This window comes from Trichomycterus rosablanca, chromosome 5, assembly GCF_030014385.1.
Source record: "Trichomycterus rosablanca isolate fTriRos1 chromosome 5, fTriRos1.hap1, whole genome shotgun sequence".
Taxonomy (NCBI): domain Eukaryota; kingdom Metazoa; phylum Chordata; class Actinopteri; order Siluriformes; family Trichomycteridae; genus Trichomycterus; species Trichomycterus rosablanca.
Window position 1 is genome coordinate 21,117,322 of NC_085992.1, and position 144,179 is coordinate 21,261,500.

Here is a 144,179-nt window from a genome sequence, read left to right on the forward strand (position 1 = left end):
TTATTTTTATAATGAATACATTGTTGTATTTTTAAAAGCCAAACTCAAGAATAACAAAACTTTTCTCCCTGATCTGGCTCCATAGTTTAGGGCAGTGTTTCTCAAACTTTTTCTGTCGCGCCCCCCTTTGGAAGATGAAATCTGTCATACCAATCCATTCTGTAAATCTATACCAGGGGTGCCCACACTTTGGTGGCTTGAGATCTACTGTTTCAGTCTACAGGTCATCACGATCTACTGTTTAATGTTGGCCACATCATTTTTCAAAGCTTTGAAGCTTTTTTAAATGCGCTTCAGTTCCTATATTGATATTCGGCTTTACAGGGCAAATGACTGAAAAATCACACTGACCTTATTCTGATTATTTGCTCTAAATGGTGTCAGTCAGGTTTATGTATCTGGACAGTAACTGCTGATGCTCAAGCAGTTTTTAGGTGTTCATCAGTAGGGGTGGAACCCATATTTAGACTTCATTATTTTCATGTGGGAAAAGCCTGATTCACGCAAGTAGGTTGATCCGAAAAAGCTGTCAAATATGTGCCAGTCAAATATGTGGAAGTTCCAAAATTGTCCAGCAGAGACCCTTGACTTTCTAGCGGTGCTTTAGGCGGGCTGAGGCATAGCTATGGTAACAAACCGCAAATTAAACAAACAGTGGCCACATTTCATGTCAGTCATGCTGACCTGTTTGAATGAGGCGCGATCTACTAGCATGCACTGTGCGATCGATGTATTGGGCACCCCTGATCTAGACTCTCTGTCAGAATGAATACTGCTAACCTGAAAGCACGGTTTGTTTATTGTCCACCGTGAAAAAGATTTCGATGTTAAAACATTGGTTCCGCACGAAATTATTTTTAAACATGAATATTACTAAAAGAAACATAAAATATAATAAAATACAACAATGTTAAATTTATAAATGTTTTATTTACAACATAAAATATAATAAAATATAATACAATACAACAATGTTCAATTTATAAATGTTTTTATTTACAAAAACACTCTTCCGCGAAATCAGGTAGTCCGTTAACAGTGTTGCTAGGCAACATGAGGGCGAACATAACATTCGCAATAAACGTTCCTCCACAAACACTAATACACTATTTTTTGGACTAATGATTAGGATTACTGTTTATATTAATCTGGACATTTCCATGTATATTACATGGGTTAAAATAGTGTTCAACCAAGTTTGTTCTTTTTCTTTTCAGTGGCGTATTAATATGGAATGATGTGAGGTGGTCATAGGTGTGCGTATATCGGGGATTTTACAACGGCTTCGAACGCGGCTCAGCAAATCAGATTTTAGGACCGGAACCAGAGCGGTAGAGAGAACATAATCCCCCAATCCCAATCCGCTCCCTACCCACTCCGCCTCTTCACTCCGTCTCAGTTTGCGCGTTCACGTGAGTGCTCGCCACATTAAGGGCTGTCCCAAAGTAATTAGGGCGGAGGGGGAGTGAACTATACAACCCTCCAACAGCGAGTGTACACCAGAGCACACTCAACCACCACACTCCACGGAAGTGCAGCTAGGACAGGTGAATAGAGGAAACGCTTTACAAATATAGGTTCCAACATCATTTTCAGTAAAATATGATATTAGGTTTCCTCATAAGTGTTAGAGCAAATTTAGGCACAGTCTTCTTCAGTCTTTTTAAAGAAAGTAATAAAATCTGTGATCGGTGAACTTAAACTTCATAAATGGCAAAATTATTTTACCCCAACAATACTATCACTAACATTATTATCATATTTAACACCATTTTTTGGAGAATTAAAACATAACTATACATTTATACTATATAAAGTAGCAGGTGCTTGCGTCTCCTGAGCTCGTATTCCCGCTTGGAGATGCTGAAATGATAACGGAGCACAAGACATGACAGCAAGGCGAGAAAAGCGTCTATCTGTAGCCATGGTGACGGCAGATTCCTTCTTCCGCTCAAAAGCAAAGAGGGCGTCCCAAAGTTGACTCCTGAATTTAGACCCTCCCCTTAATCGGAAGCACCCTTCACAGCACAGAGTGTGACTTCATATAGAGTGTCACCCTGTAGTGGAGTGTTAGTGAGGAGGGAACGGTTTGGGAAAGGCCGAAAGTCTCTACGGCTCTGACCGGAACTATCCGTTTTATGGGCTTGTTAAGTCTGACGTCACACGTGACGTTCGGACCATTTCCGGGTCCAAACGCAAACAATTATGATATGATAAGATAAGATAAGGCTGAACCTCTGAACCTTTTTATATATATTGTAAAAGCAATATTGCACTAATTGTAATTTTCTATGTTTATTGTCATAAATATTTCCTGTTTGGTTAAATAATACTTATTTGAAGTGGAGACTTGGTATTTTAACTATTGATAATTTTTTCTGGTAATCAATGTATGCTGTTATTCATTAGTCCTCTTTGGTTAGCCCTTAAGAGGGCAGAATTGTATTGGCTCTATATACGGAAAATATATATAAAATATACGGAAAGAAAGAGGACGCGGAGCAATAGATTTTTTACCGTAGTTTTGTTTGTTATACGCCAATTGCGAACATATTGAGTTTTTATTTTGTTTTTATAAGAAACTTGGATTAATGGATAAGCCAATTTAAGAAGAAAGTTAAAATAAATAATGTTTGTGGAAAACTTATGGAACTCTGTGTCGCTGTCATTGGAAATTGGGTTTACAAACACGAGTCATAAACTTCTAGTCCTTCTCAATAGCGATCTGGACGAGAAAAGGTCTTTTATATATATATATATATAGACAAGATGTGCAGTACACTAGTTCATGTCATTATTTAATTTCACGTCAACTCATCAAGAGGTAAGCGGTCATATTTTTAATTCATTACATGAAAACTGACATTTCTGACTCTTTGGTTTTACTTTTAATCAGTATAGTTTATAGCTTATAAAAATCAAAAATCCAGGATATCACATGTAAATTATATGAACATATTACATGTAAATTAAAAACAGCTCGAAACACGTGTAATGAATATACAATTTGACAGTTTACATTAAATTATGAACAAAAATATTACTTCATGATATCTAATTGCAAGAAAAGCGGTAGAAAGACAGTTGGGTAGTTTTTTTCCGACTCGGACACAGCACTGTGGTATATTGAAAATACGAGGGGTCTCAGCCAACTTGGACCCGGATGTGACGTTTCATAAGGTCGACACGTCACGACTTAACAAGCGGATACCATTCATTTTACGGTTAGGAGAAAGAATTCCAGTCATTTGGGGGCAGGCGAGGCATGAGTGTTCAAAACTCTACATGCAAGAAGTAGAAATCCATCGAAGAATTCCGTCGAAGAAGTAGAAAATAACGCGATGCTAATAGAGAAAACATTAGCAATGATAAAACACGTTTTTTTGACAGGTCCCCCAGGTAAGGTAACAATTTCTCCAAAAATTCTAACCTTGCTGGAGAGCATTTTTGAATAACGAAAGCATATTTAGCCGAGTTTTGTAGTGACTGTTAAGAGAAACAGTATAATTTGCTGTGATACAACAGTGATTTCAATATTATAAAACATTTAAAAACGTCTTTTAAAATCGTAACATATTTTTCCCAACTTCTTAATGTATACATTTTTTTTCGTTTTTACTTAGCAGTAAAAACAGTAGTGTGAATCTGCACGTCCCTCTAGTGTTGTTTGACTAATGAAAACATTTAAGTGTTTAAAACTACTGAAAATAACTGTATTGCAGACGCGTACGATCATACTATGTAAAGTGTTTGAATTTTTGTTTGTGTTAATACTTTTGTCTTCAAAAAAATGTTCTGGCAGAATTTATACGCATTATAGACATTTATCATTTAAACACCTTTCGTTTTATTCACCCTAAAAGTCAAGACAATATTTGAAATTTGCCATATATTTATTGTTTGCCATGGCTGACTAAATGTATAAGCCCTCTTAATTTTATATACATGGGAAGTAATATCTTTTAATATTTATTTTAATATTTTATTACTTTGCTGGGTAATTTAAACTATTTAAAGTCCAAATTAGATCGAGGGATAATATATAATTAAAACAGTAATAAATATAAAATTAATATATGACTAAACATGTTCAGGAATCAATAAAGTTAACGCTAAGAGAATAAATAATAAAACAATGTCAGTATAAAAAAAATTGTTTAAAATGTTGACACAATTAAAAGCCTATTTATTTATTATGAATTTTTATGGTTCAGTGATATATAGCATGTTTGACTCATCGTAAAATTTGCTATGACCCTACAAAGCCCCCACAGAGAAAAGAAACTAAATCTTATCATTTAAAAAACCTTTTTCGAAATCTATGTCACAATTTTTGGCACCCCAGTTAGTTCTTATGAATAAAATATGACAAAAGTATATTACCATTAATATTTTATGTTTTATAAATATATTTAAATATAATTTATCTATATTATTTGGGAAAACCTACATGGTCTGTAATGACTTGCTGTTGCACTGGAATATAAATGAGGTGGTACACAAGCATAATTCATTTATTCACCCGTCACTAAGAAACCAGAAAATACAGCAATTATAGACAGATCGACAGATGTAAAATGCCCATTTTTACTATCAGTGCAATTATGGGTCATTTAAAAGCGATTAGAGGAGGCGCCCAGGTGGCGCAGCAGGATATTCCGCTAGTATGCCAGCGCCGAGATTTTGAACTCCTTGGTTCGAAACTCGGTGTTGCCACCGGTCAGCTGGACACCATCTAGCGGGCATAATTGGTAGCGCCTGCAGCAGACAGGGTGGGGTTTTCAAACACTGTGTAAGGACCCTGATTGGCAGATAGAGAGTACATAGGTGAAAAAGGGTTCTGCTAAGGGCTGCGCAAGCGTCGGAGGAGGTGTGAGCAGCAATATACCCACCTGGACTGCAATCAGGGATCCTATAGCAGCGGAAGGCAAATTGACTACGCTAAATTGGTAGAAAATGGGAGAAAATGTATAAATAAAATAGAAAAAAAAGCAATTAGAGGTGTTAAGAATCTGCCAAGATGGGAGATATATTAATATTGACCACACGCAAAGCAGGGAGGATAGTTTAGTTATGGAATCTCAGAATGGTGCAAAAAAAATCTTAAGGAACTACAGCGATCATTGCAGGTAGTAGTAATGTTTTGGGATCAGATGTCTCCCAACATACAATTTGATGCAATCTACCTAACCAGAAATTATTTGGTAAGGTTGCCAGAAAAAAAGTTCTGCTGCAGTTTGCTTGTAGTACTTCAGTAGAATGTACTACTGAAGCATCACTTGCACAACTATTAAGGCACTGTTAATGCTAATGGATGCATACACATTATGGAGCAACACGTGGTTCCATCCAAATTTCGTCCGTTTAATGGACATTCCTGTTTGTTTTAGCCGAAGTGTTAGATTTAGCAAAAATGAGAATAAACACCAAATTCAACAATTGATGTCCTCTGTTCCCAAGATTCTACAATGTTAAAATGGAAGTAACACAGTGCTAAACATGCCAGATTCCAAAAAAAACAAAAAACAGTGCCAACCACATTCTGCATGTGGCAAAACAGAATGGATTGAAAACAAGATAACACAGGTGCTATACTGGTCTTTCTGCAAAAGCCCTGGACCACTGAACAGCTGAAAAGAAAAAAATCACTACCACAACTGCTTTCCTTGGTTCTTAAATAAATATCAGCCAAATATCTAGCCCCTTGAAACCATTTTTTAACTCAAAGATCATTGTACTAGGTGATATTAACTCAAACTGGTTGATATAGGAAGTTTGTGGTACTATTATTCTTTCACAGATTATGACAGACCAACCAAGCCAAACCTGCTCTGTTGAGGGGTGTTTGCACCCAGTGTTTTTGTGGCTTCAAGATCAGTAATCAACTGGGGGGTGGGGTCCTATATACATACATACATACATACATACATGCATACTTATGCTAAATGGACAGAAGTATTGAATTGCCCCTTCAAATTTTTTTATTATTTATATAAAGGCATTATATGCTTCCAACTGGGAAGGTTCATTCCTGTTTCAGCATGACTGTGCTCCTGTGCACAAAGCAAGGTCTATAAAGATCGGAATAAAATATTGTTTTAAAGAAACTTCTGTAGTCTGTACAGAGCTTCTTCTCTTTTAACTGAATGTTGTCTTGAAGGCAACATGCATTACTTTTCTGTATCAATGCTGCCACCACAAAAGTGTAAATTACTTTTGTCAACTGCATTGACACAATCCCCTACCATAACAGACCCTGGCTTTTGGACTTGTACCTAATAACAGTCATTTTCATCTTCAGTTCGGAGCACATAGCATTTATTTTTTGTAGAAAGATCTGGTATACTGATTCATCTGACCAAAATTCACATTTTCACTGTGTAATGGTCCATCCCAAATGCCTTCTAGCCCAGAGAACTCAGTGCTGCTTCTGGGCATGGTTACGATAAGGCTTTTTTTGCACTGTACAGAAAGAAACATGCAAAATCCCTTCCAAAATCTTTGAGGTACATTGTTTGTAAACATCTCAATAATTTTCTCACACATTTATTGACAAACCGGAGATTTTCTGCCCATCTTTGCTCCTCAAAGACTTTCATCTGTTGACATCACCTGTTTGCAATCACACCATGATTTAGTTTTTTAACCTTATTACTAGCCCTAAACTGGCCCCATCACAAATTTTTTTAAATGTATTGCAGGCCTGAAATGCTGGAATAGATGTTATCAACAAATCAAGTTGACCAGACAAAAACGAAATATCTTGGGTTAATACTGTCTGCAATGAAATGAAAGTCAAAGTAAATGTAAGAAACATTGTGTTTTTTATTTGCATTTTCCATACTGTCTTAGCTTTCGATTCTGATTTGGAGTTGTTGATAATAATATTTTTTTCTGTAACTGAGTGTTCCTTAATTTACTGTACATTCTGCTGTTAAACCCTTTCAGCACTGCATATATAATTTACAAATTGCACTTGGTGACCATAAATTCATTCATAATGCAGAAAAAAACAAAATTCATGTTTTTACTAGAGCCAAATGAAATTTGGATAGATGAGAAGTGAACTTTTCATGTGACTACCTTTAGGGAAATTAAGGTGAAAATAGTTTATTTTATTTAAATAAACCATGCTTTCATTTGCACTGTAAAAGGATGGTTTTTGACACAACTTTTCTCTCACTCTTAGATTATAATGACATTTCATCATTTTTCTACTTCTTTTTGCCTATATTTTTGGAATTTGGCTTGCATATATTTATGTAATGTTTCCTGTGTACTACACTATATAGTAAATATAAAACTTAACATAAGTCTTGTCCAACCAAAAATAAATGACTTTTTAATGCATAGTTGACATAGTAGTACATAATTAAAGGTAAATATCATGATATCCAGGGGCGGCACGGTGTCTCAGTGAGTAGCACTGTCCCCTCACAGCAAGAAGGTTCTGGGTTTAATCCCCCAGGTGGGGCAGTCTGGGTCCTTTATGTGTGGTGTTTGCATGTTCTCCCCATGTTTTCGGGAGCTCCGGAGTCCAGTCCAAACACATTCAAGTCAGGTGAATTGGAGATACAAAATTGTCCATGACTGTGTTTGACATTAACTTAGTGATGGATGTTGTGTAACAAGATAATAATAAATAATTTACGTGTTTTAAACAATAAAAAAATTTATTAAACAATTAAAATAAATAGTCAAATCATAAATAAATATCATGATATCCCTGCAATAATAATAATAATTTTCTCAACTATTTAATGCAAAACATGCTGGAAGTAAAATGTGCAGTTTTTAACCACTTTATAAAATAGGGAGCAAAACCAGTTAATTGAGTTAGCTTGATTGTGTGTGTGTGTGCACATGTGGGAACGTGTGTGTATAACATTGATTGTAGTGTTTTTTGTTTTATCCTATTTACTAAGACAGTGGAGTGATTTTAGTTTTTTAGGACTAATAATTACTACTACTACTACTTATTTAGAGTGAATTATACCCAAAGCTTATGCACATATGACAATTGATTTTAGTAAATTTTAATTTGTGCCTACTTCCTAATTATTTTTATTTGATGGCATAATTAGGTTGCATATTGGCACTTTTGGCACCTTTAATTATTTAAGTGTATTAACATTTTCTTAGATTTTATTTACATGACAGAAATTGTGTTATTACAGTTTCATGGTGCTTGGTAATGTTTAAGTACTTATGAATATAAATATTTGTATAGACAGTTACAATGTGGCATAGCAAGTGGAGTGGATTAATAACAGTAAATAATTTTAATTGATTTTAAAGGAATAGCTCTGACAGGGATTTTTTTTGTAGGTATTGTTATTTACATTTTGTGTTTGTCTTAGGTTTTCTTAATTACAGATAAATGTACTTTATGTACTTGTATGCTCTGTTTAAAACTGACTCCAAAGCCCCAAGGACTAACTGGTTGTTAATACCTGGAGTTGGAGAATTTCCCCATGCAAACTTAGCTCCTTGCAATAAACCGATCAAATAAGAACAATTTAAATAGCTCAACACATTTAATATAACAAGTGGGTTTTTTTTCCAAATCAAAACAAAATGTCACTTTTAATAACTACTGCAGTCTCAGAATTATTTAACCCGTTCATGACAAACGTTTTTCCTCATGGGCAATGGCATCCAGTTCACTAATATTCCTGTTGCTGAGACCGCCTTCTTCAAATCCTACCAAATACAACCCCAAATCAGAAAAAGTTGGGACAGCATGGAAAATGGAAATAATAAATAAACACGGAGTTTCTTACATTTACTTTGACTTTTATTTGATTGCAGACAGGAAGAACCTGAGATATTTCATGTTTTTATTAATAAACATTCATTCCTGCATTTCAGGCCTGCAACTCATTTCAAAAAAAGTTGGGACAGTAAAGCAATAACCACCTGCTGATTCATCTGACCACAATGCACGTTTTCACTGTGTGATGGTCCATCCTAGATGCCTCAGAGCCCAGAGAAGCCGACGCCGCTTCTGGACATGGTTAACATAAGGCTTCTGTTTTGCCCATTAAAGTTTTAAGTGGCATTTGTGCATGTAACTCTCTATTGTAGTGCTTGACAAAGGTTTGCCAAAGTAATCCCTTCCCCATGTGGTTATATCAGCTATTGTTGAGTGGCGGTTCTTGATGCAGTCGTTTAATGATATTATGTACTGTAGACAGAGACATATGCAAATCCCTTCCAATCTTTCTTTGAGGTACATTATTTTTAAACATTTCAATAATTTTCTCAAGCATTTGTGGACAAACTGGAGATCCTTTGGCCATCTTTGCTAATTAAAGACTTTTGTACCAAACCATGATTACAATCACCTGTTGACATCACCTGTTTGGAATCGCATCATTATATAGTTTTTTCACCTCATTACCAACCCTAATTTGCCCCGTCCCAACTTTTTTTGGAATGTGTTGCAGACCTGAAATGCAGAAATGGATGTTTATTAACAAATGAAATAGAGTTGAGCAGACAAAACATGAAAAATCTTGGGTTCAAACTGTCTGCAATCAAATAAAAGTCAAAGTAAATGTAAGGAACACTGCATTTTTTTCTTATTTGCATTTTCCATACTGTCCCAACTTTTTTCTGATTTGGGGTTGTACTTTCTATTGGTTTTAAGTTCGGCAACTGTGACAGACACAACATTTCTGTATGCATCTGTATGTCTGTACATATCTCTGTATGTCTGCCTTTGAGACAAAAAGTTGCCAGCAATTTTCCAAGACTTTTCCTAAAACTTTGCCTTGGAGGACTTTGATGTATGATTGGGATCATTGTCCTGTTGGAGGGTCTACTGATGCCCTAGCTTTAACTTCCTCACAGGAAGCATGACGCACTGTAGGTTTCCTATGCCAGAGGGACTGAGCCACCACCAAGCTTCACTGTAGACATGGTGTTTTTTTCAGCATATGCTTTATTCTTCCTTGTCCAGACATACTGCTGATTCATAGGCATAAGAAGTTTTTGTTTATGTTTCATCAATCCAAAAAACTGAAACCCAAAATTTCTGTGCCGTATGTATTATAGTCGACATTTCTTGTGCTTTTGGGTCAGAAGACGGGTACGTCTTGGAGGTTGGGCATTGAGATCTTCAGTGTTTAGTATGCACCTTACTGTGCAAACTGAAACTTCAGTGCCTGCTGCCAACATATCTTGGTGCATGTATTTTGCAGTAACATCAGGAATCTGATGGCAGCAGGTGATAGCTTCCTCTTTCTGCCATGTCCTGCCACTTGCGAACTATGCTTCCAACTGTATCTCTAAGAACATTCAGAGCCTTTGCTATCCTTTTCATTGTTTGTGCAAGTTTGTTTGTGCCAACTCTTACATTTTTGGATAACTCTCTTAACATAGCCATATTTCTAGCATGCAATTAAACATCACACTCAGCAAAGCCCTAGCCAGTCCAGGTATTAAATGTGTTTTATCTTATGCACACCTGATGCAACTAATTAGGTGGAGTCACAGAAGAGCATTTCTGTATGCATCTGTATGTTTGTACGTATCTCTGTATGCGAAATGTCTGTCTGTGAGACAAAGGTTTAAAAAGTGTCCAGCATATGTTGGGAGCGTGTGATAACCTGCAGTTTTTCTCAGTCAGGCAGGGGGTGATGCAAGTGGCAGAGGGGTGAAATAGCTAAATTGGGAGAAAAGGTGGAAAATGCCAAAAATTTAGGAAAAAATAATAATAAATTAGTGCAATAAATGGATTTTGTATATCAAGTTCAAGAAATTTATATTTATTGTGAATACTTATTTAAATTACAACTTAAAGTTCTTGTGTATTGTTAATTCCCACCTCTGGTGTTTGGTATTACCCTGTTAAATCTACATCTCAACACCAGAGCTATGTACATTTAATTTAACCCTTAAAATACCTGGTAGTACAAGTAGGCAACATACATACATATAGCATAATATGTCTTTTTACCTGAGGTGGAAAGTAACGAATTACATTTACTCGCGTTACTGTAATTGAGTAGTTTTTTGGTGTACTTGTACTTTTTAAAGTAGATTTTACAACCAGTAATTTTACTTTTACTTAAGTATGTTTTGTATTAAGAATTGTAATTTGCTACATTTTAAATAACATCTGTTACTGATTAAAAAAAATGCTAAAAAATTGCGTCTGGGAAACTGCTGCAGTGAATTCTGCAATGGAAAATAAACTGGTGCTAAATTAAAGGAGCTGTAAACTAGGTATAGAGTAGGGAAGGGGGATTTTAAAAGTTTAACATGTTTGGAGTTTGATGTTTCATTATTTGACAACATAGTAGTGATGGGTCGTTTGCGAACGATCCAATTCTATTGAACGGCTTTTTAAAATGAACGAAAGGAACCAAGTCGCGCTTCTGGGAGCCATTACATATATTATTATTTCTGGGCAGTTCTTATCGACTGTAATCCACCCATTCCGCTTCGCATCAGTAGAGGGAATCAACCAGTCATAATGAGAGCTGTTTATTGTCAAAATTCAAATCCTGATTTTTTCATGCCGCTTATGTTTTAAAGCAGAAACAAACACAGGCACATCTCTGCACAAGAGAGGATTTTTTCTGAAACTTAATGCAATGCAACCATAGTATGTCTCGTCCCTGTAGTTTTTTTTCCTTTTAAAATAAATCTTTTTTTCTCGTTTAAGTGTTGTTTGAATCAGGCCTACATTTAAGGCAAGGTAGCAAAATTTGCATGATTGTTCATCATTAATATTAATATCTGGGTACCCAGTAGAAAAAAGAACAAAGAGCCATTTTTTGAAAGGCTCTTTAAAAGGAACGGAGCCAAAAGATCTGGCTCCCTTCAAAGAGCCATAATTCCCATCACTACAACATAGTCTGATGTCAAAGAATGGCAAAGTTTTGTCTTACATCTTGAAGGTTTTCTTTGGGTCATTTAGTGAAAGTCACAATACTTGTAACCTTGACTTGTTTTGAGTTATGAGATTTGCAGTATGACTGTTGTTTGGTATTTGTTGGTGTTAAAAAAGTAAGTAAGTAACGTTTACTCTGAGTACATTTTAAATGAGTTACTTTTTACTTGAGTAGGTTTTTAGACTAGTAATATTACTCGTACTTAAGTAAATATTCATTAAAGTAATAGTACTTTTAATTGAGTACAATATTGTAGTACTCTTTCCACCTCTGCTTTTTACTCAGGAGTGGGAAAGACCACACTAGTCCAAAAACTGTTGGCAGCATTAAGCTCCACTGGTGTAAGCATTGATGGCTTCTGGACAGAGGAAGTTAGAGAGAGTGGGAGAAGAGTGGGATTTGATGTAGTCACAGTCGATGGTGACAGAGGGATTCTTGCCAGAGTGGAGTATGTCATATTTACTTTATTGCTGTTTATAAACAGTGTGTTTACCATTTTCGTATTTTACATCTCTGCAATGCTTCTAACAACCTTTCTCTATTTGTAATCTTAGAACAGAAGTTTCAGCTGACAGACACAAATATAGGGTGGGCCAGTATGTTGTTGATCTGCCCTCATTTGAGAGGCTTGCGCTGCCTCTTTTTAGAAGTGTAAGTAAATGTATAGTCTGTTTACTGACATACTCGGTCATTTCAGGACTAAAAAATTTTCCTCATTTCTCACTGCCAAATTCAAGTCAGTACATTCATCAAATCATTAGACCCCCTTACAGCACATAGAACTACAACTCCTAAAAATGTCTTTTGAAATGTCTAAGCAATTGAGACTAGGAGCTTGATTAAAAGCCAGTTCCAAATTTCTTAATAATGTGGTTCACAGATTTGTACAGGCCCATATTGTCTTTAATACAAGTAAAATTAATATGAAAAAAACTTATACAAGATAACAATTTGTGCATAATATCAAGAAGCTACATTTCATGAATCTGTAATTTAAATATGTTTTAGTATCAAAAGTCAAGTCAAAATGTATTTATATAGCACTTTTTACAATGGACATTGTCTCAAAGCAACTTTACAGAATCCAGGACCAACAAACCAAAAACCCCTATGTATGATGTATGATGTATAATGTATATTTATGTATGATATGTATAATGTGTTAGATCTTTTATCTTTCACAGTAAGTGCAGAGATGTGCAAAATGCTCCCACCCACCTTTGTTCTGCGAATGCTACCCCCAGTTCTTCCTTCCAACTGCTTTTGGTTTTAATTATAGTGGCTATTTAAAGATTTAAGCAGTGGCAATATAGAAAAAAACTTAAATAGCAAGCCAATTGATTATTTTATGGATGTAATCAAGTAATGCCAAGTTCACACTACACAACTGGATCTCTTGTAATCGGGAGTCATTCAAGTCAGTGTGGCTTTCACACTACACGACTGATCGGTGATAGGTCGTATATTGTGAAACCCCCCATCACCAACTGGAATCGCAGGAGAGCTTCTCTGGTCTCCCAAACTATGTTTTGTCACGAAAACAAACGCAAGAAGTGATAAAAGGTTTAATGATACCACGTTTAAAAATGCACGTCAACAAGTAGTGAGCGATCAAAGTTTGTGCGCTGATGTGCAGCGTAAAAGCAAGGAGAAAAAAAATAAATGAATCAGAGTGTATTTGGCTACGCGAACAGCATGGATTGTTCTATAGTGAGTTGGAGGTTAATAAATATTTTTTGCAATGCAACGTTGGTGTTATGTTTTGTAGAGAACAATAAGGTCAGAAATACTGTAAAACTTGTGTATGTGCCGATGTATTCTGATATAAACTATAGTATGCCCCTTTCCCACCTTTTTACACTCCTATACCGTGTTTCCTCTCACCCTGTATCTTGCGTTCTCATTGGCTGTTTGACATAGCACTCGTTGCCAGTCGGCCGACTCATATCCAGATATTTGACATGCTAGATATATAAATTCAGCCGCTCGGATCCGAGTTGTTGAGTAGTTCACACATGGCGATTTTGAATTTGAATTTGAATTCAATTCCGGCTGAGTTTCGAACATTGAGAGAACGAGCGAACGCCGAAGCCCTGTGAACTCAAAGCACCATTTTACGAAAAGAGGCAATACAATGGTCATGAGTTTGAAAAACAATGTTTAGGTAAAAACACATAAATATAATGGAACAGAAATGAAAAATTGGATAAAATGTTTACTTTTTATTGCATTTATCCTACCACTCAATATCACAAATGAGTTCTTCCATCTCTGAACAAAGGAAAAACCTGACCGATAAGAGTGAAGATAATGTGTGAGTTATGCTGATCCCAAGGTACCAAATTCAGGTCCCATTAAACTTAAACTGGATGTTACATTTGGTGGAGCTGAAATTACAAAGAAGCTAGTAGTTGGACTGGATATTTATGATAGTAAGTCATCTGCAAGTAGTTATAGTTTGAATTCAATTCCAGCATGAGAGACACTATGCAGGAGGTAAGATGACCTAAATGCAATACATGAAGTTTTAAGAGCCAGGCCAAACAGCTGAGGAAAAAGAGTACACATAATGCGGCCTATACAGTATGCTAATGGTTGTTGCTGTGACTGCAAAGCAGTATTTACTTCACTGGATTTAGGCAGCATTGTGGGTAATTACCAAACTGAGTGTTAAATAAAATTAAAAGGTAGTTATATTGATTTACTTTGTAAAAAGGGAATGAATGCAGGGAATAAAATAATGTGTTCTATGCCATATCTGACCTTGCAAGGCTCTTAACCCTCAATTGCTTAGACTGTATACTGTAAGTTGCTTTTGATAAAAGCGTCTGCTAAATGATAAATGTAAATGTGTGCAGTGAAATTTTAAACCAGGGTTATTTAGTGGCTCATGAGCCAGATCCAGCCAGTGAGTAAATTTCTGATGGCATTTTGACTGGTTTTTACCAGCTAAATATTATTATTATTCTTGTATGGATTAACAATCAGGGTTATATATACCTTATAATATTTGCCTAGCAGACCTTTACATATGTTACAGACTTTCTTACATTAAAATGTTTTTTTTTTTAACAGGTGGAAAACAAGAGGGTGTTTGTTATAGATGAGATTGGGAAGATGGAACTTTTTAGTCAGGCCTTCATCCACTCTGTTAGACAGGTTCTAGAGAGCTCTGCCTGCTCTGTCCTAGGCACAATCCCTTTTCCTAAAAACCAACATATTGGCTTAGTGGAAGATATCCGAGCAAGAAAAGATGTCAAAGTCTTTACGGTAAGTGTTTGCTAAATATTTACATGCTGTATTGCCAACGGGTGTGATAATACTGTGTTTAATATCATATTAGAGTTCAATACACAGTTACATAGTTTGCACCATTTAAGACATTTATAATATACCTTAACTAAGATGTAGATATTTTACAATGGAGATAAGTGGTTGTATTTTGTGGCATGGATGTTACAATTACTATATGAAATATTAATAGATGTGCTGTGTAACAAATTGTATGGTACAACACAACGTTTAAAAGAACATTTATACGTTTTGCTTAATTATGACTGAATGTTTCTCAACTTTTTCACTGCACTTTTACCGTTTAACTACTTTGTCAAAACTCCACAAATCTCTTGCAAAAGACAACAGCACTTAAAAATCAGTGTTGCATGTTTTGTTGTCTCAAAACAGGCTTCCACCAAAACAATACAAACAGCTATTGTATGCTTATTTCTTATATGCTTATCTCTTACAGAGCATTAAATAAACACTGATGTGATAAATGTTATTACTACCATCAGAAGCATTTGTGTATGCTTTCGCTTCATGAAGCCATTTTATGTATTCAAGTTCATACAAGCATGTGGAAATCAGTTTACTTTTTCTAGTTTTGGTAAAGTTTAGAGTTTTTTATTCCAAAATAACATTTACAGTACTACATATATGCAAAACAAATGTTACCCATTTTGCTTGGGTATAGCAACACTCTACATTTCACCTAAGTAAGTGCAATAAGAAACTACAAAGAATATCAGTACACATACAAAAAGGTAACAAAAATATCCATTTGTTACTGCACATTGTGTTGAGCTGAACTAAAAAAAAATGCAAAGAAACAGATCACTCTGCATCCCGCCTCTGATCCTGGTCAAGCCAGGGGGAAATATGTCTGGCGTGGTGTATACGTCCCTGGCCTTCATCTGCGTGGTTGTCATCATATTCTCCATTGACTGGAATAGTGCCAGAGGCTTGTGGGATCTGCATATTTGTACACTTTACCACAATGCTGAAAAGAATTCCTCTGTTGGACTTAAAAATTAAGAATATGATGGAACAAAATGTGGGTTGTTTGCAAACTAGTCGTGGACCAGAACAATAGTTATATCGTGCCTTGAATTCAACACCAGCTGAGAATGAAACAGGTATATCATGTTCCATTTAAGTGTAATTCTGACTGAGTGAAAGAGCAACGATAACAATACTCATTTTTACTCTGACAAATGTTGTGGGTTATTCTTTCAATTGAGTTTGCGCAGATGCAGCATGAGTGTTTTTTGAAGGCCAGTGTTTCTTTGGTGAAGTCTGATAAATGATGCAATTTATGTTCAGAGATTTGCTTTATTTGCTTAAAAACTTGATTTAGAATATTTAAGTGAGAACAAATGGAATTGTGCTTAGTGTTTAGCAGTTTTGAGTCATGTTGACACATTGGCTTCACGTTTTCAGAATTGTATGCATAGTTCCATTTTTGTGTGTATGAAATGGGGCAAAATTGCATTGACAAACTTCTGGTACAACTTTTCAGTATGACCCACCTAGGTTGATGTGATAGGGTGATGTCAGGACATTGAAAAAGCCATTCAATTAACTTTGGATTTTAGCCATTCTAAAACCAATTTTGACATATTTTGTGTTTTGGGTTATTGTCCTATTGGAACAGCAAATTGCATCCAGTATCCTGGCTGATAGTTCGACTTTGTTCAAGAATTTTAGGGTATTATTTCTGTTTAATTTATAGTTCCACAGGCAGCAAACCAACCCTTGAAAATATTATCATCACCATGCTTGATAGAGTGGTGTTTTGTTGGACGATTTGAAGGCCTTACTTTTTCCTTATTTAACATACCTACTGTTATTTGTGGCCAAATAATTGAATATTTATCTTATTGCACAAAACTCTATTGCAGAAGTATCTTTCTTAGTTTTGGAATGAGCAACAAATTTAAGTTTATGTTTAAGGTACAATTTTTGTAAAAGAGTCTCTTAACATGAATACTGACACCTGTGTTCCAGGAGGACTCAAGTAGGGCATTTATACTATTAGCATACTAGCAATTCATTTACAGTCCAAAATCTGAACAAAAATTAATAAATTGTAGCTTTTGACAAGTAAAACTGTAAGTACATTAAAAAAAAAAGAATGTTCTTGTTAAAGTACTGGAGCTTTTTCAGGAAATACACTGTCCCTTTCTATAAACTACCTCAGTAATGCTTGTTCAATCTAGTCTGTTGTCGGGGTGCACTTACTAATATGACCTTTAAGTCATCTTTTCACTCATGATAAGTACAGTGATTAACAGGGATTTAAACCACTACTGTTGGTTTTTTGCCATTTGTTTTGGTGTTCGGATGTCATGTAGTCAGTGATTAAATGATATTAGTGTTGTCTGCCTGTATCATTCTTAGCTTTTTGCCTAGTAGAGAAGGCTGTTTTGCGGGTGTGTCCATCATTTTGTGGCTTCAGATCTACTTTTTCCAGTGGATAGGTCATTGTTTTCTACAACCTCAAATCAGAAAAAGTTGGGACAGTATGGAAAATGCAAATAAAATAAAAATGCAGTGTTCCTTACATTTACTTTGACTTTTATTTGATTGCAGACAGTTTGAACCCAAGATATTTCATGTTTTGTCTGCTCAATCTCATTTCATTTGTTAATATACCTCCATTCCTGCATTTCAGGTCTGCAACACATACCAAAAAAAGTTGGGACGGGGGCAATTTAGGGCTAGTAATGAGGTGAAAAAACTAAATAATGATGTGATGTCAAATGAACAGGTGATGTCAACAGGTAAATGTAATGGTTTGGTACAAAAGCAGCAGGAAAGGCAGTCTTTGATGAGCAAAGATGGCCAGATGGCCGTTTGTCAAGAAATGTGTGAGAAAATTTTTTAAATGTTTAAAAACAATGTACTTCAAAGAAAGATTGAAAGGGATTTGCATATTTATGTACCTCTACAGCACATAATAGGGCGGCACGGTGTCTAAGTGGGTAGCACTGTCGCCTCACAGCAAGAAGGTCCTGGGTTTGATCCCCAGTTGGGGCGTTCCGGGTCCTTTCTGTGTGGAGTTTGCATGTTCTTCCCGTGTCTGTGTGAGTGAGGGCTTAAGCTGAATGCCCGTGATCTCAGATCCCTCAGATAGCACTGCATCAAGAACCGCCACTGAGCAATAACTGATGTAACCACATGGGCAAAGAATTACTTTGGCAAACCTTTGTCAAGCACTACAATACGGAATGCAAATGGCACTTAAAACTTTACTGTGCAAAAAAGAAGCCTTATGTTAACCAGAAACGGCGTTGACTTCTCTGGGCTTGGAGGCACCTAGGATGGACCATCACACAGTAAAAACGTGTATTGTGGTCAGATGAATCAGCATTCCAGGTCTTTTTTGAAAAAAATTTATGCTGTGTGCTCCGGACCATAGACGATAGTTGTTTCAGGTGCTCTCCCCTTGGCTTGCACTTGTCCCTCAGCCAATGTGGTTTTGATATTTGCTGGTCTGAGTGTGAGAGGCAGTCCAGATTGAGGAGGCTTGAAGTAAGTTTTTGACAAACATTTCTGATCTTCAGTAGTGCCTGTCTACTGTATGATGGTCTATATCAGAAAACAAAGAGTCAGGAAAAAGCCTGATTTTTTTTTAATTGGTCGCTTGTTTAAAGGAATTCCACCATTTCAATTCACCCCTGGCTATGGATGTGCTTACTAAAAATGCAGAAGTCATCATCTGCACATTCTAGCAGTAAGTATATGCTGATTATAGGCTGCCTCAGATACAAAAGCAGATTACCATAGTACTAACCTAAGGTAAGTTATTCGTCAGTTGCTTGAAATGTATTCAGTCACAATGATAAGTCACTTTAAATAAAAGCATCTGCAAAATGCCATAATTGAAAAATGTAATGTGCCTTGATTCACAGTTGAATAAAGTGTCTGTTTAGTAAACAGGAGATCATGGATTCAAATATTGTAAAAAGATGAATGTACCAATTTCATTGGAGCCTGTCAAAAATGATTGAGCCGGTTTTTAAGCTTAGTTCTCTCTCTTTCTGCAACACAAGATAGCAGACACAGTTGTACACACTTTGGGTACATTCATGACAGAAACAGTAGTTACTCATTACACAAGATTCATCAGTTCACAAGTTTAATGTCAAACACAGTTATGAACAATTTTGTATCTCCAATTCACCTCACTAGCATGTCTTTGGACTGTGGGAGGAAACCGGAGCTCCCGGAGGAAACCCACGCAGAGACGGGAGAACATGCAAACCCCACACAGAAAGGACCAGTAACCGCCCCACTTGGAGATCGAACCCAGGACCTTTTTACTGTGAGGCGACTGCTACCCACCGTGCCACCCCAGGAGGATTAATATGATTTCTAAATCTACTTTGACCTGTATTTAATTGAAAACAATATAAAGACACAACATCTAGATGTATTGCCTTACTCATTCTAAAACTGCTGCCTGTAACACATTTCAAACAAATTATGAAATGTATTAAAAATGTAATCAGTCATGCTTGGTTGAGGTATCCTTTACAAACAAGAATGAGTCAAGGCTTACCACTTTGCCATAAGTTGTGTTAGCAAATAACCCAGCAGTTTATGAATAATGTTCACAGTGAGCAAATATCAGGCATTTTAGATATTTACCTTTAAAATACACAATATTGTATAAGATTTAGAAAAGCTAGAGCAATTAGGAAAGCTAGAGCAGTTAAAACAGCATGGTTCCTTAATTAGAGAGAGCAAGGCTAACCTGCCTGCAGTCCTCACCTGTCTCACGTTGAAAATACAATCATCCATAAAGTGTCAGACACAAGTGTGACAAAAAATGTTGGAGTCTGCAAATTTGTTAATAGGAAAAGTAAATGTCACACAGTGTTAGGTATGATTTTACAGCATCACCAAAAAGTGTTGCAGGCTTTATATTTGAATTGTAAGTATATTTACAAAAAACAAACTTCAGAAACAGTAAATGTGTTTGTATTGCAATTCACATTCTGTCCACACTTTTCTGAATTTTTTACATTTCATTCTTTTTTAAAGAGTAAATAAAGTTTAATCTTAATGGAATTAAGCAATTAAATTTATTTCTACACTTTTCCAGGTTACTAAAGAGAACAGAAATGACATTTATCATGATATTTTGTCTGCGCTTAAAGAATGTCTGAAGTAAACACTTTCAAGAGGACAAGAGCAGACCACTGGGTTCAGGAACTGACACAAAACACCCAAAACTTATGAAGATCCCATTCTAAGCATTAGTTCATTTTTCTTTAAGCATCTGATGTTATAAAATGTTTTCAACTATTTTTTTATGTTCATATATACAGTAACTGTTTTTTGTGAATTATCCTGCTTTTTCCCAAAGGTTGTTTGCTCCAGATGAATGTAGAGTAGCATCCTAAAGTAATTGCTAAAATGAACAAATGTGATGGCCTAAACTACATTTTCAGCCCATATATGTTCTATAATAGGTCATTTTTGTGGTAAATGCCCTTACTTAAAAAGAAGAGGGTTAGTATGTTTTGTTCAAAATAAACCACTATTTGAGTGAAGAGCATAGTTGTACAGTTTGCAATTTTCATTATTTAATATAAACAGCGTATATGTTAATACATAGTACAGAATACAGAGAAATATAAGGAAATACATCCTGTATTTGTAAATGAGAATAAGAGACTTTGTCAGTTGTTTTAAACTAAACACACAAGGACAGGAAATGTTCAAATTTTCACTATTGGAATTTGTATTAAAGCAAATTAAAACAAGAACAAGACTCTTTCTCAGAAGGATAACCTGGAGATTAAATGTAAATTAAACCAACTTGAACAAATGTCTTACATTAGAGGGAACCTTTCCAGCAGCCTTATTACAAAAGTGTCTGATGGCAAAAACAACAAAAGCCAGAGGCATTTTTAAAGCCAGTGCTGTGGATTGATAATGTAAAAACACATTCTGTCTACAATTACCAAAGGTATGTTTAGCGAAAAAGAAGCAGCATTGGTAAAAATAACGTCTTGCCAACTGCCAAGACTGATGGCTTTGATTATTACAGAATAAAGCTTGCTGACCATGAGGATTCCACTACTAGTATTGCATTTTGTACTGAATGGTGCTTTGAAAAAGGTTTGATTAAAGGCACAATTAAAAAAATTATTTGGGATGAGATCATTATAAAGAAGTGAAAAGTGTGTAGCACTTGTGGTAAGTTTCATATTTGAAGATATACTAATAAAATATGTAAAATCAAAACGAAAACTAAAGACTCAGACTAAAGGACCAAGTTTCACATCAAAACAACCTAATTTTGTACATACAATCAGATAGAAGTAAATGACTGCAACACAAACATTTGGGACAGGAATTTCTACAACTGTGTTACAACCTTTTCTAAAAGTTTCTAAAAAATATTGTGATTGCAAACAGGTGATGTCAATGCAAAAGAGGTATCCACAAAAGCCTGAGTTTTTAAGAAGCAAAGATGGGCATGTTAAAAGTAATGTTACATAAATTACATAAAAAATTGGAAGAATTTGCATATTTCTCCCCTTGCAGTGCATCAAATAATGAAATGATTGAATAAATCCAGTGGAATTATTCTGTGTAAAGGGCAAGGTGCAAGCCGAGGCTCATCATCCGTGATCTCTGATCCCTCAGACGGCACTGCATCAAGCATCGTCATTCATTAATAGCTGTTATAACCACATAGGCAAGTAATTACTTTGGCAAACCTTTGTCAAGCACAACAGTACAGATTTACATTCACAAAGACCATTTCACAATTTTCTTATTTTAACCATGTCCAGTAGCTGCCTCAACTTTTTTGGGCTCTGAGGCATCTGATATAGACCATAATGTGGAAATGTTTGTTGTGGTCAGACAAATCAGTATTCCAGATTTATTTGAAAGAAATTGATGCTACATGCTCTGGACCAAAGAAGAAAAGCACCATCCACACTGTTATCAGCAGCAAGTCCAAAAAAACAGCATCTGTCAATGTAATAGGGTTTTGTCAGTGCCCTTGGCAAAGGTAACGGCAAAGGTTATTTAGACTTCAGTGATGGCAGCATTAATCCAGAAAAGTACACTGAGATTTTTGAGCAACATATTATGCCTTCAAGACCACATCTTTTCCAGTCCCATCCATCCCTGCATTTTTTAACAAGACTGCAAAACCATATGTAAGTTACAAAGACATGGCTTTGAAAGGGTACAGATACTGGACTGGCCTGCCTGCAGTCCTGACCTCTCCCCAATAAAAAAAATGTGTGGAGAATTTTTAAACAAAAAATGCAACAACGACAACCCTGAACAGTTGCACATCTTAAGACGTTTGCAGGAAGAATGGGAGAAAATAACACTTATACTGTAAAAGATTGTCTTTATTTGTCATATGTACATACAAATACACGTGTACAGTACAATGAAATTCTTTTTTCACATATCCCAGCTTGTTGTGGAAGCTGGGGTCAGAGCACAGGCTCAGCCATTGTGCTGTGCCCCTGGAGCTGAGAGTTGAGCTCAAGGACCCAACACCTTTCAGCCGATAGCCCAAAGCTCTACCACACTTCAATGTCCAAACTTTTTTAGAACGTGTTGCAGGCCTGAAATGCAGGAATGGATGCATATTAACAGTTGACCAGTGAAGTTAATGACAAATTGACAAATACAGGTCATCCATGCCATAAGAACTGCATCCCAATATCATAACAGCTTTTGGACCTTTTGCTGCTATCAGCCTATGTGGCTATTTTTTTTCCACAGTAGCTCTCATGTAGTAGTTGCATCTAATGCCATCTAAAGTTTACTTTACGCTCTTTCAGCAATGGTTTTTGGCTCTGGCTTACTCAGAGTGAGATTTCTCTGGACATCCCTTAATCTTTCACAATATTTTGTTCAGTAGATCTTCCTCATTTTTTTTTGGCTGGTACTTTTAGGGGTAGCCACAGAAGATTATTGAAGATTGAAGTGACTTTGTTGTCATTTCAGCTACACACAAGTACATATTAAAACAAAAACATTTTCCTCAAGGACCAGATCAGGCATAACATTATGACCCTAACCATAACCTTCCTAATCTTGTGTTGGTCCCCCTTTTGCTGCCAAAACAGCTCTGACCTGTCAAGGCATGGACTCCACTAGAGTCAGCAACAATGTACATGGTCAGCAACAATGCTTAGGTACGAGTCAAAGTAACATCCACATGGATGGCAAGACCCAAGGTTTCCCAACAAAACATTGCCAAAGCATCACACTGCCTCTGCCGGCTTTCCTTCTTCCCATAGTGCATCCTGGTGCCATGTGTTCCCCAGGTAAGCGACGCACACGCACCCGGCCATTCATTTGATGTAAAAGAAAACATTATTCATCAGACCAGGCCACCTTCTTCCATTGCTCCGTGGTCCAGTTCCCATGCTCACATGCCCATTGTTGGCGCTTTCGACGGTGGGCACCTTGACTGGTCTGCGGCTATGCAGCCCCATACGCAACAATCTGCGATGCACTGTGCATTCTCACACCTTTCTGTCAGAACCAGCATTAACTTCTTTAGAAATTTAAGCTACAGTACATTGTCTAATGGATCGGACCACACGGGCCAGCCTTCGCTCCCCACATACATCAATGAGCCTTGGCCGCCCATGACCTTGTCACCAGTTTACCACTTACTGACTACTGCAGACTGGGAACACCCCACAAGAGCTGCAGGTTTGGAGATGCTCTGATTTAGTCATCTAGCCATCACAATTTAGCCCTTGTCAAACTTGCTCAAATCCTTACACTTGCTCATTTTTCCTGCTTCTAACACATCAACTTTAAGGATAAAATGTTCACTTGCTGCCTGATATATCCCACCCACTAACAGGTGCCATGATGAAGAGATAATCAGTGTTATTCACTTCACCTGTCAGTGGGGCGTACTTGTCTGGGGGAGGGGGGGGTTTGGACGAGTGCCTGACCAGGGGGCGTGACATTGCGAGATTTTTTTACTTCTAAAACTAGAGCAATTCATTTTTCAACCACATATTCTCACTGACCACGCACACACGCACGTTTAATGTTATTCAGTTCAGTTTGAAAAAAACATTAAAAATAAGGCTAACAGTGAAGATAAACCATTTTTAGATCAAATGTGTGTCTTTAAGAGAGACGCTCTGTTCACAGTATCGATATAAGTGATTCAGGAGTCGATTCATTTTAAGCGCAGCGTAAGTTTCTCTTCTCAGACGTCTCTCTGTTTTTACTGTTATTAATGAATGTTGCGGTTTTAAATAAGCACCAGCTACTACAGAACATTTTGTGTGACTCGCTTACATTAAAAAGCTCAGGCTTAATTAAACTGATATTACCACAGAGCGGTAACCGACTCGGACTCGTTCTGTCTGTGGCTCTGTGAAGTAACGTTTTCTGCTCTTATCTACATGAAAAGCAAGAACCGCTTACGATTTACCAAAGTGAACAACGAATTTATATAATGTGCTCATAGAATCGGCTCAGATCGGGCTTTATGATGTTTTTGAAGTAATATTTTCAATCAGCAAAATTGCATCATATGTATGATGTGCATAACGTTAATTATGTTATTTTAGGTTGTCAAAAGCTTTCTCAATGATTTCTGTGCGATGGTTAACGAAGGGGGGGGGGGGCTTGGGGGGGCGCAAGTTCGCGGTTGGCACACGAAGGGGGGCGCATGTCCAAAAAGGTTGAAAACCCCTGCTGTAGGGTGTCCCTACGTGTGTGTGAATGTTGGGAACCTTTTTAATGGATGCCCCCCTAGTGGAGAAAATATGATGTGGTTCCCTAACAATTGGATAAACTTGATGTTTTCTTACAGGTGTCTTTAGATGAAAAATAGTCAACAAGATGTATTTCATCTCTCTTTCTTGACTACTAAGCTTCCAACTAAAAGCCTTCTTATTTTTATTATCACATCTGCGTGTGTTTGTAAAACAAATGTTAATACTTCCCTCTGTATTTTGTACTTTGGAGGTGTTTGAGAAGTATATTAACACAGTTCCCTGTGTAATCTGGATTGCTTAATAATGTTAATTTTAATAAAGAATTAAGACATTTTATCATACATGGTGCATCACAGCTTATTGTGCACTAGTGGGGCATAACATTTTTGCCCTTTTCACTGGGGTCTATATAAGGTAAAACAGAGGTCACATTTTCTTTGATTTGTTTTTAATTTGAGAAAGCTGAAGAAATGTGTGTTAACCTTCATATGTCAGGAAATGGATGTAATATAGCTACTTCCTGAAAATCCCCTTATCTACCAACAATAATTAAAAAGTTTTAATCAACTGGTACTGTGACAAACTTGTCTGAATGAGGCCCCAAGTTTGTTTTGCCAGTGCCAGAAATAATGTTTATTGTTGTGAGTTAGCTAATTAAATGAGAAGGGCTGTGACAAATATTTATATTTCACCCATGTGGTTTCTAGGTTCTGACAGGTTTAGTGCAGCTTTAGACTTTTTAATAAATCACTAATAATCCAAGAAGCTTGGTACTCATCACTAGTTAGAGACTAAAAAGCAATGAATAATTATTTCATGATTCATTTTGAGTCCCATACACAGGATTTGAATTATTCTGTCAAAATGGATGTTTCAATTTACCAGATAGCATAAAAGAAAATATTTTCTAGCAGATATCTGAGATAGATTTCAAATGATTTTCTTTTTCTTTTAGAGGTAGAAACTCTTCTAAAGGTGAAAAAAATGGACTTTGGCTCATTTATGGTGTTGCTAGTTGCGTCTTGCTTCCTTCGTGGTTTTCTGTGTTGCTGCCTGTTTCAAGAGTGTGTGCCTGTCCTGCCCAACTCATCTGTTGTTCATAATCTATTGTATATTGTATTGTAGATAGCAATTGTAAATAGTCATCCCCACTTTCTGTAAATATTTTGCACATATTACAATAAACTAGTTCATATACATTTGGTGTTTCTCCTCCCCTTCATCATCTTCATCTTTATGACCTTTTCAAAAATACAAAGTAAACAATGCAAATTACACTAAGCAAGGCTAACAGTGCTAATTTCAGCTAAAGTTGAAATACTAATAATATACAAGTACAGTGGTAGCCTAGTGGGTAGAGCTTTGGGCTATCAACCGGAAGATTGGCGGTTCAAATCCAGGCTCTGCTATGCAGCCACTGTTGGGTCCTTGAGCAAGGCCCTTAACCCTCTCTGTTCCAGGGGCGCCGTACGATGGCTGACCCTGCGCTCTGACCCCAGCTTTCAAACAAGCTGGGATATGCAAAGAAAGAATTTCATTGTACTGTATATGTATATATGACAAATAAAGTATATCTTCTTCTTCTTCTACAAACACAAGACTATTTTAGAATTTCTGGGTTATTCTTGGGTTTCTGATAAACAGGAAAATGGCAAAGCAATAACACAGGTAAGTGCAATGCTGTGTGTTGGGATGTTGTGTCCAGGTGAAAAATGAGCAATTGTCACAGCTTACAATTGACATTATGCACAACACAGTGCATCCTCAACTTTCTCAATCACCTAAATTCTAGTCATCAGGAACAAATCTCCACCACTGTTAATTTTCCACCCGAACACATCCACACAGCATTGTGCTTACCTGTGTAATATTGCTCAGTCATTTTTCTTTTGATGTGAAATTTAGGAATAGTCATAGAATTCTTCTTATAGTCCAGTCTTGTGTTTGTAAATCAATACTTAGTTTCAAAGTTGTTCTGTTTCATCTTTTTTAATACTGTTTTCTGTAAGTATTTTCTATTATGCCACCTGTAAAATTGCAAAATGCATTTTGACATCTTGAGAGAAAAAATTCCTTTGTGTAGAAGGCCAAATATGGGACTCATTAAATTCTTTAGAACATAGAACACTTCTTGGTTTATTACTGACTTATTAAACTCATAATAACCTAGCATGGGTGGAATTTAAACAATTGTCCCAGCTCACAATCGACATTAAAAATGTTGTGCTTTTTAGTCTCTAATTAGTAATGAGTAGAACCTTTAAAAACTTTAGAATATGAAACACCTCTTGTTATATTAGTGATTCATTAACTTAATAAACTCACATACAGCAATAAACCTGGCTCTACATAAATCGAAGTGCTGCCAATTACACACTAATTACATGTACATTTAGGTAATAATTCATGCTTAATTATTTGCATAACAGGGTCTTAAAAAAGCATTTTTTGTGCATTTTATAACTAATAATTTAATTGTTGATGTAACAGACCCCCAATTATGTACTAATAAAGGTCAGACTGAATAAAGCTTAATGTATAGCAAATAAATCATTTATAAATGTCTTAGTGAGCAAAGAACAGTACAATAACAATAAGATTGCAGAGCTTCAAGTCAGTAAGTAGCAGGACTTTAATTTAGAATTTGGTAAATGAACGCAAATTGCAGAACTCAGTATCAGCATCTATTTTTGTACATTACTTACACTGCTACAAGAATGAGTACAGAGTACATATAATTAATTGACAGTTTGTTAATGCAAGAACTTAAATAATGCTTATGCCTGCACTAAGACCATTGTTAATTCAGTCAGGATTGAAAAAACACACATGGGGCGCATTATGGCATGCACCTTCTCTTGTCTTTTAGTGGAGTCCCCTTCAAAAATTTTCATGTAAGTTTTTCAAAGTTTCACTGGTAAAGACCAAGACAGGCAGCTCCTGTAAGATGCTTATCCTTGTTCTGGTGAGTCTCATTTTCCAGGTGGGGCAGTCTGGGTCCATTCTGTGAAGTGTTTGTATGTTCCCCCCATGTCTGCATGGGTTTCCTCTGGAATTTCCGATTTCCTCACACAGCCCAAAGACATGTAAGTCAAGTGTAAGTAAATTGCCCCTAGGTGTAAATGTGTTTGTCTGTGTATCTGCCCTATGATGGACTGGTGACCTGTCCCTTTGAAAATTAAGACTTGGGATAGGCTTCAAGTCAAGTCAAATTTATTTGTATAGCACTTTTTACAATAGATATTGTCTTAAAGCAACTTTACAAAGTCCAGGACCAATAGACCAAAAACCCCTGTTGAGCAAGCCAATGGTGACAGTGGCAAGGAAAAACTCCCTTAAAATTACCGGAGAAAACCTTGAGGGGAACCAGACTCAGCAGGGACCCATCCTCCTTGGTTTTTCATTATTCAGTCAAGTCTGTAATAAAGTCTGTAGTGAGTTCTGGAAATTTTCAAAGTTATAGGGCTATGTAAAAAATGCTCTTCCACCAGCTGTGATTTGTTTTAATTCTAGGACAATAAGTACCCTGTGAACGAAGTAAATGTGCTGGGTTGTAGTGCTCAATGAGTTCATTCAAATACTGCAGAGCCATGCCATGTAGCGCTTTATAGGTTAGTAAAAGTATTTTGTAATTAATGCAGAATTTAATTGGCAGCCAGTGTAGAGATAATAGAACAGGACTACAGGAATAGAACAGTGAAAATTGATGCCATGTTTATGAATAATTTTTATCAATGGTAGCATATAGAGTGTATGTATAGCATATACAGGGTGAGCCATTTATATGGATACACCTAAATAAAATGGGAATGGTTGGTGATATTAACTTCCTGTTTGTGGCACATTAGTATATGGGAGGGGGGAAAACTTTTCAAGATGGGTGGTGACCATGGCGGCCATTTTGAAGTCGGCCATTTTGGATCCAACTTTAGTTTTTTTCAATGGGAAGAGGGTCATGTGACACATCAAACTTATTGAGAATTTCAGAAGAAAAACAATGGTGTGCTTGGTTTTAACGTAACTTTATTCTTTCATGAGTTATTTACAAGCTTCTCTTTGTTTACAGCCATTGACATGTCGCAGAGGTTAACACGTGAGGAGCGGATGGAAATTGTGTTGATGTCTGGTGAACGCAGTACCCGGGTCATTGCAGCAGATTTCAATGCAAGACACCCTACGAGACCACCCATCTCCCATGCTACAGTTAGCAAACTGCTTGCCAAGTTTCGTGAAACTGGTTCAGTGTTGGATTTGCCAAAATGTGGACGCATGAAAACTGTCACTAATGAAGAAACATCAGTGGCTGTCCTAGCTTCTTTCAGCAAGAGCCCACAGCGTAGCACTCGCAGCATGTCACTGGAGAGTGGCATCAGTCGAACATCCCTTCGGCGGATATTAGCTACTCAAAAATGGCACCCTTACAAACTCCAGTTCCTGCAGCATCTCAACGAGGATGACCCAGATCGGCGCACTGAATTTGCAGAATGGGCAAAACAAAAATTGGAACAGGACCCTCAGTTTACACAGAACATTTTGTTCAGTGATGAGGCAAACTTTTATGTGAATGGTGAAGTTAACAAACAAAACCACCGCTATTGGTCTGACACTAACCCACATTAGATAGATCCCTCCAAGACTGTTGGAACACAAAAATTGATGGTATGGTGTGGTATATGGGGTACAAAGATAGTGGGGCCATTCTTCATCAATGGAAACCTCAAGGCCACTGGATATTTGAAATTGCTACATGATGATGTGTTTCCCTCTTTATGCACTGAAGCTGGCACGTTCCCTGAGTTTTTCCAGCAAGATGGTGCACCACCACATTATGGGTGTCAGGTCCGAGCATTCCTAGATGAACAGTTTCCTGGAAAGTGGATTGGTCGTCGTGGGCCAGTTGAATGGCCCCCAAGGTCTCCCGATCTGACCCCCTTAGACTTTTATCTTTGCGGTCATCTGAAGGCAATTGTCTATGCTGTGAAGATACGAGATGTGCAGCACCTGAAACTACGGATACTGGAAGCCTGTGCTAGCATTTCTTCTGCGGTGTTGCTATCAGTGTGTGAAGAGTGGGAGAAGAGGGTTGCATTGACAATCCAACACAATGGGCAGCACTTTGAACACATTTTATAAGTGGTCAGAAACTTGTAAATAACTCATGAAAGAATAAAGTTACGTTAAAACCAAGCACACCATTGTTTTTCTTGTGAAATTCTCAATAAGTTTGATGTGTCACATGACCCTCTTCCCATTGAAAAAACTAAAGTTGGATCCAAAATGGCCGACTTCAAAATGGCCGCCATGGTCACCACCCATCTTGAAAAGTTTTCCCCCTCCCATATACTAATGTGCCACAAACAGGAAGTTAATATCACCAACCATTCCCATTTTATTTAGGTGTATCCATATAAATGGCCCACCCTGTATTTAGACAGAACATTTAACATTTAAAGACAATTGTTAAACCAAGAAGTTTTCGAGAAAAAAACAGTAATAACAAACAGAACATCAGTAACCCCTACATAACATTACAATTAAAGGAGAAATAAGAAAGCCAGCCCATAAACAACACATCCCTATGGCCTTCTTAACACTTCCATAAATGTACTTCATATGATCTTTTAAGTTTGACTGCTAAATGAGAAGCTTGACCCCAGACAGTGACACAGTATAACATCATGCAATAAAATCATGGTATGCATGTACATCTTAACATTTGAAAATAGTTCAGATTAATTTTAAGTTTCTTTATGTGAACATTATATTGTAATTGGAAATCCAGTGTCACTCCTGAATATTTAAACCAATCTTCAATCAACCAATATTCAAACCAACTTCCTCAGTTTCCTTTTTCCTTCCTCACAAAATCCTTTTTTTCCTTTTTGTCTTATAGTAAAGCACATTGAAACTGCTTTGGTATAATTTAAAGTCAAACAGTTACCTGAGACACACTAATCAATTGCCTGTTTAACTTTTTTTTTAACATTCATTTTATTTAGGTTTTGTATTACATATTATTGTAATTATATATATATTATTATTATTATTATTATTAATAAATAAATAAAATGCAATTGCTTATACATAGGTCTGCTACAACACTATCATTAAAGTATTGTAAATAATAAGCAGCGGGCTTTTTTTTAACACATTGGTCCCTATATTCCAAATATGAATAAAACCTGTAGTATGCTGGGATAAGTTATTCTTCTTTTTATTTATATGTTTTTCATGATTCACATGCTGCTGAAATAACATGCTGCCATTCTTGTAACGATACTACTGATCGAAAATTGACTGAAAATTCTTCTACTGATTGAATGGAAATGTTAAATTTATTATCAATAATAAATTGCGATTTTTGTGCTTTCAGTGGCATTCAAAGTTCACCTGATTGAACTTTGACCTAGTTTGCTGCTGACCTTATCAAAGCACCTCCAATGAGACTAACTGTTTAATATGACTGTTTAAAGTGACTTAAGCAGTACGAACAACACTTAACGTGAACAAAGTTTAATCTGAACAAAGTTTAACATTAACAAAACTTAACGTGACTTGTTGTATTAAAACAACGACCATGGAATTCAATTAGTGGAAAGAACTTATGACTTAACTAAAAATTAAGAGAGGTTTAATGTTCCTGTGTCATTTTTTAGTACATTAAACCATGTTAAGCTTTTTAACAATAAGCTTAACCTGAGAAAAATACAGCTAAACATAGATAGCTGTAGATGCTTTCAAAGTGGATTTGACGGTTATTTTACACAAATGCATATGACGTTTTACCACAACGCTCAAGCCAAGGCCTAAGCAAAGTGGCAATTTGCACTGAGGCTTGCAGTTTTGCCGCTTTTCATGTGAATGCGCTCTAATTTTGTTTTAGGTTTCTGCTTATAAAAGTCCTAATTAGCAAGCTTGTTTATATGCTTCTAAAGAAATAAACTTTTTGCTTTCTTAATTCCTCAATCAGTAACAACAGAGAACATGCATTTTTTAATGCAACATCCTTTTTTTTTTAGGAGATGAATTTCATTATTCAGCTATGGTGCAGCAATGGCTTTCATCAAATCTGCTGTAATAAATAATAAAAAACAAAAATCAGTTTGTAACACACTATCCCAATTAATATTTTGAAATTACAGTAGACCCTTGAATTACATATTTAATTGGTTCCAAAGGGCTGTTCTTAAGTCAAAATTTTCGTTAGTTAAACCTATTTTTCCCATAACAAATAATGTAAATGGAATTAATCCATGCCAGACCTCCCAAACCACCCCCTTACCTAACCTTTCTAATGTCTTAAATTGTCTTTTTTGTTATGAATACAAGTATATTTTTCCTTAAATCTTAAATTATAGAATAGACATTCCTGTAATAAACAACAACACACAGTAGTACTGTACATAAAAAAAACACATCACATTTCAGTACAGTACGTGTGCTGTACCATACACCATAATAAATTTCCTTCTTTTTTTTTATAAATTGTATGTACCAGAAACAACAATAACTCTAATATTTCTCTATTATTTCCTTCTTTATTTCAGTAGTGTTGTATTTTGTAGGTGTAATTGCATTAAGGAAAGACTTCTTCTTCTTCTCTCTTACTCACTAGCAGGAGTAATTATACAACAACAAATAGTAATAGATTTTCTGACCACTACGCTTTCTTTGCACCTTCTTTGGGGCCATTTTAATATAGAATTTTACAAAATATAAAGAAAAACACTGAAAAAAAAAACACTGTCCACTGTCCGAATGTTTGCTCACTGTATATATATAGAGAGAGAGAGACGGTCGGAGTCAACTTGTTCGTGACGTCATGTGTTTTGCAAATTTTGATTCGTAATCCGAAATTTGTTCATCTGACAATCATAACCATGTTATGGTCAGACAAGCCTGTTAGTAAATTGTATGGTATTGTCACTTTTTAAAGAACACTTTTTAAAAAAAAACCACAATAATCTTACAAAATTACAAGAATTACTTGGAACACCATAATTTACTGTTCTATTCTAACTATTTTCTGTCTGTGTGCCATAGAGAGATGGACTACAAAGTAATTTAAGCTTCTTTCTGTTGTGTGCTATAAATACTCAGACTAAACCTTCACAAACACAAAGAGAACATGCAAAACTTCCTTAGGACATGAGTTCAACTAGCTCCACAGAAGCCCAGGCCAACATGAATAGCGGCATGACTAAATTCCAGTGCAATCGCCACTAGAATCCAGACAAACCACCTCAACTGAAGACACATTGCGGATCATCTTTAATCATCAACCCACAGCAGATCAACTGAATGTAATTACAGTGTATCACAAAAGTGAGTACACCCCTCACATTTCTGCAGATATTTAAGTATATCTTTTCATGGGACAACACTGACAAAATGACACTTTAACACAATGAAAAGTAGTCTGTGTGCAGCTTATATAACAGTGTAAATTTATTCTTCCCTCAAAATAACTCAATATACAGCCATTAATGTCTAAACCACCGGCAACAAAAGTGAGTACACCCCTAAGAGACTACACCCCTAAATGTCCAAATTGAGCACTGCTTGTCATTTTCCCTCCAAAATATCATGTGATTTGTTAGTGTTACTAGGTCTCAGGTGTGCATAGGGAGCAGGTGTGTTCAATTTAGTAGTACAGCTCTCACACGCTCTCATACTGGTCACTGAAAGTTCCAACATGGCACCTCATGGCAAAGAACTCTCTGAGGATCTTAAAAGACGAATTGTTGCGCTACATGAAGATGGCCAAGGCTACAAGAAGATTGCCAACACCCTGAAACTGAGCTGCAGCACAGTGGCCAAGATCATCCAGCGTTTTAAAAGAGCAGGGTCCACTCAGAACAGACCTCGCGTTGGTCGTCCAAAGAAACTGAGTGCACGTGCTCAGCGTCACATCCAACTGCTGTCTTTGAAAGATAGGCGCAGGAGTGCTGTCAGCATTGCTGCAGAGATTGAAAAGGTGGGGGGTCAGCCTGTCAGTGCTCAGACCATACGCCGCACACTACATCAAATTGGTCTGCATGGCTGTCACCCCAGAAGGAAGCCTCTTCTGAAGTCTCTACACAAGAAAGCCCGCAAACAGTTTGCTGAAGACATGTCAACAAAGGACATGGATTACTGGAACCATGTCCTATGGTCTGATGAGACCAAGATTAATTTGTTTGGTTCAGATGGTCTCAAGCATGTGTGGCGGCAATCAGGTGAGGAGTACAAAGATAAGTGTGTCATGCCTACAGTCAAGCATGGTGGTGGGAATGCCATGGTCTGGGGCTGCATGAGTGCAGCAGGTGTTGGGGAGTTACATTTCATTGAGGGACACATGTGTCTCCAATATGTACTGTGAAATACTGAAGCAGAGCATGATCCCCTCCCTCCGGAAACTGGGTCGCAGGGCAGTGTTCCAGCATGATAATGACCCCAAACACACCTCTAAGACGACCACTGCTTTATTGAAGAGGCTGAGGGTAAAGGTGATGGACTGGCCAAGCATGTCTCCAGACCTAAACCCAATAGAACATCTTTGGGGCATCCTCAAGCGGAAGGTGGAGGAGCGCAAAGTCTCGAATATCCGCCAGCTCTGTGATGTCGTCATGGAGGAGTGGAAAAGCATTCCAGTGGCAACCTGTGAAGCTCTGGTAAACTCCATGCCCAGGAGAGTTAAGGCAGTTCTGGGAAATAATGGTGGCCACACAAAATATTGACACTTCAGGAACTTTCACTAAGGGGTGTACTCACTTTTGTTGCCGGTGGTTTAGACATTAATGGCTGTATATTGAGTTATTTTGAGGGAAGAATAAATTTACACTGTTATATAAGCTGCACACAGACTACTTTTCATTGTGTCAAAGTGTCATTTTGTCAGTGTTGTCCCATGAAAAGATATACTTAAATATCTGCAGAAATGTGAGGGGTGTACTCACTTTCGTGATACACTGTACGTATGTTTTAAACATATAATTTATACGTTAATCTTCCGTGTGTTGTTGATTTAGTTTTATTTTGTTTATCGTAAAAAAGCGCTTGTGTTTACTAACGTAAATTCGTGCTGTGTTGGAAACTAGGAAACTTCTGCTACCGGCATCCGAACGAAGCCGGTTTTGTTTGTTTTTGTACTTCAGCGCATAAACATCATAATTATCCAGAATTAAAACCGTTTTCGGTCCGCACGAAGCACGTTTGTGTTTGGTTGTGTTCTGTATTTCAGCTCTTAAAACACCTCTGTTTTGTGGGGAGTTATAACCGTTTCTGTTCGTAGGAAGCGCGTTTATTTGTTTTGTACACCAGCGCATAACACCGTTTTCCTTTAGAATTACAGCCGCTTTTGTCCGAACGAAGCGCATTTGTGTTGCTTTGCTTGGTGGTTTTTGTATTCCAGCTCATCATCGCCTGTTTCATCCGGAATTAAAGCCGTTCTTCTGTGACTACCAGCAGAAGCGCCGGTGAATCCAACATAAACATCATCTCCAACTCATCTTGTAAAGCTAAGTATATTACTTTGTTACTATGGCCCCAGCAGGAGCTTTGTATCCATGTTCCGAGTGTAATATGTTCAGTTATTCCTTCTCCGTGTTTAGTGATAACTTTACATGTGATAAGTGTAGATTAGTGGTTAGTCTAACGGAGAAGATCTCAGTGTTAGAAGGGCGCATTCGGGCGTTAGAACAGACTACTACTAGTGAGGACTTAGATTCAGCTGTAGCAGCCCCGAATGCCAGCAGTTCAGGTACAGAACCCCAGACTCCGGCATTAGAGCCCTCACAGCGGGGCGACTGGGTGACGTCTCGGCGACATAGTCGTAGGGAAAAGCACCGACCATCTCAGTTGCACGTGTCCAACAGGTTTTCCCCACTCAGTGAGCCACCCGCTGAGAAGCCTGTTAATGTAAGTGCTCTGGTTATAGGAGATTCTCAGCTCCGACACGTGCGTATTGCAACCCCCATAGAGACACCAGCAACCATAGTCACTTGTATTCCGGGGGCCAGGGCGCCTGACATCAGAGCAAACCTGAAAGTGCTGGCTAATGCTAATCGTAGATTTTCGAAGATTGTTATCCACGTCGGCACTAATGATGTTCGTTTACGGCAGTCTGAGGTTACTAAGAGTAATGTTAAAGAGGTGTGTGAGTTAGCTAGGTCGATGTCTGAGGCAGTAGTGTGCTCTGGCCCCTTACCGATTCGACCCAGTGGCGAAACCTACAGCAGGTTGTTGTCGCTGAACCGCTGGATGTCTAAATGGTGCTCAGAAAACTGCATCGATTTTGTAGATAACTGGTCCACCTTTGAGGGAAGGCCTGGTCTTTTGAAGCGGGATGGTGTCCACCCCACGTGGGAGGGTGCTGCTCGCATTTCTTGCAGCATAGGTGACAGGCTTTACCACCGCGTTAGTGTAGCGGCAGATAGTGTTAAATGACTATCCAGAGCCAAGACCAGGCAGCAGACTAACAGGCCTAACCGACTGTCTGCGAGTCGCCATCGGACGTCACCTGGAATCCTTAGGTCACAAACCATTGAGACTGTGTCTGTTTACCGTGGCAGGTGTAAGCCAAAACAAAATCAAAAAGTATGTCATAATAACTTAATTAAAATTAATCTAAATGAGCATCATGAAAACCCTAGTAAAGTTAAACTAAAGTTAGGACTTCTAAACATCAGGTCACTTGCATGCAAAACAGTAATTGTAAATGAAATAATTACAGATAATTGTCTTAGTGCCCTGTGTTTAACCGAGACCTGGGCTAGACCTGATGAGTATCTAGGTTTAAATGAAGCATCTCCTCCGGGTTACAGTTATGAACATAAGCCACGTCTTAGCGGTCGTGGTGGAGGAATAGCCGCAATTTATGATAAAGACATAGGTCTTACTGTAAAATCAACTCCCATAACAAACTCGTTTGAAGTTCTTATCTCTGACATATCCAATAAATGTTCATCTGATAAAAATAGTATGTTTAAACTGGTTACTGTTTATCGACCCCCTGGTCCTTACTCAGAATTTCTTAACGAATTTGCCGATTTTCTTTCTAAATTAGTCTTATCAACTAAGAAAGCTTTAATTGTTGGTGACTTTAATATTCATTATGAGGATAAGTGTAATCCACTCAAAATTGCGTTTGATTCTATTTTAGAATCCTTAGGCATCACCCAAAATGTAACAGGACCCACTCACCGCTGTAAACATACCTTAGATTTAATACTTACTTATGGTATAAACATAGACAACCTGGAAATTATACCACAGAATGACTTAATCTCTGATCACTCCCTACTAATATATGAAGTGTCCCTGTCCAATAATATACAGCAACCAAATCGTTTTAAATGTAAGCGCACTATTACATCTGCAACTGCAGCAGCGTTCATAAACTGCCTACCAGAATTACCAAATATACCAGCATCAGAACCTAAAGAACTAGATCAGGCAACTTAAAACCTAGAAACCGTACTGCGCACAACCTTAGATAACGTAGCCCCACTCAAAACTAAACTGATTAGGGAGAAAAAACTTGCTCCATGGTACAATGACCACACATGCGCACTTAAACAAGCAGCACGGAAATTAGAACGTAAGTGGCGTCACACTACACTGGAGGTGTATAAGATTGCTTGGAAAGATGCTCTAACTGAGTATAAACATGCACTTATAAAAGCTAAATCTGTATATTATTCAACCCTAATAGAGAAAAATAAAAACAATCCTAGATTCCTTTTTGAGACAGTGTCCAAATTAACTAAAAACGCCAATGAAACTGAATCTAATATACCGCCTGACTGTACCAGTGATGATTTTTTAAAATTCTTTAATGACAAGATAGAAAAAATACGACTTCAGAGTCAGAGTGTGTCACTTGCCAATGTTAAGTATGGACTCACTCCGAGCAGCATTGGTGATAATAGTAACGAGTTAATCCAACTAAATTCCTTTAATCCAATCTCCCAAAATGAACTAACTGTGTTGATTAAATCATCGAAGTCATCATCGTGTATACTCGATCCTGTTCCAACTCGTTTACTTAAAGATTTACTCCCAGCTATTGTAGAGCCCCTGCTTACATTAATCAATGCATCCCTTAGCCTTGGGTATGTACCTAAATTGTTTAAAAGTGCTGTTATTAAACCCCTGATTAAAAAACCTAATCTTGATCCACATGTTTTATCTAATTATAGGCCAATTTCAAACCTTCCTTTTGTCTCAAAGATATTAGAAAAAGTCGTTTCCAAACAGCTATGTTCTTATTTGAATGAAAATTGTATTCATGAAAAATTTCAATCAGGATTTAGACCCAACCATAGTACCGAAACCGCATTAATTAGAGTAGTTAACGAGTTGTTAATGTCTTCTGATAATGGATGTGTCTCTTTTCTTGTTCTATTAGATCTTAGTGCAGCGTTTGATACGGTCGATCATAACATTTTACTGGAGAGGCTAGAAAATACAGTAGGTGTTAAAGGACTCGCACTCTCTTGGTTTCAATCATATTTGACTGACCGCTCTCAATTCGTTTATGTAAATAATAAATGCTCAGAAACTACAAAAGTAAAGTGTGGTGTTCCACAGGGGTCGGTACTTGGACCGCTATTATTTACACTCTATATGCTTCCACTAGGTGAAATTATTCATAAACATGGCATAAACTTTCACTGCTATGCAGATGACACACAGCTGTATATATCAGCCAAACCAAATGATACTGACACAATCAGTAAGATAGAAGATTGTGTAAACGACATAAAAAACTGGATGTCGTGTAATTTTCTTTTACTTAATTCAGATAAAACTGAGGTTTTACTTGTTGGCTCTAAAGCTGCAAGAGACAAGTTGTCTAACCTGGTGCTAAACTTAAACACGTTCTCTGTTACTCCCAGCCCAGATGTAAAAAACTTAGGTGTCACAATAGATTCAGATCTCTCCTTTGATACACACATTAATAATATTACTAGAGTTGCTTTCTATCATTTGCGTAATATCTCTAAAATAAGAAATATACTATCTGTTAATGACGCCGAAAAACTGATCCATGCGTTTATAACTTCTCGGTTAGATTATTGTAATGCTCTTCTAACTGGATGCTCTGGTAGATCCTTAAACAAACTCCAGTTAGTTCAAAATGCAGCAGCTCGAGTGCTAACTAGAACTAAAAAATTTGATCATATCACTCCTGTTCTATCATCTCTACACTGGCTGCCAGTTAAATTTCGCATTGATTACAAAATACTTTTACTAACCTATAAAGCGCTACATGGTCTGGCTCCACAGTATCTGAGTGAGCTTATTAATTACTACAACCCAGCACGTCCACTTCGTTCACAAGATGCAGGGTTACTTATAGTTCCTAGAATTAAAAAGACCAAAGCTGGTGGAAGAGCATTTTCTTACAAAGCTCCACAACTTTGGAATAATCTTCCTGCCTCTGTTCGGTATTCGGACACAGTCTCAATGTTTAAGTCTAAACTGAAAACATATTTATTTTCTCAGGCTTTTGATTAATATAGACAAAGGAGCAGAGCTTGGGGGTTCTTGGTCATAGAAACTTGTGGTGATCAGGGATGTTGGGTCGCTGTCGTTCTGCCTCTCTTGTCCAATCACTCTGGTTTGGGTAGGAGAGGTGGGCGCTGATGTCCTGTGAAAGCCTTCATGACCTTGTTACCTGCTCGCTCTCCCTTTTAGTTATGCTGTAATAATTAGGGCTGCCGGAGTCTAAAACTCTCTGTAAAACTGTTTCTCAACTAGCATTGTACATTATTAACTACATTCTCTGTTGTTTTACCCCGAGGGCATTCTGATGGAAACCTGTTTACCCGCCGAGGTTAAGGATTAAAGTCGAGACTGCCGGGACAACGATGCTGCTCCTGTCAGATGTGACGGGTCTGGAGTAATTGCAACGACAAGAAATCACTACAGACTTTATTGAAGACTAGAGCGGATAACAACTCTATTATTATTTAATTGTTTATTTATCTATTTATTACCACTGTATGACTTTTAGATCATTCAATTCTGTGTTTGTATGATTTGTGTAAATCGTGTATTTATTTAAAGTATCCTCCAGACCACCCAAGAAGGATGGGCCCTGTTGAGTCTGGTTCCTCTCAAGGTTTCTTCCTGTAATTTTCAGGGAGTTTTTCCTTGCCACAGTCGCCCTCGGCTTGCTCAACAGGGGTTTTTGTATCTGTTGGTCCTGGATTTTGTAAAGTTGCTTTGAGACAATGTATATTGTAAAAAGCGCTATATAAATAAAGTTGACTTGACATTAAAAGTAAAACCCCGTTAAAGTAAACCCCTCGTTAACCCCCCACCCCCCCATGTTTGGACTTTATACATTATTTTATGTATATGTCGCCACAACATTAACATTTACATTAATATTTTCTTTTACTGTATAGAACTCAGTTCTGTAATACAGGCAGAACTAATCGTTCATGTTACTGTGTAACTATTACAACATTTAATGCATTTTAATCAGCGTTCTTCTTCATGCACTTTATTATTATTTAACAGCTTTATTTGCTGTTTAATTGCTGTTTGCTCCTTGTTTACTGCAGAGTTAGTTCATGCAATTTAATAATGTTTGGTTGTTTATTGGCCGACAACAAGAAATACTATAATAGAAGATAAATAAATAAATGACGTGTCGGACGTCGGGCGATCGTCCAGTATAAACTAACACAACCACGTACAACATCCAGTACAGAAATCCCCATAATGTTTGTTTTTACAGATAGAGCAAATATATGCACATCACATATACAAACACAAGAGTCAGAACAACAGGAGACGCACCGTTACGTTATTATTACTTTCTCAACACTTAATGTGAAGTAAATACGTGCATGTCAGCGCGTGCATGCGCTTGTGTTGGTTTTTGAAACGAATAACGACTCGTTTTCTTGTTTTTTAACTTTGGGATTTGAAGTGAAAAACGAATAAAGGTACACGGAGCTGGAACCTTTTATCTGGACTTGTTTTCGGCATTCTCTACAGAATACGTTATTCTGCTGCTCATCTGACACTTTGAATTCGAACCATCTCCAAATAATTACAAAATTAGTCATTATTTTTCTTTTTAGTAAACAGCTCCTCTTCGATAGCTTCTGTCATGTCTTTATCCGTCTCCATGCTATCGCTGCCTGCAGGACTTACTGGTGAAGCGGTGGGGAGGGGCGAGTTGTGTTCAGTGAGGGAGAGGGGCGGGGCAGGTGAACATGTGCAGAGACAAACTGGGAGAAGAGAAAGACGAACTGTCGGATCTAACTGGAACGCAACATTTATATCGATATATGCGATATTGTCTTATCTTATATCGCGTATGAAAATATATCGATATTTTTAAAATATCGATATATCGCCCAGCCCTACACTGTATATAGGCTAGTCTGCATACCTTCATAAATGTTGGCATGGTGGTTTAGATATATGTAGTAAATTTAGTAGTAATTCTTCAGTAATTCTGAAGATTTGTCTACACTACATTAATTTGTTTACCAGTTCACTAAGCTTGTCATACAATTATTTCATTACTTGTCTTCTTTAATTTCTACTTTCTACTCCTAATTTCTTAATTAATTTCTACCTTTATATATTCCTGTATGTGTTTACTTTGTTTCTCTTTTTTATCATTATACTTACATTTTGTATATGTTTTATGATTTTGTATTTTACTATTATCACAAAGGAGTTTTCTAACTAACAAAGAATTCAGTAAATTTGAGCAATTAAATTTGCCTTAGATATTATTATTATTATTCCTACTATACAGTGGGGCCAAAAAGTATTTAGTCAGCCACTGATTGTGCAAGTTCTCCTACTTAGAAAGATGGGAGAGGTCTGTAATTTTCATCATAGGTACACTTCAACTATGAGAGACAAAATGAGGGGAAAATAAATCCAGGAAATCACAATGTAGGATTTTTAAAGAATTTATTTGTAAATTATGGTGGAAAATAAGTATTTGGTCACCCACAAACAAGCAAGATTTCTGGCTCTCACAGACCTGTAACTTCTTCTTTAAGAAGCGCTTCTGTCCTCCACTCGTTACCTGTATTAATGGCACCTGTTTGACCTCGTTATCTGTATAAAAGACACCTGTCCACAGCCTCAAACAGTCAGACTCCAAACTCAACCATGGCCAAGACCAAAGAGCTGTCGAAGGACACCAGAAAGAAAACTGTAGACCTGCACCAGGCTGGGAAGAGTGAATCTACAATAGACAAGCAGGTTGGTGTGAATAAATTAACTGTGGGAGCAATTGCAAGAAAATGGAAGACATACAAGACCATTGATAATCTCCCTTGATCTGGGGCCCCACGCAAGATCTCATCCCATGGGGTCAAAATGATCATGAGAAAGGTGAGCAAAAATCCCAGAACTACACGGAGGGACCTGATGAATGACCTGCAGAGAGCTGGGACCAAAGTAACAAAGGCTACCATCAGTAACACACTACGCCGAGAGGGACTCAAATCCTGCAGTGCCAGGCGTGTCCCCCTGCTTAAGCCAGTACATGTCCAGGCCCGTCTGAAGTTTGCCAGAGAGCATATGGATGATCCAGAAGGGAGAATTGGGAGAATATTGGGGCCAGTGATAGCTCAGTGGTTAAGGTACTGGACTAGCAAACAGAAGGTTGCCGGTTCAAGCCCCGCCACCACTAAGTTGCCACTGTTGGGTCCCTGAGCAAGGCCCCTAACCCTCAATTGCTCATCGTGTTCCGCTCATTGTGTTAGTCGCTTTGGATAAAAGCGTCTGCTAAATGCTGAAAATGTAAATGTAAAATGTAAATATCATGTAAAAACTCAACTCGTCGTGTTTGGAGGAAGAAGAATGCTGAGTTGCATCCCAAGAACACCATACCTACTGTGAAGCATGGGGGTGGAAACATCATGCTTTGGGGCTGTTTTTCTGCAAAGGGGACAGGACGACTGATCTGTGTCAAGGGAAGAATGAACGGGGCCATGTATCGTGAGATTTTAAGCCAAAACCTCCTTCCTAATAAAAACTCCGGTAAGAGCAGAGGGGGAGGGCTATGTATTTACTCTAATAATCGGTGGTGCACGAATGTTACCATCATAGAGAAGCTTTGCTCGCCTGATTTAGAGTACATTACAGCAAAATGCCGACCCCTTTATCTGCCACGAGAGTTCACCATCGTCATTGTCATTGCTGTGTATATTCCTCCAAGTGCTAACACCAAGATAGCATTAAGTACACTGCTTACAACGATCAACACACTGCAGTCTGCTCACCCTGAAGGGATTTTCATCATAGCAGGAGACTTCAATCAAGCTAATTTGAAAACTGTCCTTCCCAAATTCTACCAATATGTGACATGCGCCACCAGGGGCAGAAATACATTGGACCATGTTTACAGTAACATCAAGGAGGGATACAAAGTCTCCACCCTCCCCCACCTAAGCACGTCTGATCACCTATCACTCTTTCTCACACCTGCATACAGACCCATCATCAGCAGAACAAAGCCTTCTGTGAAAACCATCAAGATCTGGCCAGAAGGAGCTTCCATTCAACTCCAAGACTGTTTTGAGCGCACTCACTGGGACCTATTTGCACAAGAAAACATAGAGGAATATACATCCACTGTCCTGTTTTACATACAGTCTTGTGTGGATAATGTCACTGTTGACAAGCGCATCAGATGCTTTCCAAACAACAAGCCATGGATGACCAGGGAGGTTAAGTGCCGACTGAGGGACCGCAACACAGCCTTCAGGTCGGGAAATGGCGAACTTTACAGCACTGCCAGGTCCAACCTGAAGAGAGCCATCAAAGACGCAAAAGCAGCGTACAGGCTGAAGATTGAGGGCCATTTCAGTGATGGCAACCCCCGGCATGCATGGGAAGGCATCCACCACCTCACAAACTACAAAGGCAATAAAAACACAATCACCAGTAGCAGTGACTCACTAGTGGAGGAACTGAATTATTTCTTTGCACGCTTTGAGGTGGATGCAGTGGAGGAAGCAGAGACCAGGACAGCACCACTGCAAACTGCTGACAGCCTAGCACTTACTGTGAGTACAGAGGATGTCAGGAGAGTGCTCCGCAGTGTGAACCCCAGGAAAGCGACTGGCCCAGACGGAATTTCAGGGAGGGTACTTAAGGACTGTGCATATCAGCTGGCAGAGGTGTTCAAAAACATCTTCAACCTCTCTCTGTCCCACTGCACTGTCCCTAAATGTTTCAAGTCTGCCACCATTGTGCCTCTTCCAAAGAAAGCCACAATCAACAGCCTGAACGACTTCAGACCGGTGGCTCTCACCTCCACGATGATGAAGTGCTTTGAAAAACTGGTTCTGAAGCACATACAGTCTTCACTCCCATCCACCCTGGACCAACATCAGTTTGCCTACAAAGGCAACAGGTCAACAGAAGACGCCATCAACACTGCTCTCCACGTGGCACTGACTCACCTAGAACATCAGGGAACATATGTGAGGATGCTGTTCGTGGATTTCAGCTCAGCGTTTAATACAGTTATTCCCAGCAGACTGGTATCCAAGCTGCTAAACCTGGGTGTCAGCCAGCACACATGCAGGTGGATTAAGGACTTTTTAACAAACCGCCCACAGTCTGTTAGGATGGGGGCCCATCTCTCCCCTGTTCTGACACTGAGTACTGGAGTTCCACAGGGCTGTGTGCTGAGCCCTCTTCTTTACTCCCTCTACACCCACGACTGTACACCAACCCACAGCACAAACTCAACCATCAAGTTTGCAGATGACACCACTGTAATTGGATTAATACAAAATGGAGATGAGTCTGCCTACAGGGAAGAAGTCCTCAAACTGTCTGAATGGTGCCCCCATTAACAACCTGGCACTCAACACCTCTAAAACAAAAGAGATGGTCATCAGCTTCAGGAGACAGAGAGAGGAACCTACACCCTTAGACATCGGAGGAAACACAGTAGAGAGAGTGTCTAATTTCAAATTCCTAGGCACACATATCTCCCAGGACCTCACATGGACTACCAACACCACCTCTCTAGTGAAAAAAGCACAGAAGCGGCTCTACTCTCTTCAGAGGGTCATCAAATCAGCTCAGAGAACCATCAACACTGAGCTGCCTTCACTAGAGAACATTTACAGAACCCGATGCCTGCGTTGGGCCACAAACATCATAAAGGACTCATTTCACCCTTGTTGCAACCTGTTCTCCTTGTTGCCCTCTGGTAGGCGCTATAGGAGTATCAAGGCCCGTACTTCCAGACTCCTGAAAAGCTTTTACCCCTCCGCTATAAAAACACTGAACTATCAAACTTTACATCCTAGGAAATAATGTGCAATTTATAGGGACTGTGCAATAACCTTCTTCTTCTTTTCTTTTCTGTAAAGTTCTTAAAACCACATGTTTATTTTTGTATCTAGATGTGTATATGTTTATTTTGTAAATACATGTGTGTATATACTGTATATGTCTGTGTGTACATACATGTACCGTCAAGGAGCTGCTCAAAAAATTTCGTTGTGCACTGTGCAATGACAATAAAGGCATTCTATTCTATTCTATTCTATTCTATTCCATCAGTGAGAGCATTGAAGATGGAACGTGGCTGGGTCTTCCAGCATGACAATGATCCCAAACACACCGCTCGGGCAACGAAGGAGTGGCTCCGTAAAAAGCATTTCAAGGTCCTGGAGTGGCCTAGCCAGTCTCCAGACCTCAACCCCATAGAAAATTTGTGGAGGGAGTTGAAAGTCTGTGTTGCCCAGCGACAGCCCCAAAACATCACTGCTCTAGAGGAGATCTGCATGGAGAAATAGGCCAAAATACCAGCTACAGTGTGTGCAAACCTGGTGAAGACTTACAGGAAACATTTGACCTCTGTCATTGCCAACAAAGGTTATGTTACAAAGCATTGAGTTGAACTTTTGTTATTGACCAAATACTTATTTTCCACCATAATTTACAAATAAATTCTTTAAAAATCCTACAATGTGATTTCCTGGATTTTTTTTTCTCATTTTGTCTCTCAAAGTTGAAGTGTACCTACACAGCAAAAACTGGAGTGTTGAAATTTCAGAGTTAAACATTTCAGAGTTGATTTTCACTCTCAAAGTGTCATTTTAACACATTCGGATTGAAATTGTGTTCAGTGTTGGAGTTATTTGGCAGAGTTGATTGGATTGGTGTTAACCTAACTTAGATTAACTTAAACTCCGCCCATGCATTTAGATTTAATTAAACTCTGCCCATGCATTTTACTCGGTTGGAGACAAGGAGACGACGGTGCTATTTTCCTCCTCTCAAGTTTACGCGGTAAGTGTAATTAATTCAGTCTTAATGTATACATTGATGATGATATTGTCAGTCTAAAACATAGCTGTACTGAAGGATGTGTGTGTGAGAGTGAGAAAGTTTCTGTTGTAAGTACGCTGCACAAACTGACTGCAGCTGATTGCTGCCACTTAAGTTACATCAGCTGCTTTTGGTCCTGTGTGATTTTTTGTTTGCGTGTTTAGCCGTCTAGTCAGCTAGGTTAGCAAGCTAAATGACTTGTTTTCTCCCTGCCTGATGGGGAACTGTGTACTGTGGTTGTTTTGTGTTCTTTTTTCAATGATTATTCTGGGCAAATGGTTAACATATTGGTGGCTCATATGATTGATAATCATGGGTATGTGTGTTCCATATTCTTTTTATTTGTGCCAAATAACTGCATGACAATTGCATAAATTTAAATTACATATTTAATCTCTTTTAAGATTAAATGAAAATCTGAGAAGATGATGAGGGAGATTTTTCAGCACCGCCAGAAACTTAATGATCCAGGCAGATGTGCTGATATCCTTTCCACCTTCCCAAGATTTCTGAATACAAAAGGATTGGTAAGTTTGGAATGATGTTTATACTGGGTTGAAATTAAGCATTTAATGTAGTAGAACAACTAGTAGTTTAAACTTAATTCTTCATTAAAGGCTGAACAAGATTCTCCTGTTTTGATGACGAGACGGAATGCGTTCTTCAAGCCGAATATCATAAAAGAGGCCAAGAGGCTCACTTCAACACCAGAGCTGCGTCACGTGTTGCAGAAAGTTCACCAGGAAGTGATCTTGAGTCGACATGTGTGTTTTGCGTGTTTTAATGCATTTGCTATAATTTTCACCTTTCATAGTTTATAGACTGGACAATCATTGTCTGTTTACTGTTCTTAATATATGTCTCTTCATTGTTACTTATCTGGTCACTACTGCACTTTAACTGTATTATATGTAAATAATCTCTATCTTCTGGTTAGATGCTACTGTGTTTCGTTGGCTCTGTACTTGTACTCTGCACAAAGACAATAAAGTTGAATCTAATCTAATAATTGCAGTCTTTTTTTGCATTAATTTATGCATTCATTATTGTAGAGTTTAAGATTTAGTTTGTTTATTCTCTGTTTCAAAGTTTATCTGATTTAAGGGAAAATATGACCAATAGATAGACGTTTCAAAACTCAACAGCTCTCTGTAAAAGTATTAAATTTGATGAATTTTCCATTATTTGATTGTGACTTTGTCTTCAGCCTATGACTAACAAATGGCCTGTTGTTGCTTTCTTGCATCTTTTGCATCTTCAACCACCACCAGGAAAATTAAATGTTATTTTTGAAAATTATTTGGTGTATTGGAATTAATTCTGCTTATTATTAGAAGAATAATTTAGGGAGTTAAATGAACACTACTGAAATGGTAAAATATAACTCAGAGCAGTGGCTTTTTTTGTTTTTTGTTTTTAGATAGAACCCAACAGTGGTTGCATAGCAGAGCCTGGATTTGAACCACCAATCTTCCGGTTGATAGCCCAAAGCTCTACCCACTAGGCTACCACTGTCCAAGTTCAGCCAAAGTTTGTACTCCCTTAATTACTTTAACTTTGTTTTATGAGTTAAAACAGGAACTCTGACAAGGTGTTAAACATTTAACTATTTTGAAAGTGTTGATTTAACTCTTAAGAGTGTGGAGCTATATAAACCCTGAAGAAGTGTTAAAATTAACTCCGTGGGAGTTAATTCAACACTGGACTTTTTGCTGTGTATGGTGAAAATTACAGACCTCTCTTTTCTTTCTAAGTAGGAGAACTTGCACAATCAGTGGCTGACTAAATACTTTTTGGCCCCACTGTATGTCTATGTCATCAATGTTCTTGTCATCAAGTTTATCTCATTTTGAGATATTTTGTCCATAGGACTGGTGCTCAATTTAACTAATTAGTTTATTATATATTTTTTTTACTTTTAATATTATTATTATTATTTTATTATTTTATGTATGCATTTTTTCCTTTTTTTCTCATTTTAGCATAGCCAATTAGTCCTTTCACTGCTGGGGACCCCGATTGCATCAGAGATCTGCCTGACACACTGCCAGTTGTGCCTGTTAGTGGGCGGTCAGCTGAGTAAAAGATTATTACTGTGTAGGGCTTAGCTTAGATTGAAATGAGCTCTTTGTGACATGAGAATACGTCACGTGATAAAGTTGTACATTAATCAGCAAATTAATTCGAAATAATCAGGCAAAATATCTTAAAATAAAATATATGCATAATACATTTTTTACATGTTCAGCATTTAGCAGACGCTTTTAGCCAAAGCGACTTACAGTATTGTGACAGTATACAGTCTGAGCAATTGAGGGTTAATTACACACAGGCCTCCAGGAACAAAATGAACATTATATTATTAACTTTGCTGTTTTTTTTTTCTTTTCCTGTTTATTTTACAAAAGTCTTTGAGACGCAAAGGTGGGCACAAGATCTTTAGTTTGTTAACAAATGCATGAGAAAAGTATTGAAATGTTTAAAAACAATGTTCCTCAAAGAAAAATTTGCATATTTCTTCCTGTACAATGCATAATCTCATTAAATGATTTCATGAATCTGAAGGAATTTCAGTGTGGAAAGGACAAGGGCACAAGCCTAAGTTGAACACCTGTGATCTCTGATTCCTCAGACAGCACTGCATCAAGAACAGGCATTCATCAATAGCTGACATGGGCAAGGGATTACTTTTGCCAACCTTTGTCAAGCACTACAATATGAAGTTACATTCACAAATGGATATGTACTGTGGTCAGACAAGTCAGACAGTTGAGTTAAAGGACCATCCAGTCTGTTATCAGCAACAAGTCCAAAAGCCAGGGCCTGTCATAATATGGGCTTGTGTCAAGGCAAAGGTAATAAATTGGCAAAGGTAGGTTACACTTCTGTGATGGCAGCATTAATGAAGAAAAGTACATTGACAATTTAAAGCAATATACACTGCTTTCAAAATATGACATCTTTTTTAGGGATGTCTGTGAATTTTTAACAACACAATGCAAAACCACAGGCTGCACATATAACAAGGGCATAACTGTAGAAGAAAAGGGTACAGGTACTGTCTGCAGTCCTGACCTGTCCCCAACAGAGACTGTGTGGAGAATTTTGAAATAAAAAATGCATGTACTGCTGAACACACCAAAACTAAAGAGATGATGGTGGACTTCCGAAGAGACAATCTTAATTGAGGGGGTTAATTTTAAGGTGGTCAGTGCTTACACATACCTGGGGCTATGGACAGAGCCGTCTCTATTTCTTGAGGAGGCTTGGGTCCTTCAAAATCTGTAAAAAAAAAAAACTCCTGCTGATGTTCTACCAGTCTGTTATCTCCACTGTCCTCTTATATGGTGAGTTGGGGAGGCAGTATGAAGAAGAGCAACACTACCTGACTGCAGGCTGGTGAGGAAAGCTGGCTCTGTAGAACTAGACACTTTTATGCAGGTAGCTAAGGAACAAACACTCAAAAATCTTTTATCTATATGGATTAAACACACCATCCTCTGAACAGCACAATCACCAGGCAGAGGAGTGTGTTTAGTAACAGACTGCTGTCTCTGTCCTGCTCTACAGACAGGCTGTGAAAGTCCTTTGTACCCCAGGCAGTCAGACAGCGGGGACGTTAAATCGGACTTTAACTCATGCACACACTGACACTTATACCATCATGTCAAACCTACATATAATTCTTTGATAATTCTTTTATATTTTTTATAATTATATGTAAATATTGGTTATAATCTATACAGCTGCTTCTATTGTATATAATAATTTATACCTATATCTAATATATATATATTATTAATTTTAATTGTATTTTAAGCCAGTGTCAGAATCTATCTATCTATCTATCTATCTATCTATCTATCTATCTATCTATCTATCTATCTATCTATCTATCTATCTATCTATCTATCTACAGTGTATCACAAAAGTGAGTACACCCCTCACATTTCTGCAAATATTTTATTATATCTTTTCATGGGACAACACTATAGAAATAAAACTTGGATATAAGTTAGAGTAGTCAGTGTACAACTTGTACAGCAGTGTAGATTTACCGCCACACATGCTGGACACCATCTGAGCCAAACAAGTTTATCTTGGTCTCATCAGACCACAGGGCATTCCACTAATCCATGTTCTTGGACTGCTTGTCTTCAGCAAACTGTTTGCGGGCTTTCTTGTGCGTCAGCTTCCTTCTGGGATGACGACCATGCAGACCGAGTTGATGCAGTGTGCGGCGTATGGTCTGAGCACTGACAGGCTGACCTCCCACGTCTTCAACCTCTGTAGCAATGCTGGCAGCACTCATGTGTCTATTTTTTAAAGCCAACCTCTGGATATGACGCCGAACACGTGGACTCAACTTCTTTGGTCGACCCTGGCGAAGCCTGTTGCGAGTGGAACCTTCCTGGAAAACTGCTGTATGACCTTGGCCACCATGCTGTAGCTCAGTTTCAGGGTGTTAGCAATCTTCTTATAGCCCAGGCCATTTTTGTGGAGGGCAACAATTCTATTTCTCACATCCTCAGAGAGTTATTTGCCATGAGGTGCCATGTTGAATATCCAGTGGCCACTATGAGAGAATTGTACCCAAAACACCAAATTTAACAGCCCTGCTCCCCATTTACACCTGGGACCTTGACACATGACACCAGGGAGGGACAACAACACATTTGGGCACAATTTGGACATGTTCACTGTGGGGTGTACTCACTTATGTTGCCAGCTATTTAGACATTAATGGCTGTGTGTTGAGTTATTTTCAGAAGACAGTAAATCTACACTGCTATACAAGTTGTACACTGACTACTCTAAGTTATATCCAAGTTTTATTTCTATAGTGTTGTCCCATGAAAAGATATAATGAAATATTTGCAGAAATGTGAGTGGTGTACTCACTTCTGTGATACACTGTATCTATCTATCTACCACCTACCTACCTACCTACAGTGTATCACAAAAGTGAGTACACCCCTCACATTTCTGCAGATATTTAAGTATATCTTTTCATGGGACAACACTGACAAAATGACACTTTGACACAATGAAAAGTAGTCTGTGTGCAGCTTATATAACAGTGTAAATTTATTCTTCCCTCAAAATAACTCAATATACAGCCATTAATGTCTAAACCACCGGCAACAAAAGTGAGTACACCCCTAAGAGACTACACCCCTAAATGTCCAAATTGAGCACTGCTTGTCATTTTCCCTCCAAAATGTCATGTGATTTGTTAGTGTTACTAGGTCTCAGGTGTGCATAGGGAGCAGGTGTGTTCAATTTAGTAGTACAGCTCTCACACTCTCTCATACTGGTCACTGAAAGTTCCAACTTGGCACCTCATGGCAAAGAACTCTCTGAGGATCTTAAAAGACGAATTGTTGCGCTACATGAAGATGGCCAAGGCTACAAGAAGATTGCCAACACCCTGAAACTGAGCTGCAGCACAGTGGCCAAGATCATCCAGCGTTTTAAAAGAGCAGGGTCCACTCAGAACAGACCTCGCGTTGGTCGTCCAAAGAAGCTGAGTGCACGTGCTCAGCGTCACATCCAACTGCTGTCTTTGAAAGATAGGCGCAGGAGTGCTGTCAGCATTGCTGCAGAGATTGAAAAGGTGGGGGGTCAGCCTGTCAGTGCTCAGACCATACGCCGCACACTACATCAAATTGGTCTGCATGGCTGTCACCCCAGAAGGAAGCCTCTTCTGAAGTCTCTACACAAGAAAGCCCACAAACAGTTTGCTGAAGACATGTCAACAAAGGACATGGATTACTGGAACCATGTCCTATGGTCTGATGAGACCAAGATTAATTTGTTTGGTTCAGATGGTCTCAAGCATGTGTGGCGGCAATCAGGTGAGGAGTACAAAGATAAGTGTGTCATGCCTACAGTCAAGCATGGTGGTGGGAATGCCATGGTCTGGGGCTGCATGGGTGCAGCAGGTGTTGGGGAGTTACATTTCATTGAGGGACACATGAACTCCAATATGTACTGTGAAATACTGAAGCAGAGCATGATCCCCTCCCTCCGGAAACTGGGTCGCAGGGCAGTGTTCCAGCATGATAATGACCCCAAACACACCTCTAAGACGACCACTGCTTTATTGAAGAGGCTGAGGGTAAAGGTGATGGACTGGCCAAGCATGTCTCCAGACCTAAACCAAATAGAACATCTTTGGGGCATCCTCAAGCGGAAGGTGGAGGAGTGCAAAGTCTCAAATATCCGCCAGCTCCGTGATTTCGTCATGGAGGAGTGGAAAAGCATTCCAGTGGCAACCTGTGAAGCTCTGGTAAACTCCATGCCCAGGAGAGTTAAGGCAGTTCTGGGAAATAATGGTGGCCACACAAAATATTGACACTTCAGGAACTTTCACTAAGGGGTGTACTCACTTTTGTTGCCGGTGGTTTAGACATTAATGGCTGTATATTGAGTTATTTTGAGGGAAGAATAAATTTACACTGTTATATAAGCTGCACACAGACTACTTTTCATTGTGTCAAAGTGTCATTTTGTCAGTGTTGTCCCATGAAAAGATATACTTAAATATCTGCAGAAATGTGAGGGGTGTACTCACTTTTGTGATACACTGTACCTACCTACCTACCTATCTATCTTTTAACAACAACCCTATACTGTTGCACATCTTGAGAGCATATCTTTATCTCTTGGTATTCTCAGTACCAATATGTCTTTTAAGTGGGAAAAGGAATGGCAACATTACAGAGTGGGAAATGCTTTCATCTCAACTTTTTGGAAGATATTGCAGTCCTGAAACGCAAGAATGCTAACAAATTAAAATTGTTGAACAGACAAAACATGAAATATCTTGGGTTTAAACTGTCTGCAAAGACATTAAAGTAAATGTAAGAAACATTTGTTTTATTATGTCTTTTATTTATTCATTTATTTATTCATTTACCGATTTTTTATTCTTCATACTGTCCCACCTTTTTGGGTTGTACTTTATCAATTAAATAAAGAGTCAAAAGAATTAACAAATCACAGATTGTTCTTTTTATTAAAGAATTGAAGTTATTTATTTAACGTTTCTGGAAATAGGGTTTGTAATAAACCATGTCACAAAGCACAAATCATCTTAAATTGAGTTCCATTAACCTGACAGTAATTCATTGTAACTAAATGGACTTATAAGTCAGATGATAACTAGGTCAGCCTACAGCCTCAGTACAAGTTCAAAGGCAACTCACAATGGTATGTACCTTCAGGAAATGGTCTCTAGAAGCCGAGGAGACTCTTAAAGACTGCTTTGCGTTCCCTGAATGTAGTTTGCTACAGGAATCACATGGAGACAATATTAAGGGGATCACACTTTGGCATGGATATTCCTGTAAAAACTGTGTGTTGCTTTGCTAACAACAAGCTTTAGAGACAAGAACCAGGAGAAGCTTTGGAGTGTATCAATGAAACTCCACTTATGAGAGGCCAAAAAGTCCTACAGGAGAAAGGATAAGCAGAAGTTACAGGAAAATAACAAAAGGGAGTTCTAAGATTGTATGATGACCATTATGGGTTGCAGGCAGAGGAACTATTAAGTTGGTCAGTAAAATCAATGGAAAACTTTTGTCAGTTAAATAAATGTTTAAGGAAATGTACAAATAACAGATTCTAGTGTTTACTGCATTTTACAAAATGTCCCAAAAATAGGGTTTGTGTGTTATATTTACCTGTTGGACATCTGAACATCCTGTTAAATAGCCATCCATTTGTTTGCTTGATGCTATGCATATAATCATCTGACTTTCCGTGCAGCAAATACTATAACATCAAACACATAATATTTTTAAGGATCTTCACGTTTTATGGTTACTTGATGTAAATATAAAATACAACACAGGAAAAAAGTGGAGTCAACAGGAACACAGTAATGAGTCTAATTAGAAATAATAAAGACCATTTACCATAGAGATAAAAAAAACTGATGTAATTACATTTTATATGCTATTCATATATTAAAATTAAGTTGACTAATTTTTAGTTTGTTTTTGTTGATGTTTAACACAATTACTCGTTGACACCGACTTCACCAGCTGTGGCACCCTGCAGCCATAAAATTAATTGCAAAAAGTTTGTTTTTATTTGCATTTTACCAAGATGTACAATGGTTGCCAAATTAAAATTTTATTGATATAGTGCATTTTCTCATAAATAAAGTATATTTTGCAATTAGACATATTAGGACTTAAAACAACCACAATCTAATTTTAGATATAATAGAAACTCCAAGTTCAAGTTATTTGCAAGCCAATCATGTTTGCATTTATGGTTTTATTTTTTAAAATGTCCTACTGTCGGTCAAGCGCAGTAGATTGGATTTTGTGACTATGACGAGGCTATTTCCAAGCTTTTTGCGAAGTTGGAGCATGATAATAAGCATTGCTGTTACTAAAAAAATTGACATAAGCAATTCCCGACCCTACTATTATAGGGGTATGTTTAAATAGTAAATTAAAATATATATCAAACCTAATTTTATTTTTCATCAGGATTTTAACGTTATGTTTCACACACTTTTGGTTACATTCATGACAGAACAGGTAGTTACTTTTTTTTTCTTCAGGGGTGTCCAAACTTTTTATTTATTTATTTTATTGCATTTCAGAAAAATAACAAAGGAAAAAAGAATCATTGTATGCACAATATTGATCAGGATAGAACAGGTAGTTACTAGTTACACAAGATTCATCGGTCTTTACATGGACAATTTTGTATCTCCAATTCACCTCACTTGTCTTTGGACTGTGGGAGGAAACCGGAGCAGGCACTAGAAGAACATGCAAACTCCACACAGAAATTACCCTGACCGCTCCACCTAGGAATCGAACCCAGGACCTTCTTGCTGTGAGGCGACACCGAGCCGCCGGATCGAACCTAATAACTCCAGGCCGGTGGCACCACTGAGACTAGAACTCAGATTTTGGTATTGGCGGTGGTAAGATTTAATATTAGACCGCTGCGCCACTCGAGCGCTCCGTTAGTCTATTTTAAATTGTATTTTTATTTACGTAGACAATAGACATTTAAAATACCGTATAGTTTTTTACAGCATTCACTTACTGTTTTGGTAACTGTATAGTCCCTGATGTGAAGTTATTGTTGTTTGTATTCCTGGATTGTGGTAAAGACACTTCATTTGCTGCTGTGCTGTTTTCTGCAAAGTTTTTGCGGATGGATATGGAGACTGTTGTCGGAGGGACAGTATTTCTATTTAGCAAGTCCTCTTCGCCATTGTCTTTCTGTTCGCATACATTCAGTGATATTTGATTCCTCCGAGCAGTCTGTCCGATGTTCAAAGATACTTGTTTGGTCAGGTCGTGGTTATCCAACGGCGCATATTGCTCTGCAAGCGCTACACACTTAGTCCCTATAGTGACAGACTGGATTTTCCTCTCAGTAATTTTAGACATGGCTCCGTTTCGCACAGTTTATTTTAAAATTTAACAATAACAAAATCACGATAAATATAACTGAAGATACTTCGTCGAGGATATTATTGAGCAGATAAGGAAAAAAAGCTTTTAGTTGTCCACTTTTCTGTGCATGTTGAGGATGCAGAGCACACAACCCAGGATTGCCTCTTTGGACTGCTGCGAGCTGATGCGCTCCCAGAACAGGCGCAGTGCAGCAGCGAGGTGAGCGGCAGCCGTAGTGACGCTTCTGCAGAGAAAATTTGCAGCTGTACCCGCTAACCTGCTGCCAAGGAGCCGGAGAAGCGCTGAACGGAGTAAAAGGAAAACAGCTGGCATACTGAGAAGAAAATGTGAAAAATGAGAAGAAAGAAAGGGTAAATCCACGAAATCCAAGAAGGCTGTAAAGTGATGGTCAAAACCTGCTCATCAAAAGTAACGAAAAGAAAATAGAAAGAGTAGATGCAGGGATACAAGTTTGGTCGTGGTGTCTGCCTGTTCGCTCCAGGAATAAAGGCAGAAACTACATTGGTGGCACACTTTTCTGCGCGTGTGAGTGTGAAGGAACAACTGTTTAATTCTGCACTTTTTCTTTAAGGGTGGGTTTCCGCCCAAAAGCTAACTGTTGCAAGAACAGGTGCCTCCATAGGGCCGACCTATTACTTGCGAAGTTTGCTTCAATCTACTGCTTAATTAATACACTTAACAAATATGTAATCAATACATGCATACATACATCAATAACTACCAATGATAAAAAGTCATATAAGATAATAGTGCAAATTTAATACATTTGGAAGATATGTAATGAGTACAATGTGCATGATTTCATCTTTAAACAATGTGGACTCTTTTACAGGATGCATACAGTAACTTGAAATGTTTTGTATAATATACAAAATGCACACTAAACAAAAATAATGTTGCTTACTGAGCAAGTTGGAGGAATGTGTCGTCAATCTGCATACATAATTATAAAAAGTAGGTTACTTTTTACTTACACTAATTTTAAGGCTGCTTTGGCTGTGGAAAATCTAAATAGTACTGTACCCCACCCGCACCTGTGGTCAGCTTTTTGCAACACCGAACAGCTGAAACGACAGGACAAAGTATAACTTTGTGACATGCACATTTGCTTTTTCAATCAAGTCATCACTGAATGTGACCATTGACAAATGGTGAAAATACAGTATGTGCTTAGTGTGTATCTTATGGAAATGAAGTGTGCTAAATCTGTTATTTAATCAGTTTTTATACTTTTTTAAATAATACAATTAATGTTTGTGCCACATATATTAGTTGATAGCTTAATAATATTATTATTATTAATTTTAATTACATGATGTTTTTTGTTATTGGTTGTTTTGGGTTGTGTTTTAAATGTTTGAAAGGAAGACATAAATAATTTTTAACGTAGTTTTTCTTCATTAGTTCCCTGGCCAGTGCTGTTAAATAATGGTGTAGTACAGACATTATTTACATACATACATTATCTGGTTTTAAGCTTCAAATATAAAGGCGATATCCAGCGCATGTGGATTGTGATAGTTTGTGCAAATGAATAAATGATACAGATGACAGACATCCTTTTTCTTCTTCATTAAGGATGCTGAGTAATCAATAATTCATTCATTCACTGTATGTTTTACCACTGTTTTATACTGGTCAAAGTCATGGTGGGTCTGACTCATTGGGCAGGTAGGAAAAACCCTGTACAGGTCACCAGTCCATCACAGGGCAGACACACACGCAGGGCAATTTTAGTAGCTGACGGACCTGTCTTTTGGACTTTGTCTTTGGACAAGGAGGAAAGTTACCAGCTAGCATAATAGCCCTTTTATTTAAAACAAATTTATTTATTTTCTGTGTGAATTACAAGGGCTTGAAATAAAAGGCCAGATCTGACATACGGCAAATCCCTCACACTCCTGGAACAAGTGAAAATGAACATATAAGTCACTATGTACAACTCACTTAACAAAAATGCTGACTTTACAAACTCATTACAACTCTAACACAAAATGCACACTTTAAAGACACTGTACACAAACGCTCCTAAAACAATGTAACCATTAATCCTGTTTTAACCCTTATTTCTGTTTTGGCCATGGGCTTTTAACCCTTTGATGCACAACCTGGGTCAAAAATGACCCAACTGAGTTTTTATTTTCTATATCTTTGCAATAAATTAATTTCGTCATTCAAGCTTCCATGAATTTTTCAATTAACTTGTTTTTGATCACAAATCCTTATTTCAGTTTTATATTTTTTGCTTTTTTAATAAAAATAATTTTTGTATCACTACCCTTCTAATGCACAACATGGGTCAAAAATGACCCTTATGTATTTACTATGGAATTTGACAGAAACTACTGACATTTGTAAGTGTTTGTAGTCAAAAACATATTTACTGATCTTTTGAAAGACAACCAAAGATTAGGCTCTTGAATCTTGAATATGTCCAATACTATTTGCTTGCTAGCTGTTTACATATTCTAGTATAGATAGCTTTTATTAGCTAAGACAGCAAATACATGAATAACTGACAAATGTGCATATGAAAATATTCTTGAATGGATGAATATGGGTCATTTTTGACCCATGTTGTGCATTAGAAGGGGTTTGCTTAGCTTGTGCATCAAAGGGTTAAAGGCCAACTATTTTGGTGGACCAAACAATTCCCCTTTTTTCCCCAGCAGTACAATACAACAAAACAATAAAAAACGTATAAACAATAAAATAAGTTTCGCCCATGATCATTATGCAGCTCCTCTGGCACCGCAAACCAGCAGAAGTCTCTGAGCAGACTGTCAGCGGTGGTCTAAGTGCTTTAATTGGGAACTGTGTATGCTTTGGGCCACTTGCAAAAAAATCCATTATGAACACAACATAGCAGTTCCCCCCTTCAGTTCCAGAAAAGGCCAGAGGAAGTCTGTGGCCATGTCTGATCCATAACCACCCGGGACTGAAGTGGCTGATGGGGTGTGCAACCACTTGGTGGGACCTTTCTTTGCCATGCAGGTGAAACAGCAACACAGCATTGCGTTGACACACTGGCCAGACGGTGGAGAGTGTTGGTGAACCTTAAATGTCCCACGCCTTCCAGGCCATTCACAGTGTGCAACACTCGTTGTCTGGGAATGTGCTTGTCCAGTGATGGTACAGCTTACTATTTTGCTCCTTTAAGCAATCACACTGGAACCAACATGCATTTACAGTCAATCTGTGGGGGGTTACAGCAGACCACTCTGGTGTTGGTCCCACCCGTAACAGGTCTCAAAACACTGACAGCTCCTGAGCAGTTTTCAGCTCACTTGAGTCAACACTCAGTGCCTCTGCTCCTACCACCTCAGTGCTCGCAGCAGTGCACCTCTCTGCACATTTCTAAGTAGCGTCAAGTCTTTCAAAATTGCAGCATGACTCCAACTGGAACTCCTGCAGTACTGCTAGCCATTGCGCCACATGTCCCTCTGATTCATGCAATTGCAGCAACCACATCAATGATGCATGGTTGGTAAAGAGAGTGAACGGCACCTCCAGAGAAAGGTCTGTTTTATTCTCGCTACCTCAGGCAATAATCCCTGCCAAGTAACACAATAATTGGGTGGGTGTGAAGAGCCGCTGACTAAAATAGGCAATTACATAACACAGCGCCGATGCCCTAGTTGCTTGAGTCGGTGTCTGCTATAAACTGCGAATCCACTGTTTAGCTAGTGAGCTAAACTAGCTCATTCCCATCACCCAGTCCAGCACATGATTGAGCAGGGGAAATGGGTACAAGTCCACTTTGGTCACTGCATTCAACCATGGGTGACACAAAAGCACCAGTTTCCACTCTTTTTCTACACTAGCACAGTTGGTGTGGCCCATGAGATGGTAGATGGTTTGATGATGCTGCCACTATCTCACACAAACGTTGTACCAAGCAATTTTTCCTTTTACTAGCTGTAAACATTTGCAAGCAAATCTGTACTCCTGCATCAATAACAACTAGATTTGTTTTCATACAGTATGCCTCACTGACTGCGAACACATCTTGAAAACTGTTCAATAGCTTCAAAAGCTTTATTGCTGTCCTGGCATCAGGCTCTTGCTGCTCCACCACCACAGCTCCTTTACAACATCCTCCACGCCCTGTTGCTGGGGTGCGTTGTGCTGCTGGGGTGTGCCACCTGAGGCTATAGAGGCTCTTCCCATACTCACTGACACTGTATGTTCAGCCATTACAGCCAGCAAGAAATCACCAACTGGAGACTATGGTGTCCACCAATAAGTGGGAGTTATAGGTGGGAGTACCCACCTGAGAATGATTCTGCGTGTTTAGCTCCTCCAGACCTTACAGGTTCCATACCAGTAGACTGGTTTGTTGCTGCCTAGCCATTGTCGCCATCTGCCAACATCATGGGCACCTAAACCCCTTTTAGGCAGATGGTATTGTGTACCAGGTCCATGGTGGCACACACAGTTGTTATAAAATAAAGCCCCAGTATGCACTCATCTTTAATGGCCAGTGGAGCCGAGAGCGTCGTAGACCATTTTAAAGTACTGATGTTGTTACCCAGTGTAAGATGTAAGAAGTGAGAAACAAGATGAAAGTTTGCATTTTACAGCTCTAATATAATTTAGTTTAACTGTAATTACAGCCTGTACAAAACAGGTACAAAAAAAAGAAACAGCTTTAATTAATATTTTACAGCACTAATACCACATTATTTCAGCATAACCACTTTGTTGTTCTGGGGCAAAAACTCTATAATCATTTTTAATAATTGGGGGTGATTTGTTAAGTTGCTATAATGCTGTAAGAGTTGGACACATGATTAGGGCTTTATTAGTTTAAATATAGAAAATTAGCATAATTTGTAAGTGCTACTTGTTACTATTATTTTACTTATTTTACTATCAACTTGTTACAGCTACAAATACTAACTTATTATTCATTAAGAACTTGTGTATACGTTTTTTAGGTAAATACAACTTGTAACTACAGCAGGAAGGTCCTGGGTTCGATCCCCAGGTGTGTGAAACATGACATTAAAATCCTAATAAATAAATAAATTTAAAAAATATTATTGCCTTATTATTGCGATACTTATTTATCATAGCATAATAACCGAAAGCAACACACACAAGGTTTAAATCAAAGCAGCCATACATACTAAATTTTACATATTTTATTATCTGTATAACATTTTTTTTTTTCTAGAAATACCCTCACACTTGCGTATGTGTGTTGTTGGAAATTTGTATTTAATTCAAAAGGGGCTTTTGTAAGTTCCATGAAGAATATATTCTAATAAAATCTCAAAATTAACCCAAAATGGTTTACTGAGCACAAAATTAAGGGTTTCCCATGACCATCCCTATCCAAAGGCCTAAACCCAATTGACAACATGTGGGTTGAACATGTATAACAATGTATAAAGTTCAACCCTGTTTAATACTCAACTACAGTTTGTTGCTGATCACATAGACAAAATGCATTGTCAGGGGCATCTTTCTTGCACAACAGCTTTAGAGTCCATGTAAGTGCGAATCCATTTTGTCTGTATATAGTGCCACTTTGTTTGAGGAGCTTCTAATTTAGGGCAGACTTTTTCTCTCAGCATAAGGTGATAGTTTTCATTTTCCTTCTGACCATCGCAAAGAGACCACCATTCCATCTGCTGTTTTATTTAAGCACAGATAAGTCAAGAATTAAAATCACTAAACATAATTTTGGAGGCCAAGCCAATGTTTTTACAATTTTCCAACCCCTTTCAAATGAATGATCTATTGAATATGTATATTTCTTACACTATTTTAGAAAAAACACAAAATAAAACTAATATTAAATTGATGGAAATATTAATTGGGAAATATTAATATTAATATTAATATTAAATATTAAAGTTTTTGGGAAAAAGATGTATGTTTTTAGCCACAATATAGGAATACAGCAAAAATATTACAACCCCAAATCAGAAAAAGTTGGGACTGTATGGAAAATGCAAATAAAACAAAAAATGCAGCGTTTCATATCTTGTCTCTATTAATATTAATATTAATATTAAATATTAAAGTTTTTGGGAAAAAGATGTATGTTTTTAGCCACAATATAGGAATACAGCAAAAATATTACAACCCCAAATCAGAAAAAGTTGGGACTGTATGGAAAATGCAAATAAAACAAAAAATGCAGCGTTTCATATCTTGTCTCTAAGATATTAGAAAAAGTAGTTTCCAAACAATTATGTTCTTATTTGAATGAAAATTGTATTCATGAAAAATTTCAATCTGGTTTTAGACCCAAACATAGTACCGAAACCTCATTAATTAGAGTAGTTAACGAGTTGTTAATGTCTTCTGATAATGGATGTGTCTCTTTTCTTGTTCTATTAGATCTTAGTGCAGCGTTTGATACAGTCGATCATAACATTTTACTGGCGAGGCTAGAAAATACAGTAGGTGTTAAAGGACTCGCACTCTCTTGGTTCAAATCATATTTGACTGACCGCTCTCAATTTGTTTATGTAAATAATAAATGCTCAGAAACTACTACTAATAAGTAAAGTGTGGTGTTCCACAGGGGTCGGTACTGGGACCACTATTATTTACACTCTATATGCTTCCACTAGGAGAAATTATTCATAAACATGGCATACATTTTCACTGCTATGCAGATGACACACAGCTGTATATGTCAGCCAAACCAAATAATACTGATACAATCAGTAAGATAGAAGGTTGTGTAAACGACATAAAAAACTGGATGTCGTGTAACTTTCTTTTACTTAATTCAGATAAAACAGAGGTTTTACTTGTTGGCTCTAAAGCTGCAAGAGACAAGTTGTCTAACCTGGTGCTAAACCTAAACACTTTCTCTGTTACTCCCAGCCCAGATGTAAAAAACTTGGGTGTCACACTAGATTCAGATCTTTCCTTTGATACACATGTCAATAATATTACTAGAGTTGCTTTCTATAATTTGCGTAATATTTCTAAAATAAGAAATATACTATCTGTTAATGACGCCAAAAAACTGATCCATGCGTTTATAACTTCTCGGTTAGATTATTGTAATGCTCTTCTAACTGGATGCTCTGGTAGATCCATACACAAACTCCAGTTAGTTCAAAATGCAGCAGCTCGAGTACTAACTAAAACTAGAAAATTTGATCATATTACTCCTGTTCTATCATCTCTACACTGGCTGCCAGTTAAATTCCGCATTGATTACAAAGTACTGTTACTAACTTATAAAGCGCTACATGGTCTGGCTCCACAGTATCTGAGTGAACGTATTAATCACTACAACCCAGCACGTCCACTTCGCTCACAAGATGCAGGGTTACTTATAGTTCCTAGAATTAAAAAGATCACGGCTGGTGGAAGAGCATTTTCTTACAAAGCTCGACAACTTTGGAATAATCTTCTCGCCTCTGTTCGGGATTCGGACACAATCTCATTGTTTAAGTCTAGACTGAAAACATTTTTATTTTCTCAGGCTTTTCATTAGTATAGACAAAGGAGCAGAGCTTGGGGGTTCTTGGTCATAGAAACTTGTGGTGATCAGGGATGTTGGGTTGCTGTCGTTCGGCCTCTCTTGTACGATCACTCAAGTTTGATGACGGTGGGGAGATGGGCGCTGATGTCCTATGAAAGCCTTCATGACCTTGTTACCTGCTCGCTCTCCCTTTTAGTTATGCTGTAATAATTAGGGCTGCCGGAGTCTAAAACTCTCTGTAAAACTGTTTCTCAACTAGCATTGTACATTATTAACTACATTCTCTGTTGTTTTACCCCGAGGGCATTCTGATGGAAACCTGTTTACCCGCCAAGGTTAAGGATTGAAGTCGAGACTGCCGTGACAACGATACTGCTCCTGCTGGATGTGACGGGTCTGGCGTATTTGCACCAAGAATGACAAGAACTCACTACAGACTTTACTGAAGACTAGACCGAATAATAACTCTTATTTATTTATTTATTTATTTATTTATTTATTTATTTATTTATTTATTTATTTATTTATTTATTTATTTATTTATTTATTTATTTATTTATTTATTTATTTATTTATTTATTTATTTATTTATTTATTTATTTATTTATTTATTTATTTATTTATTTATTGCCAGTTATAACTTTTAGTTCATTTAATTCTGTGTTTGTATGATTTGTATAAATCCTACTTATTTAAAGTATCCTCCAGGCCACCCAAGAAGGATGGACCAGAGAGTCTGGTACCTCTCAAGGTTTCTTCCTGTAATTTTCAGGGAGTTTTTCCTTGCCACAGTCGCCCTCGGCTTGCTCAACAGGGGTTTTTGTATCTGTTGGTCCTGGATTTTGTAAAGTTGCTTTGAGACAATGTCTATTGTAAAAAGCACTACATAAATAGACTTGACTTGACGCATACATTTACTTTGACTTTTATTTGACTGCAGACAGGATGAACCCAAGATATTTCATGTTTTATCTGCTCAACTTCATTTCATTTATTAAAAAACCTTCGTTTCTGCATTTCAGGCCTGCAAACATTCCAAAAAAGTTGGGACGGGGGCAATTTAGGGCTAGTCATGACGTGTAAAAACAAAATAATTATGCAATTTTAAACAGGTGATGTCAACAGGTGATTGTAATCATGGCTTGGTACAAAAGCAGCATCCAGGAAAGACTGAGTTTTTGATAAGCAAAGATGATCAGAGGATCTCCAGTTTGTCAACAAATGTGTGAGAAAATGATTGAAATGTTTACAAACAATAAACTCAAAGAAAGATTGGAAGGGATTTGCATATTTCTCCCTCTACAGTGATCTTCGATCCCTCAGACGGCACTGCATCAAGAACCCCTACTCAACAATAGCTGATATAACCACATGGGTCCCTTTGTCAAGCACTACAATATGGAGTTACATGCACAAATGCCACTTTAAACTTAAAACTTTACTCTGCAAAAAAGAATCCTTATGTTTACCATGTCCAGAAGCGGCTTCGACTTCTCTGGGCTTGGAGGCATTTAGGATGGACCATCACACAGTGGAAACGTGTATTGTGGTTAGATGAATCAGCATTCCAGGTCTTTTTTATGGAAAAAATGGACACCGTGTGCTTCGGACCAAAGACGAAAAGGACCATCCAGGCTGTTATCAGCAACAAGTCCAAAAGCCAGGGTCTGTCATTGTATGGGGCGGTTTCAGTGCCCTTGGCAAAGGTCATTTACACTTCTGTGATGGCAGCATTAATGCAGAAAAGTACATTGAGATCAACATGTGCTGCCTTCAAGACGTCATCTTTTCCAGGGACGTTCATGCATTTTTCAACAAGACAATGCAAAATCACATGCTGCATACATTACAAAGGCATGGCTGCGGAAGAAGATGGTACGGGTACTGGACTGGCCTGCCTGCAATCTTGACCTGTCCCCAATAGAGAATTTTTTTTGACAATGACGACCCCATATACTGTTGCACATCTTAAAATGTGTTTGCAGGAAGAATGGTACAAAATAAAACCTGAAACACTAAATCGCTTGGTATCCTCAGTGCCAAACGTCTTTTAAGTGTGGTGAAAAGGAATTGCAACATTACAAAGGGGTAAATGCTTTACTGTCCCAATTTTTTTTGGAATGTGTTGCAGACCTGAAATACAGGAATAGATGTTTATTAATAAATGAAATGAAGTTGAGCAGATAAAACATGAAATATCTCAGGTTAATCCTGTCTACAATCAAATAAAAGTCAAAGAAAATGAAGAAACTCGTGGTGTTTTTTTATTATTTGCTTTTTCTGTGCCGTCCCAACTTTTTCTGATTTGGGGTTGTAAAACACCACTTTAAAATGTTATATTATTTTTATAAAATAAAGCAAGGAAAAATATTAACTTGCTTTAAATGCTATTAAGGCCCTCCTTTTGTTGCAGCATTGGTTGGGGCTGTTGGAGGCAGCTGCAGAAAATCCAAGAGACAACAAGACCCACTATTGTGTGTCTTGCTGCAGCTGTCACCAACCTGCATACTTTTGCAAATCTAGCTAATCCCAGAGGCAAAACACCGCCTCAGACAGGGCATTTGTAAATACCAATGGACAGCTGGGAACAGACTCTCATCTGCTTATATTAGTTAGGAGTCAGCTGTTGAACACTCCCAACACACTTACTGAGACACACAAGCACACAGACTTTCAAAAATTTTGTCGGTGACATGTGCAAAATGTTTTTTAAACAAAGACCAACCCATAGTTTACTGCTAACTCAGCTAGAAATATGAGACATATGGTGGTGTGCTATGCAAGGAATAATGATAATGATTATGATATTTCATACAAGATATTTTATGTTTTGTCTAGTTTACTTCATTTATTTGTTAATATGCATAATTTCCTACATTTCGGGCCTGCAACACATTCCAAAAAAGTTGGGACAGACTTTATAACTTTGTATTGTTGCCATTCCTTCTAGCAACACTAACCTAACACTTACCTTTGCACTGACACAACGTTTATACCATGGGTCTGTTAAAAAAAACTTAGTAAGCTGCCTTGCTGTCTATCTAGGCAGCTGCCTAAGTAGAGAGGATTCTAATAAGCCTTCAAACAGCCTTCTTCTCAGCAGTGTGCGATAAATTACGTAAAATGCTTTCCATGTAAAGAGTTTACTAGGTTTTTGGACAGACCCCATGACAGACCCTGGTTTTTGGACTTGTTGCTGATAACAGTTTATTATCAAACAATTCTTTCAAAAAGATCTGAAATACTGATTTGTCTGACCATAATACATGTTTCTACAGTGCAACAAAGAACAAAAAGTCAAAAAAGACAATACAATATACACAGTGCAGATACACAACAGTACAATAAATTTAAAAAAGGCCTACAATATATACATAAGACATTTCTAATCTAAAAAAGTAATTATGGGAGACAAGACTAAAGACAAGAGTAGTGTTGACCAGTACATGGTACTGAGTAAATGATAGGTGATGTAAAAAAAAAACATACAGTGTATCACAAAAGTGAGTACACCCCTCACATTTCTGCAAATATTTTATTATATCTTTTCATGGGACAACACTATAGAAATAAAACTTGGATATAACTTAGAGTAGTCAGTGTACAACTTGTATAGCAGTGTAGATTTACTGTCTTCTGAAAATAACTCAACACACAGCCATTAATGTCTAAATGGCTGGCAACATAAGTGAGTACACCCCACAGTGAACATGTCCAAATTGTGCCCAAAGTGTCAATATTTTGTGTGACCACCATTATTATCCAGCACTGCCTTAACCCTCCTGGGCATGGAATTCACCAGAGCTGCACAGGTTGCTACTGGAATCCTCTTCCACTCCTCCATGATGACATCACGGAGCTGGTGGATGTTAGACACCTTGAACTCCTCCACCTTCCACTTGAGGATGCGCCACAGGTGCTCAATTGGGTTTAGTCCATCACCTTTACCTTCAGCTTCCTCAGCAAGGCAGTTGTCATCTTGGAGGTTGTGTTTGGGGACGTTATCGTGTTGGAAAACTGCCATGAGGCCCAGTTTTCAAAGGGAGGGGATCATGCTCTGTTTCAGAATGTCACAGTACATGTTGGAATTCATGTTTCCCTCAATGAACTGCAGCTCCCCAGTGCCAGCAACACTCATGCAGCCCAAGACCATGATGCTACCACCACCATGCTTGACTGTAGGCAAGATACAGTTGTCTTGGTACTTCTCACCAGGGCGCCGCCACACATGCTGGACACCATCTGAGCCAAACAAGTTTATCTTGGTCTCATCAGACCACAGGGCATTCCAGTAATCCATGTTCTTGGACTGCTTGTCTTCAGCAAACTGTTTGCGGGCTTTCTTGTGCGTCAGCTTCCTTCTGGGATGACGACCATGCAGACCGAGTTGATGCAGTGTGCGGCGTATGGTCTGAGCACTGACAGGCTGGTCTCCCACGTCTTCAACCGCTGCAGCAATGCTGGCAGCACTCATGTGTCTATTTTTTAAAGCCAACCTCTGGATATGACGCCGAACACGTGGACTCAACTTCTTTGGTCGACCCTGGCGAAGCCTGTTCCGAGTGGAACCTGTCCTGGAAAATTGCTGTATGACCTTGGCCACCATGCTGTAGCTCAGTTTCAGGGTGTTAGCAATCTTCTTATAGCCCAGGCCATCTTTGTGGAGAGCAACAATTCTATTTCTCACATCCTCAGAGAGTTCTTTGCCATGAGGTGCCATGTTGAATATCCAGTGGCCAGTATGAGAGAATTGTACCCAAAACACCAAATTTAACAGCCCTGCTCCCCATTTACACCTGGGACCTTGACACATGACACCAGGGAGGGACAACGACACATTTGAGCACAATTTGGACATGTTCACTGTGGGGTGTACTCACTTATGTTGCCAGCTATTTAGACATTAATGGATGTGTGTTGAGTTATTTTCAGAAGACAGTAAATCTACACTGCTATACAAGCTGTACACTGACTACTCTAAGTTATATCCAAGTTTCATGTCTATAGTGTTGTCCCATGAAAAGATATAATGAAATATTTGCAGAAATGTGAGGGGTGTACTCACTTTTATGGTACACTGTATACTGATATACAGTTAGCAGCACAGGGTTTTAATAGCAGCAGAGATATACAACCCCAAATCAGAAAAAGTTGGGACAGCATGGAAAATGCAAATAATAAAAAAAACTGTTTCTTACATTTACTTTGACTTTTATTCATTGCAGACAGGATGAACCTGAGATATTTCATGTTTTATCTGCTCAACTTCATTAACCCATTTTGTCATTCAATGGGTATTGTGCAATTTCATTTCATTTCACTTTAATGGGACATGTGCAACTTCTAATTTAATTTGAATAAAGCAATAGCTTCGGTTCTGCTTCTGTTTTGTTTAAGTACTGTTTTATATTTTTATATTTATATATAGTACTTTTATTGTTTGCTGTTTTTTCTTGCACCGAGGGGGGGGGGGTATTCCAATTGTGTTGTGCAAGTGTACAAGTACAATGTGCAATGGCAATAAAGGATTCGTATTCGTATTATTAATAAACATTCATTCCTGCATTTCAGGCCTGCAACACAGTCCAAAAACATTTGGGACCACTTTGTAATGTTACCATGCCTTTTCACCACACTTAAAAGACGTTTTGGCCCCGAGGATACCAAGCGATTTAGTGTTTCAGGTTTTATTTTGTCCCATTCTTCCTGCAAACACGTCTTAAGATGTGCAACAGTATACGGGGTCGTGTAAATTACCTTTGCCAAAGGCACTGACACAACGATTATACCACGGGTCTGTTAAAAAAAAACTTAGTAAGCTGCCTTGCTGTCTATCTAGGCAGCTGCCTAAGTAGAGAGGATTCTAACAAGACATCTAACTTATAAGGCAGGTTATTCAGACACACTACTTAGACAGCGATTATGTCACTTCAGTTTTTGCTTACTAAGCTAACACAGTTAGCCTCAGGCCATTTTTACCAATATAACTGTGTACCGCAAACTGTTCAACTGTCACTGACAAACTCGAATTTTGCAAATAAATGACACTTGTACACGTTAATACAAATTAAAAAAATAATGAGAATTTATTTACATTGGAAAAGAACTCGTTCGTTGCTCCACATCCATCTGCCATAATTATAATTTTTGGTGAGCCACACTGAATGCTGCAATTGCCTTTACCGCTAAGAAAGCATCAAATGCTCCCTCGTTATTCAGTCAGATAATCGCTTTGAAATAAGGCACCTTAGCAGGCAACATTTTAAGGCATCTAAAAATTCAACAGCCTTCTTTTCAGAAGTGCGCGATGAATTACGTGAAATGCTTTCCATGTAAAGAGTTTACTAGGTTTTTGGGCTTGTTGCTGATAACAGTTTATTATCAACCAATTCTTTCAAAAAGATCTGAAATACTGATTTGTCTGACCATAATACATGTTTCTACAGTGTGACGGTAGAAGGTGCAACAAAGAACAAAAAGTCAAAAAAGACAATACAATATACACAGTGCAGATACACAACAGTACACAACAGTACAATAAATAAAAAAGGCCTACAATATAAGAAATGTACATAAGACATTTCTAATCTAAAAAAGTAATTATGGGAGACAAGACTAAAGACAAGAGTAGTGTTGATCAGTACATGGTACTGAGTAAATGATAGGTGATGTAAAAAAACATACAGTGGTGTTCAAAAAAATAGCAGTCCAACACCATTAACCTGATAAATCACTGATTTTAGTAGAAATGCTATTCCTACATAGCAAAACATTCACTTGAAAGTGTAGTAAAGTTATGAAAACAAAACAAACCCAACAATTAACACATGCATGCCCCTCATTCTGAGTAATCAAAGCATTGATTGAAAGGGGGTTGTTCAAAATAATAGCAGTGGGGAGTTCACTTGGTGAAGTCATTCATTCTGCAGAAGAACGGGTGTCAATTTTGGCCCTTATTTAAGGTAGGAGGGGGGCAAATGTTGCACTGGTTGGTCATAGCGCATTTCCTTCTGAAATACTGGGTAAAATGGGTTGTTTCAGACATTGTTCTAATGAACAACGTACTTTGATTAAAAAGTTGATTGTAGAGGAAAAAAACATACAGACAAGTGCAGCAGATTATTGGCTGCTCAGCTAAAATGATCTCAAATGCCTTGAAGTGAAAACCAAAACCTGAAAGATGCAGAAGTAGGCGTGGAACTACTGTTCGATTGGATCAAAGAATAGCCAAAATGGCAAATACTCAGCCAATGATCACCTCCAGAAAGACCAAGGAACATCTGAAGTTACCAGTGAGTACAGAAGATGATTAAGTGAAGCCAATTTACCAGCAAGAACTCCTTGCAAATTCCCGTTGTTAAGAAAAAGACGTGTCCTGAATGGGTTTAAATCTGCCAAGGAACACATTGACTGTTCCAAAGAGAAATGGCTCAACATTTTGTGGACTGGTGAAAGCAAAATTGTTCTTTTTGGGTCTAGTGGCCGTAGACAGTATGTCAGACAACCCTTGAACACTGAATTCAAGCCAAAGTACACTGTGAAGACAGTAAAGCACGGTGGTACAAAATGATGATATGGGGATGTTTTTCATACCATGGTGTTACACCTATTTATGGCATACGAGGGATCATGGATCAGTTTAAATGTATCAGAATACTTAAGGAGATCATGTTGCCCTATGTCGAAGAAGGATTGTCCTTAAAATGGATGTTTCAACATGACAATGACCCAAAACATCTTGGTTACAGACAAACAAGATTGAGGTAATAGAGTGGCCAGCCCAAGCCCTTGACCTCAATCCCATAGAAAACTTGTGGGCTGACATCTGAAACGTGTTTTTTTTTTTTTTTTTAGGCAAAACCCAACATTGCAGAAGAACTGTGGAATGTAGTCTAATCATCCTGGACTGGAATACCTGTTTAGAGGTGCCAGAAGCTGGTCGACCCCATGCAACACAGATCTCGGAAACAATTGTTCTGCCACTAAATATTAGTTCAGTAATTTGAAGTAAAGTGAAACCTCAAACATTTTTTTCATGTTATTGATACATTTTGTGAGTTTTTAAAGAAAAATGCTGGCACTGCTATTTTTTTGAACAGCCTAATATTCATTTTTCTTAATTTTCTGTAAAGGATTAACACAAACTGGCTAAATGTCATTAATGTTCTGATTTAGAATTGAAAGTGTAGTATTTTCAGTGCATTTGCATTTATGGAAATAAAAGTTATTATAATGATTTTGTGCTTTATTCGCTTTTTTAAAATCACTGCTATTTTTTTGAACACCACTGTATACTGATATACAGTTAGCAAATGATAAGTGATGTAAAAAAAAACATATACTGATATACAGTTAGCAGCGTATGGTTTTTAATAGCAGCAGATATACAACCCTAAATCAGAAAAAGTTGGGACAGCATGGAAAATGCAAACAATAAAAAAACAGTTTCTTACATTTACTTTGACTTTTATTTCATTGCAGACAGGATGAACCTAAGATATTTCATGTTTTATCTGCTCAACTTCATTTATTAATAAACATTCATTCCTGCATTTCAGGCCTGCAACACATTTCAAAAAAAGTTGGGACAGTAAAGCATTTACCACTTTGTAATGTTACCATTCCTTTTCACCACACTTAAAAGACGTTTTGGCCCCGAGGATACCAATCAATTTAATGTTTCAGGTTTTATTTTGTCCCATTCTTCCTGCAAACACATCATAAGATGTGCAACAGTACAGGGTCGTTGTCCTTGCATTTGTATTGTGTGCAGCATGTGGTTTTGCATTGTCTTGTTGAAAAATGCATGGATGTCGCTGGAAAAGACGACGTCTTGAAGGCAGCACATGTTGATCTCAATGTACTTTTCTGCATTTCATTTCACTTCATTCTCTGCCATCACAGAAGTGTAAATGACCTGTGCCAAGACCCTGGCTTTTGGACTTGTTGCTGATAACAGCCTGGATGGTCCTTTTTGTCTTTGGTCCGGAGCACACGGTATGCGACCTGGAATGCTAATTCATCTGACCACAATACATGTTTTCACTGTGTGATGGTCCATCCTAGATGCCTCCAAGCCCAGAGAAGTCGAAGCCACTTCTGGACATCCTTCTGGTTAACACAAGGATTCTTTTTTGCAGTTTTAAGTGGCATTTGTGCATGTAACTCCGTATTGTAGTGTTTGCCAAAGGTTTGCCAAAGTAATCCCCTGCCCATGTGGTTATATCAGCTATTGTTGAGTGGCGGTTCTTGATGCAGTGCCATTTGAGGGATTGAAAATCCCGGGCGTGCAGTTTAAGCTTGTGCCCTTTACACACTAAAGTTACTCCTGATACCTTGAATCGTTTAATGATATTATGCACTGTAGAGGAAGAAATATGCAAATCCCTTCCAATCTTTCTTTGAGGTACATTGTTTTTTAACATTTCAATAATTTTATCATGCATTTGTTGACAAACTAGAGATCCTCTGGCCATCTTTGCTCATCAAAGACTCAGTCTTTCCTGGATGCTGCATTTGTACCAAACCATGATAACAATCACCTGTTGACATCACCTGTTTGGAATCTCATCATTATTTAGTTTTTTCACCTCATTACTAGCCCTAAATTGCCCCCGTCCAAACTTTTTTGGAATGTGTTGCAGTAACTTTGCCATCATTCTCTGTCATCTTCCTATTAGTTGACTTTAGATAAGCCTTATAACAGCAGTCACAGTGAGATTTTAAGCCAAACTTTAGGCCACAAGTTAGCTATCTTTGGTTACAGCAGCACTAATTTGTTTGTTCTCCCAGAATATGAAGTACTGCATTATCTTCTCACCATTCTGCACTACTACAGCTTCACCCCGAATACCAGGTACTGCATTGTTTTTTCACCATTCTCCACTATCTCCACTTTGAAGTGCATTAAAAACATGGTCTCTCAAAGACTGAGAATAAGATCATTTAAATTCTTCTGTTTGGTGTCTTGCAAAAAGTGTTTCAGAACTGTTAAATATGTGTTAAGGCAGAGAATGTGCTTGTGGTTTAGTGTAGCAGGTCAACAGATAGTGTTTTCCAACCTGGTTTTGTACCAGTTTTGGGGTCTTGGCAACTGCTAAATAATAATAACAGTAAAATAATGAAAAAAGACAACTTAGGCAACTTTAACAATGCAAGCTGTTATAAGACTTTTGAAAAAATAAAAAATTTTTTGCTGTGGATGTAGTGCTTTTCCTGCTTTAACGCAACTAATTGAAGAAAAATAAAGGGGAAGAATTGAAGAAAAGAATTGTTATCCATCAAAATGGAGGCGAAGAGCTGAATGGACCCTGAATTAGACACAGCTTGGTCAAAGCACATGGGGTAAAATGGAACGCTTTACATGAAAAGAGCAGTCACATTATTGGCTATGCTATTATGTATGGAATGTGGATGCACATTAACCACCACTTAAAGATTTCATTTGAATGCTCAGTTTTATATTTTCAAGCCAAAATCGCAAAGGATTTAAATATGTTTATTAAATATAAATTTTGGGGTTATTAAACCGATGTTCTTTCTGTGAAAAAGATTTCAGATAAAATGAGAAACACGTTTCTTCAGCAATGTTTTATTTGTAAATGAAGAGAAGTGGACAGGCAGTGTTTACATGGAGCAAATAAAAGAAAAAAAATCCCCTTTGTTCTCTGGATCCTGCTTTTGCGTAGTCCCCTATGGGACTGCCCATGGTCAATGCCGGCTTTTGATATTTTTTCCACCTAATTGTTACTATAGAAATGTCTATAGTAACAGTCTCTCAAAATCATTAATTGTTGTCCTTTCATATAATGAGTTGGGTGGAATATAAGGGACTGAATAAACACATCTGAAGAAAATGGAATACAACTTCTGGCTTCACTGGAACTGTTTACAAGTGTTTATACTGCCTTTTCATCCAACTGCATTTGGTGACAATATAGGCTCTATACTGGGCTTTTATACAGCCTAAATTGTATGACATGTAGACTTAATACAGTCTATCATGCATAATAACTACTATTATTATTACTAATTAATAATCTAAATGCTACTTAATTTTATGTTTAGTCAACTAATAAGTGTTAAGTTGTAAAATAAACTTTATATCACTCCAGTAGTAATACATTTCAGTTAAACAATAAACATTACAGGTTGCCAATCATCTGAACCACTCTGGCAAACTGTTCGTTGTTAGTTGTTGGCCCTTCAGCAAATGAACACAGTTTTCTAAAGAGAGAATAAAACATGCATAATTTAGCATTAAAAGCTTTTAGTGTATCACAGTCTATAAAGTTATTATAAAAATATAAGGAGGTTCTTACTTGAAGATCCTAAGAGCCATGATGCTCCTCTCAAACTCATAGGCTTTATGGTGTCCTGACTGGATTACCTCCTCAGGGACATTAGCAAGACGTGCAGCATTAAAGCCATAGCTTTTGGGACATGCACCACCGATAAACTTGTAGAGAAAGGTTATCGTCTCCTGGCTGGGATCCTCATCACACTCATTCTCTACCATGCAGGCCTAAATATAATACAATGTCAAGTTCCTAATCCATTTAAACAGTACAAATACTAAATTTTCTTTTGTATTCCTTTTTAAATTAATTCAGGAATGCCTGGCAAGAGACCTTTACATATTTAGTTCAATGACCTAAAAAAAAAAAAAGCACAGATTACCAAAATACCTGGGAATATTACAGAAACAAATAGTTGTATGCACTTTTTATACAGTACAAAGTAAATTAGTCTGACATTATTGTTTCCTCAGTATCTCAATGCCTCCTACACAAAAGCTGGATAGAAATATTTTTATGTAACAGCATTTTATGCACTTCCCTTTTTTATAGTAATGCTTAGTAGTGAAATTTCAATTAAATTTTTTAGGCAGTAAACTTTTGAAGCCGAGGATCTCTATTCCATTCCATCATTCCATTGTTTTTTGTTCGTCTTCCTTTGTTCTCATTTTCGGGATATTAACGCTGTTCCAACTCTAAAGTGTCGGTCCCGTGGATGACAATATGGCTTGTATACAGCTGTTGGATACACACACCCATTCACTTGCCACGCCTTTTTTTAACCCCTTTTTTGTCCCATTTGCTTCCAGGCATTTTTTGATAGGCACATCGATCTACTGTACTTCTGATCAGCCGATAGACACCATTTCAGATAAACTATCTTAGGGCAGGTCTACCACCACAAATTCAAAGCCCCTCCATCATACCTTGTTCCTCCAATTCACTCCAATTCATTTTTGCACCTATTAAAAACACTATCCTTCCTTTACCCAGCAGGTAATTCAACTCTAATCTACAAACATACTGACCTGTCCTCCATCTTTTCTCCGTTCATTCATCCCTCAATCCACTTACTCACTTCCATTCATTTACCCTTGCAACAACCTAAAAAACCTTAGCAACCACAAACATCTGGCTGATCAAACTTATTCACACCCCCATCAAATACATGCCTTCACACACACAGTAGCCTTTCTAAATAAAAGTATTCACACCCAAACCAACTGCATGCTTTCACACAGAGTCACCTGCAAGACCAAAAGTATTCACCCCCCACCAACTACAGTGGTTTAATATCTGTTAAAGGGATTTTGATGTTTGTTGTATTTTGTTAAACGTTATTCGGACATCAATTACATGACCAAAAGCATTCTGATGCCACCGACTGCATGCTTGCATACACACACTTTTCACCTGCCTGAGCTGAAGTATTCACACCCACATACTTTACCAATGCTGAGCTGCAATCACACTCGCATTTTCTTCAGGAAATGCACCTCTCTAGTTATTATTATTCCCCTTGTTTTTTGTCCGGCTTTTTTCGTCTGCTATTTTAAAGATATCAACGCTGTTCCAATTCCAAAATGTCCGGCCTGTTGATGGGACAACTGCTTGTCTACAGCTTGTTCCCCCTTTTTTGTCCCTTTCACTTCCATTAATGTACTGAAATGTAAAAAACCTGTCAATCTAATGTACTCTTGCTAGACTGATAGACACCGTTTCAGGTATATACTATCTTAGGGAAGGCCCACCACCACAAATTCAAAGTCGTTTCCACCAATACTCATTTACCCAAGTTGAGTAAATCCACCCAAGTTTCTCCCGTTCACTCCCATTCATTTCTGCACCTTTTAAAAACACTAGCTTTCTTTGAACTGACAGTCACCAAAATCATGTGCACCTTCAGTGCTCTAATCTACAGACATACTGACCTGTAACTGCACCTCTACCAACTGCATATTTTACCACTGCTGAGCTGCATTCACACTCGCATTTTCTACAGGAAATGCACACCTCTAGTTACATTTGCTTTTTTTCAAATCTTCCTTTTTTAATGTAAAGACCCAGCCACAGACATGTTAGCATAATTTTAAAGTACCTAAAGTTACACAATGAACACGAATTAAAACTTTGTATATTCAGACACCACCAACTGCATGACCAAAAGTATTCAGAGTTTATCACAGGGCTGTTTAAACTGACCTGTTACCACAATTAGCGAAGGTATGAAATCAATAAAACGTTTCTCTTATTTTTACCCTATAATATATGCATTACCTGCCTGCTTACATTTACTGCTTTTGGAAAACTGATTATTATGGAACATCATTTCATGAGAAATGTTTGCTTTATCAATACAAATTTTTTATTACTAAAATACATTTTTAATAGTAAGGGTGCATATTTGTTAGATTCTTCTGACTTTAGTCAATTGACATCTCTTATTGCACAAACTTATAGCAACTATAAATAAAAATGTTGGCTATTTCTTTATATAAACAATATCCAATTGTCATTAGTCGATGGTTAACCCATAACCATCACACCGTAAGCAAAACCAGTTCAGCAACCAAAATGTACATTTTAAACTGTAGCAAAGCATTACATTCCTGGGAAAAACTCAGCCCCCGCATACATTTATTGTACAAATAACTATCATTGTAAATAATATAAAGCAATATGCTGCATTGAAAAAACTTGTGCTAATTGTGGATGCAATAATTTGTTTTTAAGTTTAGATTTATACAAATTTTTCTAGTACTGTTGCAATTGATAAAAAAGTATTGAACATTTTTAAGTTAAAGTGTACGATTACTATAGTGCGCCGTCTACAGGGCATTCTTTGTATTATAGATTTAACATTCTAAAATTTGTAGCTTTTTTTGTAAGGCCCAAAGTAATTCACGGCCATGAAAATCTCATCACAGACTGTGAAATGAGCAGTTTCTCGTGCAAAATGCATTAATATCCCTAATAGACACCCATCAAAATATAATGAAAAAAATATTTTAACCCAGCAAACACGGCAGAACTGTAGACCAGTTGCACAACTAATTCAGTGGTCAGTAACTAACAGTTCACTACAAGAAAAAACTTTTTTAATTTAATTTTTATTCATTTAACCACTTTACCCTGGTCTCTGGAACAATGGGCACAGGGGACCAATCTTTTTACTGGGATGCGGCCTGATGGTTAAACTAATAGTAGTAATAGTGATAGTTTTCTCCTTTGTAATTTTTAATGTGTAATAGTTTTATCTTTTATGGTTGAAAAAGAAAAATGCATTTAAATGTCTCTGTTGAAGCTGCAATGAGTTCACCCCATTACTGGATGGAATCTGTAAACAGGGTACATTGTTCAATCTCAATTTAAATCAACTATTGGAAATGAATTCCAATGTAACCAGCTGCATTAATCAAACAATGACTTATTTGTCAGCTACTGAGTATTTAGTAAATCATTAACATCCCTATTACATAGGTTTCTTTATCATTATAATAAGTAATTGTACTGCCTGACAGACTAGGAGTGCAAAGGAGTGTTTGCATATTGCAGAATGTGCATATTTTTGCATCAATTTAAAAATTAAAATAAATACATAACATCATGCCAGCAACCTAAATTAAATTATGCAGTATGCTCACCATATGGCCAAGTTTGACATTTGGGTCCTGGGCATAATCTTCCACCAGTGAGTGGTAGTGAGTTGAGAACAGAGTTCGACAGCAGATTTTATTAGACAGTTCTTTTACTACTGCACTTGCAATTGCTGTGCCATCATAGGTGGCTGTGCCCCTGCCTATAACCAATGACATGAAATTAAGCTCCGTTATTGAGAAAACAAATTATTAATGTAAGAAACAAACACATTTAGTCTTTATTACCCAGTTCATCAAGAAGAACAAGTGAATGGCTGGTAGCATGAAGGAGGATACTGGCGGTCTCACTGAGTTCAACAAAGAAAGTACTCTCTCCTAATGATCAAGGCGGAAAAACATGACCATTAAGACTAAATACCAATATGAGAATTGCTCAATTACAGTCACTGGAACTCATTAACATTCTTTTAAACAACATGCAAGAAGCAATTAAGAGATTTTTACACTAAGTAGCATGGCTTTCAAGTGTGGAGAAGACTTACCAGACATTATGCGATCTGAGGCACCAAGGCGAGTAAACACCCGATCCACAGGAGTAAGGCGTAGGCTCTCGGCAGGTACATAGCAGCCAAGCTGAGCCAAGATCACAACCAGACCACACTGCAGCAAAACAAATGTACATTTTCTTGTCATAGACCAGACACAGCCTAAACCATAAAAGAGAAATACAGCACAAATTCCACTCAAAAATCTTATGTTGTGAATTAACTGCTGTTGACGTGAATTAACTGCTGTTGACGTGAATAAGGTACTACATTGAGGAAAGCCTTGATAGGTAATAGATAAATAACACTTGTGCCTAATACAGCTTGTTAAAAATGAACTAAGCACTCACCTGTCTCATTAGGGTGGACTTGCCTCCCATGTTTGGCCCAGTCACAAGCACACATAAGGCTAGCTCTTTTTTGGTGTCTTTACACTCCAACACCTCATTGCCAGGACTACCAATGAAGATGTTGTTAGGAATAAAGTCATCACCAAAAAAAGTTTTGGTGACACAAGGGTGACGGGATCCTCTGAGATCCAGGAAAGGGGAAGCCTGAGGGCTATCATCTGGCAAAACTATTTCCGGTCTTGCCATTGGTCCATTTTCACGCTGGCTATAATGGGACAAACTTAACAATACATCTGAAACAAATAGGAAAATACATAAAAAATGTTAGAGCATGGCGTTAGAGCATGGCACTGTAAAACACGCATGATAAGGCAAAACAATTGTAAAACCAATACATTAAGCAATTTACTGAAAGACAACAGAAACTGCTGCACATACACATAATGTGTACAGGCAAATTCAGGCAGCCAAACTTTTCAGGCCTCTACCACATAGCCTTTTTTAAACAAAGAAACAAGTAAGTCTCTAAACCACTTCTCAGAAAGGCAAAAGGCTTGGCAGTGGCATACAAACATTTCACATTATGGAAAATTTCAATTTATATAAAGGTACACACAAGAATGACATTGATACCCCAGTTCTGTCAAATCAAATACATCCTGGCAAAAAAAGTACCACTTCATTCTTCAGAGGCATGGAATACCCTCCACACTGGATCTTTGCAGTGAAGGACACATAATGCTAGCAGGATAATGACCCAAAAAACACCTAAAACTAAAACTGAAGACTTAAGAAGAGTACTAACTATTAGATTTTCATCCAGTCACCACCAACATTTATAAAGGTACTTGAAGGCAAACAAGCCAAGCCGACATCCCAATACACTCTTTGGAATATTGTGAAATCATGCTGAGACTGTTGCAAAAAAGGTTTTGCAAAAAAGTTGTCAATGCCAGCTGAAGAGTATTACAATATTATAATAAGGAATTGACAAAATAATAACCCTTTAATGTCCTCACCAAGAGACCGTAATAAAAAAAATGTGATGTTTGTTTTTGAAATATAAACATCTACCAAACGGTTGAGATTGCACTTTATAGTAAAATCTGAACCCATACCACAAATACAAAAAAACAATTAAAATAACATGCTAACTTTAAATTTTGTGACTGTAAAACAGACAGAACCTTTTGAGAGGCATTGGTTTCTCATTCAGTAGGTCACAATCTGTTTTTTACACTAGCCAGGAGTTTAAGACACACAGGTCAGGGATATATACAAATTGGAAAGTATCATCGCCTTGACCTGGCTGGGCTCTTGTACATGTGCACTAGCATGTCAGAAAGATCAGTGCCTGCCATATGCTGATTGTAGGCATAAATAAGTGATGAACAAATGACAGCAATCTTTGCATGGTTAACTTTGTTTAGGCCTGGGGGTAAAGTAGGGTCACTGGTGTCTTCTGGCTCCTCCAAGGAAACTGTTTTTAGGGAGTTTTTCCCCTTTTCTCTTCTTCTTAGAAGAAGATAAGCTTGGTGGGGCAATCTTCTCTTTATTTATGGATTCAAAAGATGTTTTTCCAAAATCTTCTGCTTGCATTGGCAGATAATCCTTTATTAGGTCATCATCATCACTCAAATCAACATCTGAGTCTTGAGGATTTTCTGGTACGTAAAATGTTTTAGTGTCCATGTATGGAGTGAATTTCCTGTTCCTGACTTCCATTGATGAGAACTGAAAAGGCATACTATTAGAAGACACAGTGACCTCTAGTGGATTTTTTAGCTTAACATACCTCTACTGACTGGGAGAGATGAAACAGTCTGGTTGAGTTAAGTTCAGTGGTGTATAAAGTACCTGACAGCCATACTTGAGTAAAAGTACAAGCATCTTACCAGAAATGTACTTTGATAGAAGTCACCTTTTAGAATGTTACTTAAGTAAAAGTCTTAAAGTATTTACTTAAGTTATTAAAAGTAATTTTCTGAAATTAAATGTACTTAAGTATTAAAAGTAGAAGTACAGGTAAATGCTGTTAGTAAAAACGCAAGTGGTCAGAATTTAAAAAAATATTAAGATTGTTCTTTTAAACCTGTAAATACCTTAACAATAAAGCCTACCTTACACCTACAGAAAAACAAGTCTTCACATCATAAGAACTTACAGAACAAAATACATTTTCTTTCTTCCCTCTGAACATGATTTGTGCCAAATCATGATTATATTCAGCTGTTGACATCACCTGTTTAAAATCACGTCCTTATTTAGTTATTTTTTTTTTTTTACCTTATTAGTAGCCTTAATTGCCTTGTTCCAAACTTTTTTGGGTTGTAAGCCTAAAATGCATGCACAGTGGTACCTTAAAACTCAACATCAATTGGTTTTGGAAGTGGCTTTGAGTTTAAAAGGAGTTGAGTTTAGTTTAAGGTATTTTTGAGTTGAGTTTAAGGTATTTTTTCCTTTAAGAATGTATGGGAAACCTGTTAATGCGTTCCATGGTCCTATGGACTTATGTTAAATAATAGGGTTGTATTTGACACACTGAAAATAACACAAATATAATATAAAAACAGCTGATTCTGACAGTTTCTCAGAACTTTGAGCTGTAACACAAGTTTAAAAGTGAAACAATAAGGAAAATCCAACTAAACACAGATACATGTGGACACTTTCAGAGTGAAGGCGGTTATTCCACACAAATGCAGGTTCGTATTCACACTTCACATATTCACTTTGATGACGTATTACCGCACCATTCAAGCCAAGCGCTGAACAAAGCAGCTGTTCATTGTTAATATGAAATTAAATAATTACATTTTAAAAAAACAAACTGAACACGGTGAGTTTAAGGGAAACGTTGAGTTTAAGGGTACAAATTTCTCGCCAAACAGCATTGAGTTTCAAAGATTTTGAGTTTAGGGGACGTGGAGTTACAAGATACCACTGTATATGTAGAGTTGAAATAAAGTTGACCAGACAAAACATGAAATATATTGGGTTCATATAAGATGGAACAAAAGTCAATGTAAATGTAAGAAACACTGTCTTTTTCATTTGCATTTTCTATACTGTCCCAATTTTTTTCTGATTTGGGTTGTGAATTCAAGTCATAGATATATCCCAATAACCAATAACCACTGAATTTTGGCAGAAAAAAAAATGTCCAATTCACCTCACTTGCATGTCTTTGAACTGTGGGAGGAAAGTGGAGCACCCGGAGGAAACCCACATGGACACGGGGAAGAACATGCAAACTCCACACAGAAAGGACCCGGACCACCCCATGTGGGGATCGAACCTAGGACCTTCTTGCTGTGAGGCGACAGTGCTGAAGCAAAAAAACTGAAGCAAAACTCAAGAGAGTTTAACAAAACATGTGGCACTTTTAGCCCATTAATGGTCTGTTCAACCATTTGGTTGAGCCTAGTCTGAGTCTAAATATTTGGGTAAAAATGAGCTGTATTTAACTTTCTAACTTATGTCAACTTGAAGCTAGCAGCAGAAAAATCATCCATGAAAAGTTGAAAACTAGGAAAAGCAAAGAAATAATCTTGAATCTTTCCTCTGCCGGTGTAATACAGAAGTTACCTAAAGAAAAATTTGTCGGCAGGTGACTTTTCGATTCTTATTATTCTTATTGCTCAAAGCGGATATCTTAACGGTAATAAAAGCAAAATTAAAAAATACGCTTGCCGAAGATTTTAACTTCCTTAAAAAAAGAACTGCGGTAAGAACAGAATTAGCAAAAAGCGCAATGGCTGTCCACGCCGAGATCAACCACGTGAAAAACACTATTAAAGCAAAAAAGGAAAGCTGCTTATTAACATGGATGGATGAAGCGGCTACTTTACGGACAACAGTGACAATGATTTGTCTTGGATAGGTATAGGGCTTACGTGATTGGTCAGCGTAATCAAAGGCATTAATGCTTAAAATGTGTCAACATCAATATTTTAAGCCAATGCATCGTTTTAAAACTACGTATAACTACTAAACACCAACATTTGCAACAACTAATTTGTAAATATACTTGGGTTAGTCCTTCAAAATTTGCTGCAGTTCTTACTGATGGTGTCCGTAACATGATCGTCAAACAAATGAGACCCCTGTCAATGGTAGAAAATGAGGGTTTCCGTGCTATGCTTTCCCAGCATGATGCAGAAAAAATATGAGGACAAATACCAGGAAGTCAAACTTGCCCTCTCCTCCTCAAGTTCCATGATAGTTTAACAACAGGTGCATGGGTGCACGAGTACTGTTACATAGGCATAGTGGGCATAACCTGCCATTTTATTAACAATGACTGAAAGCTCTACCTTTTGACTACCATGCCACTTTAAGAAAGGCACAGTGCAAGGAATATTGCATCTTGGATTGAAACGGCAATTGAAAAGTTAATGCTGCATAACAATGTAGCTAATGTAGTAGCAGCCCTGAAGTTGTTGGAAGTGGGTCACAGGATATCTTCAATCCTCTGTGCCGGCCACAAGTGTTTAACTCATTAAAGGACTGATGAAGTCCAAAAAGATTGCAGCTTTTGACAACAACCATGTACAGCCAGCTACAGGCTGCTGCAGCACAGGAACTCTCAACAAGATGGGAGGCTGATATGGCTCGCAATAATTATGCTACAAACTAGACTATAAATTCTTATCCCCAGATAAAAGCCTGAGACTGCAGGTAAAAGTGCAAGCCCCTGCCCTGGAAGCAAAAAGGAGAGTGACAGAGAATTAACAAAGTCAAGAGACGCATCATATTACAGAGGCCCAAACATCAGCAGGTGATACAGAGAAAAGGTCTGTATCTTTGCTGGACACATTGCTTGGGTCCATCTCGAAAGAAACATCCAGCCTGAAGGGGACAGGGCAGATGTCAATAAGTGAGGGAAGAGATTATCAGGTATTTTGGGGAAAAGCCTCTGTCAAAAATACAGATCCTCTGCAATGGTGGAAAGCAAATGAAGAAAGGTTTCCTTCTTTCGCTGTTCTTGCCAAGACTTATTTGTGTGTACCTGCCACATTAACACCTTCTAAGCGTCTCCTCTCCATAGCTGGAAATACTGTTTCCAAGAAAAAAGCAAGTTCAAGTCCAAAACATGTAAACATGTTGACATTCTTACATTACAACACAAGTCTAAGAGCTGTTTGATACTAATATTTGAGATGGACTTTAAATTGGACACCATTGCCTTTTACACTCTAAACATGCCGCACTTGTTTAATATGCAGACTTTCACCTTGAAAAAATTATAAAAGAAACTTTGATTTCTTTGGGAGTTGCACAGCTGACTTAAGCCATTTTTTGTTCAGTTTTATGAAGCTGGAGATGTCGGTTTAAAAGAGGAAATGTGCATTTTAACACGTTACACTTAATATGGAGCAATAACTTGAATTTATTAAAAGTTTTAACAGAAACTTTGATTTCTTAGCGTTACTACTATAATAAGTAGCCTTCATTTTGATCATGATGGTGGAGTCACTTTAAAACTGCAGTTTTGCACCATTTATAAACCGTCTGACAATAGTTCACCCAAAAAATTCCCTTGCCCAAATCATCATGTGCTATCCAGCGTTTTCTCTAATCATATGGGTTAGCCGACATGTGGTGGCTGCACAATCTCACTATGGATGTCAGCTCATCACCTAAAACTTTATCCCAGTAAGACAGAGTTGATTTTATGAGTACAAATCCCCCCCGACCCCACTCGACCCCCCCCCCCCCCCAACAGTCCAGTCCACTCCACCACCAATGTGCACGCCACCACTGCTTGCCTACCACTTAGATTGCGGAAGCAAGCATAATACTTTCACTCAAGTTTTATTATCAAAACAGCTTGACAACTGTGTTGCGGTCATTACAATAACAATACAGAGTAACTGTAGAACACAGCTACTTCTTTAAACTGTTTTTGCTATCTGCTTGTTGCTTCACATGAGCTGTGTGTAAGCAACATTGAAATGTAGCCCAATGCTTTGCTTTCCTTAGTTACTCCATAAGCATATACTTGTAAACCATTACTTTTGGACAGTTATTGCAATCACACCACACACCCGACATTGCATTGAAAGCAAACTATTGTACAAGAGGTATAGCCCATGGAAACTCCTTCCACCTGAGAATTTTGTCAGAAATTAAAGTAAACTGAAGACATTCTTTGTAAATAAATAAATAAAATCAGTTTTCTATGTACAAACAACAAAAGAACATTCAAATTTATCATGCATAATGTTTAGACAGTTGCATTTGTTAACTTGTTAAAGGTTGCAGATTTGGCTTTTTTAAGTAGTGTCACTGAAAGTCTCTGTGTAACAAACTCATATCGAATAGATGAACCTTGTAACCTTGACGAGTGGTTAACAACACCGTCGGGTTAATATTGGGCTAACTCAACGTCTTAATTTTACCTTTTCAATGTTATCGGCTCAACGGGCGAAAGGGGATTACCATTTGAACAACATATTTTACATCGTTGATAAAAACCTCATGAACAGTTTGTAACGTCTTTCTCAATAATGCACAAAAAACGTGATTTTTCGGCTTGTTATGGCTATCCACAGCAAGAGGGGGTTCGCCACTAGCACGCTGACCCCCCTCCGGTCTCGGCACAAGCAGCAAGCTGATTGGCTCTTTTTGTTGAAGGGCGGGACTTTATCCCTGAACAGACACCATGATTCGCGTTGCGAGAAGTCCCATTCATACTGCAGTCAGTGGCGAGTCTCATCATTAATACGGTCTCTGACTGAAGCGCGGGGCGGGGTGGTTGGGTGAAAATGAAGCGCTCTGATTGGCCGAAAGCGCTCAGCGGCGGAATCAACTTTAGTGACAACCTGGTGACAACTTGACTGAAACGGGCAAAATGCGAGATCAAACGATATGCGTACTTTAGAACATGGAATCGTACAAGCATACTAGGAGATCAAAATGTGTGCCCGTTACGCAAAATACACGCGTACATGTTGGCAGGTCTGTACTTATTTCTGTAGATCAATCTTCAACCCAAGACCTAGTCATCTCTCTTGATGATTTTCAGATCAAATCATCTGACCATGCATGAAACCTTGGTGTTGTCCTGGATAATCAGCTGTCCTTCTCTCCATGTTGCCAACATAACAATATAAGGCCGGTTCCACCTTTACAACATCAAGAAGATTCGGCCATTTCTCTCTATGAAAGTCACTCAGATTCTTGTCCAATCACTTGTAATCTCATGGCTGGACTACTGCAACTCCTTCCTGACTGGTGCTCCCATGTCCACCATCATATGCATATCATATCACTTGCAACTCATTCAAAATGCAGCTGCTCACCTTTTTTCTGAATAAAGAACTTCTACCTATAATAACTGAATGTAAGTACGGAGCTATAGTTATTTCTGATCACGGCCTATTTGACTAAGACAGAAGTTATTCAATTCAAAATTGTGCTTTGGCTGACTCTCTAAGATTAAGGCAGGTATAAATCCAACATGCAATCAATGCAGGCCGGCCCCAGCTTTTCTGCTGCATATGTTTTGGACATGACTGAAGCATAAAATATTCTGGTGTACAATTTTTGAGAGATTTTTAGGAGAGTAATTGATACATCTCCATTTATTGCCTTGTTCAGTGTGGCACCAGAGAATATTACCTTCAGCAGGACAGAAATTAGTATACTGGCCTTCTGCTCCCTCCTGGCAAGGAAGCTGTTTTTGGTTAAATGGAAAGACCCTGGAAAGATACCATGGACAGTGGTTTACACAAATCATTCATCACCACAAGTAAGAGAAAATTTTATATACTGTAAGGGGGTCCACAAAAAACTTGAACATTGAGACAACATTGGGAGTTGCGTCATAAGTTCCAAATTTGTGGTACAGCAGCAAACCTGCCTGGCAATGGGAGAAAGCCCAAAATTTCATCCAAAAGCCTTAGAACAAGCCTTAGCAATAGCCTTAGCAATAGAACAACAAAGAAAAAGTGTTTGGTGAGATTAAACGGAAACATTTTTAGCACAAAATAAATCAAACCTTAATGAGCTAAAAGCATTTGCACAAGAAGAATGCAAAAAAGCTTGTTAGCACTTACCAAAATCACTTATTAGACATTATCAAGGCAAAGGTATGTTCCACCAAGTACTGACTGGTTTGAAGTATTTCCAAAACAACAAGAAAAACTAACGGGCAGCAGTGGTTACTACTCGCCGACAGTGGGTTGAGGAGTATAGTCACAAGCCAATCAATGTGTCCATGAAAACAACTGTCCACCAAACACACATACATCCAAACTGAATCTTGGAGCAATGGAAAAAGATCGTCTGGTGAGAGGAATCCCGTTTTCTCAAAGATCACTAGACAGTTGGACCCCACCAAACAAATGACACCAGGATGCACTGAAGAACAATCCACATGCTGGTGAAGACCTGACCTGGTACCAGGTACCACAGGACACATGGCTTACAATTAATATTCCAATTTATAGCATATAACATAATTAATGCATATTATTTATTGTATATACTTAACCCATTGGCAAAGGGCCTGGCTGAAATAAGTTCTTAAAAATAAGAGAAGCTTTGCACAAACACATACAGACCAATTTATAGTTTTACTCTGAAGTGGTTAAGTGTTCAACTAGGGCTGTTGCGCTAACCGTAATTTTGAAATATCGCGGTATAGACCAGCCAACTGCAGGGCATGCCAAGCAACCGCAACACCGCGATATTCTCTTTTTTTTTTCCGTTTTACGCTTACATTTGGGCGTAATAAATGTAAAATAAATTCATAATGAAAATGAGCTAAGAGCGACATTTTCCCGCAACCTGTTCGCAGCCGTTGCTGCTGAGTGTCAGGCTTTGTGTTTTAAAATGTAAACAATCGCAACAGGAAATATTGGCAAGTTTATTAATGATTAAATTGAGTTCACACTCAATAAATACTTGTAATTTAGACTATATTCAAACAGGCTTGGCGTACTAAAACACTTAATGACGGTTAATATGGCATTGCAGCCTGCAAATATTCTCTTGCTGGCTTGCTGGAATGATTAAAATGTATTTTTTCATTGAATAAAAATGTATTGAAACGAATAATAACTTAAAATGTAGTATATATTATTATGTTAATTATACCTACTAAATAGATAGTTAATAGTGGCGCGATAACCAGGTTAGATTTCCTCTGCTGTGTAAAGTCGCATGCAGGTTCAGTACACGTGTGTATTAGTGCAACATCGGTAACGTCGGGAACATCAACTACCCCACTCAGATCCTCTCTAAACCACATCAGGTGAACATGTTGGTTCTTCTAGCGCGCATGATAACGCAGGTTTAAGGTCTTACAGACTTTATTCTTTATTCTATTTTTTTTAACCATATTTTGATTAGATGTGCATTTAAAATATTTAGCCTAAACTCTTATTTTTTTTTTCGTTTCACAGTGTATATCTAGCCTAGGCTAGAAGCTAAATTTAAACCTTTTTTAATAGAGAAAAGACGTCCCTGCTCTGTTCTGTATTTAACAATAAACACGCATTTGATTTGTCTTAAAGCTGTCTCATCTTTGTCATTATAAAGCAATAATATACCGAATCGTAGCCTAACAATAAAGTTTGTTTATATAGCTCTAAAATCCAGATAAATTAAGTAATTTTCAAAAACAAAAGAAATGGCGATATCACCGCATACCGCGATATTGAGACAGGCTGAATATCGCAAGGGGAAATTCTTTCACCGTGACAGCCCTATGTTCAACTAGCTTGATCTGATTACAAGCTACAAGAGCTATCATTTTGTGGTCAGCTGTAGAAAAGGTTAGCTAAAACAAAATTATGAAAAAAGATTATTACCAAACACTGCCATGCACTCCACAGCAGTCTGCCAATCTCTGTGGTTTTTATCAAAGTTGTAGAAAAGTCTTCTCATGCAGTCTTTCAGTGCTGCATCCCTCTTGTCCTCCCAGCTTTGCAACTCTGAAAACAAGCGCTCAATCTCCTTTGTTGAGTATCTCTTACAGCCCTTTTTTGTGGACCTCACTTCATATTCCTCTGGTATACTTCTTTCAGAAACACTATCTGGAACCTCCATTTGATAGCGGTTTCGTCCAGTGCCCCAATAAGCCAGAGTCTTGCAACCAAGTCTCTTCTTCTGTCTATCTAAGTAGTCCTGCAGACTTCTCTCACAGTCCATAATTCCACTTAAAGCCTGATCGTACTCTGGGTCAAAGCCAACCTTGGGTGTAATAACTCCAGTAGTACGAGCTTTTTGATGGTCAAAAGCAGTGTCCCAACGTTTGAGCTCAGGTGTAAGATCAGGAAACAGTCCCTTCTCATTCCTTGTTTTCAAAATCACCACTTGTTGAAGCAATTTAGATTGGAATCCATCTGAAACAGATTCCATTATTGATACAATCTCTTGCATGGCCTTGAACCCCTCCAGTGTTGAGAGGAAATCAGCTATCTTGCGTTTGCTATAGACAGTCTCCTCATACAGAATAGCCCTGCTGTCCGGGTGGTCCTGTCCCTTCAACGGAGTACCCATACTATGGACTTTGCTAAGCAGTCTTTCAAGGTCTGGAATTTTCTTGAGTAGCTCTGTAGCCTCAGTCACTTGTGCTGGGACACTCATCAGATCTTCAAGAGCATTCAACCGATCCTTGATTGAGCTAGGATTACAGAGAGGAGCACAGAGCCACTGTTTTAGTAGCCTTTTACCAAAAGGAGTAGAGCAGGTGTCCAATCTCTCAAGCAAAGTACCTTCAGGGCCTCCAGTAGAAGCATTTTGGAGGATCTCAAGGTTGGCAAGAGTTACACCATCCAGGACCATATGCTGGTTAGTTTGGGCAAAGAAACATGACGAATTCATTGACTGCTTTATCTCAACATCCACAGGAACATACTCTTGAAAATTGGCCATGGAGAGAAGCTCCTGATCTACCAGACATTTTTTAAGATAGAACACACATCCTCCCAATGCTGAGAGTGCAAGTTCATTTCCTTCTTTAGGAGTAAGGCCTAGTGAATCATTCTCAGAGGTCATTGCTTTTAAAACACTGGGAAGTGCTAATCCTCCAGATTTACCACCTGCCTCTTTATTTTCTTTAAAGTAGTCGTCATCTGCCAGGGTCTTGAGGGTTTTCTGAGCATCCCAGAACTGTGAGCCAGCATTGAGACTTTCACACATTGCTGAGGAAAGTGCAGCCTTGAAGATCTTTTGTGTCTCAGCTGAAAGGTTGCCCCTCTCAAACAGTAATTGGGCTGGCACATAATGTGCAACTAAGGTACGCAGGCGGGAACAGTGGCGGTCATCTTGGAACTGGCCCAAGTAAAAGCGACCAACAGAGGTGTCAATAAAGCAGACCCCATAAATGTGACCATTACCTGAAATGTCCTCCTGGTTTTTTTCTTTCACACTCAGCAGGTACCTGCTTTGAACCTCAGATGGTGCACCGTCAAGTACACTGTATGTTTGTGTGCCCTTTGTAATTACTCTGCACACCTCTCTGCGAACAACTCGGTCAAATTTGGTAGGACGCACCATAGCCTTACACCGAGCTTCCATCATTTCTGGGGTTTCTGTCTGTTCCACCCGTGCCACCTTGTAACCTTTTTGTACCAGCACATCAGAGAACCGACCAAAACCTATTTCAGGAAAACCAGAATGTGCCCAGGTGCCCTTCATGAAGGTAAGCCCCAATTCATTAACACCAATTACAGCATCCATGTGGTACAGCTCATAAAATTTACCCACTTTATAGAAAAGAACAGTATCGAACATCTCTAATTTAAGCTGCCACCAGCGTCGCATGCCAGGTGTAACCCTGTTAAGAAAGTCTTCAGGCACATATAGTGTAGTTGGGTCATAGTCATCATCTGACTGACGTCTTCGATGAGCATCCTTTCTTTTACCATCCTGCAGCCAATCTAGTTTTTCATGGTCCCATACCCCAGGCCCTTCGAGTTTTCCTGCACCCGAGTTCTGGCTCTCAAAAGTGCCAGGAGCAGAGAACGCAGACAGACGTGATTTTGTGTCAGCTTTTACCGAAGGGTGGCTCACTACAATGCTCTTGTGAACCTCAGAACATGTTGACTTAGTCTTCGTTTTAGCAACTTTCTCTAATGCACGTTTCCGTTTTACAGGTTTCACAGGACTATCTGGTTCAGATTCAGGCATACTCTCATCATTCTCCTCCACACCACTGCTTACACCATCCTCCTCCTCACTACTGCTTCCAAGCTGGCCAGGCTTAAACTCCTCATCAGAGCCTTCACTGTCAGAGGCTACAACAATACGTCGACGTTTGGTCTTTTGAGCCCTCTCTGCTGTAACACGTGATAAATGTCTAGAAGATCTCACTTTTGGAACCTCTTCTTCTGACATCTCATCTGATGGTGTTGACTTTTCAACCTACAAAACATGTAATTTCATTTAGAAAAATAAAGGTCATGAACCAAGGAACAAGTGTACCAAAATCTAATAATACTGACAGCATAAAGATGTAACAAACTAAAAGGTAACATTGGCCATTAAATATCGGGCAAATACACTGCAGCTATTCACATTACCCTGCATTAATATAAGCGTTTTTCATTTCAAGATTAAAAATCAAATAACAAACAAGTAGAAACTGATAAACAGATCGTCTTGTTTCCAGCCAATAAACATCCAAAAATCTATAGAATTGCACGAACTGATTCTGCAGTAAGCAAGGAACAAACAACAATCAAATAGATTTCATAAGGATTTGTTAATCTTTAGTTAACGCTGTTTCTTAAATGCGAGTTCCATCCAGACTAACTAATGGAGAGTCTAAAAAGTGCATAAAGAACTCAACTTTAAAATGCATTAAAGGTTGTAATAGTTACACAGTGACATGTATGATGTACTATAAGTACACCCTTGAGTTATGAACTGTTTACCATACAAACATTTTGGGTTACGAACAACAACTTAACGTACAAACAAATTTCGGATTACGAACTGAAATTCGCGAAACACGTGACGTCACGAACAAGCTGATACACATATACAGTGAGCAAACATTCGGACAGCGGACGGTGTCTTTCCTTTGTTTTCTATATATTTTGTAAAATTTTATATTAAAATGTCCCCAAAGAAAGTGCTAAAAAGCACAGTGTTGAGAAAATAAAAAAATCTATTAAATTTGTTGTTGTATATTTACTCCTGCCAGTAGCTGTCACTGTGTATCAGACAGCGATGACAGTGAGCAAGAAAGAAGAAGGAATTTGGCTCAGTAAAGTATTCTTTCTTTCATGCAATTACACCTACAAAATACAGCACTATTGAAATAAAGAAGGAAATAATAGAGAAATATGAGAGTTATTGTTGTTCCTGGTAGATACATTTTATAAAATAAGAAGGAAATTTATTATGGTGTATGGTACAGCACACGTACTGCACTGAAATGTAATGTGTGTGTTTTTTATGTACAGTACAGTACTACTACTGTGTATTGTTGTTTATTATTGTTTATTACAGTAATGTATTTTCTATAATTTAAGGGACAATACACTTGTATTTATAAATAAAAAGACCATTTAAGACATTAGAAAAGTTAGGTAAGGGGGTGGTTTGGGAGGTCTGTCACAGATTAATTCTATTTACATTATTTCTTATGAGAAAAATAGGTTTAACTAACAAACATTTTGACTTAAGAACAGCCCTTTGGAACCAATTAAATTCGTAAGTCAAGGGTCTACTGTACCTGTATAACAAAATAAATGTCCTACACAGTTTAAAAAAAAAAAAAAAAAAAAAAAAAAAAAAAAAAAAAAAAGATATAAATATATTGTAAAAATGATAAATGTACATTTTAGTATAATAAACGTATTAGGTACCTAGTGACAGGAAAGGGCCTTACAGTATGGGTACAGTAATAAATCATACAATGTAAAAAAAAAAAAAAAAAAAAAAAAAAAAAAAAAAAAAATCCAAAAATTGTGAAATGTACATTTTAAAAGGTTGTAGATTAATATAGCATGTCACTATCACGGCATACACCGATGCAATGTTGTATGTTGTACAACAGAAAAATTGTTCAGTATAACAATTTCATTGGGAGAACTAAGGAAATTGTACAATACTTACATAATAAAATTTTATGGTTTTTGCTACTTTGCACAATAAAAATTGTTTACATTCTGCATCTGTAGCATGCATATTCATACCTTCATATATTGAGTCATTTTGTGTGGTCAAACAAAACTTATAGTTCTCAAAACCTCCATTACATACACTTGATGAAATGAAAATGATTTATATTTATGGCGTCACATCAATGTCAAAACTAGAGGGCGCAACTTTTAACATTTCACGTGTGTAAATATCCCTCAAAAAGAGGAACTGCGTGCGCACTGATCATAAAATCGCTCTCAAACTGTCTTTTTCACTCTCGAATGTTGTTTTTTTGCTCGATTTCATTGTTGTGCTCGCGCGCAAAAGCAAATTGCTTGAGTTTTGAAAGGGGCGGTTTAGACAGTTTGGGGCGGAGTCAGGGCCAGCTCTATCAGCGAATGCTATTGGCTCTATGCACGCCAGATCAACTTCCGGTATTCAGACGCCGGTCGTCAACAAGCAGATATCGTTAGGCATGGCTCTCTTTTACACTTGTTTTCAAGATTAACCTCGTCTGACAGTGAACGAATTTAAATGTACAACTCCAGCTACATTGACAAATACGAAGTAAGTACGTTTGCAAACATTTTCTTATAACCATGCAAGTAGGCTAGTTGTAAACTGGTTAGTGGTTGTTTTGCTAGACTAGACAAACACTACATCTAGCTTGACAGACCAGTATTGAGATTCATGTTTTAGTTAGCTTTGAAGCATACCATTACAATTTCATTTTGATGCATCTTCTCCTTGCACAGTGTCAGGTATACAGTGCCTTGCAAAAGTATTCAGCCCCCTTGAACTTTTCAACCTTTTGCCACATTTCAGGCTTTAAACATAAAGATATGAAATTGTAATTTTTTGTGAAGAATCAATAACAAGTGCGACACAATTGTGAAGTGGAACGAAATTTATTGGATATTTTAAACTTTTTTTAGAAATAAAAACCTGAAAAGTGGGGCGTGCAATATTATTCAGCCCCTTTACTTTCAGTGCAGCAAACTCACTCCAGAAGTTCAGTGAGGATCTCTGAATGATCCAATGTTGACCTAAATGACTGATGGTGATAAATAGAATCCACCTGTGTGTAATCAAGTCTCCGTATAAATGCACCTGCTCTGTGACAGTCTCAGAGTTCTGTTTAAAGCGCAGAGAGCATCATGAAGACCAAGAAACACACCAGGCAGGTCCGAGATACTGTTGTGGAGAAGTTTAAAGCCGAATTTGGATACAAAAAGATTTCCCAAGCTTTAAACATCTCAAGGAGCACTGTGCAAGCGATCATATTGAAATGAAGGGAGTATCAGACCACTGCAAATCTACCAAGACCCGGCCGTCCCTCTAAACTTTCAGCTCAAACAAGGAGAAGACTGATCAGAGATGCAGCCAAGAGGCCCATGATCACTCTGAATGAACTGCAGAGATCTACAGCTGAGGTGGGAGAATCTGTCCATAGGACAACAATCAGTCGTACACTGCACAAATCTGGCCTTTATGGAAGAGTGGCAAGAAGAAAGCCATTTCTCAAAGATATCCATAAAAAGTCACCTGGGAGACACACCAAACATGTGGAAGAAGGTGCTCTGGTCAGATGAAACCAAAATCGAACTTTTTGGCCACAACGCAAAACGTTATGTTTGGCATAAAAGCAACACAGCTCATCACCCTGAACACACCATCCCCACTGTCAAACATGGTGGTGGCAGCATCATGGTTTGGGCCTGCTTTTCTTCAGCAGGGACAGGGAAGATGGTTAAAATTGATGGGAAGATGGATGGAGCCAAATACAGGACCATTCTGGAAGAAAACCTGTTGCAGTCTGCAAAAGACCTGAGACTGGGACGGTGATTTATCTTCCAACAAGACAATGATCCAAAACATAAAGCAAAATCTACAATGGAATGGTTCACAAATAAACTTATCCAGGTGTTAAAATGGCCAAGTCAAAGTCCAGACCTGAATCCCATCGAGAATCTGTGGAAAGAGCTGAAAACTGCTGTTCACAAACGCTCTCCATCCAACCTCACTGAGCTCGAGCTGTTTTGCAAGGAAGAATGGGCAAAAATTTCAGTATCTCGATGTGCAAAACTAATAGAGATGCAGCAAAAGGTGGCGCTACAAAGTATTAACGCAAGGGGGCTGAATAATATTGCACGCCCCACTTTTCAGTTTTTTATTTCTAAAAAAAGTTTAAAATATCCAATAAATTTCGTTCCACTTCATGATTGTGTCCCGCTTGTTGTTGATTCTTCACAAAAAATTACAATTTCATATCTTTATGTTTAAAGCCTGAAATGTGGCAAAAGGTTGAAAAGTTCAAGGGGGCTGAATACTTTTGCAAGGCACTGTATGTGTGTGTGTATAAATATATATATACAGTGTATCACAAAAGTGAGTACACCCCTCACATTTCTGCAAATATTTCATTATATCTTTTCATGGGACAACACTATAGACATGAAACTTGGATATAACTTAGAGTAGTCAGTGTACAACTTGTATAGCAGTGTAGATTTACTGTCTTCTGAAAATAACTCAACACACAGCCATTAATGTCTAAATGGCTGGCAACATAAGTGAGTACACCCCACAGTGAACATGTCCAAATTGTGCCCAAAGTGTCAATATTTTGTGTGACCACCATTATTATCCAGCACTGCCTTAACCTTGCCTTCTTCAATGTGTTCAAAATTCTGCTGCTAGGATGCTCACTCGCTCCAAAAAAACGGATCACATTACACCTGTCCTTGCCCAACTTCACTGGTTACCCATCTCCAAACGTATTCAATACAAAGTCCTCATACTTACTTTCAAAGCACTTTATGGTCTTGGTCCAATATACTTACAAAACCTGATACATCGGTACACCCCCTCACGCTCTTTACGGTCTACTGATGCTGGTCTCCTGATTGTCCCCAGCTTCAGGCTCTCTACCATGGGTGGAAGATCCTTTTCTGTCTCTGCTCCCCTACTTTGGAATTCTCTCCCTCTTTCCCTGCGTTCTACTTCTTCTTTTACAGAATTCAAATCCCTACTCAAAACTCATCTATTTACCAAACATTTCTCTACTGTTTCATAAGCTTCATTAACTTATGTAAATCTACATTTATTATATTATTATTGTGTCCTATCATTTATGTATTCATGCGTCTCTCATGTGTCTGTCTCTAATATTGTATCTTGATGTATTTTTCTATTTTGTAAAGCGTCCTTGGGTATTGTGAAAGGCGCTATATAAGTCCAACTTATTATTATTATTATTATTATTAACCCTCCTGGGCATGGAATTCACCAGAGCTGCACAGGTTGCTACTGGAATCCTCTTCCACTCCTCCATGATGACATCACGGAGCTGGTGGATGTTAGACACCTTGAACTCCTCCACCTTCCACTTGAGGATGCGCCACAGGTGCTCAATTGGGTTTAGTCCATCACCTTTACCTTCAGCTTCCTCAGCAAGGCAGTTGTCATCTTGGAGGTTGTGTTTGGGGTCGTTATCCTGTTGGAAAACTGCCATGAGGCCCAGTTTTCGAAGGGAGGGGATCATGCTGTTTCAGAATGTCACAGTACATGTTGGAATTCATGTTTCCCTCAATGAACTGCAGCTCCCCAGTGCCAGCAACACTCATGCAGCCCAAGACCATGATGCTACCACCACCATGCTTGACTGTAGGCAAGATACAGTTGTCTTGGTACTTCTCACCAGGGCGCCGCCACACATGCTGGACACCATCTGAGCCAAACAAGTTTATCTTGGTCTCATCAGACCACAGGGCATTCCAGTAATCCATGTTCTTGGACTGCTTGTCTTCAGCAAACTGTTTGCGGGCTTTCTTGTGCGTCAGCTTCCTTCTGGGATGACGACCATGCAGACCGAGTTGATGTAGTGTGCGGCGTATGGTCTGAGCACTGACAGGCTGACCTCCCACGTCTTCAACCTCTGCAGCAATGCTGGCAGCACTCATGTGTCTATTTTTTAAAGCCAACCTCTGGATATGACGCCAAACACGTGGACTCAACTTCTTTGGTCGACCCTGGCGAAGCCTGTTCCGAGAGGAACCTGTCCTGGAAAACCGCTGTATGACCTTGGCCACCATGCTGTAGCTCAGTTTCAGGGTGTTAGCAATCTTCTTATAGCCCAGGCCATCTTTGTGGAGAGCAACAATTCTATTTCTCACATCCTCAGAGAGTTCTTTGCCATGAGGTGCCATGTTGAATATCCAGTAGCCAGTATGAGAGAATTGTACCCAAAACAGCAAATTTAACAGCCCTGCTCCCCATTTACACCTAGGACCTTGACACATGACACCAGGGAGGGACAACGACACATTTGGGCACAATTTGGACATGTTCACTGTGGGGTGTACTCACTTATGTTGCCAGCTATTTAGACATTGATGGCTGTGTGTTGAGTTATTTTCAGAAGACAGTAAATCTACACTGCTATACAAGCTGTACACTGACTACTCTAAGTTATATCCAAGTTTCATGTCTATAGTGTTGTCCCATGAAAATATTTAATGAAATATTTGCAGAAATGTGAGGGGTGTACTCACTTTTGTGATACACTGTATATATATATATATATATATATATATATTGTATATACTGTATATATATATATATAACGTATGTGTGTTCAATTCCCAGGTGGAGCGGTCTGGGTTCTTTCTGTGTGGAGTTTTCATGTTCTCCCTGTATCCATGTGGATTTCCTCTGGGTGCTCCTGTTTCCTCCCACAGTCCAGAAGTGTGCAAGTGAGGTGAATTGGAGACACTAAATTGTCCATGACTGTGTTTGATATTAAAACTGATGAATTGAACTGATGAATCTTGTGTGATGAGTAACTACCGTTTCTGTCATGAATGTAACCAAAGTGTAAAACATGACTTTAAATTCCTAATAAAACATAAAACAAACTTAACATATCTAACTGGATATATTATCAATTTACCCTCAATCTTTTGATTAAGTGTAAAAAGTTTTGTTTGCCAATATATTAACGAGTTATCTTTTATTTATTATCAAATGTTATATGTCAGACCTTTAAATTTTCATGTCAATTGATTAATTTGATGTTACAGTATTAACATGTCTTTCTCCAAAAAACATTTTTGTAGTAAATGTGAGGATAAACTTTGATTTTTTTTATTCTTATGTTTCTTACGGCAGGTTATCAAGACATAATCATTACAGAATTTATCAGTGTCAAGCTGGCAGCAATGGGCTATCAAATATATATGCTGTTCAATTCAAAACCTTGTATCATGTTACAAAAGAGAAAAAAAATTACTTTCATTTAAAGTTAAATGTAAAAAGATTTTATTTCAAGTCTTTAACACCATTCAAGTGGTCTATTCATCATGAAATAAATGCTAAACAACTGCCAGATTCACAAAACGTGAGAAACGGCAAAGGTGGAGATAAACTGTTTTAAACACTCAATATGGACAAGTATTGAAACACCAGCTTATTTATTGTTTCTTCTGATATCTATCTATCCATCTATCTATCACTGATCAGCCATAGCATTAAAACCACCTCCTTGTTTCTACACTCACTGTCCATTTTATCAGCTCCACTTACCATATAGAAGCACTTTGTAGTTCTACAATTACTGACTGTAATCTGTTTCTCTGCATGCATTGTTAGCCTCCCTTTCACCCTGTTCTTAAATAATCAGGACCCCCACAGAGCAGGTATTATTTAGGTGGTGGATCATTCTCAGCACTGCAGTGACACTGACATGGTGGTGGTGTGTTAGTGTGTGCTGTGCTGGTATGAGTAAATAAGACGATAAATACAGCGCCCCGTGGGCAGCGTCCTGTGACCACTGGTGAAGGTCTAGAAGATGACCAACTCAAACAGCAGCAATAGATGAGCGAAGGTGGACCAACTAGGTAGGAGTGTCTAATAGAGTGGACAGTAAGTGGACATGATATTAAAAAACTCCAGCAGCTCTGCTGTATCTGATCCACTCATACCAGCACAACACACACTAACACCATGTCAGTGTCACTGCAGTGCTGAGAATCATACACCACCTAAATAATACCTGCTCTGTGGTGGTCCTGATTATTAAGAACAGAAAGGAGGCTAACAAAGTATAGAGAGAAACAGATGAACTACAGTCTGTAATTGTAGAACTGATAAAATAATCAAAGAGTGTAGATATAAAAGGTATGTTTACATAATAAAGAGGCTTTTGTTTTTTTTTAATGCTTTTGTTTAAACACAGAAATAGAGTATAAACTATAATATATATTTACAATATTTAAATGTACACGTTCTTTAAAAAAAATTGCAGATAAATGCGAGTGTTTAGCTTCATGCCTTGTCAAGTGGTCCAATCCGATTAGTTGCGTTTAGAACTTTGCCGGGGGTTCTCACAAACCAGAAGCTAGACTGTCCGACTAAGGCTAAACGGAAACACGTCACAGATAGGGATGTCCCGATCCGATCTCAAAGATCGGGATCGGGGCCGATCAAGGCATTTTTTAATTGATCGGAATCGGCTTTACTAAACCCGATCTTAATCCCGTGTTACGTCAGCATGTCCGCTGTGTGGAAATACTTTAAATTGAAAAGTAAAACAAGTCCAACAGTGAAGTGTAACGTCTGCAGTGTGAGCGTTTCACGAGGTGGTGGGAGCAGAGCTGCGTTCATGTGTGAGAGTGTGTGTGAGTTAAGGATCACACCGGTTTACAAAACAACGTAGTGATGCACTCGTTTAATAAAGAAATAAATGCACAGTATATTCACATATTGTCGGGAGCAGAACACTTTATTAACTTTTTCTGTTACGGTCGAATAGCCGACAGTTGAGTCAAGCACGCTATTTCATGTTCTATGGAAGGCCTAAAGGGTCAAAACACACTCACTTCATGTACAAACGTCCATCAAACCATTGTCACAATACAAGCACTTTAAGAACTGGCTTTCCTTCATAACAAAAGAGCCTTTCCATTTTATTTTGGTATTCAGGTTTTACTGTAATGCTTTTAAGTAACTTTTTTTCTTATATTCAAGTTAAGCTGCTACACAGATATCTGTTCATTTTTAGTGTATCACTGCATTAAACATTTTTTTTCTTTGAATGTAAAGTTTAAAGTAAAACTAATTATCTCACTCATTTTGATTGATTTTGTAAAAATACAAAAACATTAAGCAATAGCTTGGATGCAGCATTTTTCCCTTCAGCACTGCAGAGCTATTTAGTTGTTAAACATATACACTGGATTAATTTGAATAATTGTAATGTACTTGAAGTGTGCACTGTGTGAACAGTATTATCTAGTTCTTATCTAGACAATATCTAGAAAATACAAGTATCGGTTTGAGAATCAGTATCGGATCGGGATCAAAATTAATAATCGGGATCGGTATCGGGAACAAAAAAACGTGATCGGGACATCCCTAGTCACAGAGCTTGCATGCATAGAGCCAATAGCATTCGCTGATAGAGACGGCCCTGACTCCGCCCCCAAACTGTCAAAACCGCCCCTTTCAAAACTCAAGCGCAAAAATGTATCTCGCACAGAAAGAGCAGCCGAGCGCAATTTGCTTTCGCGCGCAAGCACAACAATGAAATCGAGCAGAAAAACATCATTCGAGAGTGAAAGACAGTTTGAGAGCGATTTTATGATCAGTGCGCACGCAATTCCTCTTTTTGTGCTCGCGAGTTTCACATTTGCACTCGCGAGAGGGATATTTACACACGCGAAATGTTAAAAGTTGCGCCCTCTAGTTTTGACATTGATGTGGCGCCATATATATTCTATATTCTATGTAAAAAAAAAAAAAAAAAAAAAAAAAAAAATACAGATATACCATGAAACCGCCAGAATTCTAAAACAATTACCGTGATACAAATTTTTGGCCATACCGCCCAGCCCTAATTACAGTATATTAGGAAGAGAAAAATTGTAATAGCAACGTCTTTGTCATGAAGAAGTCTACATATGGCTTTATGAATGGTTTTCTTCTTGTGTAATAAAATATACTTTGGTATGTTAACTGGAACACATTGGAATATAGAATGTTGGATAAGATATTCATTTTAATTTAAAAGTTTACTCTGCCTACCACTGATAGTGGGAGAGGGGACCACCTGGAAAGATCTTGTTTACAAAATTGTGGCAAGCAAGTTGAAATGTGTAGGTACATTAAGGCAAGTGAGATTCTGAGATCAAGTTGGGAAAATAGCTAACTTTATTAATATTCAGTTTACAGCCAAAGAAATTACTGAATGTTGAAATTGTAATTTTTTTGTTAGAGTTGGCAAGATTTGGGAAAAACAATACAATCAGTGTATAGAGATTTTATGCTTTACCCCACCCTTGTCTACAATATGAATCTGTGGATCATTATGCAAGCTGTAGCCTAGAGGTTAAGGTACTGGACTAGTAATCAGAAGGTCGCTGGTTCAAGCCCCACTACTGACAGGTTGCTGCTGTTGGGCCCTTGAGCAAGGCCCTTAACCCTTAATTGCTTAGACTGTATACTGTAACTGTAATGTAAGTTGCTTTGGATAAAGGCGTCTGCTAAATGCCAAAAATGTAAATGTAAATTTTGAGAAGCAATAGCTACAGGCTCCACTGTTAATACAAAAAAGAAAGAAAGAAAAAGGGTAACCCTGTCTAGTGCCAGAGAAAAATAACAAGAGTGTAGTTCATTAGTGTGCACAGAGGTCTGTGGAGATGAACTAAAGCAGTTAAATCCTTGTGACAAATTTTCACCAAATCCAAATTTGAAAGTGTGTACACACGTAAACACAAACATTGTCAGCACACTACACCACAGAAGTCTGTTACACTAACACAATTATGATGCCGTATGATTGCTAGGACCACCTCATATTTCATACGCTACGCAAATGAAAACTTTTAAAACGCTAAACACAAACCTTACATTTTTAATTTTACAGCAATTTACATAAACTGCTGTGACACGATTTTTACAAACGTGAATTAGGTAGGGCCTTACATATAAGTAACTGTTGTTGATTTGGTGGCAAACTTTACAGAAAAAAATATGTGATTGCTGCCTACACTTGTTCAAATGTTGCTATTAATATTTAAATTATATGTATTTATTGCTGCTAACCTCCATCTTGTAATCATTGTCCCCTTCCTCATCTGAGGCATCCATGCACAGTGGAATCTTCAGTCTCTTTTCCGGACTGTCCTGAAGCAGATGGTCCGCTAGCTCCATTGCCCTCCGGATTACAGGCTTCCCACTGAAGAACAAACCACCTGTTTTGGCATCAGAACTGTCTGAACCTGCAGGTCAAAAAAGTGTGAACATATAAAGAAACACACCTAATTCTACTTAATGAGCTACTAATAAATGTTCCTCTAATTTTATTTAACAAGAAAAACACTGGTCATAGCTACCCTTCTGAAATAAAACTAACCGTTTGGCAAAACAGTCCATCCTCTATCTAGTTTTTGTTTCTTTGGAGTCGGGGGAAAGATGATGAGGATCATTTTAGATATGTGTAATGCAATACCAACACCCAGCGTTTTTTTTTACCTGTGTAATAGCAGGCCAACTTAAATTTTTTCTAAAAAATCCTTGAGCTGTTTCAAAAATGGTAACAGGCTGCAAATGGCCCACGGGCTGTAGTTTGGACATCCCTGCAGTAGTCAAAGCAACAGGCCGGCATGGGTTCAAGTCGTTCAAGTGTCAAATGTTATGTAGGATAACGGGGAGGGGGGGGGGGGGGGGGGGTGCATGGCAAGGATAGGTAGAATAAGGCTCTTAGGGGCAGGGCAGAGGTCATGAAAAAAGCCTTATCAAAGCCTTTCAGAACGGTCAGGCCAAAGTTGCAAAAGACCATAATAATTGGACAGTAGAGAACTGGAAAAAGGTTATCACTTCAGATTTCACCTCGGCCAACACAGGAGTTACATGGAGAAACCTCAGTCCTTTGAACACATTTTAAAATCTGGTGGAGGATCGTCGATGATCTCGGGGTGCTTCAGCAAGACTTAATTTAGGCAGATTTGTCTTTGTGAGGTATCGATCAATCAAGCCCCATAGAAGTTAATTCTTTAAGAAAAATTATGCTCCGAGATTCTACCCAATCTCCAGCCTCAAATCCCTAGAAGGTGACAAAGAGGAAGAGGAATGGTCACAAGCCCGAGCTTCCTTGAATTTTTGCACCAGACGTGGCATTAAGTCATTCAACAGCAGACAGGTGGAAAGCAATACAAGAGACAAAAAAGCTGTAACTTAAAATTAGGGTTATTCCAACAAATACCCATTTCTGAATTTGATTTGTTAATTCTATTTAACCTTAATTTAAATGACAAATAAAAATGTAAAATAAAACGATTTACTGTTTACACTGACCAACTTTGTTGTATTTGTAAATATAAGATAACCTAGAATTTGATGCCTGCAACACACAAAGTTGAGGCACCTTTCATAGTGTAAAAGGAGAACATACAAAATAATAAGAAATTGTGAAATCTCAAATTCAAAGATTTTTTAACATTTTGTTTAAATGTAATAATAAATAATAAATGTAATAGGGCCAGCTGTAGCCTAGTGGTTAAGGTACTGGACCAGTGATCAGAGGGTCGCCGGTTCAAGCCCCACCACTGCCAGTTTGCTGCTGTTGGGCCCTTGAGCAAGGCCCTTAACCCTCAATTGCTCAGACTGTGCACTGTAACGTAAGTCGCTTTGGGTAAAGGCGTCTGCTAAATGCTGTAAATGTAAATATAATAAGAATTTTAAGTATTTTTTTAAATGCAAAAAGTACAAAACCAAATCAGGAAAAGTTGGAACAGTATGGAAAATGCAAATAAAAACATTTTTTGGAATGTGTTGGATGTATATTAACAAATGAAATTAAGTGTACCAGACATTTTGGGTTCATAATGTTTGCAATGAAATAATAGTCAATGTAAGGAATGACTGCATTTTGCATTTGCCATATTGTCCCAATTTTTGTATTGTCACTAGCGGTCACAAAGTTTTTGCATAAAAAGATTTGTTCACCTTTATATTCTCGAATGTACTTTATTCTGACCCAGCCCCTTGTTGGTGGTTCATCAAAAAAATGGACATGCACCCTGTGATCTTGGCCTCTGCCCCTCATTTGCTGTCCACTCAGAGGTTGTGGGACTATCATGCAGGGCCACCATGGGTGTCCTTCCAGTTTTGCCCATACTAGATCTCCGGCGTGAAAAGGAAATGAAGAGCTGAAAAATAATGTAACAACTGTTTGCAAACACTGAAAATATAAACAAATAAAAGACAAATGAAAAAAAATGACAGAATTTTTGTTTAAACCAGTAAACCAAAGTACTTTTTAACCAAATGCTAACAAAGTGTCACTCTTGCACATTCTATGTAATACAGTGCTCATTTATTTGCTCTTTTCTGGGAAGCGCCTTCCCCTCTTTGTCAGCTGAGCGTAACAGGCGAGCAACACTAGGCAATAGTCAGCCTCATGTGCCTCGCCTGCAGGAATATATTGAAAGTGTAGACAACACATGCCCCTCCGTGTTGAAAGGCTGCGACTGGCCCACTGACTGCAGGTTATGAACCACCTGTCAAGAAGCTCCCTGAGACAGGATATTATTTGTTTAACACAAGACACAATTTAATCGAGGTTATTTAACTTAGAGGGGTAAATGTGTATTCTGACAAAGCTTTAGACTTTGACTTTAAATTAACTAGTTGATTTGCAATAAACTGAACAGTTAATGTAATAGAAACTTAAAATGTAATTTAAAAAATGAAATAAATAAAGTCATGTCAAGGACGACAAAAGAATAGATTATTTGCTGATGAACCTAAACTATAAAAAAGTAATACGGTAAAGATGTTAGCTAAAACCTGCATAAATAAAATGACTTTCAACAGTGTCTTGTCTCATCCGCAACTGCTTATTTTTTAAAGCGAAAAGTCCTATGCAACTGCCTTCTCTGACAGAACGATTGAACACTATACATTAAAATAAACTTTATTAAATAGAGCACCCGAAACTGTGCGTTATGCCCATTTACAAGTTTAACATAAAACGCTTGCTATTCTATAATGCTTATCTAAAGCCACCAACTATAAACATGCTTCTATCGTACATACTGTCATATACAAGTATATACATAGAGTAGAGACGTACACTGAAATCATTACTGACAGAATAAAGCTAGCTAGCTCGTGTTCTAGTTAGCTGAATCAGCTAACCTGGTGCGTGCATCAGTTCACAGGAAAAATAATTTTTCCAACCTGTGCTTTGTAGACACTGTTTTGTCTCCAAGCAATTTAGCATAGCCAGTTTTAGCCGAAGTTTTGCTTGTATTCTCAGAAGTCTTCCTAGTGTTACATGCTGCTTGTTTAGCTTCTTCACTCGGGGAACTGTTCGACTTTAAAACAGAGGAAGGTAAATCTGCTTCTGTTGGAGATGGATTAGATTTTCCTTTTGCGACAGGTGGAGGCGACTTCGTAAAGAAGTTGAAAATAGAACTTTGTTTAGCCATTACTGTTAGTATAAATGTAACTTATCCGACGCAGAACTGCCACACTCCGTCTTTGCAGGCAACACTTCGCGGGAAACCGCTGCGTGATGCAAGCGCATAGTCTAGGAGGCGGGACTTTTACTTCGCAAACCAGTACAACACAGCGAGCCTTGCGGGAGTAAAAACCTTAGATCAGTTCGATAGAACGATGTGCTGAGCACATAAGGTTTAGCAAGGTTTAGCACGTTTTGCTACATAAAAGCACGCTGTGCCCTATGTACTTGCCTTCCTCAAAACATACAGAAGCTGTACAGCATTTGGTAACAGATCAAAATATATACATTTAAATTAGCTAAAAAGTGCCATCAGAACAACTTTAATCCTACCTGAAGTAGCTTGAGTAAGCTTCAAGAAAAAAGGAGGACATAGTTTGCATCTGGTGCTCTTTGGATTTGGTGCTCTTTAGGTTTTAATATAGTTCAAATCTGGTGATTGGGGTAGCCATTAAATGAGCTTCATACTTCAAACCACTTTCACTTTTTTAGTAATATTTATGTGGCTACCTAGAATAGGCCACATCATGACAAGTGTTTGTACCATACGGTTCAACTGATCATGTTATGTAGCATTATAGTTGTTGGCAGTTATAAAACCATACAAAGCAATCTGAGAATTTACTTATTTCTATTGCACCATACTATTGTGAATACCTATGAATAAATGCTTATTTAACTTTGTGTTCATTTTTGTGGGTGCACTTTTGGGCATTAAGCATTCTGTAAAGCGGTCTGCAAGCCTCAACATGCAACTACTGCTCCTCTTTGCTTATGCTGTTTCACACTGTGAAGACTTTTAAGTTTGGTAGAGCAGGGGTTTTCAACCTTTTTGGACATGCGCCCCCCTTCGTGTGCCAACCGCAAACTTGCCCCCCCCCCCCCCCCAAGCCCCCCCACCTTCGTTAACCATCGCACAGAAATCATTGAGAAAGCTTTTGACAACCTAAAATAACATAATTAACGTTGTGCACATCATACATACGATGCAATTTTGCTGATTGAAAATATTACTTCAAAAAGATAATACAGCCCGATCTGAGCCGATTCTATGAGCACATTATATAAGTTCGTGGTTCACTTTGGTAAATCGTAAGCGGTTCTTGCTTTTCATGTAGATAAGAGCAGAAAACGTTACTTCACAGAGCCACAGACAGAACGAGTCTGAGTCGGTTACCGCTCTGTGGTAATATCAGTTTAATTAAGCCTGAGCTTTTTAATGTAAGCAAGTCACACAAAATGTTCTGTAGTAGCTGGTGCTTATTTAAAACCGCAACATTCATTAATAACAGTAAAAACAGAGAGACGTCTGAGAAGAGAAACTTACGCTGCGCTTAAAATGAATCGACTCCTGAATCACTTATATCGATACTGTGAACAGAGCGTCTCTCTTAAAGACACACACGTTTTATCTAAAAACGGTTTATCTTCACTGTTAGCCCTATTTTTAAGGTTTTTTTCAAACTGAACTGAATAACATTAAACGTGCGTGTGTGCGTGGTCAGTGAGACTAATCAAATATGTGGGTGAAAAATGAATTGCTTTAGTTTTAGAAGTAAAAAAATCTCGCAATGTCACGCCCCCTGGTCAGGCACCCGCGTCCCCCCAGACAAGGGGGGGGGGGGGGCGCGCCCCACAGGTTGGAAACCCCTGTGGTAGAGGATTGTGATTGGACAGGAATCACTTTTCATATTCAGTAAAGAGGTCAAGTGACATGAAAACAATGTAATAGAGGTATTATGCTTTTTATTTTAGTATGTTTATGGCATGTCACTATGAAAAAAGCTATGACATATGTATTATATTTCAAATTTTCACTGCAGTGATTTTTTGCATTTCATTTTGTCTCAAATTCCTTTCCATAGAAATAAAGTTGACCAGACAACACATGAAATATCTTTGGTTTATTCTGTCTGCAATGAAATAAAAGTTGAAGTAAATGTAAGAAATACTGCATATTGTATTATAATGTAATATTCATGATAAAAGTCAAATAATGTATTATACTTATATTATTATTATAATAAATAAAGTCATATAAGTATGTAAAAATAATACAACCCCAAATCAGAAAAAGTTGGGACAGCATGAAAAATGCAAATAATAAAAAAAAGACAGAGTTTCTCACATTTACTTTGACTTTTATTTTATTGCAGACATGATAAACCTGAGATATTTCATGTTTTTAGGTCAACTTAATTTCATTAATGAACATCCATTCCTGCATTTTAGGCCTGCAACACATTCCAAAAAAGTTGGGACAGTAAAGCATTTACCACTTTGTAATGTTGCCATTTTTTGTACCATACATAAAAGAGGTTTTGGCACCAAGGATACCAAGCGATTTAGTGTTTCAGGATTTATTTTGTCCCATTCTACCTGCCAACACGTCTTAAGATGTGCAGCAGTACAGGGTCATCATTGACGCATTTTTTCGTTTCAAAATTCACCACACATTCTCTATTGGGAACAGGTCAGGACTGCAGGCAGGCCAGTCCAGTACCCGTAACCTCTTCTTCTGCAGCCATGCATTTGTAATGTGTGCCGCATGTAATTTTGCATTGTGTTGTTGAAAAATGCATGGACGTTACTGAAAAAGATGATGTCTTAAAGGCAGCATATGTTGCTCTAAGATCTCAATGTACTTTTCTGTATTAATGCTGCCTCACAGAAGTGTAAACTACCTTTGCCAAGGGCACTGACACAGCCCCATACCATGACAGACCCTGGCTTTTGGACTTGTTGCTGATAACAGCCTGGATGGTCTTTTTCGTCTTTGGTCCACAGCACACGGCGTCCCTTTTTTCCAAAAAAGACCTGGAATGCTGATTCATCTGACCACAATACACGTTTCCACTGTGTGATTGTCCATCCGAGATGCCTCCGAGCCCAGAGAAGTCGACGCCGCTTCTGGACATGGTTAACATAAAGTTCTTGATGCAGTGCCTTCTGAGGGATCAAAGATCACTGGTGTTTAGCTTAAGCTTATGCCCTTGGCCTTTACGCACTGAAATTCTTCCTGATTTCTTGAATTGTTTAATAATATTATGCACTGTAGAGGGAGAAATATGCAAATCCCTCCCAATCTTTCTTTGAGGTACATTGTTTTTAAACATTTCAATAATATTCTCATGCATTTGTTGACAAACTCTCAAGACTCAGCCTCAACCAAAACATGATTACAATCACCTGTTGACATCAACTGTTTAGACATTACTACCCCTAAATTGCCCCCGTCCCAACTTTTTTTGGAATGTGTTGCAGGCCTGAAATGCAGGAATAGAGAAATATTAACAAATGAAATAAATTTGAGCAGACAAAACATGAAATATATTGGGTTCAAACTAACTTTTATTTAATTTTATTTGCATTTTCCATACTGTCCCAACTTTTTCTGATTTGGGGTTGTAATATACTAATATGAACAGTTCCAACTTTTTTTCTGATTTGGGTTATTATAAGATTTAATAAACATCAAAATTTTCACCAGAGATCTGCTTCAACTTCAACGTCAGATCATTTAGAATATAATGAAGTGATATTTAGTAAGGGGAGCACATATTAACATTTTAAAAGGTCTATCACATATCACATGATACAGCACCAAGTGTATAAACATGTGTTTATAATTACAATATATTGTATATTGACGTGTGTTAAATCCCCCAGCTTATTTAAAAAAATCCCCCAGCTGCATTCCCAGCTTTTTCTGATTTGGGGTTGTATTATGAGATTTTAAAAACCTTAAAATTTCCATCATGGATCTGCTTTAAAACTTGTGTAAACACTTGCCAGATAACCTATTACAGAATCAAGCTGGAATGAGTAAAGTATTATGAGGTTTTGCGAACATATGGGCAATGGTGTACATGCTTGAATTCATAACAAGGCAATAAAGTTAGGTGTGTAAAATCTTAAAATTTCCAATTTAGATCAGCTTTAAACTTGGCGTGGGCACTTGTCCTATATCCTAGAATAGAATCAAGTTGAAATGAGTGATGCATTATGAGCTTTAATAAACAAATAAGCTCTGGTGTATATGTTAATTAAGGGCAGCACGGGGGCCCGGTGGGTAGCACTGTCGCCTCACAGCAAGAAGTTCCTGGGTTCGATTTCCAGGTGGAGTGGTCCAGGTCCTTTCTGTGTGGAGTATGGTGGTGCGCTGAAAATTCCCACCATAGATCTGTTTCAAACTTGGTTAGGAAATTTGGCTGATATCCTAAAATAAAAAAGTCGGAATGATAGACATATTATGAGATTTTCTACAGAACACACATGCATGTGTTCATTGCAGTATATATTGAGGTGTGTTATAGCTTCCAAAAATCAGACTTGATGTCAGTTATCAAATATTGCAATTTTGAATCAAGTTGGAACAAATTATATATTATAAGGTTTATTTAACAAATAAGCTAATTTCTGTATGCATACATAAAGCCTTCTCAATGCACTACCGTAATACCAATAAAATTATTTCTGTTCTACGGCATGTTATTTTTCTGAGCAAGAGCAAGTGCGAACGAGTTTCAGGGGCGCATAAATTATATTAAATGGCCATTATGATGTTGAAGCAGGGTAGAGGAAATAGTCCTAGTAATAATGTAGTATTTTGTGTAATAGGCTACCTTGCTTAAATGTATATTGTGGCGGGTGACCAGCTTGCCGTTGTGGAGGTTCCCTCTTCTTGCGTCGTCAGCAGAGGTATTGGTGGGGGTTGGAATGGGTTGTGTAGTTGGAGTGGTGAGCGTTTATGTGGGTAGTTGGGTTTGTTGTGGTGTGATTTGTTGTGTTTTTTTTTTTTTGTTCGTGTCTATGTTGAGCTTGTTTGTTGCTATTTTTGTTGGGTGTGTTGTGTTTTGTGGCCTGTTTGTTCTGTTTACTTGTTCAGCATAGTGGGAGAAATCTGCTGTATATCAGATCTGGTCTCTTTTTATGTTTTTGTAACAAGCACAAGAGTAATTGCAAATAAATAGTGCTGCCTCCTGCAGTTAAGGAGCAGAAACGTTACCTGTACTGTGTTTATTAATGCTGTATTTATATTGTACACTGTTAAAACAAAATTAAGGAAACACTAAAATCACACATTGGATCTTTATGAACGAAAAATTCAAGTTGAAAATCTTTACTGTTAAAAATTGTGTGCTTTAGTTAAGAACAAAATGACATAACAGCAGTCAATGGAAACCAAAATCATCAACCCATGGAGGGCTGGACTCAAATTCATACCAAAAGTCAAAGTAAAACATTGAAATCATAGGCTCATCGTGAATTTCATCACGACAACTCATAATGTTACTCAGTAGTGTGTGCCCCAGACCTGGATCAGGGCATCAGTGAGCTCCTGGACAGTCTGTGCTGCAACTTGGTGGTGTCGGATGCACTGATACATAAAGTCCCAGAGGTTCTCAATTGGATTTAGGTCTGGGGAATGTGAGGGCCAATGGCATCAATGCCTTCATCATCCAGAAACTGCCTGCACACTCTGACCACATGAGGTCAAGCATTGTCCTGCACCAGAAGGAACCCAGGGCCCACTGCACCAGCACAAGGCCTGACAATGGCTCTAAGGATTTCATCTCGGTACCTAACAGCATTCAGGGTACCGTTGGCTATTACATGGAGGTTTGTGCGACCCTCCAAGGATATGCCTCCCCAGACCATCACTGACCCACCACCAAACCGGTCATGCTGGATGATATTGCAGGCAGCATAACGTTCACCACGGCGTCTCCAGACTGTGCTGGGCTGTAAGTACAGGTCCCAATAAAGGACGTTGGGCTCTCATGCAACCCTCATGGAGTCTGTTTTTTCACAGTTTGTTCAGAAACATGCACACCAGTAGCTCGCTGGAGGTCATTTTGTATGGCTCTGGCAGTGTTCCTCCTGTTCTTCCTCACACAAAGAACCAAATACCAGTCCTGCTGCTAGGTTGATGCCCTTCTACGGCCCTGTCCTGCTCTCCTTGTGTAACGGCCTGTGTCCTGGTATTTCCTCCATGCGAGACTGTGTTGAGAGACACAGCAAATCTTCTTGCGACAGCACGTATGGATGTGCCATCCTGGATGAGTTGGACTACCTGTGCTACCTAAAACGGCTGCAGGTACCGCCTCATGCTACCAGTAGTGACAAGGACACAAGCAAAATGCAAAACTAGAGAAGAATCAGTCAGGAAGGATAAGGAGAAAGTGTTTGGCTGTGGCCACCACCTGCAAAACCATTCCCTTTTTGGGGGTTGTCTTGCTGTTGCCTCTCCGGTGCACCTGTTGTCACTTTTATTTGCACCAAAGCAGGTGAACTTGATTCACAATCGCTTATGCTTCCTAACTGGGCAGATTGATATCCCTGAAGTTTAACTGATTTTGTGTTATAATGTGATGATTAAGTGTTCCCTTAATTTTTGAGCTGTGTATTTATAATTCTTTTAAAGTCAATTGTTTCTTTAATACTGTTTTATCTGTTTAATATGGAAAATGAAATCTCAAAGACTTAAAGCTTTGTAGTGTCCGTGTGAGTGTATAAACACAATGATTGATGACTGAATTATTCATCAGCCAAAATCTTGCCTAGGACACCACGTTGGTCAGGGCCGGGTATGGTCAGGCGAGAGCCAATATAAAACAAGCCTTACCGCTGGACGCAAGGGAAGCTCCGCCCCTCTTCCACTCCTCATGCCACCGGAGTAAAGAGATCTTTACCTACATTAGCATCTTACTTTGAGTGTTGTTGTTTTTTTGCTAGAAATAGCTCTGTTTACATTGAGTCTATCTCTAAATATACAGAATATACAGAACTGTAATGAAAGAAAGACGCGCTGGGTAATATTCGATAAGATTAAAAAACAATAAACAAAGCATTTGCAAGATCCTAGGTTGCAAGGTAGCTGATCCTAATTTTATTTTAGACTATAACCAAAGTAACGTGGCTGTATTATTAAAAAAAACTGATCTGTTGACATTGCTTATCGTGCCTACTTCCTACGATAGTGCCACCCTAAGGCAATGCGCAAATTTGTTACACTACCACACCGCCTGCTCGAAAGCCTACTATCTTCAATGCTGGGTTGTTCTAATGCAAATGGATTTAAAGGTATGATATGCGTTTCTATCTTTACATTCAACAGACTAAGCAATTCCACTGCAAAAATTTATGCGATTAACGGGACAGACGATTTTGGTGCAGCGACCCAAAATGTGTGCGGTGTGCACCTCTTTAGAGAAAATCCGCAGACACTAGCAGCCAGAACAACCGATAAATGTGGAGCGTTTTAACTATAAGAACAAAAGCAGTCTGTTCTACAGACACCGATACTGCAGTTTGTTAATTAACTGCTAATTAACTTCACGATTTAGAGCGCCCGGGACGCATCCGGATGACTTTTCCATTCATACTGACGGCTCTGCTTGCGTTAAAATGTACAAGTTGTTGACATATGTCCAGTTAAGGTCGTTTAGTTTCTCGGTTTGCTGTAAAAAGCATGAGAAACATTTAGAGAACATATTTCTGAGGGGATGGAAAACACAAAGCGCGCTTGTCTGGCTCTGCGCCTCAAGACCGAGCTTTTCACTGTCCCGCGCTGTAGAGCTGCTAAAATGTAATTATTGGGATTAGTAAATCAATAGATTTGCTAACATGCGTAAAGATCACATCGTTATTTACTCATTGGCATGATAGCTAGTAAAATGGCCTGGTAAAAACTGTGATTTTAGATACTACCGATGTAAAGTGGTTTTCGTGTCTCTACGCCTGATAGTAAGGAGGCGTAAATCAGGAATTTACTTATTTTGCTTTTCACGTCACTCAAAACAACATTAGAAAGATTTATTAGAGTAAATTCTGGAAAGATGGAAAGCACAGATTTTAGTACTTGTCAGTGTGCCTGCATGCAGCGAGGCGAGGTTGCCCGATGTCCCGCCTGCTCGTGGTGCTGAAATCTACGCGATGCCTGGACAGCAGCGATTGCCGGGCTGCCGCTCGCTGCACGTCAACGAGGATAACGGGCGCTTCGTGCTTCTGGCGCTACTCATCGTAGTGTACCTGCTTTGCGGCGCTGCGGTTTTCTCAGCCATCGAACGACCGTCTGAGGTGCGAGCCCGAGGACGCTGGAATCGCACACTGCACAACTACAGCGACGCGTTTAACATCAGTGTGCACGAGCTCAGCACGTTTCTACGCGAGTACGAAACCGCATTGGCAGCTGGGATCCGGGCAGATGCTCTCCGACCACGATGGGATTTTACTGGGGCATTCTATTTTGTGGCAACTGTTGTGTCAACTATAGGTAAGTTTTCAAGGTATGCCACTAATATGGAGTTTAAACTGTTAAGGTAGTTAATCAGTCCTATTGATAAAGCAGTCCTATTGCAAATGATTTCACAATTGCTCCCACTATAATATTCCCCCATGGATACATTCTTAAATAGATAAAGTATTTTTGGATTTGCAACACTATTATATCTACAACCCCAAATCAGAAAAAGTTGGGACTGAATGAAAAAAAACACAGTTTCTTGAATTTACTTTGACTTTTTCTTCATTGTAGACAGGGTGAACCTGAGATATTTCATGTTTTGTCTGCTCAACTTTTTTTCATTTTATTTATTAATAAACATCCATTCCTGCATTTCAGACCTGCAACACATTCCAAAAAAAGTTGGGACAGTAAAGCATTTACCACTTTGTAATGTTGCCATTCCTTTTCAAAACACTTTAAATCGCTTGGTATCCTCGGTGCCAAAACATCTTTTGTATTTCAGGTTTTATTTTGTCGCATTCTTCTTGCAAACACGTCTTAAGATGTGAAACAGTACGTGGTCATTATGGTCGTCGTTGTCACATTTTTCATTTCGGAATTCTCCGCACATTCTGTATTGTGGACTGGTCAGGACTGCAGGCCAGTCCAGTACCCATAGCCTCTTCTTCCGCAGCCAGGCGTGTGCAGCATGTGGTTTTGCATTGTCTTGTTGAAAAATGCATAGATGTCCCTGGAAAAGATGACGTCTTGAAGGCAGCATATGTTGCTCTAAGATCTCAATGTACTTTTCTGCATTAATGCTGCCATCACAGAAGTGTAAATTACCTTTGCTGACACAGCCCCATACCATGACAGACCCTGGCTTTTGGACTTGTTGCTGATAACAGGCTGGATGGTCCTTTTTGTCTTTGGTACAGCGCACACAACGTCCATTTTTTTCCAAAAACGACCTGGAATGCTGATTCATCTGACCACAATACACGTTTCCACTGTGTGATGGTCCATCCTAGATGCCTCTGAGCCCAGAGAAGTTGACGCCGCTTCTGGACATGGTTAACATAAAGTTCTTGATGCAGTGCCATCTGAGGGATCGCAGATCACAGACATTCAGCTTAAGCTTGCTCCCTTGGCCTTTATGCACTGAAATTCTTCCTGATTCCTTGAATTGTTTAATGATATTATGCACTGTAGAGGGAGAAATATGCAAATCCCATTCCAATCTTTCTTTGAGTTACATTGTTTTTAAACATTTCAATAATTTTCTCACGCATTCATTGACAAACTGGAGATTCTTTGGCCATCTTTGCTCATCAAAGACTCAGCCTTTCCTGGAATGTGTTGCAGGCCTGAAATGCAAGAATGAAGGTATATTAACAAATGAAATGAAGTTGAGCAGACAAAAAATGAAATATCTTGGGTTTATACTGTCTGCAATCAAATAAAAGTCAAAGGAAATGTAAAGAACACTGCATTTTTATTTTATTTGCATACTGTCCCAACTTTTTCTGATTTAGGGTTGTATTAATAAGACTTCATCCATTTTTTATTAGAACACCCATATAGAAGGCAACAATAATTTTATTTAGTTTTAATCAACCACTTAATCAAGGTCAGCATCATGGGGGGTCTAGTTTTACCAAATAACACTGGGTGCAAGGCAGAAATAACCTGGACAGGGTTTCACTCAGCCCATGTTGGTGTAGATGCCCGGCCAGTCAATAACTCTTAAACCTGGATTTCAGCAGTGATGGGCTAGCGTTATAGACCGCTGTGCCACCAAGCAAAGTTCAAGACACAGATGAGGCTCACAATCTGCTGTGGGTTTAGCAAGTAGCATGTTTGATTAATGCTTGACAAATAAGCAAGAGTACATTGTGTGTGTGGACCTGTGCAACAGCACTTCCGCTAAAACTTAACATACAGAAGTGAAAAGCAGGACGCAAATGAATAACTGACAGGTTATTTTTTAATACTCCAAAATTTGTAATTCTTACACAAGGTCCCAACCTTAAAATCAAAATTATTTAATAATTCTTAATTTTTGTAGTCATTATTAACGATTATTACAAGAATACATGCACCCATTTCTAGTTGTATACAAAATTGTTTCATTATTAAAAACTATAACACAGGGATTGTACTAAAGGTTTTTTTCTTGTAATTTTAAGACTTTGTCTTTGTTGCCCTTGCGGTGTCCTGAAGCGGTGTGCATTGCCAGGGAGAACGCCTCATCAGTAGAACTGGTTGTGGGGTAGGCAAATTGATGAGTGTCCAAATTGCTAGGATGAATGCTCTTTATATAAGCTAAGATCAGTCTCTCGAAGCACTGCTCTCACTATGGGTGTGAGACCGATAGAGTGGCAGTCATTCATGCATGTGATGGTGGGTTTCTTTGAAACTGTGATGATGGTTGTGGTTTAAAGCAGTTGGGAACAGTAGACCAGGGGTTTTCAACCCCAGGCATGCGCCCCCCTTCGTGTGCCAAGCAGGACTTGCGCCCCCCCCTCACGCCACACCCCCTTCCCCTTGGTGGAACAGCACTCGATCGCGTGTGCCAAGCATTGCTTCCGCCACACCCCCCTCCCCTGGATAAGGCACGGCTCGACCACGGATGCCAAGCACAGCTTTCGCCACACGCCCCTCCCCTTAGTGGACCACGGCTCAATCGCGGATGCCTGCTGCGTCCTCCGCCAGTCTCGTGTGCCACCGGTTCATGATGATAATCTCGTACTGCCAACCCCCCCCCCCCCCCCCCCCCCCTCCCCGGACAGCCGCTCGCACCCCCTCGGGCAAGTACTCGCGCCACCCCAGGGGGACGCGCCCCACAGGTTGAAGATCCCTGCAGTAGACTGTGCCAGGGAAATGTTGTAGATGTCTGTGAATCTAGCAGCCATCTGGTTGGCACACCGCTTCAGGACCCGCAGTGGTCTCAAAACTAGCACAGAAAGTGTTAAGTTCAGCAGGAAGGGAGGCGTCTGTGGTCTCTGAATTACTGACTTTGCTTTTACATCTTAAAGTGATTGCTTGGATCCCTAAAAAAAGGGATAAAGTGGGATACCCACACTTTTAGCAGACTGTAGACTTCACTGTTTATCCATGGTTTTTGGTTTGGAAATGTGCGAATTTGCTGTGTTTGAGTCAGACTATCTACACATTTCTTGATGAAACCATGGCAGATGTTGCATATTTATTTACATCAATCATATAGTCTTTGGTGGCTTCAGTTTTAAACATGTCCAAGTCAGTACACACTGGAAGCAGTCCTGTAATACTGATTCTGTTCTTTCAGATCACAGACGCACTGTTCTTACTGTTGCTTTAACTCGTTTTAGCAGCAGCTGGTATGTGGTGAAGATGTGGTCACTCTTAGCGAATGTCTCCTTTACATTTGAGTAGACGTGATCCAGCATGTTTTTCCCTTGTGTTGGACAGGAGACATGCTGATGTTCTGAGATCAGTCTGATTGAAATCTCCTGCGAGGATGAATGCAGCCTTCAGGTGGCGAAACTGCTGCTTGCTAATAGAATTACCCAGCATAGTTAGCCCTAACCTAGCTTCGATTTGTGGGGGAATGACAACAGGCACCACAATGGCTACAGTATATTCCCAAGGAAGGTAATATCAAAATCAGGAGAACAGAAGTGTTCAACCACAACTGAGTTGGTGCACTATTGGTCGATCATAAATGCACACAGTTCCTCACCCTTTGTTTGACTGATGCGGTCGCGCTTTTAGCCCCTGTAGCATGAAAGCCAAATCTGGCAGGCTACTATGAAGCCAGGAAATTAAAGTACAACAGTTTGTCCAGTTTGTTTTTAGAAGATCAATGAAAAATAAACAGCATGAGGTCGAGAATCGGCAGGCAGAATGTTAAGTCCTTATATTGTTTTCCAATGTCTAGGAATGTTTACTGGTCTTAGACAATGCTTGACGTGCACATTCAGCAAATTGTGCACTTTTTGTCCACAGAACTGGTTGTAAGATTTCCAAACTCAGTTACCTGAGTAGTGTTTTTAGCTGCTTTTAACTTTGACATCTTGGACATTTTGACTAACCGATTGCTAACTGAATTGTCGCAGAATTGCTAGTGTAACAGACTGTTCTATGGTGTTGTGTGCTGACAATGTTTGATGTTTGATTACATATTGAGTGCATTTTGTCGCTTTGAGGATTCCATAATCAATGGAAAAGTGTGCTTCTCTACACACATAATCATCTCTTTGTAGTTTCTGTGCTGTGCCTCAAAAGAACAAGCCAGTAAAGTACGAGGGTTCTTCAAAAAGTTTCCGCATTTTTTTCCGCAAAAAACAAATTACATCACTCACCTTCCGATGCATTTTTCCCAGCATCGTACCAATGTTTTAATCCCATCAGCAAAAAAATGTTTTTGGTTGACCTGAGTAGTCACTGATGCACCGCTGCTTTCACATTATCATCACATGAAAATCCCCCCTTCCCCTTAAAGCTTCTTCGAGCAATCCAAAAAGATGGAAATCATATGGTGCTAAATCTGGACTATAAGCTCTCTCTTAGTCTCTCAGTCACAACCAATATTTCGTTTCCAATGAATATATAAGTGCGAAAACTTTTTGAAGATCTCTAGTATTATGCCTCCGGTAGGGCGTCTATGTACAGTTTATTTCTAAACTCAGCAAACTCAGCAAAGTTGATGGGTTACATTAGGATTGCCTCATAGTGCAAATTAACCAGTAAACTTGAATGGTATGTGAATGAAAAATGTTAAATTACTAAACACAAACCTTAAATTTTAAATTTTACAGCAAATTTCTTGAATTACCCTCATGGGGATCAATAAAGGAATATTAAATTGGAAAAAGGCTCATTTCATGGTCCGTGATGCGATTTCTACGGACGTGAATTAGGTAGGGCCTTAGTTATACCTGAAAGGATCACATAGAGGTCACTACTTTAATATAATTTGTTTTATGAATGGGATGTCCAGCAAGCTTATGGTCAGGTGTCCAAATACTTTCGACCATATAGTGTAGTTTCAAAAGGCACACATTTTACACAGCATTTTATGTACAGAATAAAAAAAAAAAACTCAAGTCAAAAGAGTTGTGTGTGGATCTCTGCAACTAAATTCTGCAAAAGTAAGCATGAATCATGGATATAAAAATATATAGGGTTTTGAGTGTTTCCGGGACCATAGTGGTAAATTGAGCATCTGGACAAGAGGGACAGAAAAGATACGAAAGAACCTGTCACATTAAAAGAGCTTCAAAAATTCTGTGCAGAAATAGGATCATCTGTGGGGCAGCCAACAGACAACCATTTCTGCATCACTTCATAAATCAGGACTTTGAGTGGTTTTGGAGCAAGACTGTGAATGTCTTTGAGTGGCCCAGCCAAAGCTTAGACTTAAACCCCGTCAATTATTTTGAAGATGGCAGTTTACAGACCATTCATTCTTATAAAGCTAAGGATTTAAGTTGAAATTTGTGTGAAGTTGTTGCAGTTACAGTAAGTCAGTATACAGCTTTTTGCACAAAACAGAAGTGTATTTATACAGACTACAGTAGTGGATCCGATTCATTGGGCAAAATGTAGAAAACATCCTAGACAGTTCGCCAGTTGATGTCAGCATAAACACACATACACATTCACATACACATACTCATACCTAGGGTATCTCCAGTTAACCTGAAAGCATGTTTTTAGACTGTGGGAGTAAAGCACCTAGAGGAAAATCATGAGGACATGGGGAGAACATGCAAACTCCACACAGAAAGGGCCAGGAACTAAACAGCTGAACAGGATATTGCTTTTACAATGTGGGCTGTAGTGTTAACATTATGCATGTATCCACTTTATGTTTATCTATATAATGTAATGTCTTTAAACTTTGTACTACAAACTATTTATTTATAAGCATAGGAATAAGAATGTGGAAATGTGGTTGTTGACAATAGCAGCTTTGAAAGGGAAAGAAATAATTCTGTTAGGTTAATTAAGCTACCACTGCTGGGCCCTAAATTATTTTTCCTTCCAGTCTCAGAGAAGTACTGAATTATACCTACCAATATACAAACTGTCATTTAAGCAGAATTACAAAGTGTTACATGCCTTTTCCCTGGTTTTTCAATAGTGGGTGTTTCCATTCTGGGATTTTCCAGTCTGCCTTTGAAAAATAAACTAATTTGGGCACTCAGGTAGCACAGCAGTGTAATGTGCTAGCCCATTACAATATTGCATTTAAATCTCACTGTGCTATCAACCTAGTTGGGTATCCAACAGGCACAATTCACTGTGCCTGATGGAGGGAGGTTAACAGGGTCCCATACTGCTACCGCAAATCTGGCTTTTGTGGGTTGGACTAGGTGCCCTTCACAAGTGGTTGATGATACACTGTATGGCATTTTGTAAAACAACACCTCTGACAGGTGAAAAGAAATGCTCAGGTCTTCATGCGTGCCGGAAGGGGCATATGCTAGTCTGCGGCCCTTCTAGGTCAGGGCGAGGGTGGTGCAAGCAGCAGAGGAGGTACAATCAGAAATTGGAAACAATATAGTGGTAGAAAAAGGAGGGAAAATAGAAAGACAATCACTGGAGTAGCTTGGAGGAGAGCTGCTTAGGTTCCGGGCCTGGCTCTGCTTAACAGATAAATATACTGAGACAGAGAGAGAGAGTTTTCAATAAAAGAGCTTTTTACTAGCAAGTTAACAATAGTAATATGACATAGACTACTGGAGTACGGTGGCCGAGAAGTGCAAAACTAATTTACATTTCAGAAAACAAAATTAAAAAATTAAAAAAACAAATTTACAACGAAAGCAAAAAATTTTTTACAAGTGCTTGGGTACCCAGTGTTTGTAAATTTGTTTTGGCATATGTAAAAGTGTTTCAGCACTTGTAAATTTGTTTTCGGCATATGTAATTTTGTTTTCTAAAATGTAAATTTGTTTTGCACTTCTCGGCCGCACATTTCTGACGGAAAGGGTAGGTACAATAAACCGGAAGTGCGTGTTGCTTACCTGCTGTCAATCAAACTGTTTCTCAGCGGTAAAGTGAACGGAGTTTGTGATGGTAACGATAAACAAGGTTTTGTCTAGTTTGTGGAAATCATTTTATCCAGTTGACCCGCTATTGTTTTTCTTGTGGAAAGTTATTAGATAGTTTGTGCAGATGTTTAGACGTGGTGTGTGCATCTCTATCTACCGTCCGCTCTTCTAAACATCTAAGGAATTCCCACAAGAACAACAAAAGCGAAATAATGAAAATAATTAACACAAAATGGACAAAACATTGTTTATTAGAAACGGAACATTTGATACCGAGGCTTTGAAGCTTGTTTCACTTTTGTAACACTGGACTCAGTGTATCGGAGCTTATATTAAAGCAGCAGGAATGTGCGGGACTGATGAAGCTTTGGTGCTGTGTTTTATCTCACTCACTATATAAGAGACAATCAAACCAGGGTTACCAACCATCCCGTAAAATACAGAATCCTTCTTTATTTGGAAATTAAACGCCGCGTTCAGTATTGAACTGATACAGGATGCGCTTTGTTCCGTATTTTTATCAATGGGAGACAGTGTGATGTGTATAAAACAGAAGGAAACTGCTGTTTAATTAATTATATTAAGAAGTGTTCACTTTTATTGTTAGTAACGCGGTGTGTGCGCAATATAACCTGTGTAATACACCGCTGTATGAGCATCGCAATGGGCGGAGTGCAGATGAAGCCTCATTTAAGCTTTTGAAGCTTTTTTCCTGATTGTGCTGAACCTGGGGGGGGGAAACCTTACACAGTCATGAGAACAAAGGTTTTATTTATGGTGTTTAACATTTATTATTTTCATTCTTTATAATAATGTCAGAACCATATTTTAGGCAAAACAACGCACTCTGCCCACGGTGCTACTCATACAGCGGTGTATTACACAGGTTATATTGCGCACACACCGCGTTACTAAGAATAAAAGTGAACACTACTTAATATAATTAATTAAACAGCAGTTCCCTTCTGTTTTATACACATCACTGTCTCCCATTGATAAAAATACGGAACAAAGCGCATCCTGTATCAGTTCAATACTGAACGCGGCGTTTAGTTTCCAAATAAAGAAGGATTCTGTATTTTACGGGATGTGTGCGCAATATAGGAGTCGGCCTGGTTCCCAGGCGGCCACCAGGGGGGGCCGACCCGCGGTTCACACAGTCAACCCCAGTGCTCGCACTGAAAGAGGCCGATCAACTCCCTCTGCGCCCACCAGAGGGAGCCAAACCCGTGAGCTTCCGCCGGCTGCCACCAGAGGGCGCACAGTCTGTAGTTCGACCAGGGGGAGAAGGACTACAAATCCCAAGGCACCCTCAGGCAATCAGCAGCGATGAGGAACACCTGGCTGAGTTGGTATTTAAAGCAGCGTTCAGCCAGGTGTCCTCATCACACCCTTTTCTTTTGTGCTCTCTTGCACGTTATGTTAGGGACACAGGTAACGTGAGGCCTCATAGAGGGTTTGCGGTAGGCCCAGGGGCCGAGGTAATAAAAGTAACTCAGGGAAAGAATAGGTTTTTTGGTGTGACTCCTTTGCGCTCTCCTAATTTTACCAGGAGAATCGCGTACTCCGAATCTCTTCCTCTTTCCACTGTTTTGGCTGCCTGGGGAACCAGCAGTGCTCACGAGCTCCACCCCGCCCCTTGGGTTCGAGCTCGCACAGGCTCCTCCTCTGATCAGTACGCTGAGAAGGAGGGGCTCGCCTCTCGCCTCTTTCTCTCTATCTCTCGCATCTAGCTCCGGACCCGCGGGGTCGGAGCACTCGCGCCGAGCGCTCAAGCGGATTTCGGGGTTGGCTGGCCACGGCAGCGTTCGCTACCAGCACCCATCCCCGCTCCGCCTTGAGTGTCGCGCTGGTAAAGTTTAAAGCACCTCTGTTCGCTCACGCGAATATTTACACACTAGTCTCGAGGGAGACGAATCTTGATATAAGCCCGACTCGCGGTGAATTAACCGGATCGGGTACGATTACAAAAGATATATATATATATATATATGTATATCTCTATTACCTTTTGTCGTTATCAGCTCGAAGGCGGCATTTCCTTGGTTCTTATATCTAGAAGAATTCCTTAGTTTGATATCGCTATATATACACATTATTAATACAAGTAAAACAAATAGAAGCGATCCTTAGTTTGCCCTTTAATTTGCCCACCGGCGCTAGCAACATCAGCGGCGCTGTGGCTCGCTCGGTTGCGTCAGAGCGTGTGTGTCTGACTTCCCCGGTTCGAATCTCACCCGCGGGGCTGCCGTGAGCGCGGTGAGAATAATTTATTGTGCAGTGCGCACGAGATCCTTTTGGAGCTTTCTTTTGTTTAAACATTTTTGGAGGACTGAGGTCCACTCGTTGTGTTACGTTTGGGGTTTCATTTGTATTCAGATATTTCAGTTGGCTTGGGCTCGCCCGGCCCCTCCTCTTTCATTCGGTGGAGATAGTCACCTAATTTGTGTACTCTGCACCGGCCCCTCTCTCCTCCGGCCGGCGTGCCCGCGATTGAGTCCTCCCCTTACATATATCATAACAGGTTGGTAACCCTGGTTTGATTGTATCTTATATAGTGAGTGAGATAAAACACAGCACCAAAGCTTCATCAGTCCCGCACATTCCTGCTGCTTTAATATAAGCTCCGATACACTGAGTCCAGTGTTACAAAAGTGAAACAAGCTTCAAAGCCTCGGTATCAAATGTTCCGTTTCTAATAAACAATGTTTTGTCCATTTTGTGTTAATTATTTTCATTATTTCGCTTTTGTTGTTCTTGTGGGAATTCCTTAGATGTTTAGAAGAGCGGACGGTAGATAGAGATGCACACACCACGTCTAAACATCTGCACAAACTATCTAATAACTTTCCACAAGAAAAACAATAGCGGGTCAACTGGATAGAATGATTTCCACAAACTAGACAAAACCTTGTTTATCGTTACCATCACAAACTCCGTTCACTTTACCGCTGAGAAACAGTTTGATTGACAGCAGGTAAGCAACACGCACTTCCGGCTTATTGTACCTACCCTTTCCGTCAGAAATGTGCGGCCGAGAAGTGCAAAACAAATTTACATTTTAGAAAACAAAATTACATATGCCGAAAACAAATTTACAAGTGCTGAAACACTTTTACATATGCCAAAACAAATTTACAAACACTGGGTACCCAAGCACTTGTAAATTTGTTTTTGCTTTCGTTTGTAAATTTGTTTTTGTTTTTTTGTAATTTTGTTTTCTGAAATGTAAATTTGTTTTGCACTTCTCGGCCACCGTACTGGAGTGGCTAGCTAGTTAATATTACCAAATGTGAAATGACATCTTACATCATAATCGAGCAGTAATTTGTTTACCAGGGCAACCATCCATCACAGCAGATAAATAATCATGAAGTAAAATATAACCAACCAACCTAAGTGTTCTTGTGAGTGTTATGCAAAATTGTAGGTTAATAGCCTTTTTAATAAAGGAGAAATATAATAAAGGAGAAATATATAATTTATAATAATATATTTTTCTAGTGTAAATGCAAATAAAAAAAGTTGTCAATGTTCTTAAAGAAATTTGCATAAAAGAATCTGTCTAATAAATCCATGTAAAATATGAAGTTCCTTTTTTTTATTTGTTTCTCGAACTGTTTGGGCTGTAACTACATTTTAAAAGCAAATTTGCTTTTTCCTAGCCAAGGCCATCATCTATAGCTAAAAATAAGATAAAGATATTGCTCCAGCATCAGTTTTTATCCTGTCACCTCACAACACACAGGAATTCCAAAACTTTAAACCAGAACAACCCTTTGAAATATAATTTATGTTATATTTATACAAATCTACAAGCTAATTCATAACAGCTCTCAATCATCTTGCTAAGATGTAATCATCTTTAGTGTTACATCGTTTTTATGAGGAGCAACTGGTACTAGATTTTAATTTAAACTGTTTTAGAAACTTTAAAGTTATTTATGACTTGTTATGACTTGCTGTTTCACATTATCGAAAGTTATTAGCATTGCTGGGTTACCCTTTTCACAGTGCAGGTGTCGCAACAATACACAAACAACTCATTGCAACACCCAGAACAGATAAAATTACTGGTGCAGCCGGCGGAGGCTGTCTTCGCCATCCCAAAATGTCCCACATCTGCTGGGCTGTGAACAGTGCTGATTACTCGGCGCACACACAGCGCGTCGCCCTCTAACACAAAGTCTCTTCAGCTGTCTCTTTAGCCATCCATCCACAGTTCCGCGTCCTGTCCATTTTGTCAGCTCCATATAGAAGCACTTTGTAGTTCTACAATTACTTATTAATTATCTATATTATTGATCTATATCTATATTATCTATAATTATCTATATTTACCATATAGAAGCACTTTGTAGTTCTACAATTACTGACTGTAGTCCATCTGTTTCTCTGCATGCTTTGTTAGCCTCCTTTCATGCTGTCAGGACTCTCCCAGGACCACTACAGAGTAGGTATTATTTGGGTGGTGGATCATTGTCAGCACTGCAGTGACACTGACATGGTGGTGGTGTGTTAGTGTGTGTTGTGCTGGTATGAGTGGATAAGACAGCTGCACTGATGGAGTTTTTAAACATATCACTGTTACTGCTGGACTGAGAATAGTCCACCAACCAAAAATATATTCAGTCAACAGTGCCCCGTGGGCAGCATCCTGTGACCTCTGATGGAGTTCTAGAAGATGACCAACTCAAACAGCAGCAATAGGTGAGTGATCATCTCTGACTTTACATCTACAAGGTGGACCAACTAGGTAGGAGTGTCTAATAGAGTAGACAGTGAGTGGACATCGTATTTTAAAAAAACATCAGCGTTGCTGTGTCTGACCACTCATACCAGCACAACACACACTAACACGTCACCACCATGTTAGTGTCACTGCAGTGCTGACAATGATCCACCACCCAAATAATACCTACTCTGTAGTGGTCCTGGGAGAGTCCAGACCATTGAAGAACAGCATAAAGGGGGGCTAACAAAGCATGCAGATAAACAGATGGACTACGGTCAGTAATTGTAGAACTACAAAGTGCTTCTATATGGTAACATCACCAGTTTGAAATCATCATTTTAGAGTTTTTTTTTGTTGTTGTTGTTTTTTACCTCATCACTAGCTCTAAATTGTCACAACTTGTTTTTGGAATATGTTGCAGGTCTGAAATGGAGAAATGCATGTACAGTGCCTTGCAAAAGTATTCAGCCCCCTTGAACTTTTCAACCTTTTGCCACATTTCAGGCTTCAAACATAACGATATGAAATTGTAATTTTTTGTGAAGAATCAACAACAAGTGGGACACAATCGTGAAGTAGAACGAAATTTATTGGATATTTTAAACTTTTTTTAGAAATAAAAAACTAAAAAGTGGGGCGTGCAATATTATTCAGCCCCTTTACTTTCAGTGCAGCAAACTCACTCCAGAAGTTCAGTGAGGATCTCTGAATGATCCAATGTTGACCTAAATGACTGATGGTGATAAATAGAATCCACCTGTGTGTAATCAAGTCTCCGTATAAATGCACCTGCTCTGTGACAGTCTCAGAGTTCTGTTTAAAGCGCAGAGAGCATCATGAAGACCAAGGAACACACCAGGCAGGTCCGAGATACTGTTGTGGAGAAGTTTAAAGCCGGATTTGGATACAAAAAGATTTCCCAAGCTTTAAACATCTCAAGGAGCACTGTGCAAGCGATCATATTGAAATGGAAGGAGTATCAGACCACTGCAAATCTACCAAGACCCGGCCGTCCCTCTAAACTTTCAGCTCAAACAAGGAGAAGACTGATCAGAGATGCAGCCAAGAGGCCCATGATCACTCTGAATGAACTGCAGAGATCTACAGCTGAGGTGGGAGACTCTGTCCATAGGACACAATCAGTCGTACACTGCACAAATCTGGCCTTTATGGAAGAGTGGCAAGAAGAAAGCCATTTCTCAAAGATATCTATAAAAAGTCACCTGGGAGACACACCAAACATGTGGAAGAAGGTGCTCTGGTCAGATGAAACCAAAATCGAACTTTTTGGCCACAATGCAAAACGTTATGTTTGGCGTAAAAGCAACACAGCTCATCACCCTGAACACACCATCCCCACTGTCAAACATGGTGGTGGCAGCATCATGGTTTGGGCCTGCTTTTCTTCAGCAGGGACAGGGAAGATGGTTAAAATTGATGGGAAGATGGATGGAGCCAAATACAGGACCATTCTGGAAGAAAACCTGTTGCAGTCTGCAAAAGACCTGAGACTGGGACGGAGATTTATCTTCCAACAAGACAATGATCCAAAACATAAAGCAAAATCTACAATGGAATGGTTCACAAATAAACGTATCCAGGTGTTAGAATGGCCAAGTCAAAGTCCAGACCTGAATCCCATCGAGAATCTGTGGAAAGAGCTGAAAACTGCTGTTCACAAACGCTCTCCATCCAACCTCACTGAGCTCGAGCTGTTTTGCAAGGAAGAATGGGCAAAAATTTCTGTCTCTCGATGTGCAAAACTGATAGAGACATACCCCAAGCGACTTGCAGCTGTAATCGCAGCAAAAGGTGGCGCTACAAAGTATTAACGCAAGGGGGCTGAATAATATTGCACGCCCCACTTTTCAGTTTTTTATTTCTAAAAAAAGTTTAAAATATCCAATAAATTTCTTTCCACTTCACGATTGTGTCCCACTTCTTGTTGATTCTTCACAAAAAATTACAATTTCATATCGTTATGTTTGAAGCCTGAAATGTGGCAAAAGGTTGAAAAGTTCAAGGGGGCTGAATACTTTTGCAAGGCACTGTATATTAACAAATGAATTGAAGTTACCCAGACAAAACATGAAATGTCTTGGGTTCATACTGTCTGCAAGTAAATTAAAGTCAAAATAAATGTGAGAAACGCTGCATTTTTATTTTAATTTCTCAGATGTACTTGATTTGGGGTTGTAAATCTGGGTTGCAGCTGAATGTTCCAACAGGACAATTATCCAAAACATCTCAGTGCTATTAGCTGGTCAGGCATCTCAATAAATATGATCGACTAATGTCCGAGGGGAGGGAGATGGTCGAAACAGCTCAGCCATTGTAAGTGTGCTCTTAGTGTCGGTCCCAAGCCTGGATAGATATAGGAAGGTTGCATCAGAAAGGGGTTTTCAGCATAAAAACTGTGCCAAGTGTGGTATGCGGTCCAAATTACAACTTTACAGAGGATGCCAATAATTCTGAAGATGAATTTGTATGCAACGGTTTCATGATGAATAATGAATCTTACATGATCTTGCTGTCTCATTCCTCTAGGGTTTGGGATGACAACTCCTGTGACAGTAGCTGGCAAAGTTTTTCTGATCTTCTATGGTCTGTTGGGCTGCGCTGCCACCATTCTCTTCTTCAACCTTTTCCTAGAACGTATCATCACTCTACTTGCTGTGGTGATGAAAGCTGTTAGACTACGTCGCCTGCGAACTAGTGGTCTACTCCCACCAGGAATCTGCCAGGATTTTGCAGTCAGCCTTCTGCCAGGCTGGAAGCCATCTGTCTACCATGTAATGCTGATCCTGGGCCTGTCAGCAATCATCATCTCCTGTTGTGCCTCAGCCATGTACACACCTGTAGAAGACTGGGCTTACCTTGACTCTCTTTACTTCTGCTTTGTCACATTTAGTACTATTGGCTTTGGAGACCTAGTCAGCAGCCAAAATGAAGCATACAGCTACCAAAGTCTTTACAGGCTGGCCAACTTTTTCTTCATCCTGACTGGTGTCTGCTGCATCTACTCACTCTTTAATGTGATCTCAATAGTCATTAAGCAGGTGCTTAACTGGATGCTGAGCAAGATGAGTTGCTTCTGTTGCCAGCGCTGCAACAAGGCTACTGTTTTTTTGGGGCGCCGCAATGCCATACGTCCTGGCTCACGCCTTAGACAGGCCCGTTTTGGGCGCCCACTGGAGTCAAAAGAATCATGTAACTATGACCCAGAGGAAAGAAGACTCTCTGGTGAAATGATTTCCATGCGGGACTTGGCAGGCTCAAATAAGATCTCACTGGCTATCATGCAGAAACAGCTCTCAGATTCAGCTAATGGGTACCCCAGGACAGTGTGTGGAAGCTCAAGGCACAATGGATTTTCTGGTGGAGTTGGAGCCCTGGGAATCATGAACAACAGACTAGCAGAGACAAGTGGCTCTAGGTAATGTTATGCAGTATACTGTAGTTTGTATTTGTTTTTCAAGATTACATGGATTTTTTTTTTGCTAAATGGAATTTGCCTTTTACAGGCACCTCTAGTAAACAGCATGACATGCACGACGGGTGGTGGAACCCAGTGGTTAAGGAATCCTATATTTACTTAAAAGTAAAGATTTAATCTTAGTGGATAAATGAACCAAACCATTACATTTGGACTGGAAAAACAATCTTTCTTAGCTTTACTTTTAAAGATTACACAATAACATTTACAGTAAGTCAATTTGCAGTTAACTCCTTTAAGCACTAACTTAGTTCTACTAAATAAATGTAATGCAAATATTTCTAAGCCATAATAAAAAATGAAGATAAATAACATAGACTGGAGCACTGTTAATTACAATATTAAAGACTGATATGGCAGTTTTCTAATATAAATCTTTTATTATTATTCTTAACCACCAAATTCCTTCAAAAAGCTCAAATTAAAAATCAAACAAATCATGTAAATGTACAAAGCATGCATATTTTAAATAATGCAATTGTGGGAAAAATGTATAATGCTTTGGAATTATTTAGATTTCCTCAACAATCTTGTCTAGTACGATTAAATTCAATTACCGTACATGCCGTACTATAAAGATGGAATGTAAGAATGGTGCTTTGACTACCACTAAAGAGTCATGAAGTCAAGATTTAGCAATGCACACATGCCTAGTTGGGAATCTACTGACACAACTAGCCTTGTCTGAGAGAAAGCCTGAATGGGGCTCATCTCCTTGCCAATGCAACTGACTTCTACCGTGTCGTCAAGGTGCCAGCATATGCTGAGGAGAAATACAGAGAGAAGGAAAACAATTGGAGGAGGTGTACAAGCCTGCAGCATTCCTCAGCCAGCCTAGGTGTCCAGCATGTGGAGGGGGTTGCTAGTGCAAAGGGTAACTGAATATTTCCAAATAGGCAGTAAAGGTGGAAATGCAATAAAAAACACAAGGTCACATAAATATCTTTTGATATGAACTTACCTCACATTTACAGAATTTTTTTTTTTTTATTTCACACTTACTACCATATAACTATAACCCTCCACAGCAAAAAAAACCCCACAATACTATGGTTGATAAAAATGAGGAAATGCATGATAGCAGCAGGTTTTGTCTGGGTTTTAAAGGACATCAGATGTAGGCCTCTGGTTTCCCATTAGCCTTCACTGCAGTCTCATCATTCCCATGGTGCCTGCTTAGTACTCTGGTTCAGCACAGTCAGTTTCATTTAATCCCAAATTCAGTGTAGCTAATGTAGCTCTATTTCTTTCATTATCACACTTGTGGCACCATACCATCTAATGCAAGAGATGTAATAAGCAAAAGGTGCTTTGCAGCATAGTGCAAAATTGCAGACTGGTTTTAATGACAAAACATACATAAGAAAACCCTCAGGTAGTTTAAACTGCAGATGTACTTGATTTAGTTTTCTGCCTGTTGTTAAAGCTGTACAACATACACTTTTTAAAATTCACAGGTATATTTTTTAAATTGTGTTAGACATGTAAAAAGGCAATACACCTGTAGGAATAAGAGGCTAAGAGGAGCTAGAAGAGCCATGGTTGCCTATCCAATATAATTCATTCTACTATAGTTAGACATGCAGCAAATTAATATATGAACAACATGAAATAACATGAAATAATGAGTGAATAATGAGTGCTTAGTGTCATGAATGCATCACAAGTAATATTTACATTACATTTAAATTTAGAGGTATTTACTGTACTTGCTTTTGAGAAGCCTGATGATGCATCAAGCGTTTGAGGTAAATATATTAATAGCAAAATGTAGTCAGACAGAATTGCATGTATGGCTTAATATAAACTGCGATCAAATATTCTGTATATATTATATATTTTTGCCTTTTGCAAAATGTTTCTCCATTGATTACAATGGATCTAAATGTCCTTTATTTCCTTGCTACAGGAATGGGAAATCTTATTTTTCTTTTTTGGAATCAGAATTTCAGCTACTGAAAATCTCAGTATCCTTACATCTTTGCATTATCTTAACATATTCTTTTAACTTTATTGTATTTATTAATGTATTTATCTTTAACTGTCTTATCATACTTATCATATATTGTAAGCACCATAAAAAAGTACAAAGGTCTTTACAAGGTTGCCTGCTTTATGTACCAACACTATGTATTAAATTTATATTCTGTGTATGCAGTTTGCCTAAACAGAAACCAGATTTTGAAGCCGAATGATGTTTTTGTGGGTATGTGAAAAGGATAACATTATCAATATACCAACGCACTATTAAACAGTATTGACCTAAGGGAAGAGACAGTGTGACATTTACAGCACATGAGACCTGCTGATCTCTTCGGTCTTATAGAGTTCTGTTGAAAAAGATCAAACACGTAAAATGTCAGTTGGCTCTGTGCTTTTTGGTGCCTATACAGCTATCAAAATTATTGTTATGTCTTGGGCTTTGTTTGTTTAATGTAATTAATTGTTAATTCAATTTCATTTTAATTACAAGACCTAGGGTATAATTAGTTACAAATATGTTCTTGTCCTAGTCACTTGCTCGTCTTTTTAGCTTGCATTATGTACTGCATGATAATGAGTCACTGATTGTAGTGAACTGAAAAACAAAGTCAGATATGGCAACTATTCTAAAGGTGCACAAAAATTTATTTTTATTATTTTTTTTTTAGAAAAGAGATGTTTACTTATAGCCCATAATCTTAACACACTATATGGCCATAGACGGGCAATTATTATATCAGGAAACACTGACTCATCTCTTGTACTACTGTATACTTCTATCATCTGACTAGTACTCACTTTCCTGCTCAGCTTACTTTTCTCTTTTTTTGAGGCTATTTAAAAACTGGTGAATGTCACTGCCACCCTTCCTCTATCTCTCTGTGATTGCAAGCTGACTGTAAAAAATAAAACTACTTGCACTTTAATTAAACACTAATACTGCTGTTCATCATAAGTAAGTAAAGCTACACATGATACTATATGAATATGCAATAAATGAAAGCTAATACCATCGACTACATTAGACATGCATCACTACAGTTGAGATTTTTTATAAGACTTCACACAGGTTTTCTAACAAATATAACATGATGGATAATTATCACTCAAATTGGCTGTTTTAACCAAAAGTTTTTTTTTCACTTTATACAATTACTAAACTTTTTAGCAATTTTTTTTTTCATAATTACAGTTCCAGCACAAAATTACATAGCAATGTTAATGTTACCTTTTCAGGCAAGACTGAGCTGATGTGAGGCGCTGGTGGTATGTTGTAATAAGTTTTTTTTTCAACAACTAATGGGAATACTGACAGATCTTAACATTAGTCAAAGCGAGTGGAATAAGTTTACTTATATTTTTACATCAGTATTTTTGGGAGGACATTTTTAGCATATCTGAATATCAGGGGGATGTGTTGCTATAGACTTTGGTTTGTGCACACAGGCACAGTCATGCTGGAACAGGAAATGATTGCTGCATGTGGGAAGCATTATTTCCATATATAATTAATTTATTACACCTGTTAGCAGTTGTTATGGCTGAAACATATAAAGTGAGGAAGTTAAATCACTGTCTTACAACAAGTTTAATTCATTTTTCCCCAATATTACATGTGCCATAATACCTGTATTGTGCTATACCACATGTATTGTATGCAAGTTTAAACTGGTAGCAAGTTGCACACTGTAAACAATTATTGTATTTTTCTGTTTATATACTTTATTCTAATTTAAAAAAGTACTCATATAAAAATAAAATATATTCCATACAAGCATAATCAACTCTTTTATTTCATCACTTTATTGTGTGGGCAATAAGGGGGGTCCAAATGCTAGAGCTGTTTAAAACAGCTAAACCATTTAACATTCAAACCTTCCATCCCTACATACTGGTTTGATTTAATATGAAGTTTAATAAAAAAAAAAGTTTAATAGCCAGCTTGCTATTTATATTATAATATTTGCTATCATATGTCCACTATATACAGTGTATCACAAAAGTGAGTACACCCCTCACATTTCTGCAAATATTTCATTATATCTTTTCATGGGACAACACTATAGACATGAAACTTGGATATAACTTAGAGTAGTCAGTGTACAACTTGTATAGCACTGTAGATTTACTGTCTTCTGAAAATAACTCAACACACAGCCATTAATGTCTAAATAGCTGGCAACATAAGTGAGTACACCCCACAGTGAACATGTCCAAATTGTGCCCAAATGTGTCGTTGTCCCTCCCTGGTGTCATGTGTCAAGGTCCCAGGTGTAAATGGGGAGCAGGGCTGTTAAATTTGGTGTTTTGGGTACAATTCTCTCATACTGGCCACTGGATATTCAACATGGCACCTCATGGCAAAGAACTCTCTGAGGATGTGAGAAATAGAATTGTTGCTCTCCACAAAGATGGCCTGGGCTATAAGAAGATTGCTAACACCCTGAAACTGAGCTACAGCATGGTGGCCAAGGTCATACAGCGGTTTTCCAGGACAGGTTCCACTCGGAACAGGCTTCGCCAGGGTCGACCAAAGAAGTTGAGTCCACGTGTTCGGCATCATATCCAGAGGTTGGCTTTAAAAAATAGACACATGAGTGCTGCCAGCATTGCTGCAGAGGTTGAAGACGTGGGAGGTCAGCCTGTCAGTGCTCAGACCATACGCCGCACACTGCATCAACTCGGTCTGCATGGTCGTCATCCCAGAAGGAAGCTGACGCACAAGAAAGCCCGCAAACAGTTTGCTGAAGACAAGCAGTCCAAGAACATGGATTACTGGAATGCCCTGTGGTCTGACGAGACCAAGATAAACTTGTTTGGCTCAGATGGTGTCCAGCATGTGTGGCGGCGCCCTGGTGAGAAGTACCAAGACAACTGTATCTTGCCTACAGTCAAGCATGGTGGTGGTAGCATCATGGTCTTGGGCTGCATGAGTGTTGCTGGCACTGGGGAGCTGCAGTTCATTGAGGGAAACATGAATTCCAACATGTACTGTGACATTCTGAAACAGAGCATGATCCCCTCCCTTCGAAAACTGGGCCTCATGGCAGTTTTCCAACAGGATAACGACCCCAAACACAACCTCCAAGATGACAACTGCCTTGCTGAGGAAGCTGAAGGTAAAGGTGATGGACTAAACCCAATTGAGCACCTGTGGTGCATCCTCAAGTGGAAGGTGGAGGAGTTCAAGGTGTCTAACATCCACCAGCTCCGTGATGTCATCATGGAGGAGTGGAAGAGGATTCCAGTAGCAACCTGTGCAGCTCTGGTGAATTCCATGCCCAGGAGGGTTAAGGCAGTGCTGGATAATAATGGTGGTCACACAAAATATTGACACTTTGGGCACAATTTGGACATGTTCACTGTGGGGTGTACTCACTTATGTTGCCAGCCATTTAGACATTAATGGCTGTGTGTTGAGTTATTTTCAGAAGAAAGTAAATCTACACTGCTATACAAGTTGTACACTGACTACTCTAAGTTATATCCAAGTTTCATGTCTATAGTGTTGTCCCATGAAAAGATATAATAAAATATTTGCAGAAATGTGAGGGGTGTACTCACTTTTGTGATACACTGTATAGTGAGTTTCATGCCCAAACCCGGCCCACTTTTTCCATGGAGGAGGAATTTGAATAAATGAAACAGCAGCTAGCTCTTACAATGCCTTTTTATTGGGTATATAACAGAAAACACTTTACTTAAACATGTTTAATTCAAATTTAAATCAGATAAAGATTTAAAAGGTAAAAAAATTTTGCTAAAGATGAAAACGTATTTACATTTGTACAGGAGCAATAAGTTAACAGTGTCATTGTCTGTAGACATAAGACATGGCTTATCTGCTGCCCTGAGGCAAAAAAAAACATTTCATTAAGGGTTAGCCTATTTTGCAGAATAACATAACATGCTTGAAGTAAATGTTTTTTTTTTTTTTTTTTACAATTTAGCCTATATTATGATGGTGTAAAATTGATAGTGATTTAGGCTATTTGTCTCTATTTGTTAAAATTAATTAGGCTATTGTGCTGCCATCTTTCTGAATGTCTAAACAATTTTACATATATCATGTATATTCTCTACGTTATACTTTACATTACAAATAACTATTTTAGTTTAAATAACTCTGTTAGACTATCCTCTACCTGTCCCTTCAGTAGTCATGGCCTCCTCGGGATCATCCAAGCCCGGAGTGGCTAATCGGGAGATTCGGGAGGATTCCCGATGGGCCGGCTCATGTCAATCTCGAGTTTGGGCCGGTTGGGAAAAATAATCTTGACACTTATCTGTCACTTATCTAATTTTCTTCTTGCATTCATTCTCCATTCATCTGACAGCGCAGCCCTTACATCGCAGTAGATCAGATGGGTTCTACCATCTGAGGGAATTCCCCCCTCCCAAATGTTTAAGTTGGTTTGGCCCACGAGGCGTCTTTTCTGGAGCGCCGGTAAAAGTAAATACAGCAACAGAATAGCGCAACCATCAGTCGGACTCGGTGGTGATGCAGGGCAGGAAGAAGCTAGGTGGAGCCGAAAAGGCCAGGTTAAAAAAAAGAAAGCTGCCAAATTAACAGACCTGTTTTCCAGAGGACAGACCCCAGTTGCAGCCGGTAAAGAGAAATATAAAAATAATTTTGTATTGTCACTGTAAGGCTATTGCGCAACATTTGCAACATCAACTTAGCGTAGTTTATTTTGTAGAACCCAATACACACCATTAATCACAAATATCCAGTTTCAAGCTGAAAATAATAAACATAATTTGAAGTGTAATATATTGAATAGCCTAACTCATTAATGGAATGTTTTTGTTCCGACGCTACTGTACTGATGATCCCGAGGAGGCCATGACTACTGAAGGGACAGGTAGAGGATAGTCTAACAGAGTTATTTAAACTAAAATAGTTATTTGTAATGTAAAGTATAACGTAGAGAATATACATGATATATGTAAAATTGTTTAGACATTCAGAAAGATGGCAGCACAATAGCCTAATTTATTTTAACAAATAGAGACAAATAGCCTAAATCACTATCAATTTTACACCATCATAATATAGGCTAAATTGTAAAAAAAAAAAAAAAAACACTTCAAGCATGTTATGTTATTCAGCAAAATAGGCTAACCCTTAATGAAATGTTTTTTTGGCCTCAGGGCAGCAGATAAGCCATGTCTTATGTCTATAGACAATGACACCGTTAACTTATTGCTTCTGTACAAATGTAAATACGTTTTCATCTTTATCACATTTTTTTTACTTTTTAAATCTTTATCTGATTTAAATTTGAATTAAACAAGTTTAAGTGAAGTGTTTTCAGTTATATACCCAATAAAAAGGCATTGTAAGAGCTAGCTGCTGTTTCATTTATTCAAATTTTTCCTCCATGGAAAAAGTGGGCCGGGTTTGAGCATGAAACTCCCGGGCTGAAAAAGGGGCCCACTCCGGCCCTGATATATACTGTATATACAGTATATATATACAGTGTATCACAAAAGTGAGTACACCCCTCACATTTCTGCAAATATTTCATTATATCTTTTCATGGGACAACACTATAGACATGAAACTTGGATATAACTTAGAGTAGTCAGTGTACAACTTGTATAGCAGTGTAGATTTACTGTCTTCTGAAAATAACTCAACACACAGCCATTAATGTCTAAATGGCTGGCAACATAAGTGAGTACACCCCACAGTGAACATGTCCAAATTGTGCCCAAAGTGTCAATATTTTGTGTGACCACCATTATTATCCAGCACTGCCTTAACCCTCGTGGGCATGGAATTCACCAGAGCTGCACAGGTTGCTACTGGAATCCTCTTCCACTCCTTCATGATGACATCACGGAGCTGGTGGATGTTAGACACCTTGAACTCCTCCACCATCCACTTGAGGATGCGCCACAGGTGCTCAATTGGGTTTAGTCCATCACCTTTACCTTCAGCTTCCTCAGCAAGGCAGTTGTCATCTTGGAGGTTGTGTTTGGAGTCGTTATCCTGTTGGAAAACTGCCATGAGGCCCAGTTTTCGAAGGGAGGGGATCATGCTCTGTTTCAGAATGTCACAGTACATGTTGGAATTCATGTTTCCCTTTATGAACTGCAGCTCCCCAGTGCCAGCAACACTCATGCAGCCCAAGACCATGATGCTACCACCACCATGCTTGACTGTAGGCAAGATACAGTTGTCTTGGTACTTCTCACCAGGTCGCCGCCACACATGCTGGACACTATCTGAGCCAAACAAGTTTATCTTGGTCTCGTCAGACCACAGGACATTCCAGTAATCCATGTTCTTGGACTGCTTGTCTTCAGCAAACTGTTTGCGGGCTTTCTTGTGCGTCAGCTTCCTTCTGGGATGACGACCATGCAGACCGAGTTGATGCAGTGTGCGGCGTATGGTCTGAGCACTGACAGGCTGACCTCCCACGTCTTCAACCTCTGCAGCAATGCTGGCAGCACTCATGTGTCTATTTTTTAAAGCCAACCTCTGGATATGATGCCGAACACGTGGACTCAACTTCTTTGGTCGACCCTGGCGAAGCCTGTTCCGAGTGGAACCTGTCCTGGAAAACCGCTGTATGACCTTGGCCACCATGCTGTAGCTCAGTTTCAGGGTGTTAGCAATCTTCTTATAGCCCAGGCCATCTTTGTGGAGAGCAACAATTCTATTTCTCACATCCTCAGAGAGTTCTTTGCCATGAGGTGCCATGTTGAATATCCAGTGGCCAGTATGAGAGAATTGTACCCAAAACACCAAATTTAACAGCCCTGCTCCCCATTTACACCTGGGACCTTGACACATGACACCAGGGAGGGACAACGACACATTTGGGCACAATTTGGACATGTTCACTGTGGGGTGTACTCACTTATGTTGCCAGCTATTTAGACATTAATGGCTGTGTGTTGAGTTATTTTCAGAAGACAGTAAATATACACTGCTATACAAGCTGTACACTGACTACTCTAAGTTATATCCAAGTTTCATGTCTATAGTGTTGTCCCATGAAAAGATATAATGAAATATTTGCAGAAATGTGAGGGGTGTACTCACTTTTGTGATACACTGTATATATGATGATGATGATGATGGCGTCCCCTCGTAATCCGAGGATAGATCTCCAGTGCGATGCTTGGTTCTCCATCAGTGTTTAGCTCTCTGATGGCTGATGAGACCAGTTCTTGAGACAAACATTGTTGGACATTTATCACAGAGTATTGTAAGAGCTCGAGGTTGCCGTGCTCTTTCCTTCCTCCGTTGTCGTCTCGCTTCCACATCCGCTCTTCTGTTGGCTTCAAAGAGTGTAATTCCTTGTTTGACCGCTCTTCTCCACAGAGGTCTTTCTTGAGTCGATGCTTCCCAGGTCTTGGGGTCGATGCCTGTGGATTTTAGGGTCCGCTTTAATTGATCTTTGTAGCGTTTCAGTGGGGCACCGAGGGGTCGCTTCCCCGATGCAAGTTCACCAAACAGGATCCGTCGTGGAAGTCGTTCTCCTGACATGCGAGTTACGTGGCCCATCCACCAGAGTTGATGTTTCATGATGGATGCTTCAATGCTGACAGATGAAGCTCTTTCCAGCACAGAATTATTGGTCACATAATCATCCCAGTTGATGTTGAGGATGGCTCGCAGCTTCTGTTGGTGGAACTGCTCCAGCTTCTTCAGATCTGCTCGGTAGAGGGTCCAGGTTTCACATCCATACAGAAGAGTGGATGCAACGACGGTGTTGTAGACCATAAGTTTTGTTTGATAGGTCAGATCCTTGTTACGGAAGACACGGCTGGTGAGTCCTCCGAAGGCTCGATGTGCCGCTTGGATTCTGTTCTCTACGTCCTTAGATGATGTGCACTGGGTGGACAGGATGCTGCCAAGATATGGGAAGTGGTCCACACATTGAAGGGTCTTCTCGTTGATTGAGATGTTGAAGTCTGGTAGGGAAGTCCCGGGAGGCGGTTGTGCGAGGACCTTGGTTTTTGAGGCGTTCACGGTCATGCCAAAGCGTGTGTATGCTGCGTTGAAGTTGTTGACTGATGTTTGTAAATCTTTGACTGAGTGGGTTGGTGCAGCGTTGTCGTCTGCATATTGCATTTCGGTGACTTTGATGGTGGAATATATATATATATATATATATATATATATACAGTGTATCACAAAAGTGAGTACACCCCTCACATTTCTGCAAATATTTTATTATATCTTTTCATGGGACAACACTATAGAAATAAAACTTGGATATAACTTAGAGTAGTCAGTGTACAACTTGTATAGCAGTGTAGATTTACTGTCTTCTGAAAATAACTCAACACACAGCCATTAATGTCTAAATGGCTGGCAACATAAGTGAGTACACCCCACAGTGAACATGTCCAAATTGTGTCCAAAGTGTCAATATTTTGTGTGACCACCATTATTATCCAGCTTTGCCTTAACCCTCCTGGGCATGGAATTCACCAGAGCTGCACAGGTTGCTACTGGAATCCTCTTCCACTCCTCCATGATGACATCACGGAGCTGGTGGATGTTAGACACCTTGAACTCCTCCACCTTCCACTTGAGGATGCGACACAGGTGCTCAATATATATATACAGTGTATCACAAAAGTGAGTACACCCCTCACATTTCTGCAAATATTTCATTATATCTTTTTATGGGACAACACTATAGACATGAAACTTGGATATAACTTAGAGTAGTCAGTGTACAGCTTGTATAGCAGTGTAGATTTACTGTCTTCTGAAAATAACTCAACACACAGCCATTAATGTCTAAATAGCTGGCAACATAAGTGAGTACACCCCACAGTGAACATGTCCAAATTGTGCCCAAATGTGTCGTTGTCCCTCCCTGGTGTCATGTTTCAAGGTCCCAGGTGTAAATGGGGAGCAGGGCTGTTAAATTTGGTGTTTTGGGTACAATTCTCTCATACTGGCCACTGGATATTTAACATGGCACCTCATGGCATAGAACTCTCTGAGGATGTGAGAAATAGAATTGTTGCTCTCCACAAAGATGGCCTGGGCTATAAGAAGATTGCTAACACCCTGAAACTGAGCTACAGCATGGTGGCCAAGGTCATACAGCGGTTTTCCAGGACAGGTTCCACTCGGAACAGGCTTCGCCAGGGTCGACCAAAGAAGTTGAGTCCACGTGTTCGGCGTCATATCCAGAGGTTGGCTTTAAAAAATAGACACATGAGTGCTGCCAGCATTGCTGCAGAGGTTGAAGACGTGGGAGGTCAGCCTGTCAGTGCTCAGACCATACGCCGCACACTGCATCAACTCGGTCTGAATGGTCGTCATCCCAGAAGTAAGCTGACGCACAAGAAAGCCAGCAAACAGTTTGCTGAAGACAAGCAGTCCAAGAACATGGATTACTGGAATGCCCTGTGGTCTGACGAGACCAAGATAAACTTGTTTGGCTCAGATGGTGTCCAGCATGTGTGGCGGCGCCCTGGTGAGAAGTACCAAGACAACTGTATCTTGCCTACAGTCAAGCATGGTGGTGGTAGCATCATGGTCTGGGGCTGCATGAGTGTTGCTGGCACTGGGGAGCTGCAGTTCATTGAGGGAAACATGAATTCCAACATGTACTGTGACATTCTGAAACAGAGCATGATCCCCTCCCTTCGAAAACTGGGCCTCATGGCAGTTTTCCAACAGGATAACGACCCCAAACACAACCTCCAAGATGACAACTGCCTTGCTGAGGAAGCTGAAGGTAAAGGTGATGGACTAAACCCAATTGAGCACCTGTGGCGCATCCTCAAGTGGAAGGTGGAGGAGTTCAAGGTGTCTAACATCCACCAGCTCCGTGATGTCATCATGGAGGAGTGGAAGAGGATTCCAGTAGCAACCTGTGCAGCTCTGGTGAATTCCATGCCCAGGAGGGTTAAGGCAGTGCTGGATAATAATGGTGGTCACACAAAATATTGACACTTTGGGCACAATTTGGACATGTTCACTGTGGGGTGTACTCACTTATGTTGCCAGCCATTTAGACATTAATGGCTGTGTGTTGAGTTATTTTCAAAAGACAGTAAATCTAAACTGCTATACAAGTTGTACACTGACTACTCTAAGTTATATCCAAGTTTCATGTCTATAGTGTTGTCCCATGAAAAGATATATTGAAATATTTGCAGAAATGTGAGGGGTGTACTCACTTTTGTGATACACTGTATATATTATGGCAAGCCAAACAGGAAATATATAGCAAACGCTGATATAGTGACATATATAAATTGAAACCTGATATATATAAAAGTTAACTTGATATATATAAAATGAAACGTGATATATATATGGAATGAAAACTACCCCAAGCGCAATGCAAAAGGGTTTGTGTACCTTTGGTCATGAATTTTTCTCTTCAAATGCCAAAATTGAAAAGGTTTCAGTTTTCAGTTTCGTTTCAAATAACAAACAAACACACATTGATAGTAATAACGTGACGACATGATCTGACCCCTGTTCTGATTTTTACCGCAGTCACGCCATCTCCACTTTAAAAAAGCTTGGTCGCGCTATCTGCACTTAAAGTTTAACTGCGCGTCTAAACTGTATTTTACGGTAGCCAAAGCGTTGAAGAGATTAAAGCTGCTGTTCACAGATTAATAAACATAATCTACTTTATGCTGATGCACGAAATCCACTACATTAAACACGAGCATTCATTCTGTTATTAATGAAATACATTTCAGATGTTTTTACTGTAAAGTGTGTTTAATTGTGTACAGACCGCTTTTTGAAGTCCAATAAAATTAACAAATCAAATTGTTATCAAGTGCCACCCATACAGTCATAAAGAACACTTACTCTAGTACTCATGATGTGATTTTGGGACATTTTTACAGTAGAATTTTGGAGAAATGTGGTGATAAACTTGAGTGAAGTGTCTATTTGGTTGAATACAGACCACTTTTTGAAGATCAATAAGATTAACAAATCAAATTGTTATCAAGTTCCACCCACACAGTCATGAAGAACACTTAGTCTAGTACTCATAGTGTAATTTTGGGACAATTTTACTGTAGAAATTTGGAGCAATCTGATAACAAACTTGAGTAAAATGTCAATTTGGTTGTGTACAGACCACTTTTGAAGATCAATAAAATTAACAAATCAAATTATTATCAAGTGCCACCCATACAGTCATAAAGAACACTTACTCTAGTACTCATGGTGTTTTTTTGTGCCACAATTTTACTGTAGGAATTTGAAATAATGGCATGGCAAACTTATGTAAAATGTCAATTTGGTTGTGTTTACACTACATTTAAAGTTCAATAAAATTAATAAATCAAATTGCTATCAAGTGCCACCCATACAGTCATGAAGAACACTTACTCTAGTACTCATGGTGTGATTTTGGGACAATTTTATTGTAGGAATTTGAAATAATGGCATGGCAAACTTATGTAAAATGTCAATTTGGTAGTGTACAGACCACTTTTTGAAGATCAATAAAATTACCAAATCAAATTGGTATCAAGTGCCACCCATACAGTCAAAAAGAACACTTACTCTAGTACTCATGATGTGATTTTGGGACAATTTTACTGTAGGAATTTGAAATAATGGCATGGCAAACTTATGTAAAATTGGAACAATTTTACTGTAGAAATTTGGAGTAATGTGATAAATTTGAGTAAAGTGTCTATTTGGTAGTGTACAGACCACTCTTTGAAGATCAATAAAATTAACAAATCAAATTGTTATCAAGTTCCACCAATAGAGTCATAAAGAACTCTTACTCTAGTACTCATAGTGTGATTTTGGGACAATTTTACTGTAGGAATTTGAAATAATGGCATGGCAAACTTATGTAAAATGTGAATTTGGTAGTGTACAGACCACTTTTTGAAGATCAATAAAATTAACAAATCAAATTGTTAATAAGTGCCACCCATACAGTCAAGAAGAACACTTACTCTAGTACTCATGATGTGATTTTGGTAAATTTTTACTGTAGGAATTTGAAATAATGGCATGGCAAACTTATGTAAAATGTCAATTCGGTTGTGTTTACACTACATTTAAAGTCGAATAAAATTAACAAATCAAATTGTTATCAACTTGCACCCATACAATCATGAAGAACACTTACTCTAGTACTCATGATGTGATTTTGGGACATTTTTACTGTAGGAATTTGAAATAATGGCATGGCAAACTTACGTAAAATGTCAATTCGGTTGTATTTACACTACATTTAAAGTCGAATAAAATTAACAAATCAAATTGTTATCAACTTCCACCCATACAAACATGAAGAACACTTAGTCTAGTACTCATGGTGTGATTTTGAGACAATTTTACTGTAGGAATTTAAAATAATGGGATGGCAAACTTATGTAAAATGTCAATTCGGTTGTGTTTACACTACATTTAAAGCCGAATAAAATTAACAAATCAAATTGTTATCAACTTGCACCCATACAAACATGAAGAACACTTACTCTAGTACTCATGATGTGATTTTGGGACATTTTTACTGTAGGAATTTGAAATAATGGCATGGCAAACTTATGTAAAATGTCAATTCGGTTGTATTTACACTACATTTAAAGTCGAATAAAATTAACAAATCAAATTGTTATCAACTTGCACCCATACACACATGAAGAACACTTACTCTAGTACTCATGGTGTGATTTTGGGACAATTTTACTGTAGGAATTTGAAATAATGGCATGGCAAACTTGTTATCAAGTGCCATCCATACAGTCATAAGGAAAACTTACTCTAGTACTCACATTGTGATTTTGGGACAATTTTACTGTAGGAATTTGAAATAATGGCATGGCAAACTTATGTAAAATGTCAATTTGGTTGTGTTTACATTTAAAGTCCAATAAAATTAATAAATCAAATTGTTATCAAGTGCCACCCATACAGTCATGAAGAACTCTTACTCTAGTACTCATGATGTGATTTTGGGACAATTTTACTGCAGGAATTTAAAATAATGGAATGGCAAACTTATGTAAAATGTCAATTTGGTTGTTTACAGACCACTTTTTGAAGATCAATAAAATTGACAAATCAAATTGTTATGAAGTTCCACCCATCCAGTCATGAAGAACACTTACACTAGTACACA

The 144,179-nt window shown here is 38.5% G+C and overlaps 3 protein-coding genes and 1 long non-coding RNA gene across 6 annotated transcripts; 3 read left to right on the forward strand and 1 right to left on the reverse strand.

Annotated features, from left to right (window-relative positions):
• Positions 1-3,164: 3,164 nt before the first annotated feature.
• On the forward strand, positions 3,165-71,259 carry ntpcr (nucleoside-triphosphatase, cancer-related). Of its 3 annotated transcripts, none has more exons than XM_062995852.1 (5): positions 3,165-3,399; positions 12,189-12,351; positions 12,458-12,554; positions 14,979-15,173; positions 71,021-71,259. In XM_062995852.1, exons 1-5 carry the CDS (start codon positions 3,342-3,344, stop codon positions 71,060-71,062), a joined length of 555 nt encoding a protein of 184 aa, XP_062851922.1. In that variant the 5' UTR covers positions 3,165-3,341; the 3' UTR covers positions 71,063-71,259. The 3 variants fall into 3 exon arrangements, with proteins under 3 accessions (XP_062851922.1, XP_062851923.1, XP_062851921.1); XM_062995853.1 differs by lacking the exon at positions 71,021-71,259 and adding an exon at positions 25,881-26,092 and having other exon boundaries at positions 3,166-3,399; XM_062995851.1 differs by lacking the exon at positions 71,021-71,259 and adding an exon at positions 20,293-20,743 and having other exon boundaries at positions 3,178-3,399.
• LOC134314986 (uncharacterized) lies at positions 37,726-40,202 on the forward strand. Its single transcript, XR_010012445.1, has 2 exons — positions 37,726-38,377; positions 39,714-40,202. It is a non-coding gene; the product is annotated as an uncharacterized LOC134314986 (long non-coding RNA).
• A 2,482-nt stretch (positions 71,260-73,741) lies between the features above and the next one.
• msh6 (mutS homolog 6 (E. coli)) lies at positions 73,742-105,586 on the reverse strand. Its single transcript, XM_062995833.1, has 10 exons — positions 105,304-105,586; positions 104,068-104,270; positions 102,166-102,341; positions 88,779-91,335; positions 78,958-79,250; positions 78,605-78,722; positions 78,348-78,437; positions 78,108-78,262; positions 74,488-74,690; positions 73,742-74,392 (listed from the first exon to the last, which is right to left on the reverse strand). The coding sequence occupies exons 1-10, from the start codon at positions 105,552-105,554 to the stop codon at positions 74,311-74,313; spliced, it is 4,128 nt and encodes a 1,375-aa protein (XP_062851903.1). The 5' UTR covers positions 105,555-105,586; the 3' UTR covers positions 73,742-74,310.
• A 7,938-nt stretch (positions 105,587-113,524) lies between these two features.
• On the forward strand, positions 113,525-129,034 carry kcnk12 (potassium channel, subfamily K, member 12). The gene is made up of 2 exons (XM_062994966.1): positions 113,525-113,864; positions 128,142-129,034. The coding sequence occupies exons 1-2, from the start codon at positions 113,525-113,527 to the stop codon at positions 129,032-129,034; spliced, it is 1,233 nt and encodes a 410-aa protein (XP_062851036.1).
• The last annotated feature ends 15,145 nt before the right edge of the window (positions 129,035-144,179 follow it).

What these genes read in the sequence shown, in the direction of transcription:
- ntpcr (XM_062995851.1), top strand. Translation starts at nt 3,342, where the DNA reads ATGCTAATAGAGAAAACATTAGCAATGATAAAACACGTTTTTTTGACA. An exon ending in TTTTTTGACAGGTCCCCCAG is followed by an intron (nt 3,400 to 12,188) that starts GTAAGGTAACAA and finishes CTTTTTACTCAG; the next exon opens with GAGTGGGAAAGACCACACTA. An exon ending in AAGATGTCAAAGTCTTTACG is followed by an intron (nt 15,174 to 20,292) that starts GTAAGTGTTTGC and finishes ACACTTTTCCAG; the next exon opens with GTTACTAAAGAGAACAGAAA.
- msh6 (XM_062995833.1), bottom strand. Translation starts at nt 105,554, where the DNA reads ATGGCTAAACAAAGTTCTATTTTCAACTTCTTTACGAAGTCGCCTCCA. An exon ending in ACAATGATTACAAGATGGAG is followed by an intron (nt 91,336 to 102,165) that starts GTTAGCAGCAAT and finishes CATGTTTTGTAG; the next exon opens with GTTGAAAAGTCAACACCATC. An exon ending in GGAGTGCATGGCAGTGTTTG is followed by an intron (nt 79,251 to 88,778) that starts GTAATAATCTTT and finishes TATTTGTTTCAG; the next exon opens with ATGTATTGTTAAGTTTGTCC.
- kcnk12 (XM_062994966.1), top strand. Translation starts at nt 113,525, where the DNA reads ATGCCTGGACAGCAGCGATTGCCGGGCTGCCGCTCGCTGCACGTCAAC. An exon ending in AACTGTTGTGTCAACTATAG is followed by an intron (nt 113,865 to 128,141) that starts GTAAGTTTTCAA and finishes TCATTCCTCTAG; the next exon opens with GGTTTGGGATGACAACTCCT.